The sequence below is a fragment of the Condylostylus longicornis genome, unplaced genomic scaffold (genome assembly GCF_029603195.1).
Source record: "Condylostylus longicornis isolate FDR11 unplaced genomic scaffold, ASM2960319v2 ptg000165l, whole genome shotgun sequence".
Taxonomy (NCBI): domain Eukaryota; kingdom Metazoa; phylum Arthropoda; class Insecta; order Diptera; family Dolichopodidae; genus Condylostylus; species Condylostylus longicornis.
The window spans coordinates 1,651-145,829 of record NW_026578133.1 but is presented as its reverse complement, the minus strand read 5'-3'; the positions used below and the strand labels follow the sequence as shown (position 1 = coordinate 145,829).

General features: G+C 31.1%; 2 protein-coding genes across 3 annotated transcripts; one reads left to right on the top strand and one right to left on the bottom strand.

Moving 5' to 3' along the window:
* Nucleotides 1-61,972: 61,972 nt before the first annotated feature.
* On the bottom strand, nucleotides 61,973-63,421 carry LOC129616263 (craniofacial development protein 2-like). The gene has a single exon (XM_055531821.1). The coding sequence runs from the start codon at nucleotides 63,419-63,421 to the stop codon at nucleotides 61,973-61,975; it is 1,449 nt and encodes a 482-aa protein (XP_055387796.1).
* Nucleotides 63,422-72,929: 9,508 nt separating this feature from the next.
* LOC129616262 (uncharacterized) lies at nucleotides 72,930-138,426 on the top strand. Of its 2 annotated transcripts, none has more exons than XM_055531819.1 (5): nucleotides 72,930-73,070; nucleotides 73,121-73,245; nucleotides 73,300-73,504; nucleotides 73,572-73,935; nucleotides 137,251-138,426. In XM_055531819.1, exons 2-5 carry the CDS (start codon nucleotides 73,130-73,132, stop codon nucleotides 138,396-138,398), a joined length of 1,833 nt encoding a protein of 610 aa, XP_055387794.1. In that variant the 5' UTR covers nucleotides 72,930-73,070; nucleotides 73,121-73,129; the 3' UTR covers nucleotides 138,399-138,426. The 2 variants fall into 2 exon arrangements, with proteins under 2 accessions (XP_055387794.1, XP_055387795.1); XM_055531820.1 differs by having other exon boundaries at nucleotides 72,936-73,060.
* Nucleotides 138,427-144,179: the final 5,753 nt, after the last annotated feature.

Here is a 144,179-nt window from a genome sequence, read left to right as displayed (position 1 = left end):
ATTTTTTATCTGTTAAAGTACATTCATCAGTGTCTCACAGTGAAAATGATGCAAGAAAAAAAATTTCGTTTTAGATAAAAAATAAATATAATGTTTTGAAAATTTTGTTTTACATATTTATTTTTAATAACCTGAAAACTAATTGAAATTATTTGAAACAATTCTATAAGTATCTTTTATATATCTGAAATGACATAATAACTCAAATTGTTAAAATGTAACTCCTATATTACTTTCAAAATTTCATTACCATTTTTGTTAGCCGACACTACTCAACTTACCTTATAGAAAAATACAAAATGTACACGAAAAAATCATACATCTTTCCTCATTAATATTTAAAACCATACTGAAATATGATTTTTGTTTATTTTTTCTTTCTTTCTACATTTTTTCGTTCAACAAAATTTAAATAGGAAGCTTTTTAAAAATGTGTAAAATATCGTGAGATTATAATATTTTTCGTGAATATTAAACTCTTTTTTACTTAAAAAAAAGAAAAAAATTATAAAAAGTATGACGCGATCAATGAAATTTAAAAAAAGGCAGGAGCGAAGGCAACAAAACGAAATACTTCGTAAAAAAAGAGAATTCCAACCTTCATATAAAAAACTTGTCTTATAAATTCACCAAAGCTAAATTTATTTTCGAACTTTAATTTATTTTAAAATTAATTATAAAATTAATGATAAAATAAAAATTTTTACACTATATTTTATTTGCATACATATATATGTATATTATAAAAATTATATTGTGAGGAATTTTAATACAACATACTCGTACTAAATTATGTAAATACATACATATGTATATAATTTCCACATCGGCGTTATCTAGTAAAGTAATATTCAAAATGTTTAAGAAAACTTTTTATAAAGTTTCTTCAAGTTTTCAAAATAAAATTTAGTATGTTTTTAGTATGTTAAACACTTCTTTCCAATTTTTAGGGCATTAGTAAGCCTATAGTTAACATACCTAGAAGAATTTGAACTTAGTTTTTAGTACAGTTTCGCTTTGTGCTACCCGAATGCTAAGAAATGCTCGCCAGTTAGTTTCGTAGTTTCGGTAACAACCAGAACTCAAATATCAAATTTCAAGAAATTTCGTCAATTCGTTCCGTAGATATGGCAAAAAATGCAAAATCGACTCTCACATCAGTTTCCGAGCCCTGATTTTTCCAAAAAATTAATATGTTCATTGCTTTAATACGAAGAATTTAAATATTAAATTTCAATGAAATCGGTTAATTATTTCTCTTTATATGTATATGTATGGAAAATGTATATTTGGCTCGTAGTAAACGTCCAGTTGCTGACGGCTGATTTCTTCCAAAAGTTAGGTGGTTTTGTGCGGTCGAGCGAAGCATATATATGAAATTTCAAGTAATTCTGTTGAATATTTTCTTCATAATGATCGAAAATATAAAACAGGCCCAGAAAAAAATATAGTTTCCGACGCCTGACATATTCCAAAAGTTGATCAATCCGTGCCATGGTCAAAATAAACTTACATATAAAATTTCATTAAAATCGGTTCAGCCGAACTTGAGATATACGCGTGCACACACAAAGCGACAGATCTACAGGTTGCTAAAAATAGTTTATTTACACTTCCCTATCATGGAGAAGTGCGTTCCCACCGAAAACTCGATATGCAAAATTTGTTGCCATCACATAGCCTACTTATTGTATACACAATACGGCCGGTAATAAATATACATGCCAATTGTTTTCAATTATTTTACTTTTCCATTTATTTTAATTATTTTCAATTGATTTACCTTATCTATAGTTAATTTGTTTAATTTTAAATATTGCAATAATTTATTAATAAAGTTGGGTCAAACCAATGGTTTGTATTGTAGCACTTTTCCCTTCAACATACAGTCTATGTATACCTATTAAACTATTAAAATTATTTTCATTCCTATACAAAACTATTTCTAGAATTGCATATATTTAGGATGACGCATATATGCAGTGTTTGAAATAAAGCAAAAATTAATATAAAAAGGAGTTAACATAATGCTCGATTTTAAGGGTTAATTGTGTGAGTTAAGAAAAATAATTATATTTTTTAATTTCATGGAATTTACCGTTAGCTTTTTGCGTTTATAAAAATTTGGAAAAGCTTGCGGTTTCGGAAATATAAGGTGTCAAAAATTCAAATTTTACGAATTTCAAGAGGTGATAACTTGAGAGGGGGTGGAGATGGAAAAAAATTTTCTTCTAACAAAATAAATTATTTGTTAATGTCTAAGAGCTCCTAAAATTTCAAGCTTCTACAGGCTGGGGTCTAGAAGAAAAATGACATCAAAAATTTGGAAAAAAAGGACTGTAGATAACGGTAAATTTGAACGGCCATTTTGTTTTTCTAAAGTTTAACTATAGTATACCGCGCTAGGGGAAGCAAGCCACTGCCTTTCTGCGTTTGCAAAATTTCAAAAATGCTTATGGTTTCATTGCAACAAATATTTAAAAAGGCCATTTTTAGGGTTTTGGGGGGGTATAACTTCTAGAGGGGGGGAGATAGGTAAAAATTTTGTTCTACGGAAATAAGTTTCTATTGAAGATCTATGTACATATGAAATTTCAGAGTGAAACTAATAAGCACTTTTTTCAAAAAATTTTTTGGAAAAGTGCTAAAAATTCTCATGTACAAGAATAATTAAAAAAGGATATAGTTTTTATTCAAGTAGAATTTTTCGTTTTAACTTTTTTAATGGCATATAGATATTCGCCCATGTTCCAGCATTTGGGAAATGTGAATAAAACTTTAATTATATTCTCCGGAATGCAAATCTGGTGCTCCAATATTCTCCCGAATTCGAATTTTCAATTCCATTTTCGAAATTCAATATAAAATGTCAAAACATGTACGTAAGTAATTTTACACATTCGAAAAGTTTTACAAGGTAATGCATTATAAAGTTGATTAATAGAAAAATATAAAAATAGATCTTGTTTTGTTACGTACGTTAAATATTTTAAAATTATATATAAATTATGTAATAAAACACACAAATCATACTTACATTTTAACAATAAATTTGTTAAACTTTAATTTTTGAGCGATATTCGACTTAAAAAGAAATAATAATAGAACACCATTATTCATTTTCGAAAATATCATATTCATAGAGAATTCGTTTTGTACGGTAGAACAACCACATTCGTAATTTCCTATCATATTCTCATTTTGAGTCTAATTTTCTTTTTTTTAAATGAGAGTTTTTACGCTCTTCACTACAAATGACGCCAATTTTTTTTCCTTATCGCTTTATTTACATTGAAAATTTTAAGTTTTCAATAATTATATTATAATTACTTATGCAATTCATTTGATTGGATAATACAACATTTTATAAATTTTCGATAATGTAAATATATTAGTATGTACGAGTAAATATATATAATTTCTATTTTTTTTAAAATCCCTAACTTAAGCTTTCTGGCTCATCCTTGATTATTTAGTCTATTTTTTAATCCTTGATTATTTAGTATATTTTTTAACTAATCGTTCTTCGTAAAATCAAAATTAATTATGAAATTTTAAAGATTTATAATAAAACCAATTTATTATCACATCGGACGATATTACAAATTTTTATACCCGTACGAACATATATTGGAAGGGTATACTAAATTTGCCTCACCGTTTGTAAAGCGAAGAAATAATGGTCCGAGATATAGACTCAAGTACATGTTTTTGATCAGCGTCAAATTCTGATTTAGCTTTGTCTGTCCGCCCGTCCGCCCCAACGATAACTCAAAAACTAATTGAGCTAAGTTTACCAAATTCGTAAATGACTTATTATAATTATTGCCAGAACCCTATTTAAATTGGATATGATCGGAGCACTGGTTCGGGTAGTTGCCGAAATTTCCTACAGCATTGAAATTTCGGCCAAATAAATATATTAGTAGGGCCAATGTGTTTGATAAAAGTTGTTGAAATTACAGCAGACATGCAACTTCAATAGTAACCTGTCCATATCTTAAAAAATATTGAAAACCCAGTACTGAAATTTTGCATAAATTAGTATGGTAATATGGCAACACTTAAAGTCATAGTCTGTCCCTTAGTCAACTATGACATATTTATTCGCACAAAGCATAACAAATTCGTACTGGTATCACAAAATTCACATGGTCAATATAGTCATATACAACTCATATTAAATGTAGTCATATACAACTCATATGCATTTGAAAAACTTCTGTATAATGCTTTTCATTATACAGAAGGTTTGTTGGAAATCTAATCGGATAGTATTGTATAATCTTCGTAGCGTTTTTATAGAGAATGTTAATCCTGTTCAGGTTGGTTTAGAACCTTTACTCCAGATACAATCCAAATAAATAATATTCGACGAAATAAAAGAAGCAAAAATCACATTTAGAGCATCGTTACTGAAATTTCTCCGCACCCTTTTCATAATGAAAGCATAGTTTTTTTGTGATATATTTTACATTTATCCCCCTTCCTTTAGTTGGCTATCAATTATTAATCCAAGACAGTTGAATTCCCTAACCGTTTCAAGAACCTGGCCATTAAAGTAGATATTTCGAGATGTAAGTTTCCTAATTTCAAATAAAGAACCTTGGTTTTCAATATATTTAGAAAAAACTGGAGTCCCTCCAGCCAATTCCGAATTGTGTCCAAATCGTTCCCCATATATAGCATTTTCAGATTAAATTAACCCTTTTGCGAATTAAATTAACCTTTTTGCGAGTGGAATTAAACTTTTTGCGAATAGAATCAACCCTTTTGCGAATTGAGTGAAACCATTTTCGAATTGAATTAACCCTTTTGCGAAATAAATTAAACTTTTTTTTTTTAAATAAAACCATTTTCAAATAAAATTAAACCTAAAAAAAACTAATATTTTATGAGAAAGTAAGTAAAACATATTTTTTTGTATTTTTGTTTATTAAATTAGGTATATATATTTTTTTTCAATTTTTATTTTATGAACTATCTAAGTTCATATTTTTTAGCAAATTAATTGCATATACTTATGATGAAAACATTTAACCTTGAAACAGTGAAAATAGAAGAAGAGATCTTTTTAAATGTTCTATATAACTGTACGCATAAATCCAAGCATTTGAAAACAAAACAAAATATTGATTTTAAATGAAGTTTTAAATAAGTTTAAACATCGTGCTCTTTAATTAAGAGTTAGTTTAAAGTTTTTAATAAGAAAATGTACGTAATCTATAGTGTGTGAGTCTATGAAAAAAATTTACATTAAACAATATAATTGAAATAATTTCTATTGATATCATGAATATCATGAATGAATTAGAAATTTCAAATTCATTTCTACATTTTTATAAGCTAAATTTTCGTTTAAAAAATAATAAAATATTTTAAATGAAAAACATTCAAATTTAGAATAGATGCATATATATATATATTTCACTATGTTGCTCAAATTATTACGATCACACAAACAAATACACTAACATTCAACTTTTTTAAATGAGAAAATATAAACTTATTCAAAATTAAACATAATATTTATTTCAATAAAATTTTTGTATCTTTAACTTAAAACATTAAAATTTATATATATATTTAATTAAACATTAAAATTTATATATATTTAATATTTAAACAAGTAAAAACGTTTCAGTCGGTATAAACCAATTGAATTATACACTGCACCTTTCGTTATTGTGTAGCAATTACTCGAACCTGTGAAATCATTCGATAGAAACTTCATGGATATGTCTGACCTTTAATTGGACATCCGACTGCCAAGTTTCATGAATCTGATTTTATTATTTTTCCAAATATTTAAAGTTAGCTTTTTGAGTTGCATGGCAAGTACCTGAACCTGTCAAGCAATTCCACTAAAACTTCACAAATATATCTGATCTGATACTTGGACACACAACTGCCAAATTTATGAATCTGACTTTATTATTTTTCCAAATATTTTGAATAAGCTTTTGGACTTGTATGGAAGCTGCTCAAACCTGTCAAGCAGTTCCATCAAAACTTCAGAAATATGTCTGACATATAATTGGACACACGACTGCCAAGTCTCTTGAATCTGACTTTATTATTTTTCCAAATATTTAAAATAAGCATTTAGACTTGTATGGCAGCTACTCGAACCTGTCAAGCAATTCCACCAAAACTTCAGAAATACAACTGACCTATAACTCGACAAATAACTGCCAAGTTTCATGAATCTGACTTTATTATTTTTCCAAATATTTTAAGTTAGCTTTTGGAGTTGTATTGCAGGTACCCGAACCTGTCAAGCAATTTCTCTAAAACTTCAGAAATATATTTGACCTATAATTGGAGACATGACTGCCAAGTTTCATGAATCTCACTTTATTATTTTGCCGAATATAAAAAATTTGCTGTTGGAGTTGTATGGCAGCCACCCGAACCTGTCAAGCAATTCCTCTAAAACTTCAGAAATATACCTAATCTATAATCGGACACACAACTGCCATGTTTCATAAATCTGACTTTATTATTTTTCCAAATATTAAGAATAAGCTTTTAGACTTGTATGGGAGCTACTCGAACCTGTCAAGCAATCCCACCAAAACTTTAGAAATATATATAGTTCCTTTAAACCACTGAAAATTGTGGAGATCGAAATTTGTATACTATGGTTTTCAAATAATTTCTTTTTTATATTTTTCAGCGTAACGCCTGGATCTCGTTCAACAAGGTGTTCAATATGTTCCAATACTTCTGGACTTAGTTTCTTGACACAATTTCCACTTCTTTTCTTTTCAACTACAGTGCCATCATTTTTTTTGTAAGAAGATAATATGAATTTGGCTGTATTTTTGTTGATCAATGTTAATATAGACGCCTCTGTTATAGTTTTTTCCTCGTCATATAACTTTATAAAAAGGAGTTTCATATCCTTTGTAATTTTTTTGTATTTTTTCCTTCTTCCTCGGCTTCGACTTTCTTCCTGTGAAATTGTTGGGTGTCTTGTAATTCTTTGTGATTGTTCTGTTTCTCCTTCTGTACTGGAACTTTCTTCAAGGCGTTCTTGACTAGGCTGCCAAAGCTCAGAGCTTCCTGAACTAAAATCTGTGTCGCTCTTATTTTTACCAATATTAAAATTAATAAAATTAAAAAGAATGTTTAAATTTTTTAAAATTAATAACCCCGTCACCACGAAATCAAAACTATAATGTTATTAATTTACAATTAAAAGAATTCTGTAACTTAGAAAATAAAGAATGGACCTCAATAACCTATATAATAATAACCTTTACAAAAAACATTGTATTAAAGTAAATTCAATTATTTTTGATAATAAAAGTCATTAACTATTTAATTAGGCTAAGATTTAAATACAGGAATGCATATTCTTGCATAAAATAAAAAATAATTAATATCCATAATTTTACATGTAATTAAAATGCATTAATATAAAGTTTACATTTAAAGATTTCAATATACGAATTTCTGATTTGAAAAGTTAGAAATGGACATAAATAACCTACTCTAACCTTTCGAAAATAAAATAATCGTAAGAATTCCACCATCGTGAGATGGTGTGAGGATCATATCACATCATCTCACGCCATGTAAAATCACGTCACGAATATTTGCTTCTAATGGCTCGACGCCCACGTGTGTAAGTTCAACCATCAACATATTACAACAATTAAAAGAGTTTGATATACAGATAAACATCCAACATTGGGCTTGTATTAAACTATCAAAATTATAGTTATAGATTGTAAATTTCAAAGAAGAAGTCGTATATTGAAAATGAACACAAAATAAAAAACAAATGCATATTGGATACATTCATTTTTTCGAAAATTTCCTCCATGAAGCATTGGCGTGGAAATCGTGGAGGTAATTTCGCTTGATTCTGGGTAATCTCGTTTAAATATGTGTATGCTATATAAATTCTTATATTTTTTCGCGGAAAATCGCTGTTGCTCTGTTTTCAACTTAAGACGTCAATGTAATTGTACTACTCTCTCTAAATTCGTACAGTAACACTAGATTGTAAAAATAAAGAAAGCTTTTGCTATTGTTTTAAACAAAGTTTTTGCCATGATATAAAGACTACAAAACAAAATGACGTCCCAAAAAACAAAAAAAGTTTTTTGGGACGTCATTTTATTTCCAAATATGTTAAATGTATGTGTAACAACTGGAGAAATATTGAGAAATTTGTGTTAGTTTTCAAACTTTTTGCATTTTTTTACTTTTATTATTGTATTTTTCATTTATCATATGTTGGATTTAGGTGTTCATTTTAATACGATCCTTGGTAGGGCTAATTCGAAACTGGACTTTGTAATCAGGTGTGCTGGGGAGTTTTATTCTTTTCTTTCTTCTTCGTTTTTATTTATCTATATTATTTATTTTGTTTTTTTTTCCTCTTATCTTACCTGGTGGTCGGCATGTTGGTAGTCATTATATTTATTGTTTTTATATTTTTAAGTTGTGCTCGTGATTTTATTTTACTCGACCTTTTCTCCTTCCTCTTTTGACCTTCATATTCTTGTCTTTTTCCCTACCTTTCCTATGAATTATGGCGCTGTTTTACCAAGCTAATAGTTGCGACTAAATGTGCTAAATGCTTGATCTAATCAATGGATGTCTGATATATTTATTTACTTTTTACTGTTTAGTACAATTGTTTTTACTCTTTAATTTTCAAAATACAACTTCACACAACAATAATATCAATTATGGAAGACGTAGTGTATCTTGTAATCTTTATACCATGACGGAGGATGCTTGTAAGTTGGTAGTTGGTGCTGGGAAAAAATCAGCCCATATCGCACGACCTAGATTAGGTTGACGACCTGTATATGTGTGTACCCATATAACTGGTTTATGCGACTTAATATAGGTAGACGAGCAGTTAAAGTTAATGAGATTCGAGTTCGAAGGGGAGTTCTATGGCGTTAGCAGTTGCGTTTTATTTGAACTGGTTTTAGTAAATAGTAAAAGTAGTTTTTAAAGTAAGTTGTAGGCCAAATTTTTTTTAAGGTTTAAGAGTTGGACATGAAAAAAATGTACATATTATTTCTATGGATACTACGTGTAAGAATGCTATCTAGTGCATTTTTTTTATTGTTATGAATTGAATGCAGAAAATATAAATAAGATAGCATTTATTTCTATTTTATGAACAATTGCATCTTATTTTGCTTTTTTTTGCATAAGTAAAAAGTAATAAGAAAATTTTGAATGCATCGTATGTTGGACAGATAAAGAGTTTCTTTAAAGCGTAAGTAATTATAGATGTAAATTCCAGTCTGATTCTTAGCAAAACAAAAGAAAAATTTAAAAAATATTGTAGGCTTAGAAAAATATGATGTATAAGAAGAATTTGTAACGATCTGGTTTTGATTGTTATTTTTACAAACCAGAAAAGTAATTAAAACTATTTCTACTCATATGTAAACTTTTTACATTCGTTTTAAATTTTCTGAGTGCCTAAGAAAGCATAAAACTAGTTTGTTTACAATATGCATAGTCTAGTTAAGAATAAGAAAAAATTCTCGAAAGAATGAAAACAACAATTTTTATTATGTAAAAATTGTTGTAATGTAAAATTTTTTATCTGTTAAAGTACATTCATCAGTGTCTCACAGTGAAAATGATGCAAGAAAAAAAATTTCGTTTTAGATAAAAAATAAATATAATGTTTTGAAAATTATTACATTTTATCATTGATTCTTAAAGTGCATTTGATTTCTAAGATAATAAAAAAAAAAATATTTCATTACAAAAATAACAACAAAAATAACAACAAAAAATGAAAAAGATGTCCAAAATTCATCTGACAGTGAAAATGATCCAAGCGGTAAAATTTTATGTAAAAACGAGAAAAAAAATAGAGTTGACCTTGTCAACTCTGTGATACCCGTACGAATTTGTTATCCCATGTGCGAATAACTAATGTGCCATAACTAACTATGGGGCGGACTATGACTTTAAGTTGCCGTATTACCATATTAATTTATTCAAAATTTCAGTGCTATGTGTTTTTCAAAATACTGTGTGTGCCAAACTACTATTGAAGTTGTATGACTGCTATCAGAAGAAGCCAAGTAACTTCAACGACTTTTATGAGACACATTGGCCCTACTAAAATATTCGTTTGTGTGAAATTTCAATAGCACAACTTTTATAGTTTCTGAGATATAGCCAAACAAATTTTGAAATTGTATGGCAGCTACCAGAAGGAGCCAAGTAATTTCAACGACTTTTATAAGACACATGGTCACAATACCATAGCTTTTATAGTTTCTGAGACATTGTCAAATAGCTTTTGAAGTTGTATGACAGGTACCAGAAGGAGCCAAGTATTTTCAACGGCTTTTATGACACGCATTGGCCCTACTAATATATTTGTTTGTGTGAAATTTCAATACCACAACTTTTATAGTTTCTGAGATATAGCCAAATAAATTTTGAAGTTGTATAGCAGCTACCCGAACCGGTACCCCGATCATGTTCAATTTAAATAGGGTTCTGGCACTTACTACAATAAATCATTTGTGAAAATTTGGTGAACTTAGCTCAATTAGCTTTTGAGTTATCGTTCGGACGGATGGACGGACAGACAAAGCTAAATCAACTCAGAATTTCACGCTGATCAAAAACATACACTTGAGTCTATATCTAACACCGTTATTTCTTAGCGTTACAAACGGTAAGGCAAATTTAGTATACCCTTCGAACATACGTTCGTAGGGGTATAAAGAGTTCTGCCCTTTTTGGAGCCATTTTTTTTGTAGCGAAAAATGCTTTATTACCATTTTGCAAAGTTCTTTTTATATGTTCTATATATTTTAGATTTCTTTGTAGATAAACACCAGATATTTTACAGTTTCTTTATTATTTATTGTTACAATATTGGCATCCTTTATTTTGAACTTTTTCCAGTTAGTTTTTAGGTTTAAATTCAAATGATTATACGTATCACGAAAGAGTATTGTTTGGCATTTTGTGAAATTTATTTTTGACAACCATGTTTTGCAGTAATCTTTTATTACATTAAGCATTTTTTGCTTTTCCAGTTGTATTTTTTCTACTCTGTCATTAGCTGAATATATTATAATGTCATCAGCAAAAGCAATTGTGAAATTAGTATCTTTTAATCTTTTAAGCATATTTAATAATTCTAATATATATAAAGAAAACAAAATCGGAATTAACAGCACCTTGTTGTAGTCCATTAGGTATTTTTTCAACAATTACTTCATTATTTGATGTAACATAGAATTTATTATTGCTTATCATATTGTGTACTAGATTAACCAAATGTTGGGGGAATTTTAAATTCAGTAGTTTGATTATTAATCCGTCGATCCAAACTGAGTTATAAGCCTTTTCAATATCCACGAGGCAAACTCCTACCGCAGAACCATTGTTTATATACCAACATATATCAGAAGTTAACTTCGTATCGCATGTATCATACTGTGTTTATGTCTAAAACCGAATTGATTTTCAGGAAAAATGTCATTTTCGTGAATAAAGTTACTAATTTTGTCATTGATTAAAACTTCGTATGTTTTACTTATACTTGGTAGTAAGCTAATAGGGCGGTAGTTGTTAGGATCCGTTGGATCTTTACCAGGCTTTTTTATTATTATTACTCTAGTTGTTTTCCATGAATTTGGAAAATATGAGTGATTAATTGCGTTATTGAACAGAATCACGTATTTATTTATAATTTTGTAGCTCAAGTTTTTTATTACTATATTAAGGGCACCATTCATTCCAAATGAAGTTTTATTTTTAAGATTTTTAATTATGTTTTTAAGCTCATTAAACTTTGTAAAATAGCTATTTATTTCCCTCTGTTCAGAAGCTTTATTATTTTCATTGAAATTCGTGAGAGTAATGTTATTTGCAGTTCTTGCTTCATTACGATTTTTGAATTCGCCAATTATATTTTTTAATCTATTATGCAGATTGTCGTTAGGTACTGTAGTTGTGTGTGTGTTTTCGATGAATGAGTCTAATAAGTTATATATGTATATCCTTTTGATTTTTAAGAATGTATTTATTGTCATTAGTTTTTTTAAGTTTTGTGTAGTTGATATCGTTTGATAATAGCAATGTTTGTGAATCTACATGTAATTGATTAATATTTGAGTACTGTATTGGTTTAAATATTTTATTGATTTCTGTACACATAGAGGATTTTTTTGGAGATATTTTACTAATTCTGTTTTGCCAATATTTATTAATTTCATTTTTCAGTTGTTCCCTTATTAAAATGTTAACATTATTTAACAAGCTTTTCATAAGCTGTATTTGTTGCGAAGAAAAATTTAAATTTTGTTTTTTGATTTTATGGATGTCGTTCATTAAAGTGCTTTTCTTTTTCAAAAGCTTTTTCAAAGTTGCAGAATAAAATTTTCTCATATTATTATTAATTTGCATTTTTGGTACCACTTCATCAATTGTTTTTAGCACTTTTCCAAAAATTTTTTTGAAGAAAGTGCTTATTAGTTTCACTCTGTCCGTCCGTCCGTTCGTCCGTCCGTGCGTCTATCTGTCCGTGTGTCTGTTTACAAAACTTCTACACCTTTGAAGATAGAAAGCTGAAATTTAATACGTACATAGATCTTTACTAGAAACTTATTTCCATAGAACAAAATTTTTACCTATCTCCCCCTCTCTAGAAGTTATACCCCCCCAAAACCCTAAAAATGGCCTTTTTTAAATATTTGTTGCAATGAAACCATAAGCATTTTTGAAATTTTGCCAACGCAGAAAGGCATTGGCTTGCTTCCCCTTACGCGGTATACTATAGTTCAACTTAAGAAAAACAAAATGGCCGTTCAAATTTACCGTTATTTAAAGTCCTTTTTTTCCAAATTTTTGATGTCGTTTTTCTTCTAGACCCCAGACTGTAGAAGCTTGAAATTAGGAGCTTTTAGATATTAATAAATAGTTCATTTTGTTAGAAGAAAATTTTTTTCCATCTCCACCCCCTCTCAAGTTATCACCTCTTGAAATTCGTAAAATTTGAATTTTTGACACCTTATATTTCCGAAACCGCAAGCTTTTCCAAATTTTTATAAACGCAAAAAACTAACGGTAAATTCCATGAAACTAAAAAATATAATTATTTTTCTTAACTCACACAATTAACCCTTAAAATCGAGCATTATGTTAACCCCTTTTTATATTAATTTTTGCTTTATTTCAAAGACTGCATATATGCGTCATCCTAAATATATGCAATCCTAGAAATAGTTCTTCTCAGAGAGAAAACTTGAAAGCACGACCTTATTTTATATGGGTTTTTTTAAATCGAAGTGGCTATTTTTTGAGAAGAAATATTAAAAAAAATTCGCACTTATTATAAATCAGGTAAAATTTAGAAAATATATTTGAAAAAATCAAAAAAATATATTAATATTTTCATTCATAATTATTTTAAAATTCTTGAAACAGCGGAAAAACAACAAGCACAACCTTCGCCTTCAACGTTTTATGTGTTACTGAAAGCATTTTATTATTTTTAAGTGAACAGTTTTTTTTTCTCATAGGGTAACTCCAGATATGTGAAGTAACTTTGGTGCCAAGTTGAAAATATAATTAATGAAAGATAATTATTGAATATTGATATAAATACATAGTAAAGAAAAAATTTGAAGAGGGAATTAGAAAATAATTTTTAAAGTATAATCAAATATAATTTTTTAATTACACATTTTGTATACACTTTTAAATTTTACCTCTATTTGCGAGAAAAAATTTTTAAAACTTAATATATTACCTAATTAAAAAAATATTTAAAAGGTCTTGGAAAAGACAATAATATATTTTTTGACCGGATTCGAATATCTTTTTTATTTTTGAATTAAATAGTATCTTAGGAGTAGCAAATGACTCAAAAACTCCGATTGTAAAATGACAGGTAGTAGGTACTGATGTAAATTTTTGTCAGTTTGCGTTTACTATTAAGACTCATACACAGGCAGGGCCATTTTATAAATAGATTACTCTTGGAAGTAGGTACATATAATGATTGGAAGTAGGTACATACATATTTATTTTTAATAACTTAAAAACTAACTGAAATTATTTGAAACAATTTTATAAGTACCGTATAAATAACCGAAATGAGATAATTCAAATTGTTGAAATGTGTCAACCTATATTACTTTTATTAACATTTTTGTTAGCCGACACTACTCAACTTACCTTATTGGGAAATACAAAATGTGCATGAAAAATCATACATCCATTCCTCATTAACTTTTGAAACCATACTGAAATATGAATTTCAAATTTTTTTTCTTTTCTTCTTTCCTCCTACCTTTCTTTCTTTTTCGTGCAACAGAATTTTAATGGGAAGCTTTTTAAGAAATGTGTATAATATCCTCAGATTTTTTAAAATATTAAACTCTTTTTTACGTAAAAAAAAGAAAAAATAATAAGAAATATGACACGATCAGTAGCGTTTAAAACAAAAGTAGGAACGAAGCCAAAAATTCGTAATATTTCGTAAAAAAAATTGAGTATTGGGACTTGTTAGATATAAAGACATTACTTCAATGCTCTCTATCTAATCATCTAGATCGTTTTCTTCGTTGCATAAATCCATTAAAGGTGAGTAACGATTTCCCTTTTCTTCGTCATTTTGTTTTGATGTTGATAGCAAAAATTTTCGTAGTATTTTTTTTATCTAGATCGTTTTCTTCGTTGAATAAATCTATTAAAGGTGAGTAACGATTTCCCTTTTCTTCGTCATTTTGTTTTGTTGTTGATAGCAAAAATTTTCGTAGTAATTTTTTTAATTCCTCATTTTCTTTTTTAAGTTTATCCAATTCTTTTTTCAAAACATTTTCCTCCAAATGATTTTCAAATGCTTTACATTTTTTGGCTTCTATTTCGTTTTTGTCGAGCAAATCACACAGCTTTTCATTAATTGAATCCTTTAATAGCGCTTTTTTCTTTTCTTTTTTTGATGGCATGATTGCTTAAAGGATGCAATCAGCACCATTAAATTTGGCTAATAAGTATTTATGTACCACGTTTTTTTTTTATGTATAGTAGAGACACAAGAAAAAAAATCTGATGTGGTCAGCACATAACCGACCGCATTGTGTATTGTGTAGTTAAATGAAAGTGTTACAGAATATTATAAAAATGTCTGTTAAATACTTCTTTCCAATTTTTAGGACATTAGTAAGCTTATAGTTAACATACTTAGAAAAATGTAAATTTGGCTCTTAGTAGAGTTTCGCTTTGTGCTACCCGAATTCCCTGAAATGCTCGCCAGTTAGTTTCGGTAACAACCAGAACTCAAATATCAAATTTCAAGAAATTCCATCAATTTGTTCTGTGGATATGGTGAAAAATGTAAAATCGGCCCAAATCAGTTCTCGAGCCCTGATCTTTCCAAAAAAGTTATATGTTCATTGCTTTAATATGAGGAATTCATATATTAAATTTCAATGAAATCGGTTGATTATTTCTCTTTATATACACAAAAGTGTATGTTTGGCCCGTAGTAAACGTCTAGTTGCCGATGCCTGATCTTTCCAAAAAATTTACATGTTCATTGTTTTAATACGGACAATTCATATATTAAATTTCAATGAAATCGGTTGATTATTTCTCTTTATATACACAAAAATGTATATTTGGCCCGTAGTAAACGCCCAGTGGCTGATGCCTGATTTCTGCCAAAAGTTAGGGATTTTTGCGTATGATCGAGCAAAGCTTATATATGAAATTTCAAGTAAATCTGTTGAATATTTTCTTCAAAATGTTCAAAAATGTAAAACAGGCCCGCTACAAAGTGCAGTTCCCGAGGCCTGATATATACCAAACGTTGAAAAAACTAAAATTTCATCAACATCGGTTCAGCAGAAGTTGAGATTCACGCGTGCACACACAGACCGACAGACCGAAAGACTGACAGGTTGCTAAAAATAGTTTATTTACACTTTCCTACTATGGAGAAGTACGTTCCCACCAAAAACTCGATATGCAAAATTTGTTGCCATCACAAAACCTACCTATTGTTTACACAATACGGTCGGTAAAAATTAATGATAGTTTTAAAGTTTTCTTTGTTTTTATTCACTGTTTCAAAAATTCTCTTACTTTTTTTAATAGCTAACTTTAAATACACGTCTGAAGAGTACGAAAGTCAACATGAGGGCTATTAAAATTATTTTTATTCATACATGAAACTATTTCTAGGATTGCATATATTTAGGATGAGCGATTTATGCAGTCTAAAAGCAATAAATATTTTAAAGAGAGGTTCACATAATGCTCGATTTTAAGGGTTAATTGTGTGAGTTAAGAAAAATAACTATATTTTATAATGTCATGGAATTTACCGTTACCTTTCCGCGTTTCTAGAAATTTATAAAAGCTTGGGTTTCGTAAATACAAGGGCCAATTATTCAAATTTTACAAATTTCAAGAGGCGATAACTTGATAGGGGGTAGAGGTGAAAAAAATTTTCTGACAAAACAAAATGAACTATTTATTAGCGTCTAACAGATGTGAAAATATCAGGCTCCTGCAATGTAAGGTGCAGAAGAAAACGTGATCAAAAACTTGAAAAAAAAAAAACTGAGTTCATATAACAGTAAATTTTAGTGCCCATTTTGTTTTCTAAAGCTCAAATATAGCATACCGCGGTAAAGTAAACCATCCAATATATTTCTGCGTTTGAAAAATCTATAAAATGCATATGGTTGTACTACAATAAAGAGTTGTAAAATGGAATTTGTAGGGTTTTGGGTGGGTATAACTTTTAAAGGAGGGGAGATAGGTAAAAATTGTGTTCTACGAAAATTAGTTTCTAGTAAAGATTTATGTATATACATCTTCAAAGTTCTATCTTCAAGGGTGCAGAAGTTTTGTAAACAGACAGACTGATAGACGGACGGACGGACCGACGGACTGACGGACCGGCGGACGGACGGGCGGATAGAGTGAAACTAATAAGCACTTTTTTTTTTAATTTTTTATATTTCGACATAATATATTGCACATCTTAAAAAATTCTAAACCAAAACTTCGAAAAATAATAATCAAACATTTTGATTCTGAAGTTATACAAACTATCAGTGAAATTACTCTTAACATTTTAAATAAAAAAACAAAAAATCAATTAAAAAAATATAAAAATTAGTTAAGAGCTTTAACTAAACGGACAAAGTTTATAAATATCACCGAGAATATGGAAACATCATTCGAAATTGGGGTATTTTTACACAAAATCTTGTATGAACATATAAAAACATTTAAATATAATGTGATCAATTCGAAGGCTCTTGTTCAAACAATAAAATATATCAAATTACCGAAAGATTATATATTGGTTTCCCTTGATGTTGTATCGTTATTTCCAAGTATTCCTAAAAAGTTGTTAATTAAAATTATAAAAATAAAATGGAGAAGCATTTCAAAATATACTAAATTGACACTGAAATTGATCTTAGAATGAATAGAATTCGTGTTTTATTCAATTTATTTTAAATTTAATGGTAAAGTTTATCAACAGCTAGTTGGAGCAGCGATGGGTAATCCAGTTAGCCCTTCATTTGCTAATTTAATAATCAACTACTTAATAATTGCAACCGTTAAAAAATTAAAATTGAAAATCCCTATAATAAAATTATATGTAGATGATTTATTAATGGCAATACCGAAAGATAAGGTAGACTCAGTGTTAGTAGCTTTTAATGGTTTTCACAATAGAATAAAACTCACATCGGAATCCGAAAAAAACAATAGGCTTGCATTTTTAGGTACGTTAATAATAAGAAATGAAAATGGAACGATCTCCACAGATTGGTTCTTAGAACCTTCTGCTTCCGACAGAATATTAAATTTTCTGTCGCAACATCAAATTCAACAAAAAAGAAATATGTTAGATAAAATTTATTCATTAAGCTCTGAGGAATACATAGAAAAGAACATACAAAAAATGAAAGAAATATTGAAAAATAAAAATTATTTAAAATTTTTCATAGATCAAATAATTAGGGAATACAAAAACAAGAACAATAGAAAACAACATACAAGAAAGATTCTCTCCCAATTCCAACAACACCAAATTTTTAAAATTTGAACATATTCCTGAAATAGCATACAAAATCAAAAATGTCTTTAAACATAATGCAAAACAACAAATTCATTTTCTATAACAAAAACATAGTACATAAATTTTACACAAAACTTAAAGATAAAGAATACAAAATGAATCTATCACACTTAATATATTATATTGCCAAGAGTGTGAAGCGTGCTATGTAGGACAAACAAAAAATCTTAAAACAGACTAAATCAATATGATAGCAAAATACAAAACATTAATAAAACGATAAAACAGCACTAGCACAACAAGATTTTAACCATAATCACACTTTTAATTTCAATGAAACATAAATAGTAGACAGGGAGAAAAATTGGTATAAGAGGAATATAGTTGAAATGAAGAACATAGAATTAAACAAAAGCAACATAAATTACAAAACTGATACAAATAACTTAAATTCACTTTATAAATCGTTAATTATGAAATTCCAAAAAATTAAAACAAGCGGTAACCTCAATAGAGAAAACAATACATGAAGACAACAAACAGCTGATTCGTGACATTTTTATTTTTCATATAGTTTAAGTTTTGTAAGAGTCTAGTTTTGTTCCATTTACAATTTGTGTTAATTTATTTTATTTATTTATATGTTATTTATTAAAAAGAAATAACTGACGATTTTTAAAAATTTTAGTAAATTCATCTATTAGAGCTATTGAGTTACAATAAATTTTAGTAAATTATGTTAAAATCAAATTAAAATTTGTTCAATGACTTAAAGTAAGTACACATATAAGAAATGTATGACATATTGTAAAAACATTATTATCATATAAAATTATTATTTTAGTCCTGATGAAGATTTAAAATTAAATCGAAACGTTGGTGAAAAGTTAAAGAACATTGTTTTATTTATCCCACACCGGTGTTCAAACATTGGAAACTGACACTGGTGATAATATAACGGTTACTTTGGATTGTTCGAGTCCTCCTACAAAAAAAGAAATAAAGTTGGGTCAAACCAATGGTTTGTATTGTAGCACTTTCCCCTTCAACAAGTGAAAATTCGGCTTTTAAATACAGTCTATGTATACTTATCACACTAATAAAATTATTTTCATTCATAAACGAAACTATTTCTAGGATTGCATATATTTAGCATGAACGATTTATGCAGTCTTTGAAATAAAGCAAAAATTAATATAAAGAGGAGTTAACAGACCGCTCGCTTTTAAGGCTTAATTGTGTGAGTTAAGAAAAATAATTATGTTTTATAATGTCATGGAATTTACCGTTAGCTTTTTGCGTTTATAGAAATTTGAAAAAGCTTGCGGTAACGGAAGTATAAGTTGTCAAAAATTCAAATTTTACAAATTTCAAGAGGTGATAACTTGAGAGGGGGTGGAGATGGAAAAAAATTTTCTTCGAACAAAATAAACTATTTGTTAATGTCTAAAAGCTCCTAAAATTTCAAGCTTCTACAGGCTGGGGTCTAAAAGAAAAACGGCGTCAAAAATTTGAAAAAAAAGACTTTAGATAACGGTAAATTTGAACGGCCATTTTGTTTTTCTAAAGTTTAACTATAGTATACCGCGCTAGAGGAACAAAGCCGCTGCCTTTCTGCATTTGCAAAATTTCAAAAATGCTTATGGTTTCATTGCAACAAATATTTAAAAAAGGCCGTTTTTAGGGTTTTGGGGGGGGGTATAACTTCTAGAGGGAGTGAGATAGGTAAAAATTTTGTTCTACGGAAATAAGTTTCTAGTAAAGATCTATGTACGTACTAAATTTCTAGATGATGTTTTATATTGCTCTACTCAGTGACTCATCCATGAATTACTATCCTGATAATACGTTATCTACTTTTTCAAACGAAATGGATAATTGTGAAGAATGGGTAAAAAGTACAGAAATATTTATTGAAGGCATGCAAAAAGGTAAACATGTAGGAACAACCTATATACCATATAACAAAAATCAGGTGTTATGCGATTGGAAGGTTTTTTTATTACCCACATTACTTCAAAACTTACGTCAAGCACGCGAATTTTCTAGAAAGGATGTAGTACAACAATTGATTTGGGGTATTTATAATATTATAAAATGATGGCACAAATTATAATACTACAAACAAAATATCTGATTTTCATCAAAATTTGGCTTGCATTGGTGTACAAACGGTGGCGTTTGTATAAATAAACCAAAAGTGGATATAAGGTTAAAAGCCGGAACATGTTATACTTTGAACAACCTCTTAAAAACGAAGTAAGCGATTTTAAAAAACAAAAATCACATGTTCTTGAACATTTAAACTATATTTGGAAAATAAAATTTAACTTCTGAGGAAAAACCAGATTTGTTTTTTATATATTATATTGACATCATTGAACCACAAAATGTAGGTGGTAAAAATGTACTGTGTTTACGAGCTGTAAATATCGAAAATTCTTTTAGCGATACAGCAAAAGAACTTAAAGGCATACATTATAGTAATGTTGAAAAATCATTTGATAGCATTTCAGTACTTTTATGTAATAAATATAATCAAAATATAAATTTTTGTAAAAGCAGTATACCCACCAAAATTACGATACATTTTAAAATCTATAAATAAATGTTGATTGAAGAATTTAAGTATTATTTTATTAATTTTTCCGACGGGTGGGGGTGCGAAATACCCGCAGTAGAAATGCTTGTGGTAAGAGTCCACTAAAATCCAGTTCAAATCCAAAAGCTTCTAATGCAGAATGGACAGCTCTCTGGTCTGCGACTGATCCCTTAGGGACGGCAGAAATTGGGCGTGCTGCCTTGCACGAAGTATCTGTTGCCAAAGACTAGGAGAAGTAAACTAAAGGATTGTAAACTAAAGACTAGGAGGGCAAAACAAAAGGATTGCATACCCCAGGTTGTAATCCCGTAAATCTTCGGACGCTGGTCTCACGGATTCTGAGGAACACCACCTATTGCATCAAACTACTACTACCGACCCTCAACACCTCAGGTCATGCGGACACACCATGTGGTAAAAGCAAAAAAATATGTCCAAAGGCGATAAACAGAAAAATACCAATATGGGTCCAGTTAATGAAATGAAAAGGATCGGAAAACTGATAATTGCCATTTAATTATAAGAAGAAGAATTATAGAAGCTCTTTGTAAAGAATTAAAAAATGAAATCCAGTATCTCAAAGAGGAAAATAACAAGCTAATAGTGGAATCAAGCAATATAAATGCAATGAAAGAAATAAATACGGAAAAAGTTGGGTCAAACAAAGTGAAATACTGCACAGACGAGGAGGATCTAGCTCGGGAAACCGATTGGATCCTCAAGAGAAAAAGCAAAAAGCGAAGAGAAGATATGTCACCTGAAAAGAGTCCTAAGGACAAAGTGAGCAAAATAGAAAAATCTGTGCAAATAAATGCACTACAAGACAGATCACATTCCCATCTGTTATATTAAGCAATGCGGAGGAACGTCCAAAAATAGAGAAGATGCGAAAAGAAGCCAAAATAAACTTTAGGGTCAACACGATGAATAATAATCAACTTAAAATCAATGTTGATCAAGAACAAGATTACAAAGAAATAACAAAAAAAAAAAAAAATGAATCTATAGTAGAGTGGCATATCCACGAAAATACAATGACAACATCCATCAAGATGATGGTCAGAGGCTTTTATCCTTCGTGTCGTGAAGATATTCAAAATTAGCTAAAAGAGAGGGACTTTAAAGTTATTGAAGTCGTTAATAAAATTAAAAAGCAGAATAAAGAAAACAAGATCACAATGATCCGAGTTCCCCTCTTCATAAAATTTACAAAATTAATGCACTTCAGCACATAAAAAATTGAGTCACTAAAGAGAAATAATTTGGTTCTTCAACGCACAGAGGTTTCGCCAGCGTCTGGCTCAATGTGTCAAGTGTGCTGATCCTCATTTAACGATAAATTGTAATAAGCGAAAAATCGAAGCTCTAAAGTTTGCAAATTGCTCTGAGGCACATGTTGCGAATTACAGGGGTTGTATAGTCTCAAACAAATTGCAAAAAAGAAAAAAAAGCTTACAAAACAGAAATAAATAAAAATAATACCCAAAAATACTTCCAAAACTCCAAAAACCCCAAAAACAACTACATTGAGTAAAAGAGTACAGGGAATACAATATGCCCAAGTGGTGAGGGGTGAAAAATATTAGCATACCAAAGAACGAAGAGATTTACCACCTCAAAGACCTGCTGAAACCAATACAAAAATATAATGCAAATGTCGCAAAATATGATCAAAACTATTTTTTTTTTTATAGTTAAAAAACTAAAGATGGTTGCGCTATTTTGATAAGGAAAAATATAAAACATAATGAAATAAGTAAAATAGAAAGAGACGATAGCCAATTTGTTGCTGTACGAATAGAGTCTTATAAACAAAATGTTGATGTTGGTGTACTTAACTGTCCCCTGAGACATGTTATAAAGAGTGGTTCATTCAAAGATCTCCTCAATCTCCTTAAAGAAAGGTTTATTCTTGGAGGTGATTATAATACCAAACATATTGATTGGGGTTCTAGATTGAACTCAAACAAGAGGTAGAGAGCTAAGAAAAGCTATCAAAGAGATTGGTTGTCCCTACCAATCCACTGGTAGACCAAGATATTGGCCAAGTGATAGAAATAAGATACCAGATCTGCTAGACTTTTTTATAGTCTAGAAAATCTCGACAAATTTCATTAGTTTAGAAGATAACTATCATCTGCATCCGGATCATTCTGCAGTTATATTAAACTTAACTGAGACAGTTACCAAGAAACAAAATAAGCCCATGTTGATTAATAAATCTACTGACTGGACTAGTTTTAAAGAAGAGATAGAGAATAAGAAATTTATGAATTAAAGTACGAATCCCAGAGGATTTGGATTCTGAGGTAGAGAATTTTAATAAAATCATACAAAGGGCTGCCTGGAATAATACAAAATAATATGAGTATAAATCCGTGGGTATGACTGACCCAAGAGAAATACTGAATATGATGAGCGAAAAAAGAAGAGCTAGACGCAGATGGCAAAACTCAAAAGATCCGGCATATAAAACTGCACTCAACCAAATGAAAAATAAGAAAAATCAAAGAAGATTCATTTGATAATTACATCAAAATTTGTCAGCCGAAGAAGAAAGTAATTATTCCATCTGTTCTGCAGTTGCATGAAGAAATTTCCATTAAGATAAATTAGTAGTGTAATAAGCACATTCTTATTAATTCCGCAACTATGATGTTGTATTAGTAAAATTCATAATTTAATTAGTGCGATAGGCACAATCCTATAAATATATATGTTCTTGTTATTGTGTGTTTCAATAGTAGATTGTATGTAGCAATCAATGTAAACAAAACAAATACTTAGTAATCATGTGAATTACAGTATAAGCAATGTAGAGAACATTTCGTCGGCAATTTCTTCATGCCTGTGTAGCTCATTTGGTAGAGCGTCCACCTAGAAAGCGGTAGGTCACTGGTTCGAGTCCAGTTCGAGGAGAAAAATTTTTTTAATGAATTTTTCTGCCTTTAACTCGTTCCTTTGATTACGTCATCCATCTGTTCTGCAGTTGCATGGCACAGGCTTTTGACAAGGTTTGGTACACAGGATTAATATACAAGATAAAAAAATATTTACTAAACCAATATGTAGAATCAAACAGGAGGGGCTATTCCACACTTAGAGAAATAAGAGCAGGTGTGCCTCAGGGCAGTAGTTTGGTCCAATACTATATCTACTGTTTACCAGAAATGTACCTCAAATAGAAAACACAATTGTGGCTACATATGCTGACGATACTACAATCATGGCAGTAGCATCAAATATTGATGACGCCACAAGAAAGTTGCAGCAGGCAAGCAATAGTTTTGATGCATGGACCAAGAAATGGAAAATAAAATCAAATGAAACTAGGTATGAACAAGTAAATTTTACAAAAAAAGATCTTGTAGTTGATGAAATTAACGAAAGGGCGGTGAGACATAGAGCTCGTCTGGACAAACATGTCAACTTAGAGATCTCTTTTCTCCTTGTTATCCGAGACTCTCTCGGAAAGCTAAAGAGGACTTTGCCTTCTGATTTAGCACAAAATGTGCTTCACCGAATCGGGGAGCGTTAAATCTCTTTCGATCTATATTAAAGAAAATTTGATGGTTGGTCTAAGGGGACTAGTATCAGAATATAAGGAGGAGGCTTTTGTGGTAAAACACATAACTAACTATGGATTGCCAGGGAATGGCATGTAAGCAGCATTCATGCGCTAATTACGTATCGTATTAACGTAATGGTATTAATGATATAGACTCTTTTTTTTATTCAAATGTGTTATACCAATGAGGTAGAGGATTTGGTAGTTTTTTCGGGGGACTTTTGCGATATTTAAATCCTTTATTAACATCAAGGGTCAATATTTTAAATGTTAGGCGGGTATTAATGCATTATCTGATATTTCTTCAGGAGTAAATTTAAAACAAATATTGCAAGATCGGGGAAAAGAAGCTTGAAAAAATGTCAGACATAATTTGTACAAAAACTTAACCAAATGTATGATTCCGGAATGAGAATAAGTAGAACTATTAAAAGAGCCTATATAATGAAACATAATTATTTGAAATTTAAAAGACATAAAATCAGTAACAAAAACAAGAAAGTTAAGGATATTTTTGATTCAAAATGACGAAATGTATGAAATCTGAGTTGGATATTTTTAAATCACCTCCTATTCGATCAAATACTTTAACATCTAAAAAAAAATATCCTATAATCCTATAGCTTCATTGGGTAATGCATCAACGGTAGAATTTGTCATTAGGGTACTGTGACACATACAGAGATTTGTCTTGTACATATGAAAAAATGAAAGTGCAAATTTTGAAAAAATATGGAAGTCGTTGGAATAATGATAAAGATGAAGATGGAAAACCTTTACCACAACCAAGTTGAATAAATAATATTTTATATGGGTTAATAAAATAATATTATGCTCAACTAAACGGTAAAAATATAGCCCCATCAGACGGAAATTACCATTACAGAACTTATATTGAATCACTAGTAAATTATAGTACTGATTCTGCTACAACACATTTGGAATGTGCAGGCTAGATATTAGACAAACCCAACATAGAAAAGCATGACAACTGCAGCTCGAAAGATCGTCAAAAACTTTTTCATAATAGTAACATAGTTGAGCTTATGGAAAAGCTATATGTTGATATGCATAATCAACCAGCAGATTAACAACATTGACGCTCGAATTGTTTTGACATTAGCAAAACTAGAATTTTATCTTTTTGCTGATGATAATGATGAGTCTCAATTAAAAATTTTAGGAGCATAATTATTTATGAGGCATGTAACTATTAGCCCTAGCTCATTACAGCGGGTAAGGCTGTTTTACAAAATAACAATGCTAAATATCATTACAAACGAGTAGACAAACAGCTTACCTATTACAACTCGATATTGTTTTCATCGCACATTTACCAAATACTATACTTTTCAGCATGACAGATAAGCAGGGATATTCGGGAAAAAGATCTTAAAACCAATTTAACTTTAAACATTTTGCAGGTTCCTAATACTGCGATTGAAACAAGTTTCTCGGATGTAAACAAGTATTATACAAGTCATTATTATTCACTTTTTTCGGGCACAGGAATGATCATAATGACAAGGGTCATCAAATAACGAAAAGTATGTTTAGTAACGGCTTTTATTATTTAAGCATTCGATTTAACGCTAGATGCTCCTGGAAATGAAGAATGTCATGGTTTATTGAATCAAGGTACCGTTCAAATTGAAGCAACACTTAACAAACCGCTTCTGTTTATCATGACTGGAATAGTATATGGGGACTTCGATGCCAGTACACAAGTTGATAAGAACCGAAATGTTCGTTTTTTAATGACAATGTAATTAATAAAATAAAATCTCTCGAAAAATTTTATATTTTATTAACAAATGACAAAGTTAATAAAAGTTGTTTAACAAATTATATTACAGAAACTGACAAATTATATGAAATTACCCAAATAATTTCATGAATACATTAGAGATAGCTAATGCTTTAAAGTGCAATAAATTCACAAATAGATGTTTTCAAGGTGTTTTTGCTTTAGATAGGATAATTGTAAATGCTGATTAAGTCGGAGAGGCAGGATCTCATTAGTTAGCAATTTATATTCTGAATTATGGTTGTGTGGAATATTTTGATGCGTAATTTTTAATAAAAAGCAATTGCAAGGTAATTTTTCTGAGGTATGTGGAGAATATTGTTGCGTTTTTGCTTGAAAAGGTGGAAAAATATAAGTACGAGTAAATTTGTGCATCAATTTCATAACAGTAATGTCAACAGTGATAAATTAATTTTAAAACTGTGTCATCGTATATTTGTCTAAAGTAAAATGTTCAGACATGTATTTCTAAAAATTAAAATATATAAAAGCGGTAATATTCTAATTTGAATTTAGTTAGAAAATAGTGGTATAATAATATACATCAATAGTGTTTTTAAGGCATGTTGTTCGCATATACTTACTTTTTAAATGAAACACGTACTATGAAAATCGCCGTAGGATTCCATATTGAAACACTAGAAGCGTGTATATCGATACAACGTATTGGAAAGAAAAATATTTTTATAACATACGATTATTGGAAAGAGTTTTACCTACACTTTAACTCACGGTACAAAGGCAAATTTATAAATACCACAATTTTCTGTCCACAATTCGGAGTAAAAGCAAAAAAGCCACAAACATTTGTGTTAAAGAATAAAGAAATGAACGAATTTCGCGAACTAATTGATTTTGTTAATTTAGTAATGGTTTACAACCAGAAGGCCGAGGAGGGTGTAACAGACTATGTAAGAAAATACATAAGACAATGTGTGGAAAATAATGAAAAATTCAGAGATAAAATAGAGAAATATTTAGAAATAAATAAAGAAAATGTAATGCTGGAGTAACATTAATAAAAATACATAAAAAATAAATCTACTTTTTTTTGTTCTTTTTACCCGTATTGTGTAAACAATAGGTAGGTTATGTGATGGCAAGAAATTTTGCATATCGAGTTTTCGGTGGGAACGTACTTCTCCATAGTAGGGAAATGTAAATAAACTATTTTTAGCAACCTGTCGGTCTGTAAATGTAAATTTGGCTCTTAGTAAAGTTTCGCTTTGTGCTACCCGAATTCCCTGAAATGCTCGCCAGTTAGTTTCGGTAACAACCAGAACTCAAATATTAAATTTTAAGAAATTCCATCAAATCGTTCCGTAGATATGATGAAAAATGTAAAATCGGCTCGCAAATCCGTTTTCGAGCCCTGATCTTTCGAAAAAATTTATATGTTCATTGTTTTAAAACGAGGAATTCAAATATTAAATTTCAATGAAATCGGTCAATTATATCCCTTTATATACGCAAAAATGTATATTTGGCCCGTAGTAAACGTCCAGTTGCTAATGCCTGATTTCTTTCAAAAGATGCAACTTTCACGGACGGTCGAGCAAAGCTCATATATGAAATTTCAAGTAAATCGGTTGAATAAATAATGTCGTGTTTTCAAGTTTCTCTCTTAGCATTGGGACTTGTTAAATATAACTTGATAGATAGAACTCGTTTTTGTTGTTTTTTTATAAATTTGATCCTCGTAGACACGATATTTCTGAAACTTTTGGAAATATTTTGTGGAGAAATAAAGGTATTGCAAATGTCTTTAATTTTTTAAGAGAAAAAGTACATGTTAATAATGCATAATACTGCGTAATAAAGATTAAAAAAATTTGTTTTTGTTTGAAAAATACTTTGTTTTAGTTAATTTTCTAAGGTTTTGGCCTCAGTTTTCGCCTGATAGACATGTTATTTCTAAAATTTTTTCCACATCATGTTATATCAAAATGAAGGTCAGAATATAGGGCTCGTCTTCCTGTAAAGAAGTGCTAGGTTGATAACGGTGAATTAAGAGTAAATGACGGTTAAACGAAAATTAAAAAAAGAAAATTTAAACAAATTTTTACTTTGCACTTGAATATCTCTCAAAATAAAAAAATCTACCGCTGGTATACTGTTAGAATGAGGTTGTCATTAGTTATAAAACAAGTCTACAAGATTGGATTTACCTGTCACATTTCCCGAGTTATAAATAAAAATGTGAAAATAAGCCGGTTTTTGCATGTTCCAACTTTGAGGCCCCATAACTCGAGAACAAGGGCCCAGAAAGAAAAATGTCACTAGGTGTTTTTTGCTCGTCGGCATATATTCTATCACCCTGCTTCGGCAATACCATTGAGTTTCGGACACCCTGTATATGCGTCAATTTCAAAAGTTCATCTTTTAGTTAATGTGCGTCTTTTAAAAAGTGCGTCATGCCGAAAAGTAAAGATGCATTTTTTATGAAATTTAAAGTTAAGCAAAAAACGAAAATTTCCTTGTTAATAAAATTTCGTAAATACGCGTCTTCGCTTGAAATTAATTTAGCACAGTAAATCGAGAAATCTAATCGCTTAACAGGTTACCTAGAGTACATTTACTATGTTTTAAATATTATTTACTAGAAATTTTAAAAATTTATAATAAAAATACAATTGTAACAATTTAAAAAAAAAAATCCTTGTTTCTTTCTATTGTTATATATATATAAATAAATTTCTTCTTTATTCTTTTATACCCATAAGGAAATGAGCATCTGAATAAAATCTGCGTTTTTCTGATTTAGGTTGATATACTTTTACTTCAGGAACCGTAATAAGCTTATGCTCTTTGTTACGTCGAATATTTTCTCATAGTCTATAAATGGTGTTTTCTTCTTTTGGGATTTAGCACTGACTCTTTGATTGTATTGAAATTAAGTTTTAGGTAGGACAACTCATAGTTTGAACAAAAGCCCTTGACTTTGCATATGATTATTGCCTTGTTATCTTTTGTACTTAAGTAGTTTTTGAGTCCTCCGCTTTAATTCTGTTATGTAGCTTGTTTTACCGTAGTATTTTAACTCATCTGTCATGTCTTCACTAAAGTTTCCTATTGCAGGTTCATATTCTCCCTTACGACTAATGTATATAACAGAGTCATTGTTATAATACAAGACTCTATGTTCAAGTTTTTCTAGGTAACTGTATAATTTTAATCGTGCTTTTGCTGTTGTATGTTCAGCAATACTGTACTACCAATTAACTATTACGTTATCTTCATTCACAGGGAAAAAAGAGTAAACGTCTATAAGATGGGTTTGTTAAGATGTTACATAAATGGTTTACTTGATTCATAATTGTTGTTTTTTGTAAGTCTTCTCTTTGTCCAAATTTACCCCAGAAAGAGTTTAATATTAATTTAGCGAATGATCTTAAACCTGGGTTGTTGAAAACTTTTTCATGCTCCAACTAAATATCTTCCCTATTTAAAAAGTCCTTGATGTATTTTTATTTTTCCATATCAATTACGAATTTTGAGGACCAGCCTGAAGCTTCTTGTTTAACTTTATTAAACTTATTCATCATATTTGTAAACAACCCGTTTATATGATTAGCCTTATCATATCTTGTAGTTTGGTATTTCCAAACTTCATAAAAATCCAAAAAATTTATTACCCTTTTCAATAACCTTAAGAACTTTGTCAACTATCCATGTTCCTTTCAAAGCTCTTTCCTCATCTGAATTTGGGCAATATTCTTCTACGAATTTTTCTTCGCTACAAGTTCTACAAAGTGAAAACATTAACTTGTTGTTTTGTTTTATTGGAAGAACGGGAAATTTGGCAGTAAAATTTTGCATTTAACGATTCCATTTGATCTAGTTTAAAGGTAGAGCAAACACTTTTCCTGACATATATTTTTGAACGCGCTATAGGAAATTCTCCATACTTGCAAACCCTAGGGTATAAAGAATAAATGTCTTATTTTTTCTCCTTCTTTATATTTATAATAATTGTAGACATTGCCTGTTCGCCCCGCATAAAAGCATCTTGGAGACGAAACTTCTTCTTTACTAGTAAACCTCATAACGCAATTTCCTTAATCGCTCAACCTTTTCAATGGTTCTTTCATACCTTTTGTTCAATGTATCGTTTTTATCGTCATGCAGAAAATTATTTTGATTATGTGATAGACAGGTAGGGTGTCCATGATAATAATACCCATAAAATTCAAAAACTTGATTAGTTTCTAAGCAAAAACCGTCATCTTTTAAACCATAAACAACTGACTCTTTCTGTTTTGCTGCATGTCTGATATTGATTTTTCTTTTTTCTTCTTCCCAGACTAACCATTTAATAGCCACTTTTAATTGGTTGACCGAGTACCGATACCCGTGTTTTGGAATCATACTAATTGTATTCTCTTTCAAAAAATTTCTTATAAATGCGAGATGTCATGCAGCTCGATTGTTGTTGCATTAACCTTACACTGCTTCATAAACATTTCTCTTAATTTTAAAGAAGATTGTGTTAAAATCATTACATCATAACCCAATACTCGATGATTTATTTTTTAATGTTAACATTTTGTTCTTATTTTCTTCATACCACTTCAACAAGGTTGAACGCTCCTCTAATTTCGTTGCCTTCGGAGTGTTATATTCTGCAGTCTTCAAAATGCCCGTTTTTTACCTCAAATTATAGATCAAAAGCTTTAGGTAATTTTGATAAGGCCATTGGGAAGTAGTTTATTGAATCTATAAATTTTATACTTGCTAAGAGCACCATTATTACTTTTGTACCTCTCATTATTAATTTAGTTTGTAAGGAGCTTTTTTCTAAAATAAAATTCAAAATAAACTGTAATCGAAAACCTGTCCGTTATGTGCAATAACTACAATATTTTTAAATTTTTTCTCATTTCCATTTTGTAATTAAAAAAGCTTTCTTTAACATTTCCTTTTTCAATTATTTTCCTTCTAATTTTGCAATTTGGACATAAATATAATAATGCAATATCAATACACCTACACCTTTGCTCAGGATCACTCCTTTGCTCAATAGCACATTTTAATACTCAGTTTAGTAAACCTGCTCTATTTTTTTATAGGTTTTTTTAAAAAATTTTGTCTTGTTTTATTTCTAAATTATAAAATATAAACAGAAAAAAATTTGGAGTATTTTTATTTTGTTGTATGTAACATAATTGGTTAGTTTCTACGTGCTTATTGCATATTTTACAAAAAATATTTTGTGACACATCTCTGTATTGTTGTTCGCAAATACTTATTGTAGTTGACCTAGAACTTTTGTGGTTGTCAAGACATTCTTTGCCATTAAATTTTTTGTTACAGTTTTTACACATAATATTTTTCAATTTTTTATCACAAGGTGGTGATTTTTGGCGACGCGGAGTTTACTCCTTAGAAGACGTAAAAGAAAAATTTTCTAAAACAGCAAAAAAACCTTATTGGATATTTGTTATCCAAAATTATTACATATTCATGCCTGACATCTATGTCAGGATATTTAAGACAAACAGCAAATATTGCAGTTTAGTAAATTCCAGTCGGATATTAAAAATGCAAAAATATCAAAATAAATTATTTTTTAAGTAACATTAATTGTTTTTAGAAAAATAAAAAAAGAATAATTATTAAAAATTTGAAACAATAAAAAATCTTTTATTTATAAGTATCTTTTGTTTATATAATAAAAAAATTAAAATAGAAATTAAACCTCTTATTTCAGCAATACTAACTTATAACCACCTTGAAACTGTATTTGAGGAAAGATTTGTATGAATTATAAAAGCACATTCATGCTTCTGCAATTCATAAGTTCATCCATACATGTGGATGAACTTTAACAGATAATAAAATTTTACATTCTATATAAAAATTGTTGTTTTCATTCTTTAGAGAATTTTTTCTTATTCTTAATTATACTATGCATATTATAAACCAACTTGTTTTTTGCTCTACCAAGTGCTGAGAAAATTTAAAACGAATGCAAAAAGTTTACGTATTAGTAGGAATAATTTTAATTGCTTTTTAAAATTATTATTTATAAAAACAAAGGCCAAAACCAAATCGTTACATCATACAATAGTTTTTAATTACCGACCGTATTGTGTATCCAATAGGTAAGTTATGTGATAATAACAAATTTTGCATATCGGGTTTTCGTTGGGAACGCACTTTTCCATGGTAGGGAAGTGTAAATAAACTATTTTTGTCACCTTGTCGGTTTGTCGGGCTGTCTGTGTGTGAACGCGTGTATTTCAAATTCGGCTGAACCGATTTTAATGAAATTTGATATGAAAGTTTATTTCTTACATAACCGGAATAAATCCGGCTTCGGACACTGCACTTTTGTCTGTTTTACATTTTTGATCATTCTGAAGAAAATATTCAACCGATTTACTTGAAATTTCATGTATAAAATTCGCTTGACCGTGCGCGAACTCATCTAACTTTCAGAAGAAATCAGGCGTCAGCAACTGGACGTTTACTACGGGCCAAATATACATTTTTCCGTATATAAAATGAAATAAACAATTTTTCGTATTAAAACAATGAACATATAAATTTCTTGGAAAGATTAGGGCTCGGAAACTGATTTGAGGGCCGATTTTACACTTTTTACCATATCTACGGAACGAATTGGTGGCATTTCTTGAAATTTGAAGAATTATAAGTAGGTAACAAAACAGGCTTTAGGTTATTATGTTTTTTAGGTAAAACAAAAATTGCAAATAAAAACATAAAAAGAATTCTTGTTGATCAAAAAATTATTGAATTCACTTTTTTTATTAACTACATAACATATTTACATTAAAAAATAAAATTTTGAATCCATTTTTTTTAAAGCTTTATTTTTACCTAGTTCTTTGGAATAATAAACATAAGTATAGCATTTACATTCTCCTTTTCTCGTAAACTATACTGTTTCTTATAGAACTGCAACCTTCGACGCTACATCTTCGAGGCATTTCTATTTATATAAAAGTAATCAAAATCACATTTTATTTAAATATGTATACAATAAAAACTTTTAAAAATACACCAAATCTTACCAATTTATTAAGCAATTTTTCTTTTTAATAAACTTTAGTATAATTCTTTCAAAAGCAGCTTTACTTTATACTAAATATCATAAACAAAAGACAAAATTTAATTAATATAAATTATAAATCTTCGATTTATTTGATAACACAAATAATAAATATTCACTAACATATTCACTAAATTTAAATTAAATTTTAAACAACAAATAAAATTATTTTAGCACTTAGCGATCCTGGAATTATTTTTTATGAACTGCTACTGGATAACGAAAGACTTAAAAAGTAACACTGTTTCTAATTCAAAATTTTGCTCCATATATTCGAAAATTAAAAAATTTGTTATCAAAAAATCAGTTTTTGTTTTTTTCTAACATATTTGAGTTATTTTTAAACAAATATTTTTTTAAACAAAATAGCCTGAAAATACCAAAAGTGGTATATAACCCGGCGGATTGGGCTACGAAATATCCGCAGTAAGGTATGCTTGTGGTAAGAGTCCACTAAAGGCTAGAAGAAGAAAACTCCGAAATAAAACAAACAAGTGCAGTGAACAAAACACAAGGATTGAATACCAAAGGTGGTAATCCAGTAATGCTGGAAAATCCACACTCTTCGGAGGCTGGTCTTATGGATTCTGGGGGAGACCACTTATTGCATAGTAGATCGGCGTTGATGGACCCATTTAGAAGGAGATCAGGGGGTCATGCGATCTCCCTTATTGGTGATTGCAGAGAAAAAGAACAGAGTTAAGGATGATAACTCTGAGAAAAAGTCTAATAAGTTTGCGGAAGACAAAAAAATGAAAACCCAAGAGGGTAATATGAAAAGGCATCTCATACAGGAGAATAAGTTGGATTCTCAGGACTCGAGAATAACCGAGTTGGAGAGTCTTTGTAAGGTGCTACAAAACGAGATCTGCAAATTACAGGCAGAGAATGTAGATTTAAAAAATCAAATAAAATCCGCATCAACAGAAAAGAAAAACAAAGATGCGGAAGTCATCGTATATGAAACCGACGAGGAAGAATTGGCAAGAGAAACTGACTGGATCCTAAAACAGAATAATGAAAAGAAGCGAAAAATGGAAAAGTCTCCTGAAATAAATTCAGAGACGACAGTTAATAAAAATAATGAAACCAGCCCTAAAATGAAGTCTGAAAATCCAAAAAAGCACAAGCCTCCTCCGGTTATATTGAGCAACATTAAGAACTACTCCCACATAGTTAAGATATTAAAAGAAGAAAGAATAAATGTTAGGGTCAATATGACGAATAATGACCAATTAAAAATAAATGCGGAAAATGAAAGTGAATACAGATTACTAACAAAAGTTATAAATAAGGCTAGACTGGAGTGGCACACGTATGAGAATAAACTGACAAGGCCAGTTAAAGTTATGGCTAGAAATCTCCATCCATCGTCTGAGCCAGAGGATATAAAAAAAGAGCTTATTAGCAAAGGCTTTAAATGTCTAGATGTTGTAAATAAAATCAAAAGGAAGAAGGAAAATGGAAAATATATTTCAGTAAAACTTCCGCTCTTTATGTTATCTTTTGGCCATTCGGAAGAGATAACCTAGATCTATATAATAGAATACTTACAGAACATGAGAGTAAAAATTGAAGCTCTTAGAAGCAGCAAATCCATTCCTCAATGCAAGAGATGCCAGAGATTTGGACACACGCAAGAGTTTTGCCAAAGGAGGCTAGATGTGTGAAATGTGCTGGTAATCATATGACAGCGGAGTGCAACAAGAAGCATAATTTTCAGCCCAAATGTGCGAACTGCAATGAGGCACTACCAGCTAACTATCGAGGCTGTTTGGTTGCAAAAGAATTGCAAAAAAGAAGATTGAAAAAGAATAAGACCAAACAAAACTAAATTAAATTTAATGAACAAAGAACTCCAAAAATAGACAGAACGACGGCACCTAGCAAGGTGTTAGAGTATAGTATTCACAAGCGATTTAAAGCAAAACCCCATATACAGGAAAAAGAAGGAACCTGAGAACAAAACCCCACAAATAAAAAGAACTGACGCAGACATTAAGCAAATGATGCATAATATGTTGATTAGAATTGACGAGATCTCTAAAAGATTATTAAAAATAGAAAATGCATACACTGAGATGTATACGGAGACACCAAAGAAGTTAAGAAAAGATGTACGTAAATGAGGTACGTATAGTAACTTGGAATGCTAATGGTCAAAGTACAAACCGACAGCAAATAGCTATCCTCGAGAAATAACTGATTTAGTAGGTGAAAAGAGAAGGGCCAGACGTAGATGGCAACTTTCGCGTCACCCTGATGATAAAACTGTTTTAAACAGGCTTTCCCAGCTCCTTAAAAGAAAAATCTAAGAATTTAAATCGGCAACATACGAAAATTATATAAAAAACTTGTCAGCTACGAGGGAAACGAATTATTCCTTATGGAAGGCGGCAAGGTGCAAAAAGAGACCGATTAGGCACGCTGCGCTACTGATGAAAGCAAATGGCAGTTGGGCGAGGAGCAATATAGAGAAGGCGGCATTGTTTGCTGATCACTTGGAAAACATATTCACGCCAAACGGAATAACTTCAGATGTGGGTTTTGTAGAATCTATCGCAAATGAAGCAGACAGCATAGCTCCACTTACTCAATTAGAGGTTGCGGAAGAGATAAGATCCCTGAAGTTGAAAAAATCGCCAGGTTTTGATCTTATTACTGCGGAAGTACTGAGAGAGCTACCAGACGAGGCATTGGAACATCTGACGAAAATCATGAATGTAGCTATGGATTTAAGGTATGTTCCTTGTGCTTGGAAAGTCGCGGAGGTAATTATGGTGCCGAAACCCGGGAAATCCTTGAGGGAAACAAAGTCTTAAAGACCCATTTCACTGTTACCAATGATGTCTAAGCTTTTTGAAAAGCTGCTATTAAGGGGATTGAAGCCAATAATAGAAAATATCGGCCTAATACCGAACCATCAATTTGGTTTTAGAAGAAACCATTCTACAATAGACCAGGTCCATAGAATAACTAATATTATAGAAAAAAGCTTGGGAAATAGGGAAATCTGCTCTTCCATGTTTCTAGACGTAGCACAGGCGTTCGGCAAGATGTGCCACAGGGGCCTTATACTTAAGTTGGGGCAAATGTTACCATCGTCATTTGTAGAAATTTTGGAATCTTACTTAGCTGATAGATTATTTAGAATTAAACAAGATGCTAAATACTCCACGCTAAGAGAAAAAAAGGCAGGTGTGCCTCAGGGCAGTATATTGGGCCCAACGTTGTACCTGCTCTACACGAGTCATTTGCTACAAATAGAAAATGCTACGATAGCCACTTTTGCTGACGATACTGCAATATTGGCAGTAGGAGCGAACATTGACGATTCGACAAAAAAATTACAGGAGGCAATTAACAAAATAAGCCAGTGGGCTAGAGATTGGAGGGTGAAGTTGAATGAAGCAAAATTGGTTCACATAAACTTCACCAATCGGAAAATAGTGAATCTACCACAAATTAACGTAAATGGAATGAACGTAGCGATCCATAACTCGGCAAAATACCTAGGGATGACTTTAGATGTCAAGCTAAGGTGGAAAGAGCATATAAAGAAGAAACACATAGAACTAGAAAATAAATATAGAGAAAATTATTGGCTCCTAGGTCGTAAGTCCAATTTGGCAATTGATAATAAAATCTTAATTTATAACCAAATCATTAAACCAATATGGCGATATGGCATTCAGCTGTGGGGTTGTGCCAAGAAGACTCACATTAACAAAATTCAAACCTTCCAGAATAAAGTTCTACGGGGCATGGTAAATGCGCCATGGTAATACGTAACAGTGATATCCACAAGGACTTAGGAATTCCTTTGGTTGTGGATGAAATTAGGAGTTGTGCTATAAAGCATAGGGCTCGTCTAGAACAGCATGTAAATATGGAAGCAGCTCGGCTGCTAGACAATACCGTTATGACAGAAAGACTTAAACAAACAAGACCATTCGATTTAACACGAAATAATAATTTCCTTATTGAAGGTATTTAATTCCTGCACGGAAAAACCAGGTGATTTTTTAGGGTAGGAGTCACGCTCCCCCACTGTCGGAGGAAAAAGGAGATTTTTTCACCTAGTAGGCAAAAAAAAAAAAACAGTAAAACTTACAAAATTTTGAAATTTTTTCTGTGTTTTACTTATTGTAGCCATACATACATAGCATTATGTTCACATATGTTACAGTTAAACGCTACTATATAAGGAAATATCAATAAGTACATACAACTTTGTAGGCATGTACATTTAAAAGTAAAGTAACTATATACATCATGTCATTCAGATATACATTTTATACTTAATGAACATTTTCCTGCACATTTGTGTAGACTGTTACAACATCAGCATTTAAATTCTTAGTAAAAAGCAAAAAGAAAGAGATTATTTATTATATTCCAGTACTCATAATTCACAAAGAGTAAATTATTTTTTTAGTGTTTTGACATCTAATACTTTATGTTCTGCCAATGTTTGTCCCCGATTATAAAAATTGGAAAAATTTTTTCTGTTCGTTTTGAACTCTTGTAATTATAATGTCTTTGATATAAATTAATAATTAAATAAAACCCATAATTATAAAAAAGGTCGTGCTTTCAAATTTCCCTCCTAGGGAAATTGGGACTTCCTAAATATATAGGCATTACTATTACAATACCTACATATATACCACATAATATTTCAGACAAGAAAACAAAAAAGATATTTTACCCATAAAATCAAAAATATAAACCATGTTTAATAGTAGGACCATTCTGAAAAATGTTAGTATTGATTTTTTTGATAAGTTAGTGTCGAATAGATTTTGAAAAATTTCGTATGGGTATCACAGAGTTGATAAGGTTATTCTCGTCTTAGTTGATCTTTGCAGCCAATGAGACTAGTAGAACTTTTTTCATGTTATTTGCCTCGAATAAGTAGAATCACAAAAATTTTTTTTGGCGTACTAAAGGCAGAAAAAACGAAAAGGATCACAATCTTAGGGTTATACTTGAAGATAATAAAAAAGGTAAAAAACACGAGAGAGAAATTTGTGAGAGCATACAGGATTACAAATCCTACAAGGACTACCTTACCTGTTGAGCACGGACGAAGGCAATGCAAGTATCCGGTTCTTTAAATTTATTGCTTGACCCGTCAGACTAAAATATAAAATAATTTTTGTTTATATAAATTAATATAATATTTTGGATATATAAATTAATATATAATTATAAATACATAAAATAAAAAGAAAGAGAAAACAAAACAAACTATATACCTGCCTTAATCTAAAAAAAAGGATTGATTAAATATTTGTTGCTTCAATTAAAATAAAATCAGCTTTGATAAAGTTTGTATTTAGCGCACAAAATATGTACATACCTATATATGTATTAGCAAAAGTAAAAGTATTTTATTTCGAAGAAAAAGAGTTTTTTTTTTAATATTAAAGAGAAAACCATGTAATTGTAGGTAGTTCTGTGCCTAATTACAGCATGGATTTTTGAAAGTAAACTTTTTTCCACATCAGCATTGAGCAAATTTTCCCAGAAATATAATTTATTCGGAATCGCACTAAACTTATTCAACTCTTTAAAGACATATTAATAAACTAGAAAATATATCAGTTCTTGAAAAAAAAACCCTCTTGCCAATTCTTTTTTCACCACAATGTCAAACGAATTTTCATGAAAATATTATTGGCGTTACGTACTAGTAAGTCAGAAAATACATGAAAGAAAAAAAAAGAAAATGTTTTTTTAAGATCAGCAGTTATATAGCAACAGTTTTAATTTTGACAAATAAAAAGAAAAGTGAAATAAAACAAAAACACAAGAACTGAATTAAAACTTATCGCAATTTGCGATAAGTTTTAAATACAATTCGATTCATATGTATCAATGAAAATTATTTTCTAGTTCTTGTTGTTATCTGTTAGAAAAGGTATTGAGAAATAATATACTTTGATGCGGCAAGCTCCTACTACAGAAGAGAAATCACTCATCCCGTTACGATATCTGAGCACAGGGGGATAATTTCTGAGAATCATATTAAATTATTTTAGACTATATTTTCATAATTTTTAAACATAGAAGTAATAAAAGTATGTCAAGCAGCGCTATATACTGTTCAAAACTGAACAAAATAATTTTCAAAATTTACATACAAAAATATTTTCAAAAGGTTGGTATTAATATTATATTATATTAGGGCTTTTAATGCTACTGATGTTTTCCAGGATTTAAATATTTTACACTTTTTCCCCTTTTCCAAAGATCACCAAAAAATTATTGAACAAAAGTCAATTTAATAGACAACGCATGGTTATACTACGTCTGTCTGGGATAAGAAAGATTTTAAGAACTTTTAAAAATTTTATACAGTTTTTGCATGCAAACCACGGCTGACAGAAATACCTTTTTATAATATCGAGATGCAAACTGTCTGGGATCATACTTTTTTAACAAAAATGAGAGAAAATGATGACATTCTCATACTCTCAATGTTTGAAGTTTTTCCAAGTTTTGAAAAGTAAAATTTAGTGTTTTAAAAACTTTTCAAATCTTACAGCTGTCGAAACATATGTATGTTTTTTTGGTTATGTCTGAAGGTTTTATTTAAAAAACAAATTTTCATCAACAATAACTTCCTTTTCAAAACTTTTCAATTTAAAATAAAATAAAATAACCAAAATGGGTTCATAAATGGTTTTTTCTAAGTTTTACTTCAATCGATCAAATAAATAGGATGAAAGTTAGGATAGTGGCACTTTGAAAGGATAGGACCATTCCACAGTGTAAAAGGTGTCAACAGTATGGGCATATACAAAAATTTTGCCAGATAGAACCAAATTGTGTTAAATGTGCAGGCAATGTGCAGCAAAGTGTTTCAATTGCTTGGAGGCCCACCCAGCAAACTATAGGGAATGCCTTGTAGCTGATGAACTGCAAAAACGTAGAAATAAGAACAGCAACAACGGCTTGAAGAAGAATTCTGACCGGCCAACGCGGCAATTCATTTCGAGAATAGTCTCAAAAGATGTAACATACAAGGACGTTCTCCAAACGACAACTGATGACGGTGCATGAGCAATGAAGCAAGGGCCAGTGATGTGAATGTTTTTGTATAAAATGCAAAATATGATGCAGAACATGCTAGATATGATGGACAATATCTCTCAGAGATTGAGCATTTTAGAGAGCGAAGGGAAAAAATCGAATACCTAAAAACCTGGTAAATGATGGCACGAGGTAATTTCAAAATAGCAACATGGTATTGCAATGGTATTGCAAATAAAAAGGACATGCTTGAAGTTTTTCTATATACACGAAGAAACAAGATTCAGTTTCCAGGTTATAGAATTACTTTATTACTGTTACAACTCGAACCACCCTGGAAATATAGCGAAAGGCAGAATGGCGAAAATAATAAAAGAAAATATAGTGCATTGCGATTGGCTGCGCGGGATGCCTTTTTCAGTTTACTTCGAAGCCAACGTATTGGCCAACCGATGTTAATGAGTGTCCAGATTTAATAGATTTCTTCATAACAAAACGGACTGCGAAAAATTTCATCGAGGTATATGATAACTATGATCTTAACTCCGATTATTCAGTGGTTATTCTTGAGCTTAAGAAAAATATTGTAATGCAAAGAGCGAAACCTGCGCTGACAAATGGAACTGCAGATTGGTCAAGATTTCGCTTAGAGATTGAACTACAAATAGATCTAAGGAAAAGAATAAGAACGACCCCGTACATAGACGAGGAGGCCGAAAACTTTACTAAAATTATTCGAAGTGCAGCTTGGAGTAGTTCGAAAATTAACGCTATTAGAAGGGGAGGAATCAACTATTCCCCACATATACTAGCAAAAGTAAGACAAAGCAGGCGGGCGAAAAAGAGGTGGAAGCAAACGCGTGACCCTACTGATGAAACCAGACATAATCGTGAATCGCAGCAACTAAGACGATGTATTAGAAAATACAAGGAGGATTCGGTTGCCAATTATGTTCAAAATTTGACGGCGTGTGAGGAAACCAATTACTCACTATGGAGGACAACAAAGAAAATGAAGCAACCTGTCAAACATCTCGCTCCCATTATTTATCATTTGGCCGATATATTCTGTCCGCATGACAGTCAGGGCGTGTATGAAAATGAGGAATCTGCTTTTGTTGAGGATAGCGTGACTATTCCAATTGTCAAGGAAAGAGATGTTATAGAAAAAATCAGGACTCTTAAACATAAAAAGGCCCCGGAATTTGACCTAATAACGGCCGATATTTTGAAAAAATTACCCAAAAGGGGTATAATAATTCTTACGCGCCTAATAAATGCGTGTATAAGGTTTAATTACGTGCCTGAAATTTGGGAAGTTGTTATAAGATAATTATCCTACACAAAGCTGGCAAACCTATAGACAGGACGACTTCTTATAGACCAATCTCACAATTTCATCTTGCCGATAATTTCAAAACTGCTAGAGAAACTTTTATTGAGCCTATAATTGAAAGTAAAAGGTTAACTCCGAATCATCAATTTGATTTTCGCCGGAACCACTCAACCATAGGTCAGATTCATAGAATAACTGACCTAAAAGAAAATTCACTGGAAGAAAAAACAATATGTTCTATTATATTTTTGGACGCAGCCCAAGCCTTCGATAAGGTTTGGCATTGTGGATTAATAAAAAAACTTAGGCAATTACTACCAAGGCGGAATGTCAATGTGCTCGAATCTTACCTGACTAATAGGGTATTTCGAGTTAAACAGAAAGAGTAGTACTCTTCGCTTAGGCATATCCGGTCGGCGGTACCACAGGAGAGTATATTGGGCCCGATATTATACTTGCTATACACGTATGATATTCCTGAATCGGAGAGAGTGCTGATGATACAGCAGTTATCGTAATAGGACAAAATGAAAATGAATATACACAAAAACTACAAAAGGCAGGTGATGAGATTTCACAATTCTAGAAAGTGGAATATAAAGCTTAACGAGGTGAAATCAGTACACGTGAAAATCACTAATAAGAAAATTGTCAATTCATTTTCGGATTGGATTAATGGCATCTTGATTCCGTCCGCAAACACGGCGAAGTATTTGAAAAAGACGTTGGATTCAAAGTTCAGACGGAAGAAGCACATAAAGAAAAAGAGATCTCAACTCGAGGAGGAATACAGAAAGTTTGAATGGCTTCTGGGGAGGCGTTCTAAGTTGACAATATACAACAAAGTTTTGATGTATAATCAAATATTTAAGCCTGTCTGGCCTTACGGTGTTCAGCTATAGGGCTGTTCTGCGCAGACTCATATCCAATCTATTCAAAGATTTCAAAATAGGGAAAAAAGATATACACAGGGATCTCACGACCCTAAGTGTCACAGACGAAATTAAAAAGCAAGCAGCCAATCATAAATTGCGTTTACCCAATCATGTCAACATCTCTCGAGTTAGTTTAATGTTTTTTACGTGGAACAAAGAGTCTTAGTACGCTATTGTGCCAGATCAAAAGCTTGTAAATAATCGAAAAGGTTAGAGCAAGTTAATGTTTAGTTTCCGACTAGTTTTATAATTTATTTTGAGGAGGGTTTTTTTTAGTGGATTAAAATTCCACTCTACTGCTTTTCGTCTGGCAGTGTCTTTCGAGATTTTGCACCTTTCCTCTCGGCAGAAAAAAAAAAAAAAATCATTATTTATTTCTTGAGCAAATTTGGTGCCTTTACCTAATTTTATTTTCCTACAGTTGCTAAACAGTTCTATTAATTTTTCCTGTAATAGTAAATATTCCATTTACTAGTTTCTAGTTCGGAGTAAATGGCTGTAGAGTCGGTCGTAATAAATCTTCTCAATAAATCATTTAAATAAGTTTCGTATGACAAATATTTTTCGTACCGTATGAACGTATGTTCGAAGGGTATACTAAATTTGCTTTACCGTTTGTAACGCTACGAAATAATGGTCTAAGATATAGACTCAAGTGTATGTTTTTGATTAGCGTGGAATTTTGTCGCAGCGATAACTCAAAAACCAATTCAGCGAAGTTCACCAAATTTTCACAAATGATTTAGTGTAGTAAATGCCAGAACCCTATTCAAATTAGACAGAATCGGGGTACTGGTTCGGTTAGCTGTCATACAACTTCAAAATATATTTGGCTATACCCCAAAAACTATAAAAGCTGTGGTATTGAAATTTTACACAAACAAACATATTAGTAGGGCCAATATGTTTAATAAAAATTGTTGAAATTGCTTTGCTCCTTCTGGTAGCTGCTATACAACTTCCAAAGTTATTTGGCTATATCTCAGAAACTGTAAATGCTGTGATATAGACATTTTGCACATTCAAATATATTAGTAGGGCCAATTTGTTTGTTGAAATTGTTCGGCTCCTTCTGGTAGCTGCCTTACAACTTCAAAAGTTATTTGGCATCATCTCAGAAGTTTTTAAAATTATAATAAAGAAATCTCTACAAAACAAGCGTTTATTGGGGCTTTTATATGTGATAAAAATCATTAAAATTTCTTGACTGGCTTCTCATAGAAAAACACAATACTGAAATTTTGCATAAATTAATATAGTAATACGCAAAATTAAAGTCTTTATTATTTGACAAATGACCTACGTATTCAGATTGTTTACAAAAAATTTACATTTATCGATCTGAATCTTTAAATTATATTCTCGAGTATTTGGTGAATTCTCTTCGCTAGATCTATTTGTGCTGAAGTACTGGACTCGGCCTAGTTTATCAAAAAGTGAATTGATGTTAGGGATCGGGAATTTATCATCTATAGTTATTTCGTTAAGTTTTCTGTAATACACGACTATTCGCCATTTCTTTTTTCCTGAACTATCAATTTTTTTGGGAACTAAGTTGTATAATATGTTGACTCAACATTTCTTCTATATGTTTCTCTATCTCTAACTCATTCACTTTTGGAGATCGATAAATTTTAGAGTATATCGGTTGTGAGTGCTTTGTTATTATTGAATGTCTAACTGAATCAACACAAGTTAACTGTTGACCCTCCTGAAAGAATAAATCCCTATTTTCATATATAATTTTTTATACTGTAATCAAATTTTCGTCCTAAATATGATTATAGATTGCACTCGGAGTCAAATCCAATGAATGTAGCTAGTGCATTTCTTTAAATGGGCAAGCATTTATAAATTTTGTAATTTTTCCTTTGATTTCTATTTCCTGATTATCTAAGACTATTTTTGCACCAACTACATTTAATACGTTTTGCCCTAAAATAGCGTCGAGGTTTTTGTTATTAATTTTCACAATTTTCCAAAGAATTTTCGCATTTTGATTAAATTCCACTGGAACATTTGTAAGCTTTTCATACAAAATTTTACTATTTCCAAATAAGGTGTTAATTATTATTGGTTTTTTTCAATTTATTAGATTTTATGAGAGGTAATACATTTTGATTTATTATGGAAGTAGGAAATCCCGTATCAATTAAACAATTAATCTTAGTGTTATCGATAGTAAAAAGTTTAATCTTTGTGTTATCGATATTTGATGGCGAGGTCCTAACCGAAAATTTTCTCGGTCATCCTGGCTATGCTTTATGTCAACTTCCATTGGTTCGGAAGGACGATTTTCATTATTATTATGGTACTGTAATAAATATCATTTTTTCTAAAATTTCCATTATTTCTATTAAAACGCTGAAAGTTTGCATTTAAATTATAATTTTGTGAAAATTATAATTTTGTATTATCATTATTATCATTAGAATTTCGCGGATTGTGAAAATTATTAAAATTTCACGAATTCTTAAAAATACGCGAATTAAAGTTATTATTACTGTTAAAGTTATTACTGTTAAAATTACGGGATTTACTATTATTACTATTATTTTGTTTTTTTAAGTTGTTATTGTTATTATTATCTTGGTCATAGAAAACAGAAGGACTAGGATCTAATATTTGTTGGAGTTTGTGAAAAGCATCGTCCAGGGTGGTGACGTTTTTCGCCCGTAAAAACATGCTATCAGAACGTGGTCTTTTGTTGAAAAAATTTTCCAGAATACTAGCCTCATTGTTGCTCGGGCTAAATTCTGCCGGTTTACTATCGTCAAGGTTCTATTTAAAATTTAATTCATTTAGTGTAATATTTAAATTTACATAAAATTGACTTACATTGTTACATTTAATTTGGTCTGCTGTTTCTTTTAATTTTATCAAGTTTTCTTTAGGAAGTTTTCTTTTCTTGTAATTTATTTGTTAGGATAGTTGTTATAGTTGATTTGTGATCAATTCGTTGTAATCTAGCCAGCATTATAAGGTTTTCGGATCTTTATTTAAGATATCTCTTAATTCTGCTAATGACTTGGTTCTACTTTATTCAACTATATAAAGTAAAACCATGCATGCCTTTTAAATTTCTCCGCAAATTCGCTGCCCATGAAACAGTTGTTTGTAAAATTGGTTAAGTGGTGTTTTATAATATTTACCAATTCCTGTAAATCTTTAATAATTATTTTATTCAATCTTGGTACTGCATTTTTCTTTAGGTTCGTAATATCGTGAGTTTCTGTTTCTGTAACCAGTGTAAGGCTAGTTGGTTTGTTATTATGTAGCTTAAAGATATTATCACCTTCCACTAGCGATTTTGGGATCCCTTCCACAATTTTTCCCCTATCTCATTGAAAAACTTGTTCATGGTTTGTGCCGTCCGGTAATCCATATTTATTCTTTTCCCATTTTCTTTCATTACAAATGTTGGTTGTTTAGATACTTCATCTCTCATGTTACTTATTGTAGCATTCAAGATTTTCCATAATTTTCTAGAGTCGTTTTCTACTTTTTCAACCCCTAAAGTTACATATATATTTATTTTTAGATTCCTTTATTAAGTCTTCTATCTCTTTTTAGCTTCAACATATCTTATTTTTTCCTCATAGTTGTCCGGTTCTTTTTTATGCTCATCATACAATGATTTTCTATATTTCAATTTCTCCAGTAAAAACGGTGCTATCCAACTGTTTCTAGCTCTAAAACGGAAAGTTTGTGTTACATTTCTTTTGTTTCTTGAATATTTTTTATTAAAACATTGATTTCCGTTAATATTGCTTCACCTATTTTCTCTTTTACATTATGACGTTTTTGATCATAATCTGCTCTCTTTATTACCTGCGTTTTCATAGGTAACATTTTGGGCATCTCACATTTTTTAGCAACTATAACTAACTGATAATCTGATAAATGATTATTAGATTATCTGTTAAATTCAATAAATTCATTCAATTAAATTAAATAAATTCAAGTTGCTATCTATAAAGAATAAATGGTCTGAATTATTTGTTAATTTTTTTTTTAATATTCTATAAATAAATTGCCGTTTTCTGCTGGAGCTTTTCAAAATCTACCGAGCTTTTCAAATTCCAATAACCATACAATTTCTGTGACCGTATGATTTCCTAACAATTTACACAAGTGCAATACAAAATATATAACATAATCTGTGTTGCACTTGGTAAATTGTTGCATTATTTCAATTGCGATAATATTTCAAAAAGCTTTGATATTTTTGATAAAATATCGGCCTATATAAATTTGCTTCCTTAAAAGGTTTTCCTGATTTTTCTATCATAACAACTTAACATCTCGTTGGACAGCTTACAGAGCCTTTATCGAAGTTTTCTCTTCTTTACAAATTATATTAAAAGGAAAGGATACCACCTGTACTGTTTACTTCTCTGCAATTATATACCGCTGTGAAGCATAAGTCACAACACAATATCCCTAATTGCAGCAGAGAAGTCTGGCAAAGTGTTCCCTATATTCATTATAAATGTGACGTCTGTAATATTTTAAATCTTTCATAACTTCTTTGGTTATGAAATCAAGTATGGTAACAATCGGTGGAGTGAACTTCGCAGGCCGATGTTCACTCTCTGAAAACATTTTATCTTTATGATCTATTGTTGGGTTTAATGTGTCAGCCTTAATCCAGTTCGCATATTTATTTACGAAATTGATATGTGTATTTTTATTATTATTATCTATATCTTTGTTACTTACACTATCTTCTTCTTTTAACTTGTTATCATCATTAATTTTATTGTTCGTATTGTTGTTGGGGGGCAAATGTTGGTAATAGGACTAAGGCCGGAAACATTTTCAACGGTCTTTCGGATAAATGCTTAGAAATGCCTACTGTTTGGAGCAGAACAAGCATTGTTCGGCATCGTCCCAAAAATCCAATTGCGTTTGTACTCGCACTGGGCAGCGACACTGTCGACGTCTGTACTCCATAGGAGCGCCAAGTGCTAGAAGGAGAGGAACAACTTCACAACAAAGAGTTCACGAATGAATATGATGAGTAAAACAAAAAATATTAGTACCCCAGGTGGTAATCCAGATTTTGTGGAGAATCTTTCCTCTTTGGACGCCGATCCCGTCTATTCTGGGGGGGATCAATTATTGCATTTATCTAGATCATGAAGGAAGAGATCATCAGTATCAACTAAAGGATACCAGTCCTCATCAAAAAATCACAGGGAACAGCATTTCACAGGTAGTAAGTTTCGAAAATCTACAAGAATGAACAACAAGACAAAATGGCCAAGGATGAAGAATTAACAGCAGATCCGTCCAAAAAGGAGAGTGGTAGCCAGGGCGCACATGAAAGTACAACAATCGGGAACACCAATTTTCCCATCGTCCTCGGTTCTCGTGATGTCAAAAAACAGCAACCTCTATGGAAATAGAAAGCGAAATAATTCAAAAAGAACAGTCTAAAAAAATTTAAGACTTAGAAATGCTTTCCCAAAGCTCAAAACAGAAATGAGTGAACTTAGGTCTGTATATAATGATCTTAGAAACAAACTAAGTAGCCACTCAAAAGAAACACAGGGTATGTCAAAAGAGTACTGCACAGATGAGAATGAATCAGCCAAAGAAATCGAATGAAAAATTCAAAAAGTAACAACAATCAATAGAACTCCTCAGAAAATACAACTGTAAAACTTAATGTGACATCATATCCTGAGCCTGATAAGGGAGCTAAATACTTTATGTTTTAAAGAACATAAACGATTACAACACAGTGAAAAGTGTTCTAAAATAAAAACTGTACGCTACAAGTTTAAAGTTTTAAACAGCAAAAAAGATAAATGTGGAAAAAGAAACAGATTACCTCACTAAAACAATAAATGAAAAGAATTTCGAATGGCATACCTGCGAAAACAAACTTACATGGCCATTTAAAGTGCTTGCAAGGGGTCTTCACCCATCATGTCTGGCAGAAGATATTGTAGAAGAACTAAAAGAAAGAAAATTCAAAATACTCGCAGCATCTAATATTGTTTAAAAAATTAGAGAAGATGATAAAAGGAAACTAATCTCTTTTCCACTGTTCCTGCTTTCTTTCAAAAATGGGGAAGATACAAAAAAAAATTTATAAAATCGCGCATATCCAAAATACAAAAGTTAAAATAGATGCTCCCAAAAGCAAACAGGGAGATACCACAGTATAAAAGATGTCAACGCTATGGCCATATTACAAAATTTTGCAGCAGAGAAGTGGCATGCGTGAAATATGCGGGAAATCACCTGACAGTTTCCTGCACAAAGACAAAATCAGCCATACCAAAATGTGCAAATTGCAAATAATCTCATCCAGTCAATTACAGAGGATATGTAGCAGATAAGGATCTACAAAGAAGAAGACACATGAGGAACGATATAAAACAGAAAAGTCAACCAAAAGCATTCACATCAGCGAAAGTAATAAGTGGTGTGACATACTCCGATGTCACTGCACAAAAGTTAAGCCCCCGATTGATACCAAAGCAACTCCGATGGTGAGCAAGTAGACCAAAGATAAAAAAACACCAAAAAACACATCCAGTCAAAAGGGAATTCCTATGCTTTCAACACATAAACAAACAGTTATAATAGATGACAGCATTGTGATCTTCTGATAACAAAAAATATAGATATATCCCTTGTGTCAGAATATCACAAATTCAAAGAAATGAAAATTAACGGTTACAAAATCTATTCGGCAATGCACCCGGAAAATCCAACGTGATTTCAATGCAAAGCACAAGGGTTCCAGGATGACATTGAAAAGAGGCAGAGAGCTTAGAAAAGCCATAAGAGAAACTGGATGTGTATTACACAGGTAAGCCGACCTACTGGCCCACACATCTTAACAATACGCCTGATCTTTTGGATTTCCTTATAACGAAAGGGGTGGCAGAAAATTTCGTCTCTGTCGAAGACAGCTATGATTTTGAATCCGATCATTCTGCGGTAATCCTAAGGGTAAAAGAGAAGGTGTTGAAGAAAAGAAACCTTTTCTCCCTAACGCAACTACGAACTAGTTTTGAGCTAGACTTAGAAGCAAGAATAGACCCAAATGCAGTACTGGATAGAGCAGATAATTTGGAAGCAGTCGTAGAAAAATTTACGAAGATGTACAAAATGCAGCATGGAAAGGCAAAAAGTTATAATTATATTATAGTTACGGTAAGAGAAAAACGTAGAGCTAGGAGAAGATGGTAGCAAACTCGAGTTCAAGTAGATAAGAATATATTATATAATAGATCACAAAACTTACGAAGATTGATCAAAGATATGGAAGACGAGTTTGTCCAGAAATATTTACAAAATTTAACTGCTACGAAAGAAACAACATACTCGCTGTGGAAAGTAACGAGCAAATTGAAAAAACCAATGCAACATTCGGCGTCAATCAGGAAGAGGGATGAAACTTGGGCGCGTAGCAACGAGGAAAAGGCGGAAACATTTACTGATCATCTGTATGATACATTTACACCGAACAACATCGTATCTGATATCAACTTGAGCTTAAGATCAACTCATATTCCAGACAGGCATAATATAACATTCTTCAACAAAAAAGAAATATCAAAGGAAATAAAAGGTCTGCGGGAGAAAAAGAGCCCGGGATTTGATTTAATCACCGCCGAAATATTAAAGCAATTATCTACATAAGCGATAACATTCCTAACTAAAATAATGAATGCTGTAGTCAAGCTGAGGCATTTTCCAGCAACTTGGAAAGTAGCTGGATAATTATAATACCAATGTTAGAAAAGCTGCCTACCGAAACGACATCATACGGACCAATCTCGTTACTTCCAGCTATTTTGAAGTTGTTTGAATTTTGAAGAATAGTTTTTCTTAAGAAGATTGCAGCAGAAGTATAATGGCAGTATAATTTCAGAGCATCAGTTCAGGTTCAGAAACAACACTCAACGATAGAACAAGTTCATTGTATAACGGATATTAATGAAAGGCTCTAGAAGAAAAATGTATTTATCCCTCAGTGTTTCTTGATGTGGCACAAGCATTCGATAAAGTATGGTACGAAGGTCTTGTAAAGTATGGTACGATTTGTAAATCGCATACGATTTTACCAAAAAACTTCGTTGAATTAATAGAATCCTACTTGGCAGAAAGAGTGATTTACATTAAGCAAAGGAAAGATAGATTTTGGTTGAAAAACATACAAGCAGGTGTGCCTGCTTCATAGAGCCATAGAGTTCTTTAAAAAAAACACAGTTTTGTGGCCAAATTTCTATTAATGATTAGTGTAATCACTTGTTTTAGTTTAAACAGCGATCAAAGGTTTTAGTGATGGCAACAAATTTTGCATATCGAGTTTTCGGTGGAAACGTACTTCTCCATAGTAGGGAAGTGTAAATAAACTATTTTTAGCAACCTGTCGGTCTGTCGGTCTGTCGGTCTGTCGGTCTGTCGGTCTGTCGGTCTGTCGGTCTGTCCGTCTGTCGGTCTGTGTGTGCACGCGTGTATCTCAAGTTCGGCTGAACCGATTTTGATGAAATTTTATATGTAAGTTTATTTCCACCATGGCACGGATCGATCAACTTTTGGTATATATCAGGCCTCGGGAACTGCACTTTTTAACGGGCCTGTTTTGCATTTTTGAGCATATTGAAGAACATATTCAACCGATTTACTTGAAATTTCATATATAAGTTTTGCTCTACCGGCGATGAAACTTCCTAACTTTTGGGAGAAATCAGGCGTCAGCAACTGGACGTTTACTACGGGCCAAATATACATTTTTGTGTATATAAAGAGAAATAATCAACCGATTTCATTGAAATTTAATACAGAAATTCCTCGTATGAAAACTATGAACATATAAATTTTTTGGAAAGATCAGGGCTCGAAAACTGATTTGCGGGCCGATTTTACATTTTTCACCATTTTGAAGAAAATATTCAACCGATTTACTTGAAATTTCATATATGAGCTTTATTTGACCGTCCGTGAAAATTCCTAGCTTTTGGAACAAATCAGGTATCGGCAACTGGACATTTACTACGGGCCAAATATACATTTTTGTGTATATAAAGAGAAATAATCAACCGATTTCATTGAAATTTAATATTTGAGCTCCTCGTATTAAAACAATGAACATGTAAATTTTTTGGAAAGATCAGGCATCGGCAACTAGACGTTTACTACGGGCCAAACATAAACTTTTGTGTATATAAAGAGAAATAATTAACCGATTTCATTGAAATTTAATATTTGAATTGCTTGTATTAAAACAATGAACATGTAAATTTTTTTGGAAAGATCAGGGCTCGAAAACTGATCTGCGGGCCGATTTTACATTTTTCACCATATCTACGGAACGAATTGATGGAGTTTCTTGAAATTTGATATTTGTGTTCTGGTTGTTACCGAAACTAACTGGCGAGCATTTCAGGGAATTCGGGTAGCACAAAGCGAAACTCTACTAAGAGCCAAATTTACATTTTTCTAGGTATGTTAACTATAAGCTTACTAATGTCCTAAAAATTGGAAAGAAGTATTTAACAGATATTTTTATAATATTCTGCAACACTTTCACTTAACTAGACAATACACATTGCGGTCGGTTATGTGCTGACCACATCAGATTTTCATTATTTTTAATAGGTTTTTTATTACCTTTTTACCGATATTGATACTTACTGTTATTGTTAACATTGCTTTATTTTTTGCATTATTCATTTTGAATGTTGAAAATTAATGTTATAATTACCATTTGAATTTATTTCTAAATTATTTGTTTTACTATCCCTAACATCAAATTTCATAATAGCACTATAAATTTTTTTATCCGTTGACGATTTAGCCTAGCCTTCACTTATCTGTAATTGCTTATACCCAATTTTCCCTCTCGTGTAGTTTTTTCTTAGTAAATTGTAATTTATATTTAACCCAAATTGAGCCTTTCGTTTGAGTAGTATAGATATGCGGGTTCTAGGCCTGTCAGATTGAAAAAATTGAAATTTCAAATTGAAAATCAGATTGAAAAAATTAAAATTCTTATACATGCGTGTACTGTTTTTGCACTGTTAAAGTGAATAACAAATTATAGCATATTTTCTATCTCTTCAAACCAAATTTATTTTTGTGAAAAACCTAATTATGGCATCTAGACATGATTATTAATAAATACATGTTAGTATTCTAGACATCTAAATTGCAAATATAATCGCAAACCTAGCACTAGTAAAGCGTATGAAAGTAATGTTTAAGAAGCAAACTTGTTTGCTTTGTAAAAAATATAAATTTGCTTATAATATAAACTAGAATAAAATTATAGTTTATATTATAAGCAAATTATAATTATAATAATATAATTATAATATAAATTATAATAAAATATTAGTTATAATATAACAAAATATAAAGTTGCATTTTCGATAAGAATTTGAGCTTTATGATTAACGTCATAGTTATTATTGTCATATCATTTTTTAATCTGCATATTATAATAATTTTTATGCTTTTTTAATTTACTTACCTTTCGATTTTTTAAAATTTTAAAGACTCTAAAACACTTAACCAAATACGAATGCAAACTTAAAAAATTTATTTGCGCTAGAAGTACCAGCTTGTTTTGCGCTGGTAAAACCTGAAAAATGCAATATGGATCATATAAAATTATCAACATTTTTAGGTTTGTAACTTGGATTTTATCACATTGCTTATTTTACGCTTTATTTGCAAATTGGATGTCAAGGTATGTGTGTGTGGATATTAGACAATGAGATCAGTATAAAACTAACAATTTACAATGAAAAATAATTATACACCCAACTCTCTTTTTACACGGTCTTTTTTTACACGATTTTGAAATAACACGGTCCACAAAAAGCAAAAAATATTTTTGTTTTTACACGAATTATTTATTCTAGCACGATATTCAAAAAAATTTTTGTACACCAAGTTCAAAAATTGACCAAAGCCCTATAATCATCCGGAACTTCAGTTTGATTTTGTAAGATTTTTTATGCCAGTAAGCAAATTTTTAATTAATTTGTGACCAGGAACTTCAACTATATTTATCGGTTGAGGTCTCGTTGATGAAGGGTTAGTTTTATTGCCTTCATTTTTATTTGTTCTTTCATACCATCATTTTTATTTGTTCTTTCTTACCTCTCTTACCTTTATTTTATTTCATCTTCCTTCGGATTTTCAATAGGTTTTTGTGTTTCACTAATAACTTCCCGGAAAGATTTTGCTATTCTTTTCCTATTTCTTATTCTATGATTTGGAGAATTTTGCTATTCTCTTCTTATTTTTTTTTAAAGTCTGTCTCAAAATCAGTGGGCTCCTCTTCGCTTGAGTTTTCATTTTTTTAGCCTTCAGCGCTGCTCGCAGACCTAAATTTTCAGCCTTGAGCTTGAACCCGTCCAATTCATGTAAAATTTTCTTAGTAGTTTCTTCATATTCTAACATTTTCTTTTCATTTAACATATTATCATTTTGTTTCGCAATACTTCATATTCTTTGCGTAATTTATGGGAGTATAATTCTTTATAAAGTACTCTTCTTCCACTAGTTTCTGCATTTGGAGTGGTACCTGGTGTTATGGTACTCATAGTAATTGAATTTAGCAATTGCTGGTGCCCTTCCCCCAGAATGGATTCATCAGAATATCTGACTTACCACTTGGGTTATAAGATTCTTCAATCCCTCCTTTGTGCAACGACTTACAGGTGACATGATATGGGGTGTTGTCAAAAGCTCCCTCTATATCAAGGAACCAGGCAACTGCCACCTCCCGCACCTGCAGTAAGTTTTCAAGGACCCCCACCAGATTCTGCAAAACGAGTACAGTTGACCTTCCCGACTGATAGGCGTACAGAGACTTATGCAAGGGATTGCTTTCCAGTGCGTCGTCCAGTATAAATCTATCAATCACTTTTTCCATTGCTTTCAATAGAAAAGAAGTAAGGCTTATGGGATGGAAAGACCTTGGGTGGTTGGCTTGTCGCTTGGTATCCTTCGGAATATACGTCACTTTAGCCACCCTCCATTCCTGAGGGATGTAACCCCAAGCTTAGCTGGCACGAAAAATTTCCGATAGTGCTCTAGCGATATGTTGGAAACCCCTCTGCAAAAATACAGGATATATCCCGTCATCACCTGGAGATTTGAAAGGCCTGAAAGAGAAAACAGCCCATCTAATCCTGCCCATCGTAAAGACCAGACGCGATCGTTGCCAGTCATCCCTCTTGGGGCAGGATGTCCTCAGTTCAGCGACCGCATTTGAGTGATTCCGAAGAATCTTCTCTTCGCTTTTGCTAATTTCCTTATTGCTATTTTGTGAGTGAGTCTTTATACTCCTCCCATGAGCCCGGCGTCTTGGTCTTACTGAATAGCTTTCTGGTCCTTAGTCTAAACCTTGAAAACTCGCCATTGCATTACGGGCACTTTCTATTGCTTCACCTCGGCCTAGCGCGGCAGCTCCCATGGTAAGCACTAGTAATAGCCGCCGTCAGAGCCTCGCTAGCCAGTTCGATGTCCATCACCGTTCTGACAGAAGCAGGAATGCATCCAATCCCACCCATGAGGAGTGTTTCAAATTGACTCCAAACTGTGGATTGGGGCACCCGATACATTTCTTTTGTCAGGCCCCCGGAGACCATGATATCGAACCTAATCTGCCTATGAATGGACATGGATGTCTCATTTGAAACATGCCAGCCACTAACCCTGCTGCCGATAAACTCAGTGCAAAGGGTGATGTCAAAGACCTCTTACCTAATTGCATTTATGAATGTCGGCCTATTGCACTCATTCATTACTATTAATTTATTGCTATTTTTAATTCAAGTAAGCACTCACCTTTTTTGTTTATATTACTGCTTGCTTGCAGACGGTGTGGTGGGCATTGGCATCACTTCCTATTATCAGTTGGAAGTTCCTCTTTACACAAAAGTCCACTAGATCTTTCAGTTGTTCTTCTAGGTGGCCACAGTCTCCCGGGAGGTAGGATGAGCACACAATAAACTCTGTCCAACCCCTGGAAGACTTCACCTTCACCAGCGCAGCTACCTGATCCTTAGAACAGTAATCTGGAATGGGAAAATACGTTAGCCCTTTACTAAATAAAATGCAAGCCCGAGGCCTGCCTCCAATTATATTATCATACAATAGCTCACCTGTTAGGCCCTTAACCTGACCCTTCACTCTAGGATAAGGGCGATCTCGAGGTGATCCTTCATAAATCTATGAGCTAGAACTTGAGCTAGAACATCAGTAGATGCCCTAGCATGCTGTAGATTTATTCGGATGGACCTCACAGCCACATCATTCCCTTCGGCTCTTGTCTATGGGCTTTGGCCCTTTAGACAAAGGCTTTACATGAGCCTTACTTGTCATTGCCACCTTTTTACGCATCTTGGTTAGCGCTTGCCCTGCGACACCCTCTTTTGTCGCCCTAGGTGCCACACTAGCCCCCCCAACAGCAAATACCGGAGGAGTTCCTGGCTTTCCGATGGGCTTCAGCACTTTTGGTTTACCCGGGACGCTTGTATCGATGCGTGCTGATCGATGGTCCTTCCGTTTCGCTTGCCGCCATTTTCGGAGCGACTTCAGACTTTTCAATGAGTTTTGACTCTTTTGGTTGGCTTGAAGTTCTCGTCGTTGTCGCAGTGAGCGTTGCCGCCAGCACCTTGAGAGGATTTCCTTCTTTAACCCGAACGGTAACACGGAAGAAGTTCAGGAAAAGTCGGAACTTCGCTTTTCGTTGATGTTCCAATCCGAAATCTTCCACGGAAAAGGTGATGGAGCAGCCCCCTTCCTTTTCCTTATCCATCCTCAGCACCCTCCAAGAACTCATCTTGAGGCTGGGATTTTGCTTCCCTATCCTGCTTAGAAATTTGTCCCTGGAGAGACTGACGGTTGTTTCGTCCTTTGGTACGGAGGTGACGCAGACATGCTGTTTGGGCATGTCGTCGCCATCCAGTACCACGACGTTGCAACCGTCCCAAGGTTTTATCTTCCTGCAGACACTGGTTATCCACTCCCTGGTGTTTTCATTGTTCCATGTTACGGATATCCATGCAACCCTTTGCAACGCTGCAGTGAATTGTGGATGAAAATCCACAACTTTATCCATTTCATCCATGATGGCTACTTTGATTTTCTCCATCTGGACTTCAGATAGCCTTTCCTCTGGATGCAGTCTATGAGTGATGGCCACCTTGACCCGTGCTACTGCATCCCGGTAAGAAGTCGTTTTCGGGTTTTGTTGAGGAATGTTCCCAGGGACCTCTTTTTTGAGGGTCCTGCATCAGGGGTGTTGCTTTCTGACCTCTCACTCTTCTGGGGATGGCTGGCCACAACATCCGATCCGCAGGTCCTCAGCTTTTCTAACCTTTCCTTCTCATATCTGCGAGCTTCCTCTGGGGACATGCCATCCCTGATATATGATCCCTGATGTCCAATCTTTTCAGGTCCTCCTCAGTTTGTTGGATAATAGGTCCAAGAGTCTCTACTGGCGTGAGAAGGAGTTCCTCCTATGCGTCAGTGGAGAGAAGCTCTGGTTCCGCAAACTCTTGAGCACTAACTGTGTTCGTATTAATGTTATCCTTAGTATTGTTGTTGTTGTTGTTGTATTTGTCACAGATATTGTTCTTGTTGTTATCGTTGTTGTTATTGCTTTCATTCTCCATTTTGTTCCCACGAGTAGCGCGGGAAAATATAGTCACTGGTATCCAGGGTCCGCATACTAACGACTAAGCTCTCCCTTAGCCATACCGTTATGAAGTGAATTGGTTTCGCAGCCCGCTAATTGTGAAAACAAAATAAAAATTCAGCAAAAAATAAAAAACTTCTAAAACAAAACTTATAATGTCAGTTAAAGTAGTAGTTGTACAATATTACTATAGTAGCGCGTTTGACATTGTTTACCGTTTTGATGAATTGAGCGTTAGCACAGCACTAATAAGTTTTTTATACGTACTTTTTTTAAACATTTTATATTTATTTTTTTGTTTTTTTGGAATAATGGAATTTATATAATATTCATTTCTTTTACTCTTTAATTTTCAAAACTCATCTTTAAACAATAAAAATCTAAAATAAAAATATCAAGCCAAATAGAAACAAAGACGTAATGTACATAAAAAATGGTGTACTTTTCAGTGAGCATACCTTGTAATCTTTATACTGTGACCGGCGTTCTGCTAGTAGTTTTTCCGCTTCTTGTGCATGTATTTTAAATAATTATGAATGAAAATATTATTGTGTTTAATTGATATTTGAATCATAACTTCGGAATTTTGCCTATAAAGTATAAATTTACTTTGTTATTTCTCCTCAAAAATTGTCATTTCGATTTAAAGAAACCCATATAAAGAATTGTCGTGCTTTCAAGTTTCTCATTTGACATTAGACTTGCTAAATATATAGACGTTACTGTTACAAGACCTAAATACCGCATAAGATTCGAGACAACAAAAAAATAAAAACCAAAAAGTCATTTTAACCATATAAATCAAAAATATAAACTGAATGAGACTTGTAGAACTTTGTTTTTCATGTTACTTGCCTCAAACAAGGTGAATCAAAAAGTTATTTTTTTGGTTTACTAAAGACAGAAAAAAGAAATTAACAGGAATTTCGATTCAATTGTCGGGAAACATATTTAAAAAAGGATCACAAAATTACGTAAAATAACTTAAGGTTAATAAAAAAGGTAAAAACACAGGAGGGAAGTTTATGAGAACATGCAGGCTTAGAAATCCAACAAGCTCTACCTTACCTGTTGAACACGGATAAAGGCTCTTTAAAAGAATTGCTTGACCAATCAGACTAAAATATCATTTTAATTTCAAAATAGTACATATATTATTTTAAACACATAAGATAAAAAAGAAAGGGAAACAAAACAAATATTATACCTAATTTTTTATAAAAATTAAGTGAAGTATAATATTTCTAGTTCAGATAGAGTTTAATTTTTGTTCCTTCAATTAGAAAAAAATCAGCTTTGATAAGGTGCGTGTGTAGCGTACGAAATAAAACTTTTTTTCGAAGAAAAAGAGTTTTATTTTACTTGTAAAGACAGAACGATGTAATTGTAGGCAGTCCTGTGCCTAATTGCAGCATGAATTTTTGAAAGAAAAATTTTTTTGTCAATTTTTTTTTCACATCAATATTGAGCAAATTTTCCTAGAAATATCATTTACTGGAATCGCACTAAAATTATTCAACTTTTTAAATACGTATTAATAAATTAGAAAATTTATGAGTTTTTGTGAAAAAAATACTTTTCAATTCTCTTTTCACCTCAATATCAAATGAATTTAGGGAGACAAAGGTTGGCATGGGTCCTAGTTGGCATGGGTCCTAGTTGGCATGGGTTCTAGTTGGCATGGGTTCTTATTTTCCTAACATGTGAAGCTGTAAATGCTAGGAAAAGCTTTTTGGAAACATCAGCTCTGCCAAAAAATCCGACTGTCACCTCCCAGAAAGTACGTAACATAGTTATCTGCCGGGTGTCCCCTGGAAAACTTACTTAGTAAGGCTGACGAGAGCGGGTGAAAGCGAGTACTCGGCGCTTAATCCGGGTTTCGTTGGTTAGAAAGCGCGCGGGCGGTAAATCCAGAAATGTCTGACCTAGAGCAGGCGGCTCCCTGGTCTGCGTCTGATTCCTGAGCGACGACAGTTTTTGACTCCTGGCAGAAGGTATGAAATGCAAACATTAATCATTTGTGCAATAGAGAAAACAAAAGGATTTGATACGCCAGATAAAATTTGATTTGATCAGGAGGAACGCGAAAACCCGGCGTTCACTACCTACATCTGATGTACGAATTTTAGAAAATAATAAAACTAGAAAAGTGGACTAAAGAACACTCAAACTCCTCAAACCAAGAAGGAAATAAACATAAGTAAAGCTCGAGCCAAAAAAATTGATGATCAGAATGTTGACATACATAAAAGTATTAACCAACTAGAACAGCTCTGTGTGGCTTTTAAAAACGAGGTTCTTCAACTGAGGACTCCGAATGAGAAGCCTAAGAAAGTGAAACATGGACAAAATAAAAGCAATAATTGTAATGATAGTAGTCATAAAGAAAAAGACGTTACAACACAAGCACAGCAGGTGAAACGGATTGGAAAACAGTAAAAAAAAAAAAAGCGGAATCATCTCCGGAAGTGCTCCAGGTGACGCTTAACGCTGAGAAAGCGGATGTTCCTGATTCAAAAAATCGAAGCGATGTCACGAGAAACTCTAGACCGCCTCCTGTAGTCATAAGTAATGTAGTTGAGTATAATCAAATAGAGTCAACATTAAAAAATAAAGACATCAATTATAAAATTAAAATGGTGAACAACAATTAATTTAAGTTCATTGTAAATTCCGAAATGGATTACAGGAACCTTAAATTCCGAAATAGATTACAGGGCCATAAATGGATCTGGACTAGAATGGCATACCTATGAAAAAAAACATGTCAGACCAGTAAAAGTCATTGTAAGAAATCTTCATCCCAGTTGTAAACCGGAAGATATAAAAGAAGACTTAAACACTTAACATCAGATTGTAGTAAGGAGTACTGCAGCAAGATACTCTAATTGTACCCACCCAGCAAACTATAGGGGATGCCTTGTAACTAAGGAGCTGCAGAAACGTAGGGATAACATCGAGGCAATTTAACTCGAGAAAAGTCTCAAAAGATGTACATACAAGGACGTTCTCCAAACGAAAACCGATGACAGTGACACAAGCAACAAAGCCAGTGACGTGAGTGTTTTGTATAAAATGCAAAATATGATGCAGAGCTTGATAGGTATAATGGACAAAATCTCTCAGAGGTTGAGCATTTTGAAGAGCGAGGCAAAAAAATTGAATACATAAAACGCTGGTAAATGATGGCACGAGGTGATGTTAAAATAGCGGCATGGAATTGCAAAGGTATCACAAATAAAAAGAACATGTTCGAAGTTTTTCTACATACACAGAATACAGACATGTACCTCGTGACAGAAACACATATGACTTTAAGAAGCAGGATTCAGTATCGAGGTTATAGACTTTACAACTTTAACCACCCTGAAAATATAGCGAAGAACGGAACGGCGATAATAATAAAAGAAAATATAGTGCATTGTGATCTGCACCAGATCCGGACCGAGGGAATGCAAATGACGGCGGTTCAGATCACTTCGACTAACCTAAAATTTAGAGTAGCTGCATTATACTGCCACCCCAGACTTAGAATAACTACAGAAATGTTTCAAAACGTTCTCGGCGACCTTTTTTTTTTTTTTTTGATACCCTTGTTAGTCCCCTAGGGAACATAGGGCTGCAACATAGCCTCTCCAGTTATCTCTGTTCTGTGCCAGTCTCTTTATTTGTGCCCAGGTTTTGCCTGTTTGTTCTATTTCTTTGTGCACACTTCCTTTCCAAGTCTCTTTTGGTCTTCCCACATTTCTTCGACCCTGGGGCCCCCATTCCAGAGCTTGACGTGCAACCGATGTTATTGGGCGTCTTAGAATATGGCCTATCCATCTCCATTTTTTCCTTCTTATTTGTGTTTCTATTGGTTCTTGTTTTGTCGTCAGCCATAGTTCTTGATTCATAATTCTTCTTGTAGAATATTTTACATATGATTTTGAGGCATTTGTTAACGAAGACCTGTATTTTTTGCATGTTAGCTTTGGACACCAACTATGTCTCACTTCCATAAAGCAGCACTGATTTAACACATGCGTTGAATATTCTTGTTTTGGTTCCACGTGCTATTAGAGTTGACTTCCAGGTTGCCCATAGCCTGCTAAATGCGCACCTAGCCTTAGCGATCCTATGTTCTATGTCTTTAGCAGTTCCTCCATCTGTTGTAATTGTACTGCCCAGATATTCAAACTCTGATACCTCCTCTATCGAAACATCCTGTACGTATATGGGGGCCTGGCTAGTATTATTAATTCTCATTAACTTGGTTTTTTCCTTGTTTATTTTGAGACCAATTATTTCTGTTCTTTCAACCAATTTGTTTATGATGTGCTGCATATCTTCGGCCGAGTGAGCCAGTAGAACGATGTCGTCGGCATATTCCAGGCTTTGTAATTTATGTGTGAGCTTCCAGCTGATTCCCTTTCGTAGTGATGCTGTTTCCCTCATGCATTTATAATTAGTTTTATTAGTTTGATGGGGATTCTATTTTTCTTAAGCGCAGCCCAGATTGCGTCTTGCCTGATCGTGTCGAAGGCACGTTCGAAGTCGACGAAAGCTGCGTACAGAGGACTGTTCCATTCTGCTGATTGCTCGATAATTAGTCTTATAGTGTTTGTGTGTTCGGTACAGCTCTGGTTCTGGCGAAAGCCCGCTTGTTCCTTTCTTAGATTCTTTTCTAATTTATCCACAATCCTGGCATGTACTATTAGGGCTATTATTTTTGTTACATTATTTAGCACTGTTATGCCTCTCCAATTTCAGCATTCAGATAAGTCGCCCTTTTTGGGTAGTTTAATTATTACTCCTCTTTTCCAATAACCAGAGATTTCTTCTTCTTGCCATATCTTTTCTATAATTGGCTTCAGTGCGTTGGCTGCTGTAATTTTTCCTGCTTTAAACAGCTCTGCAGGAATGCCATCAGTTCCCTCTGTTCTATTGAGTTCAGCTTTTTGATTGCCTCCACTATTTCCCTTATGGTTGGTGCCCCTCTTTCAATGGTAGGATCTTCTCTAATATTTGGCTCTTGGTCTTCGAGTTCTGTATTTTGGACATGTGTGTTGGTTTCTGCAAAGTAATCCTTCCATCTTCTCAGCTGTTCTTGGGTTGATGTGAGTAGACTGCCGTTCTTATCCTTTATAGGTCTTAGTTTCCGGTGATTCTTGTTTGAGAGAATATCTTTTTTTCTATGTAGCAGTCGGGCGTTATTCTGTTCTGCGGCTATTTGGGCATCTCTTGCTATGTCGTTGTAGAATTTTCTCTTATCTTTTCTAGCCATTTTCTTAATTTTTCTACATATTGAGCTATGTGAATCTTTTAAAGTCGGATCATTACTTATCAGAAGCTGTTGTCTTATGATTCTTCTTTGTTCTATAGCAGCCCATGTTTCGTCAGAGATCCATTCTTTCTTTTGATGGTTAACGGTGCCCAAGACTTCCTCACCAGATTGACGATATATGTCCTGTGTTAGTTTTTGATTTAAATTTTGACGTCTGCTAATTTTCTGCTGGACACTTGGTACAAATTCTTGCTTGGTAGCTTCTGTTCTCAACTTGCGAACGTCGAGCCGCTTTAGTCTACTACCTTCTGTGACTCTTTTGGCTGCTAGTTTGATTTTTATGTCTGCTGTTAGGAACATGTGGTCACTCTTGGCATCCGGTCCCCTCCCAGTTCTCACGTCCGTTAGTGACTTTACCCATCTCTGAGCGATACATATATGGTCTATTTGGTTTTTCGTTCTACCATCCGGGGATACCCAAGTGTATTTGGGTATTTCTTTGTGTGGGAATATTGTACCACCTATTACTAGACCGTGTTGTTCAGCTATATCTCTTAATCTTTCTCCGTTGTTGTTTCGTGTGCCAGTGCCACGCAGTCCTATTGTTGGCCAAGTTTTAACGCTACCCACCTTCGCGTTGAAGTCCCCCGTTAGTAGTAGTATGTCGGATTTGGGGACAGAGCTTAGTACTGATGTTAACTGCTCATAGAATTCGTCTTTGACCTCAGCCGTTGCGGTTTCTGTAGGTGCGTAGCATTGCACAATCGTGATTTTCTTCACTTTCGAGTTGAGTCGTGCAGATATTATTCTATTTGAGACGGGTTTCCATATCAATAAGCTCTTTCTGAGCGTTTTTTCTATAATTATGCCCACTCCATGTTCGCCAGCTGGATTTCCCGAGTATAAGAGGATGTTATTGTTCGAGGTTGATATTTCTCCCTGATCTGGCCACCTTATCCCACTCAATCCAAGTATTTTTACTTTATATCTAATCATTTCTTTCTCGATTTGGGCTAGTTTTGATTGTTCCTTCATTGTTCTTACGTTCCATTGTCCAATTCTTGTCCTATTTCGCCTGTCAAAGTTCGTTACCAATACTTCATCATTTATCCGAGGCTCTGTTTCCGTTTCTAGAATCGTTGATTTTCGCTGAGTCAAGTGATTAGCCTACCGCAGCTATCTACATTGGTCATGCATTGATGTTGATGCAACCTTTCGTCTAGTAGAGTGACGTCGTCAGTTCCTTTTTTCCGCCAGATGTCGCAGCATTTTTACCCATCCCTGACGATAAGATGTTTATTGGGTTGTCAAATGTCAACGGTGATAGTAGATGTCATTTTTGTGGTTGGCGTTAGTTGTCAGTTTTGTTTTGCCGCGCATTATTTGTATTTTTATTAGTTTTATATTGTATACTATTTTATTTTTTAATTATTTATAGGAATTATTGGATATTAAGGTATAGCTTTATTAATTATTGTATATTAACGATATTGTTCTATTTTAGGTATACGTATATTGGTTATTAAACAGGCTATATTGGGAACGCTATGGAAGAATGGGAAATTTCTCACCTTCTTCAGGTGTACCTTGTTCAGGTAGTTTTTCCCATCATTTTTATAAGTGCGCTCCCCGCAGGATTTGACCCTGCGACCCCCGGTTTGTTATCATTCTACACTCGAGTGCGTTACCACTCGGCCACCGGAGGCACAAATCGGTTTTCGTTTGGAGAACGGCAACCTAGGCAACAGATTTGTATTGGGGGTTAACTTTAACGCCAAGCACACTGATTAGGGTTCGAGGCATACTTCAACTAGAAGAAGAGAACTGAAGACAGTAATTGGCGGCTCGAGGTGCCTTTTTCACTCCACTACGAAGCCACCGTATTGGCCAACCCATGTTAATAAGTGTCCGGATTTAATAAATTTTTTCATAACAAAGAGGATTGCGAAAAATTTCATTGAGGTACATGATAACTATGATCCAAACTCCGATCACTCAATGGTTATTCTTAAACTTAATGAAAATATTGTAATGAAAAAGCAAAACCTGTGCTGACAAAAGGAACTACAGATTGGTCAAGATTTCGTTTAGGGATTGAACGACAAATGGATCTAAGGATTATGGACTTATTTTATGAACTAATCTCACTATTGCCGATAATTTCAAAACTGCTAGAGAAACTTTTATTGAGAAGGCTTCAACCAATAATTGAAAGTAAAAGGTTAATCCCAAATCATCAATTAACATTGAAAAAATCACTCAACCTTGGATCAGATTCATCGAAAAACTGGCCTAATAGAAAATTCACTGGAAGAGAAAACAAAATGTTCTATCATATTTTTGGACGTAGCCCAGGCCTTTGATAAGGTTTGGCATTGGGGATTAATGAAAAAACTTAGACAATTACTACCAAGGCAGTATGTTAACGTGCTCGAATCTTAACTGACTAATAGGGTATTTCGAGTTAAACAGGAAAAGGAGTACCTCTCACTAAGGGATATTATATCGAGGGTACCACAAGGGAGTATAAGGATATTATACTTGTTACACATGCGACAACGGCCACATTTGCTGATGATACAGCAGTTATTGCAATAGGATGAAATGAAAATAAATCTACACAAAAATTACAAAAGGCCACGGAGGAGATCTCAAAATGGACTAAAAAGTAGAAGATAAAACTTAACGAGGTGAAATTTCACTAATAGGAAAATTGACAATTCATTTTCGGTTCGGATAAATGGCGTCTTGATTCCGTTCGCAAACACGGCGAAGTATTTGGTAATGACGTTGGACACAAAGCTCAAATGGAAAGAGCACTTAAATAAAAAGAGAGCTCAACTCGAGGAGGAATACAGGAAGATTAAATGGCTTTTTGGAAGGCGTTCCGCGTTATAAAGTGATATATGATCAAATATTTAAGCCTGTCGGTATTCAATTATGGGGTTTCCCTGCGCAGACTCATATTCAATCTATTCAAAGATTTCAAAATAAAGTGTTACGGGACACTGTAAACATTCCCTGGTGTGTCCGTAATGCCGATATAAACAGGGATCTCACGATTCTATGTGACACAGATGAAATTAAAGAGCAAGCAACCAATCATAAAATGCGTTTATCCAATCATGTCAACATCGATGCAGCTCGAGTGGTTGACAATCAAATTTTTGTTAGGAGACTAAAACGTACGAGAGCTCTCGAGTTAGGTTAATGTTTTTTATTTGGAACAATGAGTACTTAGTACGCTATTGTGCCAGATCAAAAACTGGTAAATAATCAAAAAAGTTGGACCAAAATTAATGGTTAGTCGTTTCTGAATAGTTTTATAATTTATTTTGAGTAGGATATGTTTTAGTGGATTAAAGCTCCACACAACTGCTTTTCGTTGTCTGTGTCTTTCGAGCTTTTTTACCCTTCCTCCCGGTAAAAAATAAACGAATTTTAATGAAAATATCATTGCCGTTGCGCGCTAGTATGTCAGCAAATTAATGAAGAAAAAAAAAGAAAATGTTTTTGTAAAATCAGCAGTTATAGTTTCAGTTTTAAGTTTGAGAAATAAAAAGAAAAGTGAAGTAAAACCAAAACACAAGAACTAAAGAGTTAAAATATATCGCAATTCGCGGAAAAGAATTGGAAATACCCAGAACTTGATGAAAAAACTAACTTCTAGTTCTAGCGAATAAATATTGTATTCATATGTATCGATTAAAATTTTTTTCTAGTTCTCGTTGTTATCTGTTAAAAAGGTATTGAGAAATAATATACTTTGATGCGGCAAGCTCCTTCTCTAGAAGAGAAATTTTTCAACCCCTTTGCTATATTTGATCACTGGGAGATAATTTCTGATGATCATATTAAGTTATTTTAGACTATATTTTCACGCTTTCTAAAACACAGATGTAATGAAAGTATGTAAGTAGGCTACATACTCCTTATAAATAAATCTTCGAAAGTGAACACTTATCTCCAAAATGAAAATTTTTTGGTCGTATTTTTTGCGCAAAACTTCAGAATGAGATTTTTAAAATTTTTTAATTTTACATACAAAAATATAATCAAAAAAGTAAGACATAAAATCTGAAATAAACGATTATTTCAAGTGCATTTCCGGCATAATATTATTTTGAAAAAGAAGTTCAAGTGGTTTTATTTTTATTAACAGCTGTCATTATGTGATATTTGTATCACATTTACTTTACTCAACAATCTCACTAATTTGACTTTTGTGAGTTTATTATTTCTTATTTTGTATACAAAGGCTAAAAGCATGATTTAATTTATTTACATATCTGTAGTTAGGCTGTATATCAGAATTGTGTGTGTCGTATGTGCAAAGCAAAAGCTTCGCTTGTACAAGAAACATTTTGACTTAAAGGCAATACTGCTAAATAGATTAACTAATGTCTTTATATCTACATAACCATCTTTATATCTATGTAAAAGTAATATAGGTTGACACATTTCAACAATTTGAATTATCTCATTTCGGTTATTTATACGGTACTTATAAAATTGTTTCAAATAATTTCAGTTAGTTTTTAAGTTATTAAAAATAAATAAGAATGCACCTACTTCCAATCATTTTTCTTTAAATAATTATTTTAAAACTATTTCAAACATGTTATATTGAGTGCTTCACAAATTTTGTTGTGCACTTCTTTCATATTTTATAAACAGGTAAACAAGAGCAATCTATTTATAAAATGGCTCTACCTGTGTGTGCATCTTAATAGTAAACGCAAACGGACAAAAATTTACGAACGTACCTACTACCTATCATTTTACAATCGGAGTTTTTGAGTCATTTGCTACTCGTAAGATACTATTTATTTCAAAAATAAAAAAGATATTCGAATCCGGTCATAAAATATATTATTGTCTTTTCCAAGACCTTTTAAATATTTTTTTACTTATAGGTAATATATTAAGTTTTAAAAATTTTTCTCACAAATAGAGGTCAAATTTAGAAATACATATAAAATTTGTATTTAAAAAATAATATTTGATTGTATTTTAGATATTATTTTCTAATTCCCTCTTCAAATTTTTTCTTTGCTATGTACTTACATCAATATTCAATAATTACATATTTTTCATTAGTTATATTTTCAAGTTGACACCAAAGTTACTTCCCATATCTTGAGTTAACTTACCCTATGAGAAAAAAAAGCTGTTCACTTAAAAATAATGAAATGCTTTCAGTAACATATAAAACGTTGAAGGCGAAGGTTGTGCTTGTTGTTTTTCCGCTGTTTCAAGAATTTTAAAATAATTATGAATGAAAATATTAATATATTTTTTTGATTTTTCAAATATATTTTCTAAATTTTACCTGCTTTATAATAAGTGTGAATTTATTTTAATATTTCTTCTCAAAAAATAGCCACTTCGATTTAAAAAAACCCATATAAAATAAGGTCGTGCTTTCAAGTTTCTCTCTGAGCATTGGGACTTGTTAGATATAAAGACATTAGATTAACCTAAATATCTTAATTTTTTTAATAAAATTTTCATTTTGAAAATTCGATAAAAAAATCTCATGACTTCTTCGAGATCTTTAATTGAAGTTCAATTGAAAAAAGTAGGAAGCTGATATATAATGATTTCAATTTGAATGAAATCAGGAAAACTTATGAGACACCAAAATAAAAACTAACGGATTGCATGACATCTGATGTTATAAGCCGTATTAATTAATACGCCATATCTATAAATTGCATCGAAGAATTTCAAAAATTTTATCACATGGAAGTAGTTTTACCATGCCTACAAAATTGGCTTTTTGGTCAAAATGTTTTTTTTTTGAGAACTTTGAAATGTGGAAAAAAGTGTAAAAAATTGTAATTCTGAAGAGCTTTAGTAGCATTAAATACTCTAACTTTGAAGATATTTTTATATGTAAAATTTAAAAATCTCATTTCGAAGCTTTTTCACAAAACATTTCACTGTGAAGATAAATTTTCACTTTTGGCAGCGTTGCTTCTAGGGTTGTTATGATTCGAATAAATACAAAATTTGAAAAATGAATACACAAAGTTTAATTCATATTTTAGCATTTACATTTTATGAAATTGAAAAAAGTGCCATTTATTTTATTGCGATGAGTACACCAGTAGCTACGAAGATATAAACGGAATCAATCAAATTCATTAGTTACTAAAACATTCATTGGATCCAAAGCGTTTAACTTCAGAGCAAGGTCTACGAATTTAAATCTGCCACAAGCTGCATCAGTTTTCATTAGTTTTACTAATTTTGTGAACTGCTCCCGATTTATTTTCTTAAACTAAAAATTTTTGAATTCTTATATTAAATACTTATATACATTCAAACGCTACTTTTGTGTTGCCATAAAAAATGGGTTTATTCATAAACTTATGAAAAAAGTCTTTCCTATAGATATCTAAATCACAGAATAAGAAGTAATCACACGTAACAAGAAATATAAAGAGTGTTTGTTTTATATTTCAAAGTTTTCAATTTTCTTTCTTTAAATATCCGCTTAAATTGAAATTAAATTTGTGTTAAATTTGAGTTCTTCCATTACAGCCATCATTAAAGGAAATGAATTCATATTTGCTAGATTTTTTTTCGCTTTTCACAAACTACAAAAAAAAAGTGCAAAACTCCGTTTCTAAAAAATAATTTTTTTTATGAAAGGTGTACAGTCAAATAACAACGATATGCATGATAACCATTTGACAGTTGAAATGAAATACTGATTTTGGCACTCCGTAAAATTGTATTGCCGTTGCTGATTCATAATCTCTACGGAACGAATTTGTGATCATTTAAAAATCTACGTCGTAGCTAAGTTTGCAATTCATAGAATTGTACTAATGGAATCCATGGCCTGCCGGAAATATGTATATACATACATAGTTAGAAATTTATGTGAGATATTTTTTCAATAAAAAATTAATTTTTTAACAATATATAATGCAAATTTTTATTTTAAATGTACATAATTATTTCACCAAGAACAAATTATATTTACTCAATATTTCTGCATTCTATTGCTTATGTGTATTACATTAAATTGGTTGGCGAACATTTCTTTCCTTATATGACATAATGTTAATCGTTTTTCCTTCATGGTAAAGTCTTATTAAACCTAATTTCTGATTCCCTAAACTACTATTATCCAAATACAGATAACGGAACAATGTATGATGCGATATACATAATATGTAAGTCACCTCAAAAACAATATAGTTTTTATAAAGAAGCTAGTTTAACAAAATACACTCATTTTTAAATTTCATTGATTACGATTACACCAGGGTACAGTTAACTTAGAAATAACATACCATATATCACAAAATGCTCGAAACAACGAATTATTGCTGCGATTATTTCAGAGCAAACATTAACATTGTTACTATTAAGAAATTATTTTTGCGTCCTTCTGTACAGAGTTTTATAGAATTTTATGAGCTTTTTATTTTTATAAACTTATAACAATGCAATTATGCGATTGAAACTATACTATGCCATGAAAAGAACTATACAGCTCTGTGTTCATTTATCGTATTTGTTAAATATTTTTGAAATATTTGTATATTTAGTCTTTTAACCAGTAAAGTTTTATTTTTTTTTTTTTTAAACGTTTATTGCAACTAAGCTCCAGTTGAACCTAACGAGCAATTATTTTTTAGCTTGTTTGTTGAGTGGGGAAAAACTATCCATTGATGGTAACCCCAAAGATCTGTATACTCTCTTATTTCCCCAGATTGGGTCGGTAGGCCTCCTTCTTCTTAGACGTCGAGCTTCATTATTACTTGATATTTCACTCATTTCACGATTCTGATGATGTTGAATTCTATTTTTATGATTTTATGATGTCATTTTTCTTTTTGATATGCTTTTTCCAAATATAGCCTTTTATATTTATAAAATTTTCGTTAGTAAAGTGAGTTTCAGATATTAAAGCAATATCAATGCTTTTATTGTATAAGAAAGTTTCTAGTTCTAAAGCATGTTTTAAAAATCCATTCGCATTCCAGTTTAAAATTCTAATTGTATCCATCATCTTCTATTTTTCCGCAGGTTGAGATTGTTTTCAATCTTGTCAATTCTATCACAGATACATATGTTTTTCAGCAATTTTTTGCTCGTCAAGTTTTTTAATAATTATACCTAATATTTTTTTTATACTATTTAGATTAAAGTCCTTATTACCTATAACACTGGGAAAACTCCCACGAACAGCTTCAAAATATGTTATTCCATCTATTGTACTCTTATATTTTTGACTAGATTGATTTATTGTACTTTTTTGGACTAGATTGATCTATTGGACTGTTATTATAAGAAGCCTGCACAGGAGCTAGACTTTTAATAGCGGAGCGAGTCTGTGGCTTGACTGTCAGGTCCCTTCTCTTCTGTAATTCTTTGACGAGTACACACCCTCGATAGTTTGCTGGGTGATCTCCGCCACAATTAGCGCATCTAGGAGCAGTATTTCTTGCAATCGTGCAGTTTATTGTAAGGTGATTTTCACCACATTTGACACATTTGGGTTTATTTTTGCAGAATCGTTTCGTGTGATTTCGAAGTCCTGACATCTCTTGCATTGGGAGATCACGTTCCCAGTTTTTCGTGGAGGTTCTATTTTCACTATCAGGTTTAATATTTGCCTAAGCTTGTAGATTTTATCAATAATATCGCTTTTATCAAACGTAAGCATAAAAAGCGGCAACGGTCTTCTTTTAATTATTCTTTCACCTCTTGTATTTATTTTCCTTTCACTTTTTAGGATGTTTACTGCATCTACGATGTTGAGGTCCTGACTTTTGACGTTATCCAGAATATCCTTTTTGTCGCATGTCCAGTGAAGGCCCCTGGCCATTACTTTAATATGCCTATCGATTTTGTTCTCGTAGGTAAACCATTCTATTTTATCACTGTCGAGTTTTTTCGCTATAGCACGATGATTTTCGCTATAGCACGTCTATTTTTTCAGTGCTGATTTTCCAAACATTGTTATTAAGTGCTACTATTTTATATGTTTTCGTTACAGTTTCACCTACTAATTTCACTTTGTTGTAGGTATCAATTCTGACCACATTGATGGGCGAAGGTTTTCTTTCTATAGTGAAAGTTTGTTCGTTATCACCCGCTTTACTGGCATTAATGTTAGAGTGGCTTAAAACGTTTGTAATAATATTGTTTAGTGTGGGTATATTAATTGTAAATGTATTGATTGTGGGTGTATCGTTAGCGACAATGGCTTCAGGAAAGCTCTTTGTCTTTCGCTTTTTCGCTGTTCGTTTAGGTGCTTTCGTGCAGGGCATACCATCTGTTTCAAAGCCCGTAAGTTCACTACTGTCACAATCGGAAGACAACTTCCCACATTGTTTTCCCTTAGTTTTTTCTTCGTTTAGGGTTAGAACTGCCTTCAAGATCGAGTTTTTTTCTCTCAGTTCCTTTAGTTCCAACTGAAGCTTTTGAACTGACACCTCAATGTTGGAAAGTTTGTTGCGAAGTAGCTCATTTTCCTTTTCAGCCTGGTTGAGGCTTTCCATGGGTGGCAGAAATGATGATGATGATTTTCCTGCCCGAAAATTTTGGTTATGTTGCAATAGTTGCCCCCCCCCCCCAGAATCCATGGGGCCCACCTCCTTAGAGGATGGATTTACCAACTTAATTGGCGTACCACCTAGGGTAATAATTCCTGTTGTTTTATCCATTGCATAAGGTTTATATATTTGTGTTGTTGATTGCACATTTATATAGCGAGCCGCTTGCTCCAAGTCAGACGCCCGCTCGTAACCGCCAATTCTTGGTCAGACGCTACAATTCAGTTAAATACCTGGTTGCGAATACTTAATTCGCCCACTCGTTTGTTTGCCGACCCAATCTACACCACCTGGGTTGGTACCAGATCTTTCGAAGGGGTTACTCAGCGTAAAAGGCGAGACCTCGTGAAGGTGAGTTTCGGCGTTGGATAACAGAAGCTAGAGGATGTTACTGCTACCCATCCTTGTAAGCACATTCTATCCGTTCCCCCCCTTATCAATGATATTTAAAACAAAAATTTGAACTGCAAAAAATGTAAAAGTGTTTTAAAAAATGTTTTGCTATTTTTAAATTTATGCCTTCGAACAAAAAAAATTTATATATATTATGTATATTATATATATTTCTTGGAAATAAAATTATTTAAAAAAAAATTGATTGGTAAAGGCAATTTTTCAGAAAAATTTTCTTTGTAATATTTGCAAAAAAAATTTTAAATTAAAATATTTTTCATTTACGAAAATAAACAATTATATAATTACTTAAATATTATCTACGTTATTATTTTAATATCTAATAAAATACTAAAATTTGACATTGTCAATTTGAAATCTTGTATTACGTTATTTAAATAGTTTTGCGAACTGCCCTCGATTTTGCTATCAAAATTTGATTTTTGACATACATCAGACTCTGATGTATGTCTGATTGACTTTTTTCTCGAAATAATTTTATTCGCTTCGCAAACCATAAGAACGCTCTAAATTGTTATAATTTAGTAAAAAAATTTAATATTGGCGTCGTCAAGAAATATCGTGTACGTAATTATTTACACTTCGATGTTGAAAAAAAATATCGACAATCGTTTCGGTATAAATCGACACCTTTCAAATTGGTCAATATCTCTCATCTATTCTCTATTTGAAGTTAAAAGTAATATAAGGTGATATGGCTTAAACTTTTTTTAATAACTTGCTAATATTTATATTATAGAAAAACTAAATGTCAAATTGGAAAAGATCAGAACTTTCTGCTTTTATCGCTTTATATGAAGAATGTGAAAATTTATATAATTATGACCATCCAGATTTCCTTAATAAAAAGAAACGTTTGGAAAGGTAAGAGGCTTTGCAGAATATATGACAAATAGAATATTAAACATTTTTCCCTAGTTTGTCTTACATTTCTAAACAACTGGAAAAATTAAATAAACGAGTTACTATAAATGAAATAAACATGAAAATTAAAACTTTAAAAAATCAGTATTTATCTGTGAAAAAAGCTGAGAGTTCTAAACAGAGTGACGCATATGTGCCCAAACTGTGGTGTTATAACCAATTATACTTCTTAAACAATTATTTGAAAGATCATTCTGAGGTAATATATGAATAAAACATATACTTTACATACATATATATTTATTGAATTACGTATATTTTTAAAGAATTCATCTCCTGTATCGGAAAAACTTGAAGAGAAGGAAGAGCTTGACGAGAAATTTACAGGCAAAAAGTCTGAAAGTGTTGGTACCCTTACAAGCTCAGTTCCAGTTACATCTACAACGTTTAACATATCAACAAAGCTGAAAAAAACATCCCACTATCCAGGCTTAAATCAAAAAATATCGACTGATTTTTATTTAGCAGAATTTATTTATTCAAGCAACATTCCATTCGATATTATAGAGAGTTTTCGATTTCGGAGATTAATTCAAATTTTAAATAAGTCATATATTATTCCAAAAAAAAAGAACTTGCTTACGAATATCTTGGACGAGATTCATGAAACTTGTATTTATGGATTATCAGGTAAACTTTATTTGAGACTTTTCACTTAATATAATATAATCAAAGGAAAACTACTTATCAAATATGCTACTGATGTTTATTTGAATTTTTCTAAATACAAAAAAAAAGTCTAAAATTAAATATTAAAATAACAAGCGGTCCTTTTCGTAACGTAACTGAATTCGAAATAATTCGGAAAATAATTTCAATTTTGATTTTGTGGCCGGATATTTAGTAACCAGGTACTGAACTATATAGTAAGTTAGTATACATATTAGATATCTCTGACAGTCGCAGAGTATATCTATGTATGTATGTATATGTAGTTAGAGATTGTATTTAGAGACAAGCACAGTTTAAACATTTTTAATATCTTTATATCTAAGAAGTCTCAATTCTCAATTTTTTTTACGAAATATTAGGAATAGTTGCCCTCATTCCTGTTTTTTTCTTTAAATGCATCTAACAAGTCCCAATACTCAATTTTTTTTACAAAATATTACGAATTTTTGGCTTCGTTCCTGTTTTTTTCTTTAAATGCTACTGATCGTGCCGTATTTCTTATTATTTCTTTCTTTTTTTTACGTAAAAAAGAGTTTAATATTTTAAAAATCCCCAGGATATTATACACATTTTTTAAAAAGCTTCCCATTTAAATTCTATTGCACGAAAAAGAAAGAAAGGTAGGAGGAAAGAAAAAATGAAAAAATTCATATTACAGTATGGTTTCAAATGTTAATGAGGAAATGGATGTATGATTTTTCATGCACATTTTGTGTTTCCCTATAAGGTAAGTTGAGTAGTTTTTAACAAAAATGTTAAAAAAAGTAATATAGGTTGACACATTTCAACAATTTGAATTATCTCATTTCGGTTATTTATACGTTACTCATAAAATTGTTTCAAATAATTTCAGTTAGTTTTTAAGTTATTAAAAATACATTTGTATTTTCCTACTTCCAATCAATTTTTTTTAAATAATTATTTTAAATCTATTTCGAACATGTTATATTGAGTGCTTCAAAAATTTGGTTGTGCCCTTATTCATATTTAATTAGTAGGTAAGCAAGAGCAATCTATTTATAAAATGGCCCTGCCTGTGTATGAATCTTAAAATAAACGCAAACGGACAAAAATTTACGAAAGTACCTACTACCTGTCAGTATATATACATTCGGAATTTCTAAGTCATTTGCTGAGATACTATTCATTTCAATAATAAAAAATATTCAAATCCTGTCATAAAAATATTTGATTGCCTTTTCTAAAACTTTTTAAATATTTTTTTACTCAGGTAATATATTAAGTTTTAAAAATTTTTTACAAATAAAAAAAGAGGTGAAATTTTGAAGTTTCTCTCATAGCATTGGGACTTGTTAGATACAAAGGCATTAACATTTTTTCAATATGGAATGTTAAAGAAAAATTTATATGTTTACGTTCTTAACCCTTCATTTTCTGTTAAGCTTAAATCAAAATTGAATTACGTTATGGAACAATTAAAAACACACATCTGCCCAGATTAAAACTGTCTTTATTTATCAATTTTAATTCTTATTACTAAAGTATACCAAAATATTGCTATTTTCACACACTTCTAAAAATACTTCCTTTATTTTACATTATCTAGAATAGAATGCAATTATGTAAAATAAAGTGCAACATTGCAACATTACATTATCTGGCACAAGTGAATTATAATATCTGGTACAAAATTGTAATTTGATATTCTTCTTTATTTATCACATTCACCAATATTTTGAGTAACTGAAAATATCTAGGTGGTCTTTAAAAACACATGCTGATAGTAAAAGAAAAAACGTACTTCAACTTAGTACAACATTAGATTACAGTTCACAATTCTGCAAATTCGAACGAGTTTTAGAATGCCAAAATGTGTGTGTATTCGATGGGAGTGTTGTGCTTGCTGTTTGTGAAAGTTAATATTTTTGTTTTGAACAAAGTAAATGTAGATAAAAATTCTTGTTTTTGTGGCCAATTATTAAATTTCTAATTTATTTTGCTTACTTGGCTTGAAATATTAATATTATTTGGAATTTAATGATTAAATGTCAATTTTGAACTTTCGAATTTACATATCAAAACAGCTCGAGTTTCGACATTTCGTTTCAATTCAAGTATTAAAGCTACCATATAAACGAGGTATATGTCAGCACCAAACTTGAAACCTCGAAAATAATATTTTGATTCCTTGAAGAAATAGACGGGAAAGTAATTTAAAAAAAAAGTAGAAATGCAGTAGACATACTGCTCAAATCTTCTATAGTAGGCCAGCATTTACACATACAAGTTACTTGCAAGCAAGTTTGTATAATATTAATTGTCAATTAGTTTTTCGAAATGTCAAATTACTTGCTATTATGACGTAGGCGTTTAGCAAGTTAATTTTTGAAAATGTCTTTGAGAAGAAAACAACTAGCAATATATATAATTGTTTATAAATTTTAGAAACCATAAGTTTGCTAAGTTTAATTTTTTCAAAACAAAATTCAAAAATTTTAAATTAAAAAAAAAAAAATCAAAACATCAAATTTTTTTTTGTGAATTTCTCAATATGTCAAATTACTTGCTCAAATTACTGGCAGCAAAATTTTCTTGCAAGTTGAACTGCAAGTAAACAAGCAAGTAGAAATATTTCAATGTGTTAGTAAAATTTTTGTATGTATTGCAATTTTTGTATGCAGGAGAGCACCTCTTTACCATGTCGCCCCGAGGCATCGATAGGAACGGAACCTCCCCGACAAGACCACCTCGATCTCTCTCTCCATTTATTCTGGCTCCATTTCTCCCAACCTGAAAATGGCAGCCTACGCTGCCGCCGTTGGACGTAAATTGTGCGCAGATGCTCCAGCTTCCCTCTCCTAGTGAAAGGCACCACGGCCATCTTGTTAGGGTTAAGCCTGAGGCCCACAGTATCGCACCAGGCGCGCGCCACCCGTAATCCCTTTTGAACTATAAGCCTGGGCACTAATTCCCTGACGAAGCAGCTCATCAAGGAGTCCATCCACCACCAAACTCCACATTAGCGGTGACAGAACCCCAGCCTGTGGGCATCCTCTGGCCACGCATATTCTTAGGGTGCTCTGCCCCACAGCAGTCTCTGCAACTCTCGTAGCCAACATGTTAGATATCCATAGAGAGATGCAATCGACTCATGTGAAGTGTTCTCGAAGGCACACTCGATGTCCAAGAATGTGCATAGCGCCACCTCTCCCTGCTCTATTGTGCTCTCCAGGGTACTAGCAAGGCGGAACAGAGCCGTCTCTGTCGACCTCCCAGCCCGAAACGCGTGCTGACAATCGCTTTGCGGCCTCGCCAGCACTCCCCCGTCCGGACATAATTATCAACTATTTCCTTCATCATCTTCAATAAGAACGCTGTGAGGCTAATCGGTCTGAATGACTTGGGCACCATATCCATTCTTCTGACTTTGGGAATAAAGACAACCCTAGCCATCCAGTCTCGACTCCTTGAAGGGTTTGAAAGTGCCAACAGCCCACCTTATCCTTTCCTCAGCCCTCTACCAATTCTCAGATATCAACATCTGTGAAATCGCTTGGCACACGAATGGGGCTTCAAATTTCGTTCGATTCAAAAGCCTCGACCATAATTCCCCCGAGATCCTCCACAGCCTTTTCCAAAACCAAAGGATCCCTGGCCACAGTTCTAACCGAGGCCCTCGACAGTTTTGTCTCTAGGTCCCTTCTGTATCCCTCCCAGTTTGTCCGTCTCGGATTTCTGAAGGAAGATTTATCCTCCAACAAATCACCCAGACAAAATTGAATGATTATCTGACATAGAAACCTCCCCTGATACGTACCAGTCGCGAACCAGAAACCCCACTTTCGGACTACAGAATTATTTTATTTTTATTTATTTTTTTATTTATTATACTTTATTCTCTGAATTATTACAAAAATTTTACTTAAACTAAGAGAATAAGAAAGCGGCATTATTATTTAAAGAAAAATAGTGTAAATGCCTAATTGTGTTGTTAAAAATTATTATTTAAATCAACATTTGCATAATAATACAAATACTCTATAGAAAAAAATATTATATTATTACAATTATTAATTTCAATCTGCAAAAATACTAGTTAACCGTACAATATAATTATACACTTGTACATACTTAATTTATAATTTACCGAAAATATAGATTTTAATTTAAGATATAAAATTTGACACCCAATAAAAAAAAAATAAAAATATTAAATTAGACTACTTAACAAATTATCTACTTCACTATGCTCTAAACATAAAAGCCATTCTTTTATAATTTTGACAAACTTATGTAAATTTCTAATAGCATGTATTGGTTGTGGGAGTCTGTTAAACAAACGGACAGAAGTTATATCAAAAATTGGTAGTTTTGGTAATTTGTTGTTCTAAAAACTGGAACATTAACTAAGAATCTCTGAAAAAAACCTTTAAGACCTTATAATAATAAAGTTGTCTAACAGGAAGAATTTTCAAACTTCTAAATAAATCCATACAATGAAATAAACGATGTCTATTGCAAATTTTTCTAATTACACATTTTTGTAAGATTAGAAGGGGATAAATTTTATTCTTAAAAGTACCACCCCAACAACTTATGCCATATTGTAACTTAGAATGAAAAATGCCATAATAAAACATCGAGAGGGTTTCCTGCGAACAAATTTTGTTTAAGCGATAAAAATAACGCAAAGTAGAGCGCAAATAAGACTTAATGGCATTTGTGTGCGCTGACCAATTCAACATACTATCAATAAACACACCTAAGTATTTGAATTGATCGACTTCTTCTACTATAAAGCAAGAGGAGTTACAGCAGCCAGAATGTACATTGTTAACGTTATGGTTATTATCACTATCCATAAAAGCACTTTTGCAACCAGAAGATTAATATCAGAAAAACAAGATTAATATTAGAAAGTTCCTTTTGCATAAGATTAAAAAACATTAGTTTTGTTATATCACTAACAATTAGCTTATGTCGGAAGAACCAATACCTTAATAAGCCAAGATCCTTATTGATTGCATACGTTAGATTGAGCGGACTGTTGCACGAATAGGAAATTGCAAGATCATCAGCAAAAGCTGTTAAATTACCTTGAAATTCCAAATCAAAAAGTGAATTTATATATATAAGAAATAATATTGGTCCGAAAACAGATCCTTGGGGAACTCCCAAACTAACATACTGAACACTACTGAATTTGTTACCAATTTTGACTCTTTGAGTCCTAGCGAAAACCTAGCGCAAATAATTTATTCAAAAGAATTTTATGATTCACCATGTCAAAAGCTTTAGTAACATCAACAAATAGACCTGCACAATCTGGTTTTTTGTCCAGACCCGAATTTATTTGCGAACAAAAATTTAATAAAGCATCAGTTGATACGCTTTTTGTGAAGCCAAATTGCTTCGAATTAAAAAATTCCAATTCATTTAAATACTTCAATGTTCTAGCTTTCATTGCCTTTTCGAAAATTTTCGAAACCATAGGAAGCAAGGAAATAGGTCTATAGTTGTTTACGTCTGACTCCACCCCTTTTTTGAACAGTGGAATAACAACCGCAGATTTTAGCTGGTCGAGAAATAACTCTGAAAGCACACAAAAGTTGAAAATATACACCAGAACATCGACAATATTAAATGCAATTTTCTTCAATAATTTATTAGAGATATTATCAAACCCAGCAGAATTTGAGTTCCTTAAAGACCGAATAATTTGGAGAAGTTCAGGTACCGAGAAACTATCAAAAAAGAAACTGTTACGAACACTGTTTACCTCCGTGATATCATATTCAAAGTCAGAACCTAAATCAGAAGACAACTTTAAAGCAACCGAGGTAAAATGATTATTGAATTCATTTGCAATTAGAAACTCATCTGTTATAGACTTTCCATTTTGTATAATTTCTATTTTCTTACTATTTTTCGAGTTCCTATTGAGCAAGCTATTAACTAGTCTCCACTCGCTCCTTATATCACCATTACATTTAGTGAATTCATTACGATAAAATCTTTCACGGCATTCAGAAATTTCATTTTTTATTAATTTGCACAGCTTTTTGTAACGACTTTTTAACCTAGAATTAGATGGATGTTTATACAATTTGATACATAATTTATTCTTTAATATTACTTTTCTCAACAAAATATCATTCATCCACGGTTTTAACTTTTTATTTTTCGCACGAGGACTATAACTAAAAGTACATTGGGAAATATAACTGCTTAAAATTCCAATGAATTTATTATATGCCGCACTAGCATTTCGTTCATTATAAACATCATCCCAAAATTCAAAAATTAGCATATTGTTCAGTCTATTATAATCTGTTTTTGAAATTGCAGCATTTTCAGGAGCATTTTCTTTTTTATCAACTATTAACAATTTAACAAGAAGTCCAGTCATACAATGATCTGTAATTTCAAAATTAAAAACTCCCTTTTCACACTACTGCAAAGGAACAGTATTGAAACGACCATGAATATGATCTAGGCAAGACCCAGAACTAATCCTAGTCGGTTCACTAATAAAAGGAAATAGACCATTTTCAGCTAGAATTGAAAGATAATAGTCAACATTTTCAGAATTAGATAGAGAATCTAGATTAAAGTTACTAACAATTATTAAGAATAATTGTATAAATTCTTCTAATAAAAATTATTAGAAGAATTTATGTTATGTAGCAATTTTTTGAACTCATTAAGATATACATATATTAACTGAACAACTATGTAATCTATACACACAAATAACAGAAAACGAAATATCCTTAATTTTACAAAGAATTTTCAAAATGTCAGTAGATGCAAAAGTATAATATGTAACATCTGCATTCAAATAACAATTTTTTACAAATACACCCACACCACCAGCAGCATACGACTCGTTAGTATTAGCAATAAATGTATAATTAGGAATATTGTACTCCACTAACTCGTTCTCAAAAACCCAAATTTCAGAGACAAAAATAAAGTCCGGCTTGTTAATAAATGTTTCTGAATGAACTAGCAACAAATCAAAGTTTTGTCTTAGGCTTCTTATGTTTTGTTGTATTATAAAAAACAAATTAGTGTTAGAGGAAAATTCAAAAACATTACTACAATTTAAGCCACAATTACCACTATAACTAATAGCAAATTCTAAATCTAAGTTATTTCGTTGAATTATCATTTACTTAGGGGTTTGAAATAATTTCCAGCTGTTTTGTGTTTTAAGTTTGTTGTCGTTAACCGATTATCTAATAAGCAATCTTTTTTGGAAATTGTGACACTTGATACTGATGTTTTTATTTTTTCCACTGAGTCAAGTAGGTGGGTATGTTGACAAGTTTTAAGCACAGCATAGCTAGTTGGATCAACTTCAATTAGCAGTAATTGCTAATATCCAATTTTCTTTTTCAGCATGTTTAATTTATTTAAATAAACTGGACATTTTTTGCTTAGTGTTTCATGAGTAGCATCAAGGTTTAGTTTTAACCTCTCATTCGCAGCTAAGCAGTTAATACATTTATTAACTTTCTCCTTTTTGCACTCACTGTTTTTGTGTTTAAAACAATTAGCAAACAATTAGCACACTTCTCTTCATTTTTGCATTCAGCCGCCTTGTGATTGAATCCCTTGTGATTTAGGAAAAGATTCTTTATCAATTTCGACAATCGCATTATATTTTTCTTCACCCTGCCTTTGTATATCTTAATTATTTTCATTTCACTCGCTTCAAGATGATGGTTTTGCGCTTTCAATTTGGTTATTAACTCAACTTCTGAGTACTGTGTACCAATGTGCACTATTTCAATTTTAGGTTTTATTTCAGAAGGAATTTTGGCTACATAATTCTTATCCAGGTTACCCTTAAGTGCAGATTTAATTTTCTTCCTCTCTAGATTATCATCAGTTTCAACAACAATCACACCGTTCTTTCTATTCTCAATATTTTTTATTTTAAAGTCTTTTGGATCGACCTTCTTATTTAAATCTGCTCTTGTAACATTACACCTTTGTTTTGCTATAGGTTTGATAATCAAAGGTAGTTGTTTTTTAATTTGCGGAAATATTTTGTTTGCATCAGCATTTTTTACAATATCCGAGAATGAAATATTTTCACCTATATTTAATTTGACCTCATTTGCTTTTACCTTTTTAAGTTCACTGCAAAGTTCATCAGACTTCAATAAACTTTTGTTTACAGCTGTATTCAATTTTTCAGTGTCCGTTTTGAATAATTCGGCTATTCTCGATACTTTATCGAATTCTTTCTGTTGAGCACCTTTTATACTTTCCAAGCGCTCCAAGTACCTATCTTCAACGGCTTTTAATAAGCCAATAATTTCATCTTCATTTTTTTTTATCGCATTCTCGAATTCATGTTGGTATTCATCAAATAATCGTGGTTTTTTTTTATCGCTCTATACATATTTTGTAAAATCATATCAATATTTTGAATATATAATACACAATCGTCGAAATGAATTTGATATCCAGTACCTCCTCTCTAACCCTAGTTACAAAAGTTGGGGCATTCCCTACATTAAATATTTCTAGGTTTTCTTTAACTACAAATTCTAATAAAGACTCACCTCTGGTGTTGATGTCGCTGCTTCCCCATGCAACGTGATGCACGTTCGCATCACAGTCCATGATGAGTGGTCACCTTTTCCTATTGCACTGCCCCACTAGCCCCTGTACCTTCGGTGCTCCATCCCCCGGAAAGTACGCTGATGCGAGCACTATCTCCAAGTCCTTGCTCCCAGCATTAATGGGGCTCCTGACAGGTGTGAGGTCCCTTGTCATGTGCTCTGAAAGAATAATAAAGTTAATATTTTTTCTAATTAGAATCCACTAGATCCACTAGCCCTTGTTTTATTGCTCGTGCCACTGTCATTCTTCTTCCCATTGTTGTTGCTTTTGTTATTTCTGCGTTTTTGCAGTCCTTTAGCTACAATGCATCCCCTACAGTTTGCTAGGTGTGCCTCCAAACAATTGGAGCACTTTGCTGCAGTACTCTTTGGCTTACTACAATCTGCGGTTAAGTGCCTGCCTGCACATTTAACACAATTTGGTTCTCTCTGGCAAAATTTTTGTATATGGCCATATCTTTGACACCATTTACACTGCGGAATGGTCCTGTCCTTTCGAAGTGCTTCTATCCTAACTTTCATCCTGTTTATGTGATCGATTTCATGAATTTTTTTCATACGTTGGAGAGTCCACCCTCTTCAGAGGTCGGCTCTACGGATTCTGGGGAGAGCCATTTATTGCATTTAATTGATCCGTTCAGAAGGAACGCGAAAACACGGCGTTCACCACCTACATCTGATGTACGCATTTTAGAAAATAATAAAACTATAGAAGGTGGACTACCGAACATTCAAGCTCCACAAAGCAAGAAGGAAATAAATATGAGGAAAGAACAAGCCAAAAAAAAGTGATGATCAGAATGCTGACATACATAAAAGGATTAGCCTACTAGAACATCTCTGTGTGGCTTCGAGAAACGAGGTTCCTCAACTGATGACTGAGAATGAGAAGCTAAAGAAAGAGAAACACTGGCAAATTACAAAAAATAAGTCTAATAATAGTAGTAATAAAGAAAAAGACGTTACACCACAAGCACAGCAGGTGAGGTCAATCTTAGACGCCTACTCAACAGATGAGGAAGAACTCGCCAGTGATACATTGGATCCTAAAGCAAAAGAGGTCAAGTAAAAAAAGAAAAGCGGAATCATCTCCGGAAGTGCTCCTGGTGACGATCAACGCTGAGAACGCGGATGTTCCTGATTCTAAAAATCGAGGCGATGTCACGAAAAACTCTAGGCCTCTATAATCAAAAAGAGTCAACATTAAAAGATAAGGACATCAATTATAAGGTTAAAATGATGAATAACAATCAATTTAAGCTCATTGTAAGTTGTAAACCGTTAAAGTTGTAAACCGTTAAGCTGAGTTGTAAACCGGAAGATATAAAAGAAGACATAAGCTCTAGGGGTTACAAGATCTTAGATGTAACCAATAAAATTAAAAGAATAAAAGAAAATTGGAAAAACATTGTGGTGCGCCTACCGCTGTTTATGTTAACGTTATCGGAGATAAAAAAAATTTATGAAATCGATCACATAAACAGGATGAAAGTTAGGATAGAAGTACTTCGAAAGGACAGGACCATTCCGCAGTGTAAATGGTGTCAAAGATATGGCCATATACAAAAATTTTGCCAGAGAGAGAACCAAATTGCACTTAACCGCAGATTGTAGTAAGCCAAAGAGTACTGCGGCAAAGTGTTCCAATTGTTTGGAGGCACACCCACGAAACTCTAAGGGATGCATTGTAGCTAAAGGACTGCAAAAACGCAGAAATAACAAAAGCAACAACAATTGGAAGAAGAATGACAGTGGCACGAGCAATAAAACAAGGGCTAGTGGACCTAGTGGATTCTAATTAGAAAAAATATTAATTTTATTCTACTTTCAGAGTACATGACAAGTGACCTCACACCTGTCAGGAGCCCCATTAATGTTGGGGGCAAGGACTTGGAGATAGTGCTCGCATCAGCGTACTTTCCGGGGGATGGAGCACCCCTTCACCACCGAAGGTACAGGGGCTAGTGGGGCAGTGCAATAGGAAAAGGTGGCTATTCATCATGGACTGTGATGCGAACGTGCATCACGTTGCATGGGGAAGCAGCGACATCAACACCAGAGGTGAGTCTTTATTAGAATTTGTAGTTAAAGAAAACCTAGAAATATTTAATGTAGGGAATGCCTCAACTTTTGTAACTAGGGTTAGAGAGGAGGTACTGCATATCACATTCTGTAGTCCGAAAGTGGGGTTCGTGGTTCGCGACTGGTAGGTATCAGGGGAGGTTTCTATGTCAGATAATAGAATCATCCAATTTTGTCTGGATGATTTGTTGGAGGATAAATCTTCCTTCAAAAATCCAAGACGGACAAACTGGGAGGGATACAGAAGGCACTTTCGAACCCTTCAAGGTGTCGGGAGTGGATAGCTAGGGTTGTCTTTATTCCCAAAGTCGGAAGAATGGGCATGGTGCCCAAGTCATTCAGACCGATTAGCCCCACAGCGTTCTTATTGAAGACGATGGAGGAAATAGTTGATAATTATGTCCTGACGATTGTCAGCACGCGTTTCGGGCTGGGAGGTCGACAGAGACGGCTCTGTTCCGCCTTGCTAGTACCCTGGAGAGCACAATAGAACAGGGAGAGGTGGCGCTATGCACGTTCTTGGATATCGAGTGGGCCTTCGAGAACACTTCACATGAGTCGATTGCATCTCTCTATGGATGTCCAACATGTTGGCTACGAGAGTTGCAGAGACTGCTGTCGGGCAGAGCAGTCTAAGGATACGCGTGGGCAGAGGATGCCCTGGTGTCTTTCGCTAGGAAAAGGAAGCTGGAGCATCTGCGCACAATTTACGTCCAACGGCGGCAGCGTAGGCTGCCATTTTCAGGTTGGGAGAAATGGAGCCAGAATAAATGGAGAGAGAGATCGAGGTGGTCTTGTCGGGGAGGTTCCGTTCCTATCGATGCGTCGGGGCGACATGGTAAAGAGGTGCTCTCCTTCATGTTTTCCCATAATTTTCTGAAAACCGTTGTCAACTTTCGTATCTATATCAAATAAGTCATCGTATGTTTGTTATGGAAGTCCAGTGATGTGGCTTGTTTTTACACGGAAATGGGCCTGGGTGATCCGCTTACAAACTGGGTTCCAGCTTTCCAAGCTCGACTTGAGTGTTCTTAATATAATTCACACCACTCTCACCAACCGCTTCTTTTCCACTAAATATAACAGTATTGCCCTTTGCCATGACCATTTTACCTTATTTCTTTAATTTCCAAAACACCAATTTTCTACTATCTAAGCACGGGATTGGCCTGATGTAGAAGATTTAAGCAGTATGTCTACTGCATTTCTACTTTTTGTTTAAATTACTTTCCCGTCTATTTCTTCAAGGAATTAAAATATCATTTTCGAGCTTTCAAGTTTGCTGCTGACATATACCTCGTTTATATGGTAGCTTTAATATTTGACTTAAAAGAAAATGTCGAACTCGACCTGTTTTGATATGTCAATGAGAAAGTTCAAAACTGACATTTAGTCATTAAATTTCAAATAATATTAATATTTCAAGCCAAGTAAGCAAAATAAATTAGAAATTTAATAATTGGCCACAAAAACAAGAATTTTTATCTACATTTACTTCGTTCAAAACAAAAATATTAACTTTCACAAACAGCAAGCACAACACTCCCATCGAATACACACACATTTTGGCATTCTAAAACTCGTTCGAATTTGCAGAATTGTGAACTGTAATCTAATGTTGTACTAAGTTGAAGTACGTTTTTTCTTTTACTATCAGCTTGTGTTTTAAAGACCACCTAGATATTTTTAGTTACTCAAAATATCAGTGAATGTGATAAATAAAGAAGAAAATCAAATTACAATTTTGTACCAGATATTATAATTCACTTGTGCCAGATAATGTAATGTTGCAATGTTGCACTTTATTTTACATAATTGCATTCTATTCTAGATAATGTAAAATACAGGAAGTATTTTTAGAAGTGTGTGAAAATAGCAATATTTTGGTATACTTTAGTAATAAGAATTAAAATTTTTAAATAAAGACAGTTTTAATCTGGACAGATGTGTGTTTTTAATTGTTCCATAACGTAATTCAATTTTGATTTAAGCTTAACAGAAATTGAAGGGTTAAGAACGTAAACATATAAATTTTTCTTTAACATTCCATATTGAAAAAATGTTAATGCCTTTGTATCTAACAAGTCCCAATGCTAAGAGAGAAACTTGAAAGCACGACCTTATTTTATATGGGTTTTTTTAAATCGTAGTGGCTATTTGTTGAGAAGTATTAAAATAAATTCACACTTATAAAGCAGGTAAAATTCTAAAAATATATTTAAAAAATCATTTTCATTCATAATTATTTCAAAATTCTTAAAATACATACAAAAAAAGCAGAAAAACAACAAGCACAACCTTCGCCTACAACATTTTATATAGTACTGAAAGCACTTCATTATTTTTAAGTGACTAGTTTTTTTTTTGTCATGGGGTAAGTTAACCCAAAATATGGGAAGTAACGGTAGTGTCAAGTTGAAAATTAAATCTTGAATTATTAAATCGCACATAGTTTGTGGAATGTTTTTTATTTTAAGTATTAGTACGAGTACAGTAAAAATGTAGTTTATTTCACGATAGTGTGTCGATTTGTTGCATAAACTGACATTTTTTTGGTAATTAAAAAAAAAGTTTTAGTTTAGTTAAATTTTTAGCAGGACTTATTAAAAAAATTATTTCCAATTTATTTTCGCATGTTTTTAAATACATTTAACATATTTTATTGGCAAAACTATGAGAGATGGAGAAAAATGTTATATGCGTTAATTTTTAGATCTCATCATGGTGCATCGAAAAAAAACAAAAAAAAGAATACAAAAAAAAATTTACAAAGAATACAAAAAAACGAGTATACTTACAGTCCCCCGCCCCCTCCCTCTCATACAATTTTAGGCTGAAAATTTATCAAAGAATCATTCCTGAAATTATTTGCTTACTTATGCGAAACACACTGCATGAGTATTTTTTTGAATTAACCAATTCCCTATATATTGTAAAACTATATATATATAAGTATGCATATATAATTTTGCAATTTAAAATAGACCTTGTTCAGGTTTTTTTTTAGAAGAATGAGTTAATAATTTTTCGTAGTAATTGCATTTACTTATAATATGCTCTATAATATTATTATATGTACATATTTACATAAATTTTACTGTCATAAATTCTATATATTTTTTAATAAAATAGAAAAATTTCCAAAAAGCATTTAATGCTAATGAAGCTACATATATTGAATTTACGCACAAATTATCATCAATAATATGTATACAGCGTGTCTTGCATAAGGTGGCAAATAATTTGAGGGATGATTCTTTGATCAATTTCCAGCAAAAAATTATATGTTAGAGGGGAGTGCGGATATATTCGTTATTAAGCTATAGCCTATTGAAAAGAGGTACCAGATTTTTTCTTCATGTAAATAAATTCTTATAACTTCGGAATCATGCGATATAGAGCAACCACCAGGAGAAAATTTATTTCTGTATTTTTACCCCCATGATTTACTGTGACTTCAATAATGCTGTAAAAAAGATTTAAGTACGGTATTATACGGTCGTAGTACCGTCTCAGAGCTTTCAATATCTTTACGCTGTAAAAAAAACTACTAAAGCTTTTCGTACATTTTGGAATACAATTTTTACAATATTATTACATACTTTGACGTTTGTTTGAAAAGTTTAATTTAAAGTTCTGTGCAAAAGTTAATTTTTAACAAACATTAAAAACATTGCATTTTTATGCTGCATTTTAGGAAAAAAACTTAATAACTAGCACTTTATTGCTGAAAACAAATGCTAATTTATTTAATTGGTTATTTATGGCAACATTTATATGACAAGGTATAAGAAAAGTGTGCTCAATTTTTTCGATACCCGATTTACTTTAATTTTACATCTCCACTACGTATAAAACGCATTTAGGAAAAGTGTACAATGTCAAGTGCTTTTACTAAACTTTTTGAAATTTGACACTTTGTAAAATTTACGTCTTAAGCGCATTATTGAAGTCACGGTTAATAATTTTGTGTTTAAAATTTATTTCTTTATGCCAAACCACAGTTTTGAATATTATTCAATTCATATAAAAATCTTAAAAAAATTAGTAACGAAGTTTTAATATAAATATATATGTTTATTTATGTACTTAAATATTTTGCGAATTTTTCCAAACTATTAAAATAATATTTTTTTGGAAATTTTCTTTAAATTTCTATAATAATATTTATCTGTTATATGTTAAAAAAAAAAAAAAATTAAACAAAATAAAAAAAAAATTTAAAATAATCCAAAAAAAAAAATACAACAATATCCAGGCAAGCATCGATGACTTTCTGGATATCAGACTACCACGCTATCCACCAGACTACGCAGTACCTTGAATTCCCCTTCATAATACTATATTTTATTTATATTTCGTATAACTCTTCAGAAACCATCCTATTTTACATTATAAGTATATGTACGGCTACTTCTCAGGTGTCAAAAAGTACGAGTACTTCTAGATGGACTAGATGCATGGGACAATAGGCATTAGATAGGCGTTTTGCTTATAGGGTCACAGAAAATAGCTCTATTTTAAGATTTTCTGAAAAAATTTTTGCATAACAAAAGCACGTTTTTCTTTTATACCTTTTATAATTAGAAACACAAACCAAGAAATAAATAATATTTGAAAATATAATGATCTCACATATTTTTGGTTCAAAAAAATTAGTTTTAGTTTAAAAATTTTTGTATAAGAAAAGTACGTTTTTCTTTTATGCTTTATATTATTAGAAACACAAACTAAGAGAAATAAATAACAATTTAAAAATATAATGATCTCACATATTTTTGGTTCGAAAATGAACATCTGAATATTAAGGTTTCATTTGTTATTTTTTGAATTATAACGTTTCGTCAGCAAGTTTTAAAAAAATTTGCATACACAGTTTATGTACATATGTACTTAAAATTTCATTTTTATTGTTCGAGTGAAAACTCGAAAATGCTAATATCTAATACGTTCATACGTACATACATATATTTGAATAAAATTATTTTGTTTTTGCCTAAACCTTTTCTTTATTTGAAAAATTTATTTCTATATGTTCACCTACAGTTTTGTTAGGAAACATTCTTGTTTTACAGGCGATTAATTGTTCTTTACCTTTGGATTTACAAAAAATTTGATCTGAGCCATAGTTTTCAAAATAAAGCTCGTCAAAGTCAGAATTTTTGCTTTTTTTTTAATTTTTAAAAAACTCGGAAATTTTTCGAAAACCTTTGTTATTATTTTAGTTAATCCGTATATCTCTCATAGTTTTTCCAGTAAAACGTGCTAAATTTATTTAAAAAACATGCGAACAGTTCATATTTCATACATTTCATATAAATTATAAATTAAATATAAATTAAATATATTTTACATTATAAATTAAATATATTTTATATACGAAACTAAAAAATATTTGTGAATGTTATGTTTGTATGAAAAATGTGTGAGAAATTTTTGACTATTTTTTGAAGAAATTACGGTTTTTGGAAGAAAACATCATTCTTCATTTTTTTTGCCATATTTTCGCCAATTTCGCTGTGCTAGGTATTCAAGTTATTTACAATTTAAAAAAAAATATTTTCTTTATTCTAATCGTCGTATGCTATCTCCTTGTATATCTCCTTGTATTCTATATAAGGATGTATATCTCCTTAATAGTTTTCCATATTTTGTGCATCATTTTTGTGATTTTCAATATTTTTTGTCATATGTTTGATTCTTTTTTCGTTTCAATGGTGTTAAGTCTATTTAACCAATATTTTTATTTTGTTTTAATATATTCGTTATCAAAACTTTTTGTAAATTTGTTATGCCAAAATTTTTTATTTTTATTAATGTCACAATTCCATCATCAATCCACTGCTTTGAAAATCTGTTATCAGTTCTTTCTTTTATTGTGATTGTCGAATCTTGCACAGCACTGTATATGGTTGTACCATAATAGGCAAATTGTTTTTTTCTTCCATATTCATTACATTAATTATATCAAATATTCCAACTAGTAGATTCTTTCTTAGTTTTTATAGCCTACACTTCGTGAAGGGTATATTAACTTTGGTATGGAGTTTGTAACTACTTAAAGGAGTCGTCTCCAGTATGGACATATATATGTATTGCGGCAAATTCTGCGTCGATTTAGACATGTACGTCCGTCAGTCCGTCCGTCCGATCGCACGATAACTCTAAAACTAATAATGCAATCGACACCAAACTTTCACAAGCTTTTTTTTTGTGCCAAGGACGAACTCTATTGTAATTAGACTAATTCGGACAACGGGTTCGGGTAGCTGCCATACAACTCAATGAGTTTATTTTAAATATTTCAAAAACTGATAAAGGTATCAACATAAAATTTTGTATCCAATTATACTCTATACATTCTCTAAAAACTTTAATGGGATAGCTGTACCGGTTCGAATGGCTGCCATACAATTCCAAAAGCAAATTTTTTATATTCGGAAAAATAATAAAATCAGATTCATAAAACTTGGCAGTCATGTGTCCAATTATAGGTTAGATATATTTCTAAAGTTTTGGTGGGATTGCTCGACAGGTTCGAGTAGCTTCCATACAAGTCTAAAAGTTTATTTTAAATATTTGGAAAAATAATAAAGTCAGATTCATGAAACTTGGCAGTTGTGTGTCGAGTTATAGGTCAAATACATTTCTGAAGTTTTGGCTGAATTGCTTAACAGGTTCGAGTAGCTCCCATACAAGTCTAAAAGTTTATTTTAAATATTTGGAAAAATATTAAAGTCAGATTCATGAAACTTTACAGTCGCGTGTCCAATTATAGGTCAGACATTTCTGAAGTTTCTATAGAATGGTTTTACAGGTTCGAATAATTGCTATACAACAACGAAAAGTGCAGGGTATAATTCAATCGGTTTATACCGACTGAAACGTTTTTACTTGTTTATATCTTATGATTTTGTATTCCGAAATTAGAACCTTGTCCTTCACACTATTAATATTTCCAGTGACGGTACTCCATTCAATAAATAATAGCAGGTGGTCGGATATATTATAATTTCAAGCGGTTATACTTATCTTTTGTTCAAAATTGTTGGTCATTAAATAATCTAAGCAAATATTCGATATCATCTTCGTCGATTTATCATTTCGTATATAAAATTCATTTGGTTAAATTCTATTTTTATTTTTATTTATTTATTTATTTCTCTGAAGAGCAAAGGCCCATACATACATATATAAATAAATACATATATAAATTAAATTTAAAAATTAAGAACAAATAGTAAAGAAAACTGCAAGTTATACAAAAAGTAAATACAAAAAACAAAAATTTTATAAAAGGTATTATTTTCAAATAATAAGAAAAAGAAGAAAAAACATTCTAGTTATTAGAAAATTAACAGATTGCAAAATTTAGATTTAATTATCACTAAGATGGAGGACAAATTTTAATTTATATATTCATTTGGAACCATTTTCAGTAGTTAGTTGCATTATTAACCAAGATGAGTTATTCGTTATACGATTTTAGATGAAATTTAAATGATTTTTTTTTATATCGATTTCATCCCTTTAGGAATTTTGTTGTATTCTGGTACAGTAGCATTACATATTTTTCTGGATCTACCCATGTTTGTTCTTGTGTAAAAGTTCCTTGTATAAAGTTAGTGTTTGTTAAGATGGGTTTTTGTAATATATTGTGTATATATTAAATTTGCAGCAGTTTTAATTGACGTTTGACATGAATCAGATTAAACTTCTTATATAGTTGATCAAATAATGTTCTTAATGGTAATTAATATAAATTTTTAATAGCTTTGTTTTGCAATATTCTTATTTTGTCTGCGTTTTTTGGACCAGTCTGCGTTTTTTGGATCCCACATAATGATTCCGTATGTTATAATACTATGAAACATACTAAAGCAGAAGGTTCTTCTGAAAACGCAGTATGCGTACGCATTTCTAACTTAAAACTAAAAAAACTTTTTCGCATTGATTGACAACTGCAAAAAATTGTCATTTGTTTTGTCGTAGTAAAAAAGTTCTTGCAAATCTTTATCTAAGTCATATTTGAAAATGCAGTTCTACCAATAGTACAAAATTGAAGTTGTTATTTTTTAGACATAAATTATTAGAATTTATTTATTTACAGTAAGTAGAAAAAACTTAGGCTAATAAATCTTCTATATCATCATCGTCCATCTTGCTTAATATTCAATTTAAGTTAGCGCAGTTAGAAAATTAAAAATGCGATGTTGCGTGAAGTTTCTGAAATATCTTAATTGCAGTTGTAGTTTTCAAAATGGCTGCTACTGCAGTTCTGAATTTTTAAAAACACTGCTTTGTAGTTGAAGCAGTTCTTATTAAACAAATGTGCTGCAATTTAGTACTAAGTTAGAACTGCGTTTTCAGAAGAACCTAGATTTGTATTTTGTCAGGTATGATTAAAGATACTTTTTTAAAAATAAAAGCAATTTTCCTGCGTTTTTTACTGAGTTCGTCTACGTGATAGTTCCAGTTTAATTCAACATCGATTATGAAACCGAGATATTAATAGGTTTTAACTCTTTTAATGTCGTTATTGTTATATATTATATTAAGCCTTTCTTTGTCATTTGTGTTAAATATCTTGTATTTTGTTTTAGCGATATTTATTGCCAATTTGTAACGATTGGTAAGTTTAGGAATTTTTTTATTATCACAGTTAATTTTACTTTCCATATCGTAAAAATTGTCATCAGTGTATTCCACAGCTAAATCATCTGCATACATGTATATTTTACTATTGAAGGCAGAGTCGCGAATTCATTTATGTTACACAGAAATAGTGTTGGCCCCAGGGAACTTCCCTGAACAACACCATAGTCTATAGCTTTCGAGATAGCTTACAAACCATTTAAATTCTGTTTGTAATTCCAGTTACTCTTAGACTGTGCAATACTTTCAATAGAATATTTTGATCTACTGAGTCAAAAGCCTTTGCCAGATCGAGAAACGCTATAGGTTTCGGCTCTAAAAGGAAATTAAGCACAACTACGTAAAAGTTGCTCGATTTCTTTTTAGAATATTGCCGCATTTCCTTTTACTTATTATAGCATGCTTCTCTAAGCAATTATATAGCTGAGTATTGAAGTTTCAATTATTTTTGAGATTGAAGTTTCGATCTACCATCCTTATATATGGAAACGACCTTAGTAATTTTAAGACAGTCTGGAAATGTACCAGTTTGAAAAGAAGTGTTTATAAGCGATGTTAGGAATCATTTTTGCATTTTTTACATTTATTTTCATAATAATTTCGTTGTTTTTGTTCTTTTTAAATAAGTTAACCTATTAAGCCAATATTTATATTTTATCAGAATCTCAATATTACTTGCACTGTTAGTATGCTTAAAATATCAATAATTTTTTTATTTAATGTCTGAGATCATTTCTTTGTTGATTCAAAGTTTCAAAAAATTTTTCTTATTACTGACTTTAATTGTAGACGTAGATTAGATTGTAGATTCCAAGGGAACCGAGTGGGACAGGAGTAACCCCCCAAGCCATCACAGACATTTTTGACTTATTGTAGCCCCCCCACTCTCCCGTCTATAATATCCCCGTCCCAATCTAAGGGAGTTGGAACACTGTGCAATACCAAGGGTTGCATATACACGCGCGTCCGGGTGGATACGCACACCCAACTCCGTTTTGGACCCGTCCGCATACCACACGCTCGAACCCGACCTTAGTACCGGACCACCCCGATCCCACGTCCATCGATCGGGAAACAGAACCCTGTACCTGTGGTCGAAGTTTGTACCGCGGCAGACAGGTATCCGACATGGTTATTCTTAGAATCGGATCGCTCTCAATGAAGTCTCTGTGAGTTTTGTGGGCCAACTTTAGCCCTGCCCCGTCCTCGGCAGAGAGAAGTCGGAAAGTCACTAGCCGAGCTTCCTTCAATATATGGAGGTGCAGTGGCGGCAATCCGATCATCATCTCCAATGCAGCGGTGGGAGCCGTCCGCATCACCACGGTCACTCCCGGGCTGGCCAGCCTCTGTAGCTTTTCCTGCTTGGTCCACACACCCGCCTGCTGAGCCTTACGGCACCATACAATCGACGCATAGGTGACGATGGGTCTAGCAAGGGCCGTATATAGCCACAGTGCTATCAGAGACGTAGATTCATTTTTTGCATTTGAAATTGAGATTTTTATGAAATCGTATTTTTGATTTGCAACCAATTCATATTCTGAATCAAAAATTTGGTTTCGACACAAATTTCTTCTGAGTGTATTGTAATTGTATTATAAATTCTGAGTGGGTCATGGCAAAGACCATATAAGTAAAAGTCAACCAGTCTAATATAAAATTTTTTTATATGAAAAATTTTATAACTTTCAGGTTTTTACCAGACGCATATATTGAACTTTGTTGAAATCTGCACTAAATTCCAATTCTATTATTCAAATTCCATCTGTTATACATCAAAATATAAGAACAAAAACAGAAAAAAAGAAAAATCAAAATATAAAATTGAAATCATATCAAATATAAATCAAACATATGATTGCGTAATGTAATATACAAATTATTTATATACAAATAGTATATTAGGTGAAGTAATATACAATTTTTTTTTTCTTACGATCAGCTGAGTCTCCACTCTATTAGATTTTTACCTAACACTATTTTGATAGCTTTTCCGTAAATTCTTAAATTCTTGCAACTGGCATTTTTAAATTATTATTATTTATAACAAAAACAAAATGTTGTTTGCAGACGTCGTTGGTAAGTAAATATTTTAAGTTGAAGTTTCAATTGTGCAATAAATTTACCTAAAGGCTTACTGACTTTCTCAAATTTTAAAAGGAAAATTTAAAGCTTAAAACTTTTTTGAAGGAAATTCTTGAAATTTTGAGCAATAATCAAAGAAATAAACTTTGCTGTTACCAGAACAGAGTTTTCGTACCCTTAGCTATATAATAGTATACATTGTTATTTTGGTAACATTTTCATAACAAGGTAACTTTTCAAAACGTAAATGGTAATTTTTAGCACGTTTCCAAAAAATTAAAAAAAAAAAAAATGCTTATTAGTTTCACTCTGTCCGTTCGTTCGTTTGTTTACAAAACTTCTACACCGTTGAAAATACAAACCTTAAATTTTATATTTGTTAGATCTTTACTAGAAACTAAATTTCGTAGAACATGTCGCTATCATTTAACTTAATGGAAATTCCTTCATGCAACTGCAGAACAGATGGATGACGTAATCCAAGGAACGAGTTAAAGGCAGAAAAATTAATTAAAAATTTTTCTCCTTGACCTGGACTCGAACCAGTGACCTACCGCTTTCTAGGCGGACGCTCTACCAACTGAGCTACAGAGGCATGAAGAAATTGCCGACGAAATGTTCTCTACATTGCTTATACTGTAATTCACATGATTACTAAGTATTTGTTTTGTTTACATTAATTGCTACATACAATCTACTATTGAAACACACAATAACAAGAACATATATATTTATAGGATTGTGCCTACTCCACTAATTATATTATGAATTTTACTAATACATCATAGTTGCGAAATTAATAAGAATGTGCTTATTACACTAATAATTTAACTTAGTGGAAATTTCTTCATGCAACTGCAGAACAGATGGATGACGTAATCCAAGGAACGAGTTAAAGGCAGAAAAATTAATTAAAAATTTTTCTCCTCGACCTGGACTCGAACCAGTGACCTACCGCTTTCTAGGCGGACGCTCTACCAACTGAGCTACAGAGGCATGAAGAAATTGCCGACGAAATGATCTCTACATTGCTTATACTGTAATTCACATGATTACTAAGTATTTGTTTTGTTTACATTGATTGCTACATACAATCTACTATTGGAACACACAATAACAAGATTTATATTAAAGATTTTTTTTCAAATTTTTTTTCACTTGTTGAAGGGAAAAGTGCTACAATGCAAACCATTGTATTGGAACCAACTTTCAGACGCGGTCCTACTGTATTCGTCGCCCTAAGCATTTCCTAAAAAGTACGCCCCTCCTTCAACCGTTTCACCTATTTTATTACTGTGAACAAAATTTAATAGGCATTGCACATTTTGCATCATAAAGCACTTTCTTATGAACCTTATTATGCTGAATTATAGAATTAAAGTCTGGAACTAAACTTTCAATTTTTTGTTTTATAAATTCAAAAACAAGGTAATTTATTTAACTGTGTGTTTTTTTATGAAGTTATGATCAGATTTATATCAATCATTTAAACTTGATTTTTTGATTTTAACAACCAAAAATTTACTTTTTGACGTAAGTGAAACTTATTGTAAAAGGTCCTATGAAAATTATATCAAATGAACTTTTTCAAAGCTTATTTGAATATGAAAAAAAGTAAAAATTTATTTTTATTTTTATTCATAATTTTAAATTTACGAATAAAATTTGGCTTTTTATTTCACAAAACGCCTGAGAAATGAAGCAGCGTATAAAAAAAGCTTCGACTTGCATTGAATAATTTAAGGAAAATCAAAGTTTCGTTCTAAAATTTGTGACTTAAAAAATAAGCTTTTTATTAAACAACATTCTTTCAATTCAATATAAGTAGTAGACATTAACAATTAATATTTGATTCTGTGATTGATAACAGTTTTTTCAAAAACGAAAGCAAAACATAGTACTAGTAGAAATTCATAGCGATCATGTAATTTTGAAATTCATTCAAAATTTTTTGTTGTTAAACAAAAAGAAAATATTGGTATACACAATCTCAATATCAAGCTATGCATTCCATTATTTAAGAATATTGCTCTCATTCTCTTTTTCTAATTTTTTTCCATTCTCATTCTTAATTTTTGTTTTTTTTTGTTCTTGTTGTTTACTAATGCAATAGTATACAGAAAAAGTAATACATTATAATAATGGTGTTTGTTTGTTTGGTGAGTGGGCGACAACTAAGCATAAATAAAATTTTGCATATATGAAACAATTTAAATATAATGTGTACGAACGAGTGTAACCAGGGAGATCACTATGCATAATAAAAATTTTGCTTTGTGATATAATTATATGTGTACGAGCGAGTGTTGATAGGGAGCAATCTCAGCAAAATAAAAATCTTGCTTTATGAGATAATTATAAGTGTACGCATGAGTGTTGATCTTATTCATATTAAACAATATAAATTATGTGTGCATGTGTATTTTTGAATATTTTTATTTTTTGCGTATCTTGCTTTTATGTATATTATATGAGACGATTTCACTTATGTATAAGCAGAATTGAATGTGTACAGCTGTATATTTTCTGTTTATAGGCATAATATACGAATTTATTCTAGTATGTATGTAAAAGGAAAAATTAATAATTGCAATTCTGATGAATCATACATTGAAAAAAATATTTTGTGTATTCGTATAATAAATAAACATTAAAGAGTAGTGTAGAGTATGAAAATGTGTGAATAATTTTCATTCTATGAACATTTCATTGTACGGTGCGAAAGGAAAATATATGAAGATCAATACTTAGTGTTTTGCGTAACTGACCGTTTTTTTCATGCACATTTTTTATATTACATTTTATCAAGTTGATTTCGCTGTAAATTGAATTAAATTTGTGTTAAATTTTTTTTTTTTAAATTTATGGTTTTTTAAAGTTTTTAATGGCGCCCCTGCTTTTCTGTCGCCCACTGCAAATGCATACTTTGCATATATGAACCGTCCGTCCCTGCCAAATTTATTTCCCTTCGTGCGGGTGCGTTTTTTATATAATGTTAGATGTATAATAAATTCATGTACATATTTATATTGTGTATTTACATATATAACATATATCAATCAACTATTCATATATATACATATAGATATAAAAAAGCACAGAGAGATAACTACCCTTATATCAAGTTCATAACATATCAATAAATATATTACCTATGTACATTATATTACCCATTTCAACATTTGTTAGATAAAAATTTAATACTTAAGTAAATCAAAATAAGCAAATAAGTCTAAGAAAGGCAAATTTGATATTTGATTTTCGATTTATTATTTTAATTATTAGTAGAAAAGTATAAAAATGGTCATACAGAAAAAACATAGTAAAGAAATTATCAAAAATATAACCATATAGAAAAAAAAATAATCTTATAGATTTATTTTCAACCCTATGATTTAATTTTTCTTTCAAGAATGTCATGACAATTTTTTTTTTGTTGGACATGCTTAATGCTATACCTTCTTTTTCTCTTTGAAAAGAAAAAACGTTATTTCACAATTATATTTCATAATTTTATTGTGAATACATAATTCATAACAAAAACAGAAACTTTACAATATGTTTTATATTTTCTCTAAAATTTTTAAATTATTTAATTTTTAGAAAGAATAATATATTTTTCTAAATTAATCTTTCGTTTAAAAATCAAAGCTTGAAATTCTCTAACAAAGTTTTCTTAAAATTCTTCAAAAACCTTACATAGAGAAATTCTAATACTTTCCGTTGGTAAATTACTTTTTATATATGCATTACCATTATGTAGCACTGAAATGACATTATAAACCAAGCGATTGAAGAATTTTTTTCATATTCTTAAAAAAGTAGATTTTTCAGCAAAGTTGAAATCAGAATATTGAAGATTAAGAAAAAGAATCAACACTTGTTCAAAATTTACAAACACATTGTTGATTATTTCTATGTATTAACTAGTAGTGTGTGCTTGCATTGTATTATGCCTGCAGTTTTGAAATTTTGTTCCATTCTGTGGCTGAGATATTTTAAGTTTACATTATTTTTTCAAAAACACATCCGTAACATACACATAGATATGTTTTTTCCTAATAAATAATAAGATAAAACTTAAAATAGGAAAAGTTCTAAAAATAATTTCCAAAAAATACATAATTAACCAAATTATTAGTTCCTTTGAGATCTCATACCTTTTGAGTAATTTATTTTAGAACCCCGCTTTGATTATGTCGCATAAAATCGTAAAATACCTTTTATAATAAGCACTTTAAGCGATAAATAACTGTATACGCATAAAATAATTCGCTACTAAAATGCAGGTACGTATGTATTTGGAGTTTATAACACATGCGAATAAAACGCGGGACTGTATAGGGTAATGCGTATGGCATACGATTTCCATGCAAAAAATCCCAAGTTCCAACCCTGAAAAATGCAACTTGCCAGATGAACTTTTTTTTATTGATAATTTTATTTTTTCAGCGCGTTTCCGTTCTAAATATTTTTTTGAAAATACCCTATTTGTAACAAGTTTGATGCAATACAATAACATTTTCTTATAAAATTTTGCCTTAAAAATATATAACTAAATATTACATTATTAAAATGCGAAAAGAATATATAACTAAATGCGTACGTACATACTTATTATAAAACGATGTAGATTTTATTAAAACATTACAATTTTCTTAAGAAAGTGATCACTTTTTGTTATAACACACACTTCCAAATATGAATTCACGTACAATATTTATACCACCAAAAGTAAATAAAAAATTACCCCTACATGATGCAGTACCATTTTGTAAAAAACAGTTACACAGCATCTTAGGAGAGGGTGAAGGGAGAGGGCGGGTGGAATTCTTGCTTTTTCTGGGACCCTAGAAGGCAAAACCCTATCTAATGCCATCATTAATTGTATTCAAATGTATGTGTGTACATATGAATGTAATTTTTCAAATAAAGAAAAGGTTTAGGCAAAAACAAAATAATAATTTTATTCAAATATATGTATGTGCACATGAATGTATTAAAATTTAGCATTATACAGTTTTTGGCTAACAAATGAAGCATTAATGTTCAGATGCCACAAAACATCTGATGTCTGATAAAAGCTGACATTTATTTACGTTAAGATTAATTCGATTTTCCGAACCAAAAATATGTGAGACCATTATATTTTCAAATATTATTTATTTCTCGGTTTGTGTTTCTAATAATAACGTAAAACGTATCATTTATTTCTTGGTTTGTGTTTCTAATTATAAAAAGTATAAAAGAAAAAGGTGCTTTTGTTATACAAAAATTTTTTCAGAAAATCTTAAAATAGAGCTATTTCAGGATTAAAAAGTTCTAATGTCAAATTTTTCTCGGACCCTAGAGGCAAAACCCTATCTAATGCCTTCTGTCCCATGTCTCTTGCGCTTCTAGAAGTACCCGTACTTTTTGCCACGTGAGAAGTAACTATGTATATATAGTGTAAAATAGGATGGTTTTTGATGTGTTATACGAAATATGAATAAAATATAGAATTATAAAGGAAAATTCGAGGTACTGCGTAGCCTGGTGGGTTGCATGGTAGTTTCATAACCACAAGGTTATGAGATCGATGCTTGTCTGGGTATTGTCGTATTTATGTTTTTTTGGATTATTTTAATTTTTTTTTATTTTGTTTAAACTTTTTGTTTTATTTTTTTTAATATATAACAGATAAATGTTATTATAAAGTTTAAAGAAAATTTCCAAAAAAATATTGTTATAAATATTTTATTATGGAAAAATTCACAAAAGTTTTAAGTACATAAATATGTATGTATGTATATTTTTTTTAAGCTTCCTGGGTTATTTTTTTTAAACTTTCTATATGAATTGAATAATATTCAAAATTGTGGTTTGCTATGTAGAAATAAATTTTAAACGCATAATTATTAAATCATGGGGATAAACATGCAAAAATTAATTTTGCACATAAAGAAAAAGTTTAGTCAAAAACAAAATAATAATTTTATTCACATATACATATGTATGTATATATGAATGATTTAGAATTGAAGATTTTAAAATTTTTCGTTCCAACATCGTAGTAATTTTTTTTGAGCTTTCTATATGAATTGAATAATATTCAAAACTGTGGTTTGCTATAAAGAAATAAATTTTAAACGCATAATTATTAAATCATGGGGGTAAGCATGCAAAAATTATTTTTTCAAATAAAGAAAAGGTTTAGTCAAAAACAAAATAATAATTTGATTCACTATACATATGTATGTATGTATATATGAATGTTTTAGAATTGAAGATTTTAAAATTTTTCATTCCAACACATGAACGTACCCGTATTTTTTGGTACCTGAGAAGTACCTATATATATATAATTTCTTTTTATTCTAATCATATATAGATAAATAACATAACATAAAATACGTCACACAAAAATCAGATTCTTAGGAAAAAATATTTTTGAAAATTTCATTAATTTTTTATTTCTCTTTTTTTATATTTTATTTTATCTTCCTTTCTATTCTTCCTCTTTAAGAATAAATAGTATAACAATAATTGGTTAAATAAGTAACCATATGTTTTTATTACATTTTTGTACATGTAGACATTAAAATCAGGTGATTTTAACTTTAACGTACTTGATGTGTTATTATTGTGTTTTCTTTGTTTTTATTAATTAATTTTTGTTCTAATTTAACAAATTAGAAAATCACTAAATTAAGAAATAAAATCAATATTATTTCAAATTGAGAAATAAAATTAAAAAAAAGTTATTTATTTTGTCTTTTTTCTTAATATCACCTATATAATGTAGCATATATATTTATCAGGCCAACAAGCTCAGGGAGCAAATACAAAATAAATTCCAAATTTATATGGAGTTTAAATGGAAGGTGTGTCGGAATTTATTTGTGTGAAGGAAATTGATCAATACTTTTGGCTCTACTGATTCTACATATTTGTTTAAATTTAAAATTTAAATTTCAATCTGAAATTTATATTCTTCATCTGAAAAATGTATTTGAAAAATCAAAATTGCAATTATTGGAGCAGACAACCTTGTCTTCCAATTGGAAATGTACTGAATTACAGTGTAAAATTTTTGAATAAAAAATAGATTTTAAAAATAAATTGAAGAAAAAAGCAAAAAAATAATAATAATCTAGGTGGCTTTAAAACTATACTAAATAAAATGAGATCATAAAAGATACTCAAAAATTTCATAAAAAAAAATAAAAAAATATTTCAATCGGCATACTGCGAAAACATAAAACATTAAGAATTTATTGCTTTTGTATAAATTTCATATGGCATATGGCAATATAAAATTTAAAATTGTCATATTTAATTGAATGTGTTTTAATGAGAATAAGAGTTGTATTGAGGAGGAACTCCGTATGCTATTCTCTAGGCCATTAATTTTTATAGTTATGAGGGAAACTCAGTTATTAAATTGAACATTTGCATAACACAAGAGAAACACAACTTTGAACGAATTTTGTACACTTTTCTAAGATTTAAATAAGAGTTGCAATATTGTATTTTTCTCAATAACTCCTAAACCATGCATGATGATTCATACACCGAATTGAAGCTCAGTTGTAAAAGTTGCCACATGTGCTAAAATTGGAGAAAGCTCCAATCTTACGTCCCTAGTAAATTAACGTTTTTTTAAAATGAAAAGTTAAAAATTCAAATTCTCCGAACTTTAAAGTCATGTGATTCCGAAATCTGAACGGATTATAACTAAATTAGATATTCATAAGAAAACCCTTACTCTGAGGTTTCCAAATTATATTTGTTAATGCGCCTGCCTTCCACAGTCGTGGAGTTATACTTAAAATTTCAAAAAGTAAAAAAATCAGTTGAAATTGACTTCAATCGCCTGTAACTCTGAACGTGTTGAGCTGCCAACATAGTCTGAAGTGCATATGGCAGTATACTTTGTTACGAACACCCTGCATAGCTATCTTTTTCATTGTTTTTTAAATTTGTGAATATGTCTGACAAATTAATTTGCTTATTTTTTTTGCATTTAAAATTTTTTGTTTGCTAATGTAATTTCGAAGTTTTATAACATTTACAGTTATAGTATTTCTAGAATTTTTATAGTATTTGCTTTTTTTAATGAAAATGTCCTCGATATTGTCACTATTAAATTTTATACCTAATTTACCAAAAATTTTTTTCCTTACCTCGATATCAGTTTGAGCACTATCAATTACACCTCAAAATTCAATAGAATTTTTATGCTTTTTTTATTTAATTTTTTGAATTTCATTTTCATTTCGTCGAATTTTTTTGTTTAGAATTTCATTTTCAGCATTTACAGAACCAAAAAGCTTCGTCATTATCGATGAAGTACTTGTACGCGTCATTGTTGAGCCTTGTGCAAGATGAGTGAAATATTTCCATATTTCTATTTTATATGTTTTTAATAGTTTTCCTTTTCTTATTTTTAATTTTTTTGCTTAGAAGTTAAGAATATTTGAAAGTATCTTAATTATGAATAGACGAAATCAAATTTAAAAGAAACTAAGTAAAAAAGTAATAAATTATTTTAAAGGTATGTTATGATCTCTATAACGTTTGACGTTTTATACAGTTTTACTCGTTCATTTCTTTTGTTTGTAATATCTATGCTGAAATTTCCAACAATTATAACATAATAAAAACATTTTTAATTTTAACAATCTTTGTAAGGGTTGTTTATATATTGTCGTAATATCAAATTTTTTATGCTTTAGCATCGTCTCCACTAATATTATGCTGGTAAAATTATCACAGAATATGGTTTTAGTTTTATACGTCAAAGTTCTCCTTTGCTAGGTGATACATTATTCTTTTTGTTCATCTCTTGTTTCTCTAAATGCTAGATGTACATTGTATAAGGTGCTTGGTCAAGTAGGTACAAAACTTCATCAGTTTTTTGTTTTATGCTTCTGGTATTTATGTATAAGATTTTAAGATAAGGAATTTTGTTTTTCATAAGTTAGTTCATCGATAGTTTATAACGGCAGCTTATAATCTATTTCATTGTAGCTTATTAACATAATCAAAATCGTTGGTATCTAAAATTCTGGCAACCCTACGGTGGTCGTCCTTTCTAACGAACATTTTGGCACATTTAATCCATACAAGTTTTACTTTCTTCGCTCTCCACAAATCCCTCGCCTTTTTAAAAACTTATAATATTGGTCAGTTTTTCATTTATAAATAAAATATTGTGTTTCAAATCAGATTTTATCGCCTTGTCAGCTGAGTGTAATGTTAGTTTCTTTGTTTTTTTTTTTTGCTGCCATTATATCTTGTTTACATACTTTTACGTGCCGATACAAAATTTTTTATTTTAAATTATTTTATTTTTAAGTAATAAATTGCCATTAGCAATAAATGTTATTTGACGTATCGAATGATGTATTCAATAAAATTAATCAATAAAATTGCAAAAGTAGTATAACTATTAGGCAGCTAGTCATTATTTTAATAATTATTACTTTAATGATTATTTAAATTGCACTGATTTTTGTCTTTTTTTTTTTTAATAAATTTTTGCAAACTTTCTTTACTAAATTTTTGTACTACATTATATTCGTGGTTTTAAAATTTTTTTTGGTCAAACTTCAGGCTGCGTTTAATTTACTTTCGATAGCTTCCATACTGAAAATTTTTGTTTATACATTCAATAAAAATAGAAAAGTCCGAAAATTTTGTTTTAGTGTTGGTGTGTGTATGTGCGCGTGGTATGCATATACATATATATATGTTCTTTTTCCTTATTCCATATTCCATTACATCTGACAATCTTCATAAGGGGGAAATAAATTCGATTAGGTGATGGCTATCCGTTAACTGGAAATAATAATGATGGTTGTAGATTTTGTCGAAAGTTCCGCAGTTATCGGTTCTTATGACCGATTCAAGAAAAAACTCATGGAACGTTATACAAACGTAGCACCAGCGAGTAAACGTAGCAAACGGCACCAGCGAGCCATGAACTTTTTTTACAGACGATTTTTTTAAAAACCGTTTGACTGTGCGGATTACCAGAAATAGCGAACGTAACTCTGATTGCCACTTGAAAAATCGTTATAATACTTAATATCGCCGACAGAATTAAGATGCTAAGGATATTTCGAGCTTGTCTGACATTCTCAAATTTCCTGTTTCGCGAGGAACTTCGCCATTTAAGAATCAAATGCGATTATCCTTAGCAGAAGCCTAACTAGGCTAGACATCAAGTAAACAGGATTTTAAGGCCTTACGCAAGCACTTTTCGCGGTTTCCGTCTAATTCTCCCCGTCCTGCACCAGATCATTGAAACAATAGGTAATTTACGGTTTAAGCTGCTACGACGTTTGGATAAGGCGCGGCCAAAATGCGGGACTCGGCGAATTTCGACATATGATCCGACTGGGTATTTGCAGACCCTCTTTTTCTAAGCTTCACATGATTTCAAAAAAGAGTAGCACGGTTTGACGTCCATGTGGATTGCCCTTTTTCCCACACTAAAAATTTTACTGTAAATCTGCAGGACTAGACAATTTTTTCATAAATCGATTTGGTACGTGTATAGATTCCAGTGGCGGAAGGGGTGGTATATAAAACGTCTATTACTACACCTTTCGGCATGTTCGAGTTCATTCGTATGTCATTCGATTTTAGAAATGCCGCTCTGACCATCCACCGCTTCATGAATCAGGTTTACGAAGGTCACGGAGGCATAATTGTATATGTCTGTGACATAATTGTCGCAAGCAAATGTCGCGGTGAGCACCAAGCTCATTTGATTCGTCAAATTTTTTGGAGATTAGTTAAAGGTTATGTTAAAATAAATCCGCTCAGATGTCAATTTGGTGTGAAAACTTTAGATTTCTTAGGACATGAATACTCTAAAGGTGGTACTATTCCTTCTAAAAGTAAGATTCAAGCGATTGAAAATTTTCCGGCGCCAACTTCTGTTTTAGAAACGGCCAAACGTTCTCTCAAGTGGATGGAGGCCTGCAAACGAACCTTTATTCATTCCGAACAAAACTATTCGGCTTTCGATCATGAGCTATTAGCGATATACCTCGAAATTAAACACTTTTCGTATTCTCTCGTATTTTGTTGTAGGTAGCGAATTTTGAATTCTGACTATCTAAATTCTAGAAGAATTTAGAAGAAAATCAGTTTTGATAAAGTGCGTATGTAGCGCACGAAATATATTAGCAAAAAATAAAAGAAAAAGTATTTTATTCCGAATAAAAGGAAGTTTTCTTTCATACCAATAAAAAAAAATAAAAGTATTTTTAGCAACCTGTCGGTCTGTCGGTCTGTGTGTGCACGCGTGTATCTCAAGTTCGTCTGAACCGATTTTGATGAAATTTTATATGTAAGTTTATTTCGACCATGGCAACTTGTGGAATATATCACGCCTCGGGAGCTGCACTTTTTAGCGGGCCTGTTTTAAATTTTTGACCATTTTGAAGAAAATATTCGACCAATTTACTTGAAGTTTCATATATAAGCTCCGCTCGACCGTCCGCGAAACCTACTAACTTTTGGAAGAAATCGGGTGTCAGCAACCGAACGTTTACTACGGGTCAAATATACATTTTTGCGTATATAAAGAGAAATATTCAACCAATTTCATTGAAATTTAATATTTAAATTCTTCGTACTAAAGCAATTAGTAAGCAAAGGTCGATTTTACCTTTTTTTACCATATCTACAGAACGAATTGATAAAATTTCTTAAAATTTGATATTTGAGTTCTGGTTGTTCCCGAAACTAACTGACGAGCATTTCAGGGAATTCGGGTAGCACAAAGCGAAACTCTACTAAGAGCCAAATTTAGATTTTTCTAGGTATGTTCACTATAAGCTTACTAATGTCCTAACTTACTTAACTAGACGTTGCGGTCGTTTATGTGCTGATAACATCAGATTTTGTTTTTGTCTAACAACTAAAAATTTTGAATGAATTTCAAAATTCGATGATCGTTATGAATTTCTACCACTATGTTTTGCTTTCGTTGTTGAAAAAACTTTTATCAATTACAGAATTAAATATTAATTAGTAATATACTACTTATATTGAATTGAAAAAATGTTGTTTATTAAATCAAGCGAATGTTAAGAATTTTATGTTGAATTGATGTAGTGTAAGGCATCCAAAAAATAAGAGTAAAATGAAATGGCGCATAATTTGTTTCACACATTTATCTCCAAAATTAAAAAAGTTAAACAGAACGACATTCTGAAATTTCAAAACCACAAGCCAGTAAATGCATTTATTTTACCAAAATATAAAAAATATAATGAACTGTATAAAAGCTTATACCTTTGTACATGAAAAGCTTAGTTTTTAAGTCACATATTTTAGACCGAATCTTTGATTTTCCTTAAATTTTTGAATGCCAGTTGATACTTTTTTTATATACTGCTTCATTTCTCAGGCGATTTGTGAAATAAAAAGTCAAATTTTATTCGTAAATGTACAATCATTTAAGTATATAAGTAAATAAATTTTTACTTTTTTTTTATATTCAAAAGAAGCTTTGAAAAAGTTCATTTATTGATATTATTTTTTTTAGAACCGTTTATAGTTTAGTTTAATCTACGCCAAAAAGTGAATTTTTGGTTGTTAAAACCAAAAAATCAAGTTTAAATGATTGAAATAAATCTGATCATAACAACTTAAAATATGTTAATTAAAATACCTTGTTGTTGAATTTATGAAACAAAAAGCTGAAAAGAGTATATCGTCAGCTATAAGGGACTTAATAATCCTGTGCTGTAGCATCCGACTAACTCATCTGCCCGTCGTCGCAACAATCCCTCGTTTGTGCAACGATTCACAGATGACATGATATGGAGTATTGTCAAAAGCACCCTTAATATCAAGGAAGCAGGTAACTGCCACCTCCCGCACTTCCAGTGAGTTTTGAAAGACCCCCACTAGATTTTGCAGAGCGAGTGCAGGTGACCTTCCTAATTGATAGGCGTACTGAGACCCATGCTTTCAATAGAAAAGAAGTAAGGCTGATAGGACGGAAGGAGCTTGGGTGGTTGCTTGGTTACTTACATGCCCTTGGAACATATGTCACTTTAGCTACTCTCCATGCCTGGGGGATGTGACCCCACACATAGCTGGCCAGAAAAATTTCCAACAACGCCCTGGTGATATGTTGGGAACCCCTCTGCAAAAATGCAGCATATATCCCGCCAACACCAGGAGATTTGAAGGGCCTGAAAGAGAAAACAGCCCATCTAATCCTACCCATCATGAAGACCGAACCGGATCGTTGCCAGTCATCTCTCCTGGGCCAGGATGTCCCGGTTCAATGACTGCGTTTGAGTGATTCCGAAGAATTTTCTCTTCGCTTTCCTAATTTCACCATTGCATCACGGGCACTTTCTATTGTTGCGTCTTGGTCTAGCGCGGCAGCTCCCATGGTATCGCTACTCAGTTCGATATCCATAACCGTTCTGACGGAAGTAGGAACGGATCCAATCCCATCCATGAGGAGCGTTTCGAATTGACTCCAATCTATGGATTGAGGTACCGGATACATTTCTTCTGCCGGGCCCTCGGAGACCTTGATATCAAACCTAAGCTACCTATAGTTGGACATGGATATCTTATTTGAGACGCGCCATCCACCAATCCTACTGCCGATAAACTCAGTGCAAAGGGTGATGTCAAAAACCATTTATGAATGTCGGCTTATTGCCCTAATTCATAATCGCTAATTTAAGTTATATTAATATTAATCTTCTTAATAATATTAAAATCGAATTTTATTACGGGGAGTGAAATATAATGATAAAGAATTATAAACCTATGAATGCAAAATAGGTACTCCATACTATCGACAAGGTGGTCAGCAGGGACTCTGATGGTGGTACATACGGGAATTATGAGGGCTACATCAATCAGCAAAAATATTAGCGTTGATAAAATCCACAATTACACATCCTATAAACCTAGGATCAGCTAATATATCTGATCTTATTAAAACTTTAATGTAAAGCAGAACAAGCTGTGCCGGAGAATGTATTTGCGAAGACAATGCACTTTCGAAAAACTGCGTCGTAAGTTGAATTATCATTAAACGAGACTTTTTGAAAGCATATTCATCTTCTTAAAAGTAAAACCGAATCACTTCCTTTGAAGTTAGGAAGGGCTCTTTTTCCTATGTAACTCTCAAGTACGTACATAAGTTCGTACGGGTATAAAAGTACATAAAATACAAAAATATAAAAGTATGCTAAGAAATAATGGTCTGAGATATAGACTCAAGTGTATGTTATCAGCGTCGAATTTTGAGTCGATTTAGCTTTCTATGTCCGACCCACTGAACGATAACTTAAAAACTAATTGAACAAAGTCCAGCAAATTTTCACAAATTTGTTATATTAAATGGCCGAACCCTATTTAAATTGGTTATGATCGGAGTACTTATTCGGGTATCTTCTATACAACTTTTACTTTAAGTTTACAATCTAATAACTTTTGTATCTTCAATCTTAGAAAGTACAAAAGCTGTGGGATTGAAATTTCACACAAACGAATATACTAGTACTTGACGTGCTTGATAAAAGTCGTTGAAATTGCTTGGTTCCTTCTGGTAATTGCCATACAACTTTAAAAGTTATTTGTTTATATCTCGGAAACTATTAGAACTGTGGCATTACAATATCGCGGGAGCAAATATATTAGTAGAGTCAACGTGTTTGATAAAAGTCATTGAAATTGCTTGGCTCCTTCTGGTAGCTGCCATACAACTCCATATATACAACTCCTTATCTCAGAAATTTTTGGAATTGTAATATAGAAATCTCGTGAATAATGCATTATTAGGGCTGTTATGTGTGATAAAAATTCTTTATAGGTGCCGTACAACTTCAATAGTTGTTTGTCCATATCTTAGAAAATATTGAAATCACTGTACTGAAATTTTGCTTAAATTAATATGGTAATATGGCATCTTAAAGTCATAGTCAGCTATGGCATATTTACTCGCAGATAGCCATTTCATACGGTTATCACAGAGTTGACATTTTTTCTATGACATTTTCTCGATTTTTACTTTACATTTATTGCGCAGCAAGCATTACAGTTTAAGCTTCATGAAGTGATACGCAAAGGGTCAAATGACAACGAGCCTCGTCAGCGCGAAAATTTTTCTTTTTTATATATTTGAATATAAAAGTTTGTAAATAAGAAAAAAAAATTAAATTAAGTGGACGTAGGTATTTTATATTTGAACTTTTATTTCATTTGCTTTTTATGTTAATTTTTTTTCTGCATTTATTACTTACTCTGAATATTTTTACCGCTTGCGAGGATGGAACTCGGTCTTTAGTCTTTATCAGAACTGATTCTTACCGCCAGGTTAACCCAATATGCTTAAACGGTTTAGGAAATTGAAAAATATGTGCATCGTAAATAGTAAACATTGGAAGCTAAGTAGTTTTTAGGTGAGTTAAAACTTTCTTCTTATATCTAGAGACCTTCTTTTATGATTCCAAAAACAAGAAAAGAGAGCCCTTCGTTTTAAAAAAAAGTGCTTCTTTGATCTTTCTAGTGGAAGCACTCACTTCCTAAAAGGATTTTATATATCTTTTGTTACCCTTATGTTGATATAAATTTGGATAAAAACTTAATATTGTACTTTAGATGTACTATTCAACGTAGATGGCTTATTCAACTTGTACACATATACGTAAAGGGTTTGTTCGGAATCATCAAATGAAAGTTGTACGATTTTGTCAAAATCGAAAAAAAAATCAAATTTCAACTTAATTTTAGACCTTTTTTTAAAGATTTATTGTATGAGTTCACCCCGTTGCTTACTTTAATAAGAAATTTTTTTGTTTCAATTTGTTTGAATTTAAAAATTTAATTTATAAATTTACTTTGAACTGAAAAAGTATATAAAAAAACATATGTATTGAAAAAAATTTGGATACACAATTTGACAAATATTTCGGTCTTACAACGGCGCACACACCACATCAAAAAAACTGAACGTAAAACATCGTCAAATTTTTTTTGTTGATTTTTCGGAAGATGATACAATGTGTGTGATGCAATTATGAAGATACCCATACGTAATTGTATATTTTGCGCAATTATGAAGATACCTATACGTAATTGTATATTTTGTGCAAAATGTATATATACAGGGTGTTTCACATAAGGAGACAACCTGTACATAAATGTTATATAAAATAACACATAATAATAATAATAACAAAAAGTTGTACATAAAAGGATTTACAGATTGGACTAGTCAGTTGATCTTCGCATACAAAAGTACCGAAAAACTCGCTTTGGGAGACAAATCCCAAATTAAATTTCGCATCCAACGTAGAAGCACAGACAGCGCTACTGCACGAATATAACGAAATCGATGAATTAGAATTCGAATTAGAGTTTGAAGAAGTTTTAAATGCGACAAAAGCCAAAAACTCACCGCTAATGTCTTTTATTTTAACGGACCTAGAAACAATAATCGAAGGAATTTTTGTTTGCTGGGAATTGCCACAAAAGGGACAGAAACTGGAATACCTACTATGAAAACAACTAAAGAAACGACAATCACAGGAACAACTATTTTAATCGTGATTATTCAAGCAATACATATAACTTTCAAAGTAATAGAGGACGTACAACGAATAACGATTACAATGCTAAAAAAGAAATAGACTCGTTAGAATAATACAATGGAGGAAACTCCCAGCCTCCATTGCAAATAAATTAAACATTTTAATAGATATTGGTGAAAAATTTCAGTTTTCAAATACAGTGAATTCAAATAAAATTATCAAAATCAGTAGACTAACTAAGAAAATTATAAAAACCTTAGGTACAGTGTCGTGTAAAATTTCTATCCAAACCTTAACGATTAACAAAACATTTAATATTGTACCATACTCATTTCAACTGAACAACTACAACTGAACAAAACAACTACATTGAGCAAAAGAGTGCAGGGAATACAAATGCCCAAGTGGCGAGGGGCGAAACATATAACCATACCAAAGAACAAAGAGATTTACCAACTCAAAAACCTGTTGTAAACAATATAAATATAATATAAATATAATGCAAAATGTAATAAAAACTGTGAATCAAATCTCATTGAGATTGAACAGATTAGACGACAAGCATGATAATGTTTATGTATGTACGGTAAAAGAATAAAAAATAATGGACGAAGATAAAATAAGAGTATAAAAAGCGTATATTAGAAATATTCCTAAGGACCCAAAATATTGATATATGTGTTTAATAACACAGACACATTTAAAACAGCAAACAAATATAAAAATAAATGGTTACACAGAATATAAAGCGGCGCATCTTAATAATGAATCAAAAGATGGTTGCGCTATCTTGATAAGGAATAATATAAAACGTAATGAAATAAGTAAAGTAGAAAGAGAAATTTCGATATTGATGCACTTTTTTGTCCTGCGGAACGTGTTACAAATAGTGGTTCATTCCTGAATCTCATGAATCTTCTTACAGAAAGGTTTATTGTGGGAGGTGACTATAGTGCCAAACATATTGATTGGGGTTCTAGATTGACATCTACAAGAGGTAAAGAGCTAAGAAAAGCTATTAAAGATATTGATTGTTACTACCAATCCACTGGTAGACCAACTTACTGACCAAGTGACAGAAATAAGATACCAAATCTGTTAGACTTCTTTATTGTTAAAAAAATCTCGCCATATTTCATTAGTTTAAAAGATAACTATGATTTGGATTCGGATCATTCTGCAGTTACATTAAACTTAACTGGGACAGTTACAAGAAACAAAATAAGCCCATGTTGATTAATAAATCCGATGACTGGACTAGTTTTAAAGAAGAGATAATGAATAAAATAAACTTAAGAATCGAAGCACGAACCCAAGATGATTTGGATTATGAGGCATATAATTTTAATAAAATCATATAAAGCGCTGCCTGGAATAATACAAAACAATATGAGGATAAATCCGTTATGGCTTACTCTGAAAATACTGAATATGATAAGCAAAAAGGGAAGAGCTAGACACAGATGGCAAAACGCACTAGATCCGGCAGATAAAACTGCACTCAATCGACTCACTCAGAATCTAAAAAGAAAAATAAGAATAATCAAAGAAGTTTCATTTGATAATTACATTAAAAATTTGTCAGCCGAACTAGAAAGTAATTATTCCTTATGGAGGGCTGCAAAAAATATTAAAATCCAATTTGACATATCCTATTATAGGAACTGATGGTAAATGGCCAACAGAAAATAAGGATAAGGCTGAAATATTTTCAGATCATGTGGAGCAAAATTTGTAGGCCAAATGACATACACTCTAACATAAATACTGTAATGGGAAATGTGAGAGCAAAAAACGTTATCGCTCCATTTTCACAAAGATGGGTTAAGTTAGGTTGTCGCGGCTCCCCGAAGGGTACACATAGGCCAACTAGGCCCGTTGTGGTACCGCCGGATCTCTTCCCTCCCGCTCCTCATTTGAACCAGCCCAAACCCCTCAGAAATCGGTTCAAATTCTTAGCGCTTACATTTGCTAAGTCCGTAGCGTGCCCGAGGAAGTAAGACCGAAGGAATCTCTGCCTGGAGTACGCCAGTGCCGAATATTGGCATTCAAGGTGGATCACCGTTTCCTCCTCCCCTTTGCCACAGCAACTTCTACAAACATCGTTTGCGGGGCGGCCCATTCCCCTTACATGTTCGTCAGTCAGACAATGGCCCGTCAGAACCCCTACCACAGCACTGATATCCTCCCTTCTGAAAGAGATCAGATTCTTTCAGCGGCGTAAATCCAGCTTTAGCCACAAACTCCTTTTCGCGTTGCACGTTGCTCCTTTAAGCTCATCTAAGGCTGGCGCGCTCCACTGCCGCGTTGCGCAGCAGCAACCCTAAGGTTCTCAGAGGCACGTCCAAGTTCTCCTTTTCAGGTGGAATCCCCAGAGTAGTTCCATGCTTTGCAAGCTCGTCCGCCTTGCTGTTCCCCGGAACCCCGCTGTGTCCGGGGACCCAGACCAAGTTTATTTCGAATTACCCCGCCATCTCGTTGACAGACGATCTGCAGTCTCGTACCTGCGGTAAAAATACTGACGCAACCAAGCCAGCGCAGAGCCTCCCCAATTGCGGCCACCTCGGCCTGAAATACATTACAGTGATCCGGCAGACGGAAGGAGAGCTCAGCAACTAATTGGTCAGAATAAACTCCCATACCCACCCTGTTATCGAGTTTGGATCCGTCCGTGTAAAAGTGGACCGATCCGTCATCAGTAACTCCCTCGTTCAGTCAGGCTTTCCTAATCAGAATCGAGGCCCCAAAGTTCCTCGTGAATGAGAGCACAGGGGGAACATAATCGATTGCCCTCACAGCATGTCCACAGTCCACAAGGACGGAAGCATGCGCCCTAGGGGCAGAAGACCACTGAGATACGGCTCGCAAGCGCACCGCAGATCCCGCAGCCATCTGCCAACCCAGCACATCTAATGGCGGCAAATGGAATAGAATCTCGAGAACCTGAGTAGAGGTGGAATGTAATACCCCACCAATGCACACCATCCCCATTCTTTTAATCTTGCTTATCAGCCTGAGGTTCCTGGATCGGCCTCCTTACTGAAACGAAGCCCAGGACCCTCTGCATCTGACACCGCGGAAGTCAAGTCATCAGCGTAACCTTGCAGCCATCCTCCTTCAGACATACCAGTAATTGATTAATCACGAGGTTCCAAAGAAGAGGAGAAAGCACACCTCCTGGTGGGGCGTCATGCCAACGCTCCGCTCAGTGCATGATGCCCAGAGCTAGCCTTGATGATTCTGCCTGACAGCATGTTGCCTATCAAAGCAATCAGAGAGCCATGAATCGAGAGTCCCGAATACGCCTGAGTGATAGCCCGCGACTCGACATTGCATGACCTCTGAGCCCCCCTAAACTCCTTGTACTTTCTTAGGTCATCCCTATAAACGCACCAATCGGTCAGATGGTGACCCGGTAAACTTCGCCTTGTTAAACCGAGTTCTACATTTTTTACGAAGGGCGTTTAACCCATCGAACCACCATTGTGGTTTCCTGTTTCCATTATCCGAGTTAAAGGTATACTGAGGTCCACCAGGTGATCCTGCCACTGACCTCGAGACTGAGTGCGGTAAAAACTTCATTGCTGTAAAAAGGCAACGGAAAAGCATTTAAGTTACATTTAATTAACATGCATGACCTTACCTTTCCGCCGCTGTTGCTATAAAATAGCTTATAGTTCGCCGTCCTATCTTCACTGTTACCGTCGTGTATAGGTCTACTGTCTGCACAGGCCAGAAGTTTCATATATCCCTGATGCCAACCTTGGTCTCTGCACGAGGGATATGGACCTGAATTTGCCCTCATGATTTGAGGAAGTTTGCCATAAACCGACTTTCCACCTTCCCACAGTTTTCTGCTGAGATCCTGCCATCATCTTGTACTTGGTCTACCACTGCAACAATTAGATGGCCCTTCAGGATCTCATTGAACGGCCTTGTGACGCTTGAAGATGTGTTCGGTTGCCTGGGTCTCTTAACTTCACGAGGTGCTTCCTCTGTGGAGCGTTGACGCTTAGTACCCACCCCCTTCTTGCTCGTGTGCTTGTCCACTATACTCTTTGCCCAGTTGTATGTGGACCTTTCTTCATTTGACCTATCTTTTTCCGGAATACGGCGAATCCCTTCCAGATTCTGAAAGCCGATCGTTGTTCCCTGTAGGCTATCTGTGAGGGCTTGGTTGTTGTTGGTGTCCTTTCTGTGCTTCGGGTAGTTTTCGTGGCTGCACCCGATGAGCTACTGCCGGCACTGAGCCTGAATATGTCATAACCTCGTGCTCCGCTGCTTGATTCCGGCTGGGGTTTCGGTTTCGCCTTCGGTTTCGCAACAGAAAGATAAATAAAGCGCAAAGAGAAATATTGGAATAAATAAAAAATTGAAAGTCAAGGAAAGCATCGAGTTGTGATTTAATCACGTCTGACTTCACAACTTTTTGAAGTAAGGGTTTGACTTTTTTAATGAATTCTGCACTCAGGTTAAAATATGTGCCTAATGCTTGGAAGGTGGCAGAAATTATAATGATACCAAAACCTGGTAAACCTTTAAATAAGACCAAGTCTTACAGACTAATTTCTCTGCTACCAATTTTGTCGGAATTTTTTGAAAAGTTATTACTTAAAAGAATGGGGCCAATAATTGAAGAGAGGTCATTAATTCCGAACCACCAATTTGGGTTTACTGACATTCAAATACTGATCAAATTCATATTCTCAGACTTTTGACAAGGTTTGGCACGAAAGATTAATATACAAGATAAAAAAAATATTACCAAAGCAATATGTAGATTTCTCTCTTCTTATTTAACCGACAGATTATTTAGAGTCAACCAGAAGGGGGACTATTCCACACTTAGAGAAATAAGAGCAGGTGTGCCTCAGGGTAGTATTTTGGGTCTAATACTATATCTACTCTTTACAAGAGTAGCATCAAATATAGACGACGTCACAAGAAAGTCGCAGCACGCGAGCAATAGATGCTTCAAAACCAAGAAATGGAAAATAAGAGTAAATGAAACTAAGTCTGCACAAGTAAATTCTGCAAATAAAGTTCCTGTAAACCACCACGTGTTGATATAAGTGGGGTAAATATTGAATTAACATATTAAGAAGAAAAAGGCAGAATTAGAATTAAAATATAAAGAAATATATTGGCTTCTGGGTCGCAAGTGCAAGGTACGGAATTAGATCCTGCTCTATAACCAAATTATAAAACCTGTTGTAACCAACCAGTATGGTATCCAGTTGTGGGGATGTGCCAAACAAATACACATGTCCAGCGAATACAAACGGTCCAGAATAGGGTCTTGCGGAATATGGTGGATGCTCCTTGGTATGTGCGAAATATAGATTTGCATAGAGATCTAAAGATTCCATGTGTAGTTGACGAAATTAACGAAAGGGGGTGAGAAATAGAGCTCCTCAGGAGCAACATGTCAACATAAAGGCCTTTCGATTCTTTGTTATCCAGGATTCTCTCGGAAGGCTAAAGAGGACTTTGCCTTCTGATTTAGCGCAAAATGTGCTTCACCAAACCGGGAGCGTTGAATCTCTTTCAATCTATATTAAAGAAAATATGATAGTTTGTCTAAGGGGTCTAGTATCAGAATATAAGGAGGAGGTTTTTGTGGTAAAACACATAACTAACTATGGGTTGCCAGGGAACGGCATGTAGTAGTATTCATGATTTTTTCCTTCCTTCAAGGGAAAAAAACCTGTTCTTATTAGTTTTAATTTGAAGCTTAACCCAGAAAAATGTACTTCTGGTATTAAAATAGATCCATAAAAACTGGGAAAAATCTAAATTACCACATTCCAATGAGTATGGACGCTAAGAAAAGATTCGTTGTATTTTGTAACTATGTACTATAGGCGTCTGATAAGATTTTGCGCATATAGCATAACCCTTAAATAAATTAACACGTAAGAACGAAAAATTTAAATGGAGAAATGATTGCCAAAAATCATTCGAGAGGTTAAAAAATAATCTTTTAAATCAGCATATATTTATAACAATCACCTTTACATACACACTATTTATAACAATCACCTATGTATCCAAAATGGATTGTGGTGCCATATTAAGCCAGAAACAAAATTAAATCGATGTGCCAGTAGCATATGCACCCAGTTCATTTATCAAGGGTGAAAACAATAAAGCATTAAGAAAACAAGAGTTCTTGAAACTGATTTGCATGTAACATATACATCTCGTTCATTTACCAAACATAAATAGTAGGCTAAAATGGAACAGGAGGTATTAGGAATCTATTTTGCAATTACTCATTTTAAACCATATATACAAAGAACCCAATTTATTGTCAAAACTTATCATAGACCGCTTGTTTACCTTTTCTCCTTGAAAAGCCCCTCTTCAAGACTAACAAGAATACCCTCGGACTTGGAAGAATATGACTTTAAATCATACTTCCAGGACTGAGACCAAGATAAGTGATTTTTATAAGGGGTAAAGAAAAGGTGTTTTTGATAATGCAGTATGCTTTCGAATTTGTATTTTAGAACTGAAATAACTACAAATTTTGCATTAGCATAAAAGGAAACATTTTTTTAGCTGTGTAAATTTTAAGGTTGTCATATGTTATTTGAAGTTTCAAAAATGAAACTACAAAATCAAATCTTCAATTATTTTCAGTTCACTGAAATGTGAATTTCAATTTTTTATTAAAGAAATAACAAAAATTAAAAAAAAAACTTATTCTAATAAATCGTGTTAATGTCTTTACGAAATTTTACGAATTTTTGGCTTCGTTTCTATTTTCTTTTTTTTTTACGTAAAAAGGAGTTTAATATTTTAAAAAATCTCAGGTTATTATACACATTTTTCAAAAAGCTTCCCATTTAAATATTGCACGAAAAAAAAAAGAAAGGTAGGAGGTAAGAAAAAATAAAAAATTTCAAATTCGTATTTCAGTATGGTTTCAAATGTTAATGAGGAAAGATGTATGATTTTTCATGCACATTTTGTATTTCCCAATAAGGTAAGTTGAGTAGTGTCGGCTAACAAAAATGTTAGTAAAAGTAATATAGGTTGACACATTTCAACAATTTGAATTATCTCATTTCGGTTCTTTATACGGTACTTATAAAATTGTTTCAAATAATTTCAGTTAGTTTTTAAGTTATTAAAAATAAATATGTATGTACCTACTTCCAATCAATTTTTTTTGGGATAATTATTTTAAAACTATTTCAAACATGTTATATTGAGTACTTCAAAAATTTTGTTGTGCTTTTCTTTCATATTTTATTAGCAGGTAAACAAGAACAATCTATTTATAAAATGGCCCTGCCTGTGTATGAATCTTAATAGTAAACGCAAACGAACAAAAATTTACGGATATCAGTACCTACTAGTTGTCATTTTACAATCGGAGTTTTTGAGTCATTTGCTAAAATACTATTTATTTCAAAATAAAAAAGATATTCAATCCGGTCATAAAAATATATTATTGTCTTTTCCAAGATCTTTTAAATATAATTTTTTTACTTAGGTAATATATTAAGTTTTAAAAATTTTTCTCAAAAATAGAGGTAAAATTTAGAAGTGTATATTAAATTTGTATTTAAAAAATAATATTTGATTGTATTTTAGATATTATTTTCTAATTCCCTCTTCAAATTGTTTCTTTACTATGTAATATCAATATTTAATAATTATCTTTCATTAATTATATTTTCAACTTGACACCACAGTTACTTCCCATATCTTGAGTTAACTTACCTTATGAGAAAAAAAAAGCTGTTCACTTAAAAATAATGAAATGCTTTCAGTAACATATACAACGTTGAAGGCGAAGGTTGTGCTTGTTGTTTTTCCGCTGTTTCAAGAATTTTAAAATAATTATGAATGAAAATATTAATATATTTTTTTGACTTTTCAAATATATTTTCGAAATTTTACCTGCTTTATAATAAATGTGAGTTTATTTTAATATTTCCTCTCAAAAAATAGCCATTTCGATTTAAAAAAAACCCATATAGCATTGGGACTTGTTAGATATAAAGACATTAATCGTGTAAATCTGACATTGTTTTTTCAATAACAAAAAAAGTCTCTAGAGCCATAAAATCAAAATTGATTTCTTGCCCGTATATTTTAAAAAACCTAATATGCAGTTGTAGTAATAAAACAAACTGCAAAAATAGTACCGCATTTTCAATTATATTTTTTTGACTTTCAGTACAGTATTTTTTTGTTAAACATAGAACAGATTGACTGCTAAATTAGAACTAAACCATCAAAAACGCTGATTACATAGATGGTCTTTCTAGAACAACAATAAACGATTTCAAATTAAAGAACGATAGTATGCAGAAAATATATGAAATGGATTCATTTTTATTTTGTGCACTAGATCAATGTCTAATCTAAATAAAACAATTTGATCACAAATAAGCAATGCAACAATTACAATTCCTGTATATCACATACCTTGAGATATGTGAATGGACAGAATGTCTTAATAAAAAGAAAAATATATTTAATGAAAATATTTTGCTCGTTTTAGGGCAACTATTAGCCAATCTAGAAGAATTATTGTTAAAATATAAAGTGAAAAAGTTAAATTTTGCGCAAAAGAATATTTAGTACAAATAAATGATTTTTAGGAAACTGGTAATAATCTTTCAAAAATACATTTGTATTGTATCTTTAAACTGTCGGAAATGATAAATTTGAATAATGAAAAAGTTGGAATTTCACTGACAAAATATGTCACTGATCCAATACTTGCAGGACGTTTGTAATATTTAAATTGAATAAACCTGCTGTTTATTTGAAATATCCAATGGTTTTAACACCTACACCAGACTCTAGCTACGAAATTGTAGAACTAGATACAATAGGGCCGTTTCCCATAATTAAACAAGGCAAAATGTACATTGTACATATGCAGTGTCAATCGACTTAATATGTGATCGGTATACCAAAATAGGGATGCGAAAACAGTAACCTTATTAAAGCCATTTTGGAAAACCTTATATAAGTTTATACCCATGAAAGTAATAAAAACTGACAAGGGTACATGGGTAATAATTAAACTGGTAACAGGGATAATATGTTAATAGTCAAAGAAGAATAACCGAAGAAATGACTAAAGTAAACTATCAAATCATGCGAGCAATCGCAAGAAATAATAAGAAGTTAAACAATTATTTTTGAATATATGCTGGCAATACGATGGACAATTGTGACGAATGGGTAAAATTCTACATATTTTGTTCCAATACCACACCAAATACATACACTCCATTTATTTACATAACTACAGAATTAATTTATGGAAAAAGTATAAATCGTAACTTTCCATATGTATAGTAAGGTTAAATTGTATCATACGTTAGGAACATTTAAGATATTAGAGTCATTATACTTGCGAAAAATATGGCATAACAAAAACTCAATAGGCATCTTTGACTCAAATTACACAACCTAAAGAATTAAAAAAATAATTTATTTCACTTTTCAGGGATACATAAATAATTTAATATGTTACATTTAATTACAATTAAATATATTTAAAAATAATTACATATGTTATGATGTTAGTATATCGTCGGCTGAGTGCTATTTGGATCCATACGATACAACTTTTGAATCAAGAAAATCACGTCTGAAGTTTAGAAACAATTTATTTCAAAACTGCATGATGTGTTTTCCTAAATTTTTGCCAGTAGTTTCAAGGGTTTGACTTTAAAGTTTTGTTCAATTTCGACAACGAATTAGAAGTTATAGCAAGTAAAGGAAAAAAGTTTCAGTGCGATTTTGATCGATATCCACTTTTTTGGTCTTAAGTGTTCATTTTGTATGAAGTGAACCAACAAATTAGTGGATATAGATCAAGTAAGCACAAAAAATCATTGTTATGTGTGTCATACCAATTTTTTGCTGTATGCCCATTAAAAAAATAAAATTCGCAACAGGCTTTTTTTAAATGTTATTATAAAAAACGTTTTATTTATTAAGTTATTATAAATTTTTAAAATTTCTTACAAACATCAAAATAATATAAAGTATTGCCAGATAAAGAAAGTTTACTATAATGACAGTCTTATGTGCTATAAGTTTTTTATCACAAATTATGTGTGATTTTACTTAACTAATATTTAAATTAATTAAAAAGATATTGGGTATAATAAAAATGTGCATCAATGCAGCGTCGATGCAAAAAAAAAAGTTGCTAATGCTATACCGATGTGATGCGTTTACCTTGCTGGTGCAATATTATTTTAACATTTTTGGACACTTTCTAAATCATATGTTTTTTGGCGTTTATTTTGAAAATGATTTGTTATAGTAAATGATTTATTGTAGTAAATGATTTATCATAGTAAATGATTTATTATAGTAAATGCCAGAATCCTATTTAAATTAAATATAATCGGGTTACTGGTTCGCTTCTGGGATACTACTTCAAAATTTATTTGACTATATCTTAGAACCAGTAAAAGCTTTGGTATTGAAATTTCACACGAGCGATTGAATTAGTGGGGCCAATGTGTTTGATAAAAGTCGTTCAAATTGCTTGTTCCTTTTGGTAGCTGCCATACAACTTCAAAAGTTATTTGGCTGTATCTCAGAAACTATAAAAGCTGTGATATTGAAATTTCACACAAGCGAATACATTAGTATGGCAAATGTGTTTGATGAAATTCGTTGAAATTGCTTGGCTCTTTCTGGTGTCATGCTGCCATACAACTTCAATAGTAGTTTAGTCATATCTCAGAGTATATTGAAAACAGTACTGAAATTTTATGTAAATTAACATGGTGATACGACAACTTAAAGTCATAGTCTCCGTGACTTCAATAATGCGCTTAACTTTTATGTATAGTTCCGAATTTAATATAAAAAAAATAATTTATTATTTTTTTTCTTTATTTATTAATTTAAAATTATTATTACAATATTCCAACCTTATTGAATCAACCTTAACACTATTAACATTTATTGAACAGCAATTCCGCGTTCTTTGAATATTATAACTGAACTAAACTAATGATTGTTCTAAACTTACATTTTTCTACTTTTCTTTCTTAATACTAATCGTTGTTTTTATTTATCTTTTTACAAATATTTATTCTTAATCATTAAAATGTAATTAGACAAAAACTGTACAAAATATTAATCTTTATCTAATTGTAAATAACAGAGACTTTTCTGTTATTTACAATTAGATAAAAGATAACTGTTTCTTCTCTGTCGATTCTTGTTTTATGTTAGAGAAGTAGATTTTACATTTTTCTTTGTTCTCTTTGTTATTATTTTATATAACTTCTCCCTCTAAGCGGGAGTACTTTTAATTTTATTGTATTATTTAAGTTGTCAGAAGTATCTTCTGAATTTTTGAAATTTGTACATTTTTCCTTATGCAAATTCTTATTAAATTCTTATTAGTTATGGATTTACTTAATATTATCAAGATTACATTTATTGTTATTGACTCTGTTTTGTCATAGGATTTTGCCTATTTTTCCGTTATTTCTTCTAAATTATTTTTATATCCTGCACTTCGTGAAGGGTATATTAACTTTGGTATGGAGTTTGTAACTACTTGAAGGAGTCATCTGCGGTATAAACATATATATGCGGTATCTGCGTCGATTTAGACATGTGCGTCCGTCCCTCCAATCGCACGATAACTCAAAAACGAATAATGGTATCGACACCAAACTTTCACAAGTTATTTCTTTTGTGCCAAGGACGAACCCTATTGTTATTGGACTAATTCGGACAACGGGTTCGGGTAGCTGCCATACAACTCAAAGAGTTTATTTTAAATATTTCAAAAACTAATAAAGCTATAAATATAAAATTTTGTATACATGTGTCCAATTATATTCTACACATGCTCTAAAAATTATAATGGGATAGCTGCACCGGTTCGGGTGGCTGCCATACAACTCTAACAGCAAATTTATTATATTCGGCAAAATAATAAAGTCAGATTCATGAAACTTGGCATTTGTGTGTCGAGTTATAGGTCAGATATATTTCTCAAGTTTTGGTTGAATTGCTTGACAGCTGAATAATAAAGTCAGATTTATAAGACTTGGCAGTCGTGTGTTCAATTATAGGTCAGACATATTTCTAAAGTTTTGGTGGGATTGCTTGACAGGTTCGAGTAGCTCCCATACAAGTCTAAAAGCTTATTCTTAATATTTGGAAAAATAATAAAGTCAGATTCATGAAACTTGGCAGTTGTGTGTCGAGTTATGGGTCAGATATATTTCTGAAGTTTTGGTGGAATTGCTTGACAGGTTCGAGTAGATCCCATACAAGTCTAAAAGCTTATTCTTAATATTTGGAAAAATAATAAAGTTAGATTCATGAAACTCAGATATATTTGTGAAGTTTTGACGGAATTGCTTGACAGGTTCAGGTACTTGCCATACAACTCCAAAAGTTAATTTTAAATATTTGGAAAAATTATAAAGTCAGATTCATGAATATTGGCAGTGGGATGTCCACTTATAGGTCAGACATATCCGTGAAGTTTCTATAGAATGACTTCACGGGTTCGAATATTGCTACACAATAATGAAAGGTGCAGGGTATAATTCAATCGGTTTATACCGACTGAAACGTTTTTACTTGTTATATTTTAAAAAGAAATCTTCAAAAGTTATTTTATCTGTAAAGTTATTTATTATATTGCTAGGGTAATAAAATCTGTCTTTTGTTTTTTCTAATATATTTGAAAATACTTGATTAAAGATATATAAAGTACAGTTATTAAAATTAAAATGTAAAAAATTTTAAATACAGTTATTAAAATTAAAATGTAAAAATACATTAAAATGTATTAAAATGTATTATGATTTGTTCGTCTAACGATTGTATTTCTGTTGAATTGTTTTTTATTAGTTTACAATTGTGTTTATAGATACAATGTTTGGAAATTTCTAAATCATTTATTGTTTCTGTTTCTTTATATTTGTAATTTTTATTATTGAAGGTAAATATGGTTCCTTGAACATCATTTATTTCTTTACTATTTTGGTTTGGTATTGGGATGATTTTCTTTAATTGAACATTTACGAATACTTTTGAGATTTTAACTGCGAATATGATTAAATTTTCTTTAAATTGAGTAACTCCTAATTTTATGTATTTTAATTTATAGAAGTCTATTTCGTATTTTTCTATTTCTTCGTTTGTCAGAATATTTGGGTGCAATATACCATGTTTTGCCGATGCCAAATTATCTTGAATGCAACTCACCTTTTCTTTTAATAATTGTATTTGTAAAAGTTGGTCATAATATATACTTTGTTTGATTTCTTTACTTATTATGTTTATTTTTTAATTAATTAAGTCTCTGTCTTTTAAAATGATATCCCTTAATTGAATAAGAGTCCTATTAAAATTATCGTTTATACTAATTTGTTAATTCGAACTTGATATCAGTTCCCTATTATTTAAGTCTAGAATTCTTAAATGTCTTTCTAATGTAATCCTGTCTTCGTCGTTCATTGTACCGAATAACCATTTAGATACGTATCCTACTATATTTATCAGTCCTCGTTTTTGTCTATAGGTTTTTGGGATAATTGTTTTTACTTTACTTGGCAATTCCTTGAGATCGGGTAAAATAAATTGTCTGTTTTTAATGTCTAAATTTTCTACGTTTTCTATTATTTTTAATATTTCGGCCGGGTCAATAATATGTAAAATTATAGTAGACTCTGTTGCTATGTCTGTTTTATCCATATTTATTATGGAAATCCATTTTGGTCGTTAATGTATTGTACTAGTAGTGTCGCTTTTGTTGGTATTAGTAACCGTATGCATGTCAACGTCATGATTATCATTATTTTCTGAACATTTTAGAGGTCTTTTAATATTATTATCATGAATTCCTTGCAACTTATATTTTCTAATTTTAGGTTTTTGTTTATGTTTTAAACTAGTGTAATTTTTAATGAAACCAATCTTACGTTTTTCTTCGTAGTTTTCCCTATTCTTATTAATTTTATTAGTTCTTTTAATTTTATCTTCAAGCAATATGTTATATATTTTATTTTTATCTACTCTATCTTCTTGAACTTCCAAAGGCGTATTTTTTATTGCTGAATAGTAATTTTTGTTGTAAAATTCAATGGCCTTAGAGATTTGTTCTTTTATAGGTAGTTTATTATCTATATTAAGAGTTCTAATTTTTTCTGTATTCAGTCTTTCTACATCGGAGTTACCTGTATGATTATTTCGTTTGACATAATGAATGTCTATGCCTTCGTTTTTAAAGAAGTCCTTTATATTAATACTCCTAAACTCATTGTCGCAAACGACTTTTTTCATTTTTCCTTTGATTGATATATAAAATTTAATTTTTTCTATTATAGTTTGATTATTACGATCTTCTAAGTATATGATTACTGCATGTTTTGAGAATTTATCTATAAAATTTAAAAATGAATGTTTTTGATTCACGTGGATATCAATGTGGACTATTTGACCTATATCATTTGGTGTTTCCGTAATTCGAAATTTCTTCTTTATTGGTTTTCTATCATATTTTCCTGCAGTTCAGGTATCGCAATTGTTAATAATTTTACTTATTAAAACTCTTAAATTTGGCCTATAAATCTTATTTTTTAAGCTCTCGTAATTTTCAATTATTTCTGCATGACCTGCTTCTTTAATGTGATAAAAAGAAATTTGCTTAAGGCATTTTTCTTCATCTAAGTCTCTAGCAGAAAAACTACATTTTACGAATTTTAGATTGTTATCGTTAGAGTATAGTTCTATAATTGTTTGTTGTACTGTTATATTGTATATCACTTAATTCGGAGTATATGGCAATTTTACCTTTTGATATATATTTTTTTAATAAATCCGCTAGGTTTTCTAAATCATTTTTATCTATATAAGTCCTTCTATTACTGTTTCGAATTCCTTTATTTTTGTTTCTACTAATATTATTTGTGTTCTGAATCGATAAAGGGCTAAAGTCCCTTCGTTTATATTTAATAAAGAGATATTTTAAAGGTTGATGGTCTGTGAAAATATTAAATTCTCTACCGTAGGAGTATGGTCTGAAATAGTTGGTTGCCCAAACGATTGCTAAAAGTTCTTTATCCGTAGTAGAATAATTCTTTTCATGGTCGTTTAGCGTTCTTGAAGCGTAACAAATGGGGTGACCCTCTTGAGAGAGAACAGCTCCTATCGTAAAGTTACTTGCTTCCGTAGTTAGAGTAAAATTTTTTTCAAAGTCCGGGAATCTAAGGACTGGATGCTCTGTTATCAAATCCTTAAGTTTTTGAAAGCAGTAATGTAATTTGGATCATTGGTATTGATTCTAGTTTCTTTCTTTAAGTATTTTGTTATTAATTGGGCTACCTTTGCGTAGTCCCTTATAAATTTTCTATAATAACCCGTAATTCCTAAAAATGATTTATTTTGTTTTCGTGTAGTAAGGAGTTTTAATTCTCTTATTGCTTTAATTTTGTTGGGGTTTGGTTTTATTCCCTCTGAAGTTAAGATATGACCTAGGAATTCGGTTTCCTTTTTCATAAAATTGCATTTGTCCATTTGAATTTATAGTCCCTTTTCTCTAAGTTTATTAAATATTTTTTTGATGTTTTCGATGTGTTCTTTAAGAGTTGTACTAAATATTAAAATATCGTCGAGGTAAACTACACATATTTTATTTATAAACTCCCTAAGTACTGAATTCATTAACCATTGAAATGTCGCTGGAGCATTTTTCAGTCCAAACGGCATCCTAACAAATTCATAGAAACCTAATGGTGTTTGAAATGCAGTTTTTTCTCTATCTTGCTACTAATATTTGGTGGAAACCCTTCACTAAATCGAGTGTAGTAAAATATTGGGCCCTACCTAATTTATCTAATATAGCATCCATGTTAGGTATAGGAAATTTATCGTCGATTCAAATTTCGTTCAATTTCCTGTCGTCTATAACTATCTTCCATTTTTTCTCTCCTGAATTATCTAATTTTTTTGATACTATCCATAAGGCACTATTATATCTAGAATTGCTTTTTTGAATTATATTTTGTTCCTCCATTTCTTTTAATTGTCTATTTATTTCCTCTTCATGAATTTTTGGGAACCTATATGCTTTCGCATTCATTTGTTGATTTATTGTAGTTTTAATATCGTGCATTACTTCGTTAGTGGCGATTAATTGATCGCCTTTTTTAAAAAATAAGTCTGAAAATTTCCTTATTAAATTTTCTGCTAAATATCTTTCTTCTTCGTTGAGGAGATTTAAATCAAAATTTTCTAATAATTGGTTGCACGATTTCGTAATTTCTAAATTAAATATTTTTTCGATTTCAAAAGGGTAATCATTACCAGTAAATGGTATTTTATTCCCATTTATTTCGACGAAATTTTTTTCTAAATTAATTTTTGTCTTCAGACTTCCTAAAATGTCCTGACCTATTATGGCATCATACGTTCTTTTTAGTAAATTAGCTACCTTCCATTGTATGGAACCCTCTTTTTTTAATTCTATCGGAAATGGGGTAACTAATTTATTCATTACCCAGTTAGATCCACTAATAGTAGAAAACATAATTGGCTTCTCCAATTTCTGTTCGGGAATATTTAAAGTATTAGGGTGCATTATACTAATAGTCGATTCCGTATCTATTAGACCCTTTATTTCTTTATTATTTATTCTTAATGATACTATGGGGAGTTTGTTTCCGGAGGCTCCAACTGAAAATTTATTAAATCGTTCTCTATATTATTGACGTCCATTGCTTCGCTCTGATTATTATTTCTGTATTTTACGGAGTTTGTTTTTTGTCTAAACTTAGCCTGTTATTGGTTATAATTTCTAAATTGCCCTGAATTTGTGTTTAAGTTTCTGTAATGTCCATCAGAGTTACTTCTTTCTCTGAATTGATTTGAGTTTTGATTAAAATTTCCATATTGATATTGTCTATCCTGAGTTGTGTCATATTTTTGGTTTCTACCTCGGTTATCTTGGAATTTACTTATTTGGTGTTGGTTATTGTTAGAAAAATAGGAATTAGAGTTATAAATATTATTTCTTGGGTTACTTTGATTTCTATAATTCCTCTGGTTACTATTATTACCTTTAACCGATTGTTTAATGAATTCTTCTTTAATTATATCCCTACATTCACTTAATTTTAGTAATTTATTTTTAAAGCCTGATATTCGGAAATGTTCTTTATAAATTTATGCCCAATATCACCTATCATTCTTTTAATAGCAAATATTAGCATATGGTCTATTATTTCGGGCCTACCCTCAATATTAGTTTGTTCAGAATAATAATAAAGTTCATGAGCTTGATATCTTAAACTATCAGTTTCTAAAATTAATTCTTCAATATTACTTACTTTTAAGTTGAATGCTCTAGATGATATTTCTGCTATTTGAATTTTTGGCTTATACTCGTTCTTTAACCTTTGTTTTATCTGGTTCCAGCTATTTGTGTTTTCAATGTCCAGTATTTTGCTTTTGGCTTTTCCTAATATTTTTTCGTTGTATATTTTCCTTATTATGTGTTTGTAACTTGATGAATCTGGGTCGATCTCGTTGGTGGTGTGCTCGATTTTCCTGATGAACGATGTGATCTTATATCCATCTTCTCCATTGAATGGTTTTAGATACTGGATTTCCTTTCTGATGGAATCGAGCGATTTATCGTTTCTTGAACGGACAAGTTCTCTTTCTTGTTGCTCCAAGCGTTTCGCCATTGCCTCGTACTGTCCCATAAAGTTTATTTCAATTTGTGCTTGTGATGGTTGTGGTTTTTGTTCCTCTTGTTGAGGAAACGGAAATGTTAGTTCAATATTATTATTATTTTGTTGAAACATATTTAATATGTCTTCACTAATATTTCTAATTTTTGCACTGTAAGGTTGCGTTGTTTTAATTTTATATTATTTTGGCATAAGAATTTTAATTCACTAATGTCGTTTCTATGTAAGAAAAAATGTTATTGTTTTACTTCGTTTCTTTTTAGTTAAAGTTAATTAAAATTTTAATATGCGTTTAATTTTTTTTTTGGGTTTGATCACTGAATCCTTATACTTTAGAAAAGGAACCTACCGACGGCGCCACTTTTATGTAAAGTTCCGAATTTAATATAAAAAAATAATTTATTATCTGTTTTCTTTATTTATTAATTTAAAATTATTATTACAATATTCCAACCTTATTGAATCAACCTTAACACTATTAACATTTATTGAACAGCGATTCCGCGTTCTTTGAATATTATAACTGAACTAAACTAATGCTTATTCTAAACTTACATTTTTATACTTTTCTTTCTTAATACTAATCTTTGTTTTTATTTATCTTTTTACAAATATTTATTCTTAATCATTAAAATGTAATTAGACAAAGACTACAAAATATTAATCTTTATCTAATTGTAAATAACAGAGAATAGACATGTTTCTTTTACAGTTATCTTTTATGCAAACATGTCGATTCTTGTTTTATGTTAGTGAGGTAGATTTTATATTTTTCTTTGTTATTATTTTATATAACTCTTACGACGTAAATTTTACAAAGTATCAAATTTGTAAAGGTATTGGAACCTCTGAGACGGTACTACAACCGTATTAATACCGCACTTAAGTTTTTTTTAAAGCATTATTGAAGTCACGGTCTGTCCCATAGTCAGATATGACATATTTATTCGCACATACGATAATAATTTCGTACGTTTGTCACTATTTTTTCTCGTTTTTATTAAAAGAGAATTAATTATTGAAAGAATCAATGAATTCGAAATTAGTTTCAAAATTCACAATTTTATAATTTGTTTATATGATGCACCGGTTAAAAGCATAGGCGATTATGTAAAACTCCCTGATTTCTGCATGTGCATAAGATTTTGGAATAATTTTTTAAGTAAAATCAGATAAATACGTACCTGTTTTTTTTGTATTTAATATTGTTAGTTTATTATATTTTTCTAAAGTTTGAAGTCATTTTGTAAGAAGGATAAATTACCTCTTTTTTTTTTAACAGAAAAAATCAGATATTTATAACTTTTTTTTTTTTTAATTTTTATTGCTCAAATTTTATACATTCTTTTTAAAACTAGTACATGTGCAGTGGTTTAGTTTATTTTAATACTTTTCAAGCTGTAATTAATATATTTCGATAGTACTGAATGATTTATGAACTATAAGTCATAATAATTTATTGAAGCAAAGGAAAAATGGCAAAAAAAACCTTTCGAAAAATTTTATTATTATACGAGTATTAGTTTTTTTTTTGTGATTTTTTTATTTTTTTATAAAACTTACATCTAATTCTTATAACTAAAGATATTTATAACTAATAATTTATAACTCGCAAGGCGCTAAAAATTGGGAAAGTTCAGGCAAACAAATTAAATGAATTTTTTATCTGGTAGAAATTTTGTTGAAAAATAAAATAAATGTTGAAAATAAATAAAAAAGTTTTTTTGCATATTTTTATTTTTTTTTAATATGTTTGTATGTATGTATATATTTTTTTATGGATGTGTACTGGAATAGTACGGAAATAAAAAAAATTATTCCGTGATCTACTAGAGATGGGCAAAATGGTTTTTTCAAAGAATCGAATGACACGAATCGTTCGTTTTAACTGACTCGTTTAAAAAGATTCATTAGGAAATTCGCCATAGCCAAATGTGCAGGTTACACATAAGTCTAATCAGTTTATTTATTTCTTTTCACTTTATTTAATTTATATATTTATTTAAATTATTTATTTATTTATAATTAAATAATTAAATTAAATTATAAATAAAAAAAATTAATATTATGATATTATCTGCAAATATACAGTGTTTGAATTTTAATTTTAAAAGCGCGTTATTTTTAAAGCAGTATTATATAGTTTTATTATAAAAATGTTGCTACTGCGCTTCTCATGTAAAAACTGTAAGAACGAAATACATACAATAAATGTACATAGGTACCTACATATGAAAAAATATACATAAATCGTATGCCTATGAAAAAGAAAGTTCTGAAAAGCTTCGCATGGATTGCATATCAAAATGAACTGATCCAAAAGAACTGTACATACATGTACAGTTCTTTTGGATCAGTTTTGTACATGTACATTAAATATTTTCTGTAATAATACCCAAATTTGTTTTTGATTCTTTTTGAACCAGTCATTTTTATTTTACTGAATCGTATGTGTTTTTGTATCAATGAATTGTTCAAAAAGAACGAATAGTTCATGAACGACATATGACTGTGTCTACGTTCCATGATACGTGTACACGACACGTACATACATGGTACACGTATACATACATGGTACCTATTCATAAATGGTATGTTGGTACGTGCACCATTGTAATTAAAAATTTATGTGAAAATTTGATCAATACGTCTACGATTTTGGATATTTGATGTATCAAAACGAAAACTCGATATGCAAAATTTGTTGCCATCACATAACCTACCTATTGTATACACAATGCGGGCGGTAAAAATGCTTAAAACCTAAAAATAAACAATAAAACTAAACCCAAAATCAAAAATAATAATTTTTTTTATTTTTTTCTTTCTTTTGGTGCGGAAGATAAGAGAGTACCTAACTCTGATCTTTAGGTTTACAAAATGACAAGCAAGCAAAACAGAAAAAAACATTAGAATTATAATGCAAAATTTACTAAACGCTTAAACGCAAAATTTGCAGTTTATAGTGCAAAACTTGCATTTCTTTTATATTTATTGTTCAGTTATAAATGGATCCATACTTATCCAATTTAACAAAAGGCATATAACTATGATAATAAATTGAACTCTAGAATGTGAATTCTAGAATAGCATGCAATTTTACGTACACGACGAATGACGAGAACACTGAAAGAGGAGAATGTTGAAACTGTCCCCTCTATTATGAACATCGGTATCGGCCGATATTTTATCGGCAGTTCTAATCGGTTTTAAGTTTCTTCTGTATTATGAACCGATACCGATAAAAATATTTCAACCGATTAAAAGAAGCTTTTTCATACAAATTTTTGTTTTTGTAAATTGGAGAAAAAGTTTTTTTTTTCTAATGACATTTGTTTTCTTTCAAAAGTTATTTTCAAAAAATTTTTAAAACTATTTTGAATTTGGTTTTGATGTGCTAAAAAGTTGTTGTAAGCAAATTATTTTCTGTTAAATTTGTAAAATAAAAATATACATATATCGGGAAAATGTCGCGTGCATTATATTTTGAAAGTGAAGAAACGGTAGTAAGTGAAGAAACGCAAGCTATTCAAAGACGACATATAAGAGATTCAACTAATCCATTGGATTTAGACAACAAAATGTATGTTTATGTACCTATTTTATTTTATTATTTATATAATATGTACACATTTTTTAGGTTTATCCAGAATTTCAGATTATCATTCCTTGCCAGGTTTAAGTCCTCTTCCATTTTTTCTACTAACCGCGCAATTTGTTTTTTGTTGCTTACGATTTTACTCCTAAATAAAATATATGAATAACATTTTGAAAGAAAATAATTTAGAAAAAATGCTTACATTTTAAAAAAGCAATTAATTACACCAGTTTCCTTGATAAAATGAAGATTTTACAAAAAAAAAAATCTGTCGTCTAAAAATTTGTACCCGCTTTTAAATCGGTGAAAATCCGACAATTTATCGTTTTCATAATACCAGCTAATATGTTTCCTATACAGGAAAAAAAGCTTTCCCGACTCCGATAAAATTTACCGATAAACAATGTTGGTAATACAAACACAAAATTTTGCCGATAAATTATCGTTTATCGGCCGATACCGATATACATAATAGAGGGGTGTGTTGAGTATAAAAAAAAATATGATTTACTATTGGATTAACATATAAGAGAAAATCGAATTCGCACTAACATGTTCTCAAATGAAATTTTTTTTTTAAAAATTAATATTTTGACATTTTTTATTAAAAATTTTAAGAAATAATAAAGTGGCCTATGTATGCAAATTTTATATGTATCACATTTTTGATTCGCAATATTGCATTAAAAGTCAATTCATTGGCTCGTCTTACTTGTACCGAAGTAATGAGTAGGCATATACTTTATATAAAAATTTGAATTTCTCTCATTTTCTATATTTTTACGCAATATAGTTTTTTAAAACCAGAATCTGTTTTGCTTAGCATTTTAGTAAGCAACAAAAGTAAAAGTAAAATTTGAAACAATAAAACTTTATTTAAAAAGAATAAAACAAAGCAGCATAGAAATTCTTCATATACTTTTGTTCCCACAGGCTTCCTTTTGTAGAAATAAAATTCAAAAAGTCAATATTGTTACCTAATAATTATAATTAAACTTTACTATTGAAATTTATTATGTAAAAATTTCGCATTAAAGTTTAAAATATGAATTATGTAGGTTTTGGTGAAAAATTAAGGGAAATCTTAATTAAATCTAAATCTTTAAAAATTCAAAAATTTTTATTTTTATATTAAAATAAAAAAAAGTAAACGGAAAATTTTTTTTTGTTATTTTCTCTTTCTTGTACAAAATGAAAACAAATAAATAAAGTTGAGTCAAACCAATGGTTTTAACTTTTCCTTTCAATAAGCGAAAATACTTCTTTTAAAAACGGTCTATGTATACCTACCACATTATTAAAATTATTTTCATTCATAAACGAAACTATTATAGGATTAACGAAACGATTTATGCAGTCTTTGAAATAAAGTAAAAATTAATTTAAAGAGGGCTTAACATTAGCTCGGTTTTAAAGGTTAATTGTGTTAGTTATGAAAAATAATTATATTTTTTAATGGCATGGAGTTTACCATCAGCTTTTTGAGTTTATAGATATTTGAAAAAGATTGCGGTTTCGGAAATATAAAGCGTTAAAAAATTTTCAGATGTGAAAATTTCAGGCTAATACAACGTACGGTGTAGAAGAAAGACGTGATCAAACTGACTTCAGATAACGATAAATTCTAATAATGGTCATTTTGTTTTTTTTTTTTGTTCAATTTATTCAGTTAATATATTTCTGCGTTTGAAAAATTTAAAAAATGCCTACAGTTATACTACAATAAATGGTTGAAAATGACACTTTTAGGGTTTCGGGGAGGGGGTATAACTTTAAAAGATAGGTAAAAACTTTGTTCGACGAAAATTACTTTCTATTAAAGATCTAGGCTAGGTTAGGTCAGGTTGTTGCTGCTCCTCGAAGTTTACACATAGGCCACCTAGGCCCGATGTGGTACCGTCGGATCTCTTCCCTCCCGCTCCTCATCTGAACCAACCCGAACCCCCCAAAAATCGGTTCAACTTCCTAACACTTATATTCTCTAAATCCGCAGCGTGCCCGAAGAAGTAAGACCCATGAAATCTCTGCCTGGAGCCCGCCAGTGCCGGACATAAGCATAGAAGGTGAGTCACCGTTTCCTCCTCCCCCTCGTCACAGCAACTCCTACAAAAATCGTTTGCGGGGTGGCCCATTCTCCTTGCATGTTCGCCGATCAGACAATGGCCCGTCAGTACCCCTACCACAGCACTGATATCCTCCCTTCTGAGAGAGATCAGATCCCTTATGCGCCGTAAATATAGCTTTGGCCACAAATTCCTTGTCGCGTTACACGTTGCTCTATTAGCCCATCTAAGATCGGTGCGCTCCACTGCCGCGTTGCGCAGCAGCAATCCTAGGTTTCTTAGAGGCATACCCATGTTTTCCTTTTCAGGTGGAATCTCCAGAGTAGTTCCATGCCTCGCAAACTTGTCCGCCTTGCAGTTCCCCGGAACCCCACTGTGTCCGGGGACCCAGACCAAGTTTCAAACTGCCCCACTATCTCGTTGAGAGACGACTTGCAGTCCGGGATCGTTTTAGACGTGGAACCTCAGAGCCGAGTGCCCTTATCGCGGCCTTGCTGTCAGTGAAAATACTGACGCCACCAGCCGATACGACATTGCAACCAAGCCAGCGCAGAGCCTCTCCAATTGCAGTCACCTCTGCCTGGAATACACTACAGTGATCCGGCAGATAGAAGGAGAACTCAACATCTAATTGCTCAGAATAAACTCCTCCACCCATCCTACCATCGAGTTTGGATCCGTCCGTGTAAAAATGAACTGATCCATCGTCAGTAACTCCCTCGTTTAGCCAGGCTTCCCTAAGCGGAATCGAGGTCCCAAAGTTCCTCGTGAATGAGAGCACCGGGGGAACATAATCAGTTGCCTCCACATCATGTCCACAATCCACGAGAACGGAAGCATGCCCCCTAGTGGCACAAGACCACTGAGATGCGGACAGCAAGCGCACCGCAGATCCCGCAGCCATCTGCCAGCCCAGCACATCTAATGGCGGCAGATGGAAGAGAATCTCGAGAACCTGAGTAGAGGTGGAGCATAATACCATCGCCATTCTTTGAATATTGCTTAACAGCCTGAGGTTCCCAGCAGTGTGGAGCGCTGGCCACAACACCAGAACGCCGTATATCACGATCGGCCGCATTACTGCGGTGTATAGCCAATAAACCATGCTTGGTTTTGGGCCCCACCTCTTCCCAACGGCCTTACATGGGTAAAGCGCAATAGTTGCCTTCCTTACTCTCTCCATAACGTTGGACCTCCAGTTCAACTTTGAATCAAGAATTAGGCCCAGGAATCTAGCCTCCCTGCTAAAGGAGTAAAGTAGTGCTCCGCTCCGGCGGAGTTATTGTTGGTATCTTATATCTCCTACTGAAAATAACCAGTTCCCACAGCCGTCGCTTCTCGGCCTTATGGCTAATATCAAAGTACTGTAAAGATCTATGTACAGTACATATAGATTTCAGCTTTCTATCTTCAAGGGTGTAGAAGTTTTGTAAACAGACACACGGACAAACGGACGGGCAGACGGACGGACAGAGTGAAACTAATAAAAACTTTTTTCAAAAAATTTTTTTGGAAAAGTGCTAAAAACAAGTTGCCCGATGGCTTCACATACCCGAACGTGAAAACAGCGAAGACTTGATTATTAGACTATGTTTCTTATAACTATGCCTTAACAATTTAATAAGAAAATGGGTAAAATGTAGTTCTTTGTTTAAACTTTCTTTGTCTACTTAAAAACAATATAAACCAACATTACAATGACAAAATGGTCGTTCAATCCGTTAAATATTTTTACTTGAAAATATGCAAAGTTTGAAAAAATAGATACATATGTATATTAATTAAATTTAAAAATAACCCGTAATAAAATTGTTTATACAAAGTTGCCTACTATAGTAATTTATTTCATTATGTTCAAAATAAAATAATTTTTGATAAATCTTTTAATTTTATGTTTAGGTGAAGAAAAGGATGCAATACTGTTGTTGTGTGGAATAAGCACAAGTAAACGAGATTCTAAATATATTTTAGCTTGCATTCAGACCGAAGATGAAAGCCGTCATTTTTTAAACCTTTGGGATGCCGATTTACAAGAAGATCCACTAGATTTGATCAACGACATACTAATTGAATGTCAACAAATAGCTAAAGACGTTTATAATTCTAATTTCTATATGATTCTTTCTGATGATCCTGAAATTGAAATACAACCTCCGATATGGCACGTGGTTTGTAACGCACCTGTTGTGGAATACTTTATTTTTGAAATACTTGAGGTAGAAGTTGTGGAAAACATGGTAAAAATTTTAAGAATTATTGAGAAATTAGCTAAAGAAGACGTCTTTCATCAAAACTGCCCAATCATTCTTCCAATAGAAAAAAATTGGTCAACATTTCGTGACACTTTTAGGAGTTATTTAAAAAATTATGATGATGTTCAAAAGTTACTAAAAACCAATCCGGATTTATTTGATTCGGAACTGGCAGAGTTGATTTTTAGTAATGAATTTCATATGAAAGTCCACAAAAATTTCAAACTTTTAATAGATTTAAGCGAACTTATTACGGTATCGCAGAAAGACCAATCAACTCTTGCTGAACTTGCTGAAGCATGGCTTTCACTTAATTTAGCTCCCGAATACCATGAAATATTGGAAACCTTCCGTACTAATGCGCTGACGGTATATGCGCTTGCTGCAAATTTTCTACATCCAAAGTACAAGGGCAGACACCTATCTTATGTTCAAAAGACTTTAGTAAATGAATTTATGTTGGAATCGCTAAACAGCACAGGTCAACAAGACTTACATGCATTTAAAGAAAATCTTGACATATTTAAAACTTTAAATGATCGGAATGTAACAAGTGCTAAAACATTTTGGAATATGGCTGAAAAAAGACATCCAATACTAACAAGATTAGCTAAAAAATTATTAGTGGGACCCGCTTCGACATTTGAACAAGAAAAGTGGTTTTTGAAGTTTGTAAATTGTCATGGGGATATCAGAAGTACATTGGGTATAGAAAGATTTAGGAAGTTAGCGAAAATTTACTTTACCTTCAAGTTTCAAGATCAAAATATCAAACCACATGACAGATACATGTAAAATATTAATTTTCATAATAAATAAAAGGAAAAAAGAAATTGTTTTTTTTTTTCAATAAGACTGAAAAATGTGTTAATTCCAAAATAATAGGCTTATTATGTATAAGGAACAGTACATTTCAAATCGGTTACGACTACTATCCAATTTGCAACGAAAATCTAAAATGTATTTCCATAATGGTGTCAAACAGACGACAAGTCTAAATACAAAGTCGCAAACTTGTTTTTATTACTATGTATTACATTTTAATATATAATGCTTTTCTGTAACAAAATAATACAGTTCATATACTTGTAGAATAGTTCTATATCAATATTTTTTAGCCTTCGATAGTAAGGACTTTTTCGGTATTTCAGCTCTTAGTTGTATTAGATATGCAGCTTGCTCTTTATTTATAAACTAAAAATTGGTAGTGTTCAATTTTTAAGTATTGCTTTGAAGCATGTTCTGTAGCTCATGCTGCAAGTAAAATTTTAAAAAAGCTTTAGCATATGAGCAGTTTAAAAACTTTCATTGTAAAAGTAATTTTTAACATTAAAATGTCGGAATTGAAAATTTACTAAAGGAAATTGTATAAATTTTTAGGTTAATTTGAAATTTGCTTTTTTTTAAGTCCTGAAATAATTGCGCTTTAAACAAATTTGACATAAACTCTTTTCAATTCTTTATTCACTTCTTTTTAATACTTTATTTGAAGTTGATTAATTAAACGAACAGCTAACTTTTATTCTGACATACTTGCGCATCACACAAAAGTGGCAACATGAAACTTAGGAGTGCTTCAAATATTGCAAAAAAACTTTTTTAGTTCTGATTAAGAAATTGCAGCGCATCATGCTATACCGAAAAAGTCCCAGCTTACACCCGGCTGTATATAATTTTAAATTCCGAAAGTCAAAGTTATATTTTTGTATTGCTTTGTTATTGTTCCGAATGCGTGATATATGATCATTTACCAAAATACCTTCAATCATGTTATTAATGAATTATTTTCTGATCAATGTATAACTTAGGGTTAATTATTTCTTCTTTAATTAATTTTATTTTGTATTTTGATTCGAATGACTTTTCATTATCGATTATCACGCATATCGGTACTCCCTAGTAGTACAATATGTCTCTTAGAGCCATTCGAATATCTTCATTTGATCTGTTTTTATATCGTATGTGAAAGGCTGATGATCGGTAAAGATTGTAACTTTCCTTGCTCCATATAAGAAATTTTTGAGAGAAGTAAGAAGATAATTGCTAAAAGCTCGTTTTCATTAGTAGCATAAGCCTTTTTGGTCTTTGTTAGTGTTCTAGGAAGGTAAGTTATTGGTCTGAGATAGGACTGCTCCGACTGCATGATTTGAAGCATTTGTCATCAATTCAAAATCTTTACTGAAATCTGGGTAGTTAAGTATTGCTTCTTCGGCGATTAAAGAATTTTTTAATTGCATGAATGCTGCCTTTTCTTCGTTATTTAGAGTAGTTAGCGTGTTTCTAGATTGGGAGTCGATCCGCGCTCCCCTCTCAAAAGGGATGTCAGGAGTTTTGTGATTTTCCTGAAATCCTGTATAAATCTTTTGTAATACCCTGACATTCCCAGAAAGGACTTTAATTCTTTCAAATTTTTGGGTATCGGCATGTCGCATATTGCGTGTACCTTCTTTGTATTTGTTTTAAGTCTTTTCTAGTTTTCTACGATACGAAAAATTCCAAGAATTCAATTTTATTCTTAAGGAATTCATATTTATCCTGTTGTACTTTCACCTTCGCTTTGTTCAATGTTTCAAATACGGCCTCTAAGTTCTCAATGTTTTTTTCTTCATTCTCTCCCAAGATGGTTATATCGTTTATATAGACATAACATCTTGTAACGATGTGTTGTCTAAGAATGTCATCAAGAGTCATTTGAAATTGTGAAGTGATGTTCTTCAAGAGGCTCGAAAGAGTACAGAGGTTGGCATGCGTAGCGGTAACAGGGGCACTAGGGATGACGCCAACCAAGATTTTGGAGGTCGTACTTGATTTGGATACGATGGATGAGTTGGTGAAGAATGTGGTCGCTAACAGTGCTTTGAGACTTCATGCGGCGGGATTTCTGAGGGCCAGGAGCTACACTTATGGTGGAATTTTGGTGGGAGTACGGTACGGGCGTCGGGGATCTGCGGGCTGATTATTAGGTTCTGGTGACCGACTTTCCTCTGGGGTACGATATAGGGTACAATAAAGGGAAAATAAGGAGAGAGGATCCCTATGAGGCTGTAGCTATCTGTTAGGCAGCCGAGCTACAGTAGCGTATTTTAGGCTGAGGTGCTTGCTTGGGCAATCACCATTTAAGTAGATGGCAAGACGGTTCTTGGGGCGCTGGGTTCCTGCACCGTGAAATCTAGATTGGTGGGACGATGTAGGGTGACCTTTTTCTGGGTACGTAGTAAAGCCGAAAGGGACGAGAATGTCGATCGGAGGCGGCGGCCAACATTGCAACAATAGAGTGGTTGGTGCTTCCACCCTTAAGGGAATACTATAGATGAGGAAACTAGACGAAGGGGAAATTTTCTTTGGTGTGGCGTGCAGATGTATGCAAGGACAAGAGACCTATGGCCTAATGGTTGTATAAAATCTTGAAATCATACTAATCAGTTCATATGATTTGATTCTCAACATTTTTTTTTTCAAAAGAAAACTATGTTTTTTTTTATTATATATTAAATGTACTGACACTGCATTAAAATGTAGATATTTTATCATAATTTGTGTAAACACTTAAATAAATATATATTTTTTATGAACAAAATAAATTTTTTACAAATCGAAAAAATTTGCTATTATCGACAACTGTGGTGGAGAGATGAAAAAATTTTTTTTTAATATCTAAAAGCTGCAAAAGTTCCAGACTTGTACGACCCATTTTATTGAAGAAAACCGATATCAAAATTTAAAAAAAAATCGGCTTTAGGTAACGGTTATTACAAAATTTTTTTTAAAATAAATTAAAAAATATTGTTCATTCAACATAACATATATCAAAATTATCAACATCAAAAATTGAAATATTTTTCAAAATCCTCAAAATATTAAAATTTCAATTTTTATTTATTTTCATTTATCATTATTATTATTATATTTATTCATTATTATTATTATAAATATTATTATCAATATAATTAATATTACTATTATAATTATTGTTATTATTATCAATATAATTAATATTATTATTATAATTATTGTTATTATTATTATTATTATTATTATTATTATTATTATTATTATTATTATTATTATTATTATTATTATTATTATTATTATTATTATTATTATTATTATTATTATTATTATTATTATTATTATTATTATTATTATTATTATTATTATTATTATTATTATTATTATTATTATTATTATTATTATTATTATTATTATTATTATTATTATTATTATTATTATTATTATTATTATTATTATTATTATTATTATTATTATTATTATTATTATTATTATTATTATTATTATTATTATTATTATTATTATTATTATTATTATTATTATTATTATTATTATTATTATTATTATTATTATTATTATTATTATTATTATTATTATTATTATTATTATTATTATTATTATTATTATTATTATTATTATTATTATTATTATTATTATTATTATTATTATTATTATTATTATTATTATTATTATTATTATTATTATTATTATTATTATTATTATTATTATTATTATTATTATTATTATTATTATTATTATTATTATTATTATTATTATTATTATTATTATTATTATTATTATTATTATTATTATTATTATTATTATTATTATTATTATTATTATTATTATTATTATTATTATTATTATTATTATTATTATTATTATTATTATTATTATTATTATTATTATTATTATTATTATTATTATTATTATTATTATTATTATTATTATTATTATTATTATTATTATTATTATTATTATTATTATTATTATTATTATTATTATTATTATTATTATTATTATTATTATTATTATTATTATTATTATTATTATTATTATTATTATTATTATTATTATTATTATTATTATTATTATTATTATTATTATTATTATTATTATTATTATTATTATTATTATTATTATTATTATTATTATTATTATTATTATTATTATTATTATTATTATTATTATTATTATTATTATTATTATTATTATTATTATTATTATTATTATTATTATTATTATTATTATTATTATTATTATTATTATTATTATTATTATTATTATTATTATTATTATTATTATTATTATTATTATTATTATTATTATTATTATTATTATTATTATTATTATTATTATTATTATTATTAATTATTATTATTATTATTATTATTATTATTATTATTATTATTATTATTATTATTATTATTATTATTATTATTATTATTATTATTATTATTATTATTATTATTATTATTATTATTATTATTATTATTATTATTATTATTATTATTATTATTATTATTATTATTATTATTATTATTATTATTATTATTATTATTATTATTATTATTATTATTATTATTATTATTATTATTATTATTATTATTATTATTATTATTATTATTATTATTATTATTATTATTATTATTATTATTATTATTATTATTATTATTATTATTATTATTATTATTATTATTATTATTATTATTATTATTATTATTATTATTATTATTATTATTATTATTATTATTATTATTATTATTATTATTATTATTATTATTATTATTATTATTATTATTATTATTATTATTATTATTATTATTATTATTATTATTATTATTATTATTATTATTATTATTATTATTATTATTATTATTATTATTATTATATTATTATTATTATTATTATTATTATTATTATTATTATTATTATTATTATTATTATTATTATTATTATTATTATTATTATTATTATTATTATTATTATTATTATTATTATTATTATTATTATTATTATTATTATTATTATTATTATTATTATTATTATTATTATTATTATTATTATTATTATTATTATTATTATTATTATTATTATTATTATTATTATTATTATTATTATTATTATTATTATTATTATTATTATTATTATTATTATTATTATTATTATTATTATTATTATTATTATTATTATTCATTATTATTATTATTATTATTATTATTATTATTATTATTATTATTATTATTATTATTATTATTATTATTATTATTATTATTATTATTATTATTATTATTATTATTATTATTATTATTATTATTATTATTATTATTATTATTATTATTATTATTATTATTATTATTATTATTATTATTATTATTATTATTATTATTATTATTATTATTATTATTATTATTATTATTATTATTATTATTATTATTATTATTATTATTATTATTATTATTATTATTATTATTATTATTATTATTATTATTATTATTATTATTATTATTATTATTATTATTATTATTATTATTATTATTATTATTATTATTATTATTATTATTATTATTATTATTATTATTATTATTATTATTATTATTATTATTATTATTATTATTATTATTATTATTATTATTATTATTATTATTATTATTATTATTATTATTATTATTATTATTATTATTATTATTATTATTATTATTATTATTATTATTATTATTATTATTATTATTATTATTATTATTATTATTATTATTATTATTATTATTATTATTATTATTATTATTA

Bases quoted from the DNA above. Each gene is read 5' to 3' on its own strand.
- LOC129616262 (XM_055531819.1), top strand. From the start codon at position 73,130: ATGTCAAATTGGAAAAGATCAGAACTTTCTGCTTTTATCGCTTTATAT. The intron at 73,246-73,299 runs GTAAGAGGCTTT...ATTTTTCCCTAG, and splicing joins AAAAAGAAACGTTTGGAAAG to TTTGTCTTACATTTCTAAAC. The intron at 73,936-137,250 runs GTAAACTTTATT...TTTTATGTTTAG, and splicing joins TTGTATTTATGGATTATCAG to GTGAAGAAAAGGATGCAATA.
- LOC129616263 (XM_055531821.1), bottom strand. From the start codon at position 63,421: ATGAAGGAACAATCAAAACTAGCCCAAATCGAGAAAGAAATGATTAGA.